Here is a 101,414-nt window from a genome sequence, read left to right as displayed (position 1 = left end):
ATCTACCAGATAATTATACCTGAAGTATCTCTGTAGAACTTTGAGCTCTGCTGCCTTTTGCCTGAAAAGTGAAAAGGGGAAAAAAGAAAAATAGAGCTTAATGAAAATAATTCTTAAGACACAAGGGCTAAAAGAAACAATTCCTTCAGCAGGTTTGTTTGACAACATACAGCAAAACTACATAGCAACTGAGGAGAGATGCTTGTCCCAGGTCTAACATTTGGGCAAGCAGCAGTAGCAGGAGGATCTGAAATAACACCATCTGGTGAATGCCTGCTTCTCTCTTCAGCAATCAAGAACTATGTGTAACTATAAACAAGGAATAAAATAGAAATAATGCAAAACTACTTTTCAGTTAAATGTTACACAGAATGAACAAACAGCTGCTCTGGGAATGCAGAAAAGAATGATGTTAAATATAGTAGGAAATTCGAGCACGCTGCTCCTATAAATACATGAAGCAACTCTGCAAACAGAATGTGATTCTGCAGAGCTGTGGACAGGGAGGCTTAGACTCAGAGTGGAGAGCAATTCTGGCAATAAATGTGATTTAACCATCACACAGGAAGAGCTCATCCCTTGATAGTGAAATCAAGCTGCAGGACATCTGTGCCTGTCTTTATGTACCATTTTTTGCCAGTCAGAATTCCCATGTTTCTCCTGTTTGTCTGATGTGCTTTGCTGAATTCTGGGCTACTTGACCTTCAGAAGATTCAAAATACAAGGGTTTGCACAAGAGGTTGCACTTGGGTGTTTGACACTGCTGGTGGCAGAAGCAAATAGACATTTAGGTGTTTTAACATTAGTCCTATGGTTTTTATATCAATGTTTAGCATCCTATCTATAAAAATTTGTGAAAAAATAATTCAGAACTCAGTTTTTACCAAGTCTGTTATTTTACATTGATAAAAGATTTGCAAAATCCTTGGAAAGTCAAAGCAGCAGTGGAGGTTGAAAAAGCAAAGCCACAAAATCTTAAATCCAACCTTACCTGGTAAGTGCCACTGATTAACAACCACAGGAATGTGACAAGGAGGAGATTTACTGTCACTTAACTCAGTCCTCAGTCACATCAAAGTCCACAGAAGGAATTTTGAAGATGCTTCTGGGGTCACTAACAAGCAAGGCAGAGAAAGATGGTTACAGTCTTGGAAGCTGTGTCATAGGATAGGAGGAGAGGCTGAGAGAGCTGATGTTGTTCAGCCTGGAGAAGACTCAGATTCCTTAATATTGCCCCACAGGACAAGAGGCAATGGGCACAAACTGGAATACAAGAAATGTGTTTAAACCTGATTTAAAAGGTTTTATTGTGAAGTCAATTGAACACTGAAAACAAGTTGCCCAGAGAAATTGTGGATTCCCCATCCAAGAAGACATTCAGAACTCCGCAGGTGAAGGTCTTGCCCACCCTGCTGTAGGTGACCCTGCTTTGAGCTGGAGTTGGAGTAGGTGATCTCCAGACATTCCCCTGACTTCAGCTACTCGGTGTTCTCTTTAATGGATTCAGCTTGTGTAACTTCATGATCACTTCTTGCCTTGTATTGTCCCTCTACACACATGAGAAATTTATTGCCCTTTCCAGACTACCAGATACATACTGAAAAACAGGTCAGATACATGGGCATTTGTGCTTTTATTAATGTTACAAATTAGGAAATGCCCTACAAGAGGAGTTTTCTGTAGTTTTATGTTTACCACATTTTTAGTAGCAGGTAAGCTGAAGCATTTATGCTGCTATTTCTAAACAGTCAAAAAGAAATATGCACAATACTAACTTTATAAATATTAAAGTAGAACTAAAATTGTTTTTAACAATGAAAATAATAAATAAGCAAAGGGAAGCAGGTAAGTCTAATTATCAAAGGAGATAAAACTAAATTGCACCTTCAAAGGAGCCCACATGTGCTAGAATTCCAGAAGCTGAAAGAAATTTTTGTGTTTGCTGACAGCGTAGCATTCCTCACTAACAATTACAGCTTCTCAGACTTCTATCCATGGAGTTTTATTCTTTCCAAAGATTCTGAAAGAAGTTTTTACAAAACAGAGCAAGTGCATTGTTTGGAAGACACCCTGAACAAAGGTAACCCTCAGAGCTGCGGCTTCCTTGGCAGAGTGGGGAATCACAGCTCAACAGCTGAAGGTAGGAACCATCCCAAAGCAGAACCACAGGAATGTTTGGAAAACAGTGGAGACTGAGGCCAGCCATGAACCCAGCCCTGCCAATCCCAGCACTGAACCAAGCCCCTCAGTGACACATCTCCAGGAATTTGAAATTCCTCCATGAATGTGACTCCAGCACTGCCATGGGTGGCCAGTTCCATCAGTACTACCTTTGAAATCAACTAGCAGTTTAATATTAGATTTAGAAACTATTCAGAACCATCAGTTTTTAACAAGAGAATGCCCAATTTACTGCAAAAAAAATGAAAGAGTGTTTCTGCAGAGTTTCAAGAAAACTCAAATTATTTTATTCACAAAAGCAGAAGTCAATAAAAATATAGATATCCTGATCAGTTTTACAGACCATGTTAATTTCTTCTCTCCTTCACTGACAGGCAAAAGCATCATGAAAAAAAAGTAACAAGCATTTACATCACAAACCATTATTAACACAGATTCATGTATATGAGCAAATATTACAGGTCCAACAAATATTTCTCTTTTTCCTTTTTTTCTGTGCTGTAGTGCTTTTCAGTGGTGGCAAGAGTTTGTGCTGTCTCACTGGTATTTAATTAACAGTTTTTAGTAGAAACTGAAATGTATGAACTCACTGCACTCAGTTTTTGCTCTAAATTTCAAACCCCTTTATAGGATTGAGAATTTTTGTGCTATATTATTCAAGTGATGCCAAAAAAAAAAAAAAAATAGTCAACACTGCTACTAATAGCATCAGGAAGCTCATTTTTTTATTATTTTTATGGAGCACCTCCCCAAAAATTACCTGAAGATATCCTCCTCATTCAAATTAAACATCTGTCATCTCAGTGTTTATGCAGGGAACTGGAGGAAAATCTTCCCTCTTCTAAAGATATAGAAATGTTCCCTAGAAATCAGCTTTGTAACATTTATACAAGTCTGGCTTTCAGGACCATGAAGGAAGACAACAGAGATTAAGCACAAGGCCAATTACTCCTGGTTTGGTTTGCTGTGCTTTGTTTTATTTTAATCCACCTAACAGGACTGAAACCCCATCTGGAAAAACTCTCACTGGAAGAAAGAGACCAAGTGTTAATTTTATTTCTTTATTCCACTTTTAACACCTTTGAAATCTGTAGAGGTGAAAAATTTGTGAACTCTTCTATCATGCAGACCTTGACAAAAATGTTTGTAGAACAGGTTGTAAAATTACAAACCCAAACCTAGTTGAAAACAAAAACCAATCAGAAAGTGCTTGCTTTTTCAAAAGCAAGCACTGAACTAGGAGGAAGAAACACTTTAGTACAGAAACTTACTTTAAGGAAGGTTGTCTTGTACAGAAACCAACCCCAAACTCATAATTATTAATGCTGTAATTCTGATGATCAAATCTACAATAAAATTCCAGGCTGCTTGCATGCAGAGTGCTCCTGCCTCTGCCTACCTCAACCCTGGGAGCATCACCACTGGGGGACAGTTTGCTCTTTTTTTTAAAATCCAGAAAACTCAGTTTCACATACAAACAATTCTTGCTGCAAGAGATCATTTCTACCCCCCTGCTCCCCAGGACGTGTCTGTTACCCTCTCACACCTTTACCTCCTTAAACATCCAGCAATAGATGATAGAAAAGCAGAACTTGTGCCTCCCCCTGCCTGCCTGAGAGCAGCTGGCAGAGCTGCAAGCACTGGCTGCCAGGGAAAGCCCCACTGTGCTCTCAGTGCAGCCTGGATCTGAAGGGGTGAAGCTGCACAGAGACACACAGTGACACAGTGCCTGGGCACAGTGACACAAACTGCTCTGATGGCTGCCTGTGCCAGTGTCACATCCACAGGGCACAAACGTCACTGAGTGCTGCAGGACAGAGAAATGAAACACCAGAGTAGTGCCAGCAAACTCAAGTTCTCTCCTGGAGGTTTCTGCAGCTCTGTGCTTGCTGCCATTACAGCCCTGTGCAGTCACAGTCCCCCAGCCTACCCTCCCTGTGGCACCCCTGCTCTCCTGGCCACACACAGCAATAGTGGGCACTGGCTCCTTTTCAAAAGCACAAAGTGCACAATACCAGTCACCAGTACTTGGCATGACTCCAACACAATCTTCAAAATACAAATATTTAATAGAAAAATTTAATTTAATTTTACAAAATACAGATACAACACTACTCGATGTAGCAAAATAATGGAATTGAAAAATAATTTCAAAATATTTAAAGCATTAGGTTCTAAAATAAATAATGCTATCTAAAAGAAGTGTTCAGGTTTTGCAATTAGGAGGAGGCAGTTTCACTATTACTGATCTCTTCAACTTCTTTACAAGTTTCATAATTTATGTAGAAAAATATACAAGAAAAGAATTTGGGATAAAGAATAAGTTGAGCATGTAACATTTAACATAAATAAAAAGCCTAAAGCAAAACCAAAAAGAAAACCAATCATTTTATTTCTGTACATCAAGACTACAAATAGTATTTTAACACTTCATTTATTACCCAAATTAAGAAATTATACATTTTTATATGGTTACTAGTAAACATCTTAAAACCACTCAGTTCCCCCACATTTAAAAGGATATTGCTGGTCACTGCTTATTAAATTGGAAATCCAGCAGAGTTTCCAGTAACAGCAAAATATTTTTTTTTGCATAAGAGATGAATACAAATTTGATTGTAATTTTTGATGATTTAAAATATAAAAGTAAAGTTCAGAGGGATGGACTGATGAATCTTACAGTCTGAACTATGACTCCTTTTCTAAACTCCCTGGAGTTTGCATACGAAACCCTACACTGTGCCTACTGTTAGAGGATCAGCTCCTTCCATGTGAGAGCAATTTTTCTGCCCAGATATCAAATTACATTAAGCAGCATATTCCCACTTACTTTTCTCAGCAGAAATACTGCAGGGAAATGGATATAAAAGCTGTTTAATCACAAAAAAAGTTAATTTGTTTAGTGTCTACGGCACAGATACGGCATTTAAGATGGAAAGAAATGATAGGGAAAAGGAATGTGAACACCACAGGCTTCAAATATAAAAGATAAAGCCTGATAACTTTGGTTCAAATAACTTTAATTATTATTACATGTATATTTTTCCAAAGTGGTGATTTCTATATGTACTGTATGCAATAGGAGACTGATTCATTTAAAACCAACCAACCATCAACAAACCTGTACAGGCACAAAAGACAGAACAGGACAGAGAACACCTGGAAAGTCACATCCATTCAGAACAGTGTCCAAGTGATAATGATGCAGCAAAGGTTGAACTTAAAATAATGCAAATCTGTTTTCTTCAAAGTGCTTCAGAAAGCACAACTGGAATATTACACCCATTTTATCTCAGTGTCTACCATCTTGAGGGAAGGTGGTATGAAACAAAATCAGTTCTGCAACAACTGTCAGAGCATCATGGACTATGCTGAGTTGGAAGGGGTCAATCGGGATCATCCAGTCCAACTCCTGGTCCTGCACAGGACACCCCAAGAGTCACAAGTGTCTGAGAGCATTGTTCAAATGCTTCTTGAACTCTGGCAGACCTGGGGCTGTGACCACTGTCCTGGGGGAGCCTGTTCCAGAGCCCAACCGCCCTCTGGGTGAGAAACCATTTCATGACACCCAACCTGAACCTTCCCCAGTCCAGCTCCATGCTGTTTCCTCAGGTCTCATCACTGTCACACAGAGCAGAGATCAGTGCCTGCCTCTCCTCTTCCCCTCACAAGGTGGTGTTACTGCAGTGAGGTCTCCTCTCAATCTCCTCCAGGCTGAACAGGCCAAGTGCCCTCAGCCACTCCTCACACAGCTTCCCCTCCAGGCCCTTCACCACCCTCATGGCCTCCTCTGGATGCTCTCTAATGGCTCAATGTCTTCTTTATATTGTGGCACCAACACCTGCCCCCAGCACTCGAGGTGAGGCTGCCCAGTGCACAGCAGAGGGGACAATCCCTCCCCTGCCCAGCTGGCAGTGCTGTGCCTGATGCCACCAGGACAGGGCTGGCCCTCCTGGCTGCCAGGGCACTGCTGGCTCATGTTCAAATTGCCATCAAGCAGGACCCCAAGGTCCCTTTCCACAGCTGCTCTCCAGCCTCTCACTGCCCAGCCTGTCCACACAGCCAGGGCTGCCCTGTCCCAGGTGCAGAACCCAGCACTTGTCCTGGTTGAATTTCATATGGCTGCTGATTGCCCATCTCTCCATGATTTGTAAACCACTCTACAATATAAGTTACAATGTCAGGTTGTCAGAAATGAGCATTTTCATCCTCTCAGTTCTGGGATATCTGCAAACATCTGCTTGCCTTCCTTCTACAAGATTAATTACAGGATGTTAGCCCTGTCTCATCCCAATGCACCGCACAGTACACAACTTTATTGCCAGTTTGCAAAATTATTTATGTTTGAACAGCACATAGCCAAAGCTTCATCTTTGGTTAATTTCACTGAGATGTCACTGTTCTTTAAATGTGCTCTTTCTCCACACCAACACAGAAATCAGCCACACTGCACACAGCATTCATTGTTTTCAGTCATAAAGCAGTGTCAACGCAATATTCAGTAATGGAAGCTAACTAAGAAATCGTGTTTAGAAATGAAACCTATTTGAGGGCATTTGGTAAGACACAAGAGCTGCAGAAATGTAGACAGAATTCCCTTAAAACTGCTCGGGTATGGGGGCTGCTTATAGAGTAGGCACTGGTTCATTCTTCTGCAGGTCATCCACACAAGCATGGGTTGGACTCAGCTGAGTTCAAATCCAGCAGCACATTCAATGGCATAGAGGAGCTTGCTTCGCATCAGGTTCTCATCATAAAACTCAGGAAGCTTCAGCAAGTTCATGCAGGTACTGGCAGTAGGCAGCCTGTCTAAATCTGATCCTCCATTGTGAATGCAAAATGCAGGATATAACTCCTGGAAGATGCAACCAAAACAAAAAACAACCACATATCAAAAAATGTATACAAGCCACAACTATACTGTAGCAGCTGGCACACATTTCTACAAAGTAAATGACTGGATGAAAACCTGTCACAATGACACTCAAGTGGCATTTCTTTCACTCCTCATACCACCAAAACCACTCTTGAATTGTGCAGTGTCTCCCTCTGCCTTGTCCCAACAAGATCCACTCATTTGGAACACACAGAGCAATTTATGTGATTCTAAGGAAAATACAATGATTTGTTGTTGTTCGTACAGTCTATGGTAAAAATTTGCAGTGCTACACAAACATAAGATCAATGTGCATAGTGAGTCTGTAATGATAAAAATTTGTCAAACCCTGATTGTTCTTTGATGCATTAACTACTGATCTGAAGAACATGCTTTAAAGACATTTTGTATGTAGTATTTAATTGGTTTAATAATATCCCATTTATCATCTTCCAAAAAGTAGTATAGTGAAAAATATATTTATTTGTTACCTCCAAATCACCGCTTTTGCTGGCAACACAGTATTCATTTTATCAAAAGCTTGCCTGAGGTAAAAAAGTTCTGATTTCAGAAACTGGAAAAAAATTCCAGCTTCAAAGGCAAAAGGTCAATGAGATTCTAAGCTAAATTATTGTTCAAATGGAGGCCTTAAAAGTATTTCATGGCTAAAATGTTGCATTTTTAGTGTTCCTTTCAAAATGCTAATTGAATTCCCCTATTCTAGCTTTAAAAATGGAAAAATGGAGTTCTAAATTGAAATGTCATGCCAAGGGCACCATTTGTTGCATAATTAAATACTGTACAGCGGGAAACTGCAATAGTTTGGAAGGGAAAAGTATCATCAATTTATTATGTGACCTGATTGGAACTTAACAATTTTCAACCACAATTTAATGATTTTTTTTTTAATCTGTAACAATCACATTTATTAAACTTATTAAATTTTAATTAGCTTTAGTAAATGTTATTCTGAACCCGACTCTGGCAATGAAAGTTAAACATTTTTAAATGATGCAAAGCTAAACTATGTTATCGATAAGCTATGACTGTCAAGATATTTCCTAATCTTAAATTAACATGCACTGACTTAAAGAAAACATTCTGGTCCCACAATATAATGCATACATAGAAAACTTCACAGTGAGAACCAGAAATACACAGAAAACTTCAGAGTGAAAACCAGAAATTGTGTTTCTCTCAGAAAAATACAGCACACACACTTTGAAGATTTTGAAGATGGTTTGTCTTCATGTTTCCCATCAACATAAACACGTTCTCATGCTTACTTGGCTGGCAATACTCAGCACTCCTGTGGCTTCACACTCTGCACCTTCCAAGCTGCAAACAATGCCCTGTCAGGGGCTAGCAACACATTTCTGCTGATAACAAACACAGTCACCCACTGCCTTTCCAGGCAAGCCCCTGCTCTGGAGGCAAATCCTTGCTCCCAGGTCCTGCTGCAGCCACCACAGCTGCAGAGCCAGCAGAGCAGGTCTAATGCCCTTTCAGCTGCTTCCCTCTGCCAACACTGCTGCATGTGGCTGAGCATGCAAGCCCCTTGTGCACTGAATCCATCTTTTAACTTACTGCTTTCATGCTGAAAGTCTGGTGACTAATTTTCATTTTTTCCTAGCCATGTCTGCTACAGGCAGTTTGGGGCCCATCTCCCAAGTGAACACGCACACTGCAGCTTTCCACATTTAGCTTTTGAGTGTGCCACTGTCAGCCTGAATATTTTTAGACTTTTGATTCACTTCCTCCATCTCTTCAAATGTCACACCGGATACCTCAAAGCTGGGTACCTACATCTGCATTTCCTCCTCTCCCCTTGTAATTAAAGAGGATGACAACCAATGGGAACTTCTGCTTACTTGGTTTCCCCAATTGTTTCCCAGTTCACCCTTCTGATGTGCACTGTTCTATCCTGGTCTCATCCCAAAGTTTTCCAATTGCTCTTCCTGCTGTCCTGTAAAATCCTATTCATTGCTAGAGTACTGCACAGTGATATCTGCATGGACTTGGGGGGTTTAAGAGAAAAGCCTGCAGATTTTTAAGTAAGGAATCACATAAATCAATAGATAAATACCAGAGACAGGATTCATGTGATTCAACAGCCATGTTCATTGTCTCCATATCCCTATCTATGGACACTCTTTACTGTTAAAGGGGATCTGGTTAGCATGTTTTGGGGAGTCTGAGACATGACTCACTTCATCCTGAAGCTGACACATGAACAGTAAGACCAATCACCAACTGAAAGTGCCAGCTCCAATCCTAGATGTCTATAAAAGGAGTGTAGCTGAGCTATAGATTACAGATACTGAAGATGGAGGATGTTGCCCATCCATCCACATGGTAACACCACCACACAGCACTGAATGTTCCCACATTTTAGAGGAAATTATGTGATGGCTGCTTCTTAGCCAAAATTCTGAAGTCCACTGAAATTCATAGGTAGAACGACCCCAGAATTTAGTTTCAAAATGTCTTCACCTTGCCTTGGCCTCTCTTTAGTTTTATCAGCAATACAGCAGATTTTGATACTCAAGCTTCCCTGTAAATCTGGAGACTGCAGCTGAATATTTTGCTGCTAAGAGTAATCAGATGTGGGCTATAAGCAGATAAATGGCAATTACAAGAAAATACATGTCCTGCTTCAAATGGTTGATTTAAGAGGATCAAATTTCATAACTGCTTTCATATTTTAACTTCTCTTTTGCCTGACTTAGAAGACACTAGGCTTAACCCAACCTGTTGTGTGAAACTGGTAGCAACTCTCCTTCTGCACAACATGAAATGGCAGCAAGGACTTTCCATCACACACAGCAAGTGCTCTAATCAGTGAACTGCAGGCTTATCAAATTTCACAGTTAAAACAGAAAGCAAAAGAATACTTCATTACATATTTTAAAACTGTACTTATTATACATGCAAATGCAAACATTGAAGCTGTTTCTGTAGTCATGGATAAGAATTCTCAAATTGTAGATTCCTAAACAAGAAAAACTGGAACCAACATCTGCAGCATTTCTAAAAGCTTGCCAGGAAGTCAGAGGACATACCTTGAACCCCAGAAGGGGTGGTCGAGAACAGCTCGTTACAAATTTGAGTAGTTTGCGTTTCTCTTCGTCAGTGAAGCTTTCTACAACCCTCCAAAATATTTTAATTACAGGATGGTCTGCTGTGTAGCCACCTACAATGAGATTTAAATGATTTACAGCTAGAACAGTTTTATGTAAGAAATAAATTCTTCAGAAAACCTAGCATCAATCTTGAAGGTTTGGAGAATATACTATAGCCAGCAGGCTTTTATTGCTAACTTCCAGTACCTACAGATCTGTCATCACTGCAATTTCAGTTTCATTGCTTAGCTGTGGCTACTTTATCCTTCATCTTCTTAAATGCAGTTTTCTTCACTGAGGCCTATTTTAATTTAGTTTTATTTAGTTTAGTATTTAGCTAGTAACTTCAGATTGTTGCCTTTCACTCCAAGAGTGTGCAAAATCTGCAAGACCCAGGATGTTACTGATTAATCTGCTTACCCTGAGGTGAGCCCAGATGTGAACTGATGATTTGGTAGCTACTTTTTGATTACATTAATGGTAAGTGCAGGGGACAAATGAAGTAAGATACCTTGCATTTTTCACAAGGAAAATATATGATGTCTATTCAGACTCTCTGAGAAATGGTAAGTATCTAAATGAGGCAGTAGAAACTACTATCGCAAAGTAATTTGCAGACTTATTTTCAGATTGATCAGACATAGTCTAATTTTAATTTAGAAAATAAATGCCCTCAAATTATCTGGCTATAAACTTGAATTTAAGCATGTGAAAAAAATAAATTGTGTCTCTCAATTTCCTACCATTTATAGAACTGGGTTGTAATTTTAGCCAGTTTTCTGAATTTGGCCAAAGGTAACAAGAATGACCCTGCAACTTTTTCTTAAAAGGCAGAATGAAAAGCAAGTTCAGTTATTCCCAAGTCAGTCATAACAGATTTTTTTATTTAAGTAAAATTTGCTTACCTGAATAGTTTGTGAAAGACTTAAGGTCATCCAAACTAATCGGAACTTGTGCACCAGAAGTCAGAACCTGAGGGCAAAGGAAATGAGAGCGTTCCATTAGAGGCAGAAGTGAGCAATGATTTCTGTTAGGGGCAGTTGCTCTGTGCAGCTTCAAGCACAGTACCTGTATCTCCTGCTGGTCAAACATGCGCAGCCACTCGAGGTTGACGACGTTGGCCAGCCCCTGGCGGAAGGCCAGGCAGTGCTGCCGGATCTGCTTGTTCAGCCGGTAGTCGGCCACCAGGTGGATGTACGCGATCCGGTTGGCGCTGGTGACGGGGATGTCCTTCCCACCTGGCTTCAGCTCAACCACCTAAAACACAGCCATTCTCATCACCTGGCAAACTGCACTTCTGTGCCCTAGCTGGGAAATGGGGCTGCAAAACATTCTAGTCAGTGATGTATCCCTTGGAAGTTAAAACATTCTAGTCAGTGATGTATCCCTTGGAAGTTAAAACGTTCTAGTCAGTGATGTATCACAGAATCACAGAATTTCAAGACTGGAAGGGACCTATAAGATCATCTAGTCCAGCCGATGTTCTAACTGTTCAACTAGATCATGGCAGCAAGTGCCACATCCAGTCTTTTTTTGAATTCTTCAAGGGATGATGCCTCTACCACCTCACTGGGTAAATGTTTCCAGTATCTGACCACTCTTTCTGTGAAGTATTTCCTTCTTACTTCTAACTTACATCTGGCTTGACGCAACTTGAGACTGTGTCCTCTTGTTCTATCCGCTGTCGCCCGGAGAAAGAGGCCGACCCCCAGCTCACTACAGCCACCCTTCAGGAAGTTGTAGAGAGCAATGAGGTCGCCCTTGAGTCTCCTTTTCTCCAGGCTAAACAACCCCAGCTCCCTCAGTCGCTCTTCGTATGGCTTGTGCTCCAAGCCCCTTACTAGTCTCGTTGCCCTCCTCTGGACACGCTCAAGTAACTCGATGTCCCTCCTAAAGAGAGGGGCCCAGAACTGGATACAATACTCCAGGTGAGGCCTCACCAGTGCCGAGTACAGGGGAAGAATGACCTCTCTGCTCCTGCTGGCCACTCCATTTCTGATACTGGCCAGGATGGCATTGGCCCTCTTGGCTACCTGGGCACACTGCTGGCTCATATTCAATCCCTTGGAAGTTAAAACATTCTAGTCAGTGATGTATCCCTTGGAAGTTAAAACATTCTAGTCAGTGATGTATCCCTTGGAAGTTAAAACATTCCAGTCAGTGATGTATCCCTTGGAAGTTAAAACATTCCAGTCAGTGATGTATCTGTTTGAAGATGGCTATGATGACACATTCAGGAATATTCACCTCAAAGAAGACAGAAGATTAGGAGGAGCTACAAAGGTGTTTTCTCTGGTTATGTGTAAGAGCACATTCTGTGCACTCAGACCTCCACTGCCAATACAGCTCATCACACAGCCCTATGGTTTATCATCAGAAAGCTGGATTAGGCAAGCTGTGCTTGACTGGCTGGGCTCTTCCCTAGCTGCTGCTGGTGAATTCTGCAGGGTCACATTATGGTAAAGCAATGGCCACTGGGCGGCCCCAGAGCCTGCAAGGGCTCCCTAGCATTCAGCAGCCTAAGATAGGAAATGCCTAGTCATGATGACTGGACCTTAGAAGCCCCTCTCTTCCCCCTTTGGAGCCTTGCTTATCTCTCTGTAAGACTATAGGCCACTTTCCTTTGACCCTTACTACTGGACAATTTCTAAAACCCCTGTATCCTATAAAAACCTCTACTTCTGCCCAGCTCAGGAGAAGAGCTGTCACTGAGAACCTTCACAGAAGATTCAATAAAGACATCGCTGTGGAACCTCACACAGCCTTCTCTCTCTCCCTGCATCTGCCTACTGGCACCTAGCAAGCAAAGAGCTGAAATCACAATGTGCTGATAATCTCTAAAAGAGCTGACACCACTTAAGCTTGCTAAGGTTGCCTGAGGCTAAGAACTGCTTGGGAACTGGGACAGGTGGGCAGCCTGAGCAGGGCTGAGCTATCCGGATCCACTGCAGCCCGCTGGGGACACCCTGAAACCCGGCCGGAGGCTGCGTTACTGCTGAGTCAAAATTGCAAGCTCAGCATTCACAATTCATCCTGTGGAAAATGCTCTGTTGTACACACTCAGTATATTCAATCAAAGTAAAAAACACAACCAAACAAATCAAGTCTTACTGGGAAGCTCAACTTTTGTCCTTCAAGTACACCAAGGTACCTCAGTATGGGAGAATTTTTAAAGAAAAATCCCAAAACTAAAGATGCTGTACTTGCATTAAGATATAAACCAGGTTCAAAGATAGCTGTAATTAGAACACTATAGGCCTTCACATATCCTACTCTTTACTACATGGGGTTAATTCAGTCAAGCAGCAGCCCAATTGGAAGGTATTATTAGAGTACTTAAGAGAAGAATTAAAAAAAACCCTAAAAACACCGTAATACCATCACCTTCTGAACTCTTCCAAAAATGTTGGGTTTTTCCAACACTCTGGAGTCAGCAATTTCTTCATTTAAACCAACAGTGCACTTCAGTATGTGGTAATAATGGCATTTTTAGAGCACAGAGAATTAAACACATGAATAGCTTCTTTTCTAACATGTTACCTAGTAATGCAGCTGCTCATGTACTAAGTAAAATGTGCAAAATGGTATGATTAAAAATTCACAGTACTTTTGAGCATTCAGACTTTTTCTTGATTCATAGCTCTTTAAGACAAAAGAAACCATTAAGATCTGTGAATTCTGACCTCCCAGATGACACAGGCCAGAGGATTCTGTCTAGAGATTCCTGTATTCAACTCCATAAATCCACAGATGAGTTAGAGCACATTTTTCAAGACGTGCAATCCTGTGATTCTGCATCTAACACTTTCTTTGATAAGCTACCATAACCTGAATTACAACAGGTGTTAAAAATATGTCTTACTTCCCCACTTTAATCCTTCAGCTGCAAGCTTCTGGCTTTTGTTAGTTCCTACAGTAAAAAAACTCATCACTACTCCACCATGTCTGTGTGCAGGTACTTAAACCCTACTCCTGCAAGAATTAAGTAAAATTAAGGTGTCAGTGTAGGTGGCACCATTTCACATCCTATACAGATTACTTTGTTCCTTCCACAAGAGCCAGGAGGGCTCTCTCTGGGATCCACCCATCACAGCACCAGGCCTGGGATACAGTCAGGGATCATTTTCAGAGGGTACAGGCCAGTGCCTGGGACCACTGGCTGGCCTGAGGGTATTTTTACTGGTAAAGTCCACATGGAGTGTGAATAGAAGTGTGGGACATGCTCCATACCACAATGGAAACAGCTGATGGGAAGGGGCTCCTGCACTGCTGAGCTCTGTGTTTCATCCACTGTACTAATTTTACTACTGTTGCTGAACAGTTAATCATCAGATTAATCCAATTATTGACAAGAAGCATTCTAATTTTCACTTCAAATCCAATGGGTAAAGTTTGTTCATACCTACTGCCCTTATTTCAGTGTTGAAGAGCTTAATCAACTCTTTTCTTCCTCCTCAAATATATCCATGATGTATTACTAAGGGGTAGTAACTTCATTCATCTTCCCAGAGACTTTTACATGGAACTAAAGACAGTTCTTTTAATTTCCTCTTATAAAATACCTTTTACAAAGCCTAACAAGACCAGAAAGTTTTCTCTTACTTCTTAAATTCTCATCCTCTTTAGCTTTACAAGATCAGAGCAACCAGAGATGTTCCACATGAACAGATCAGTGTTGTGACCTCAGTATTACTAACACTTCACTATCTGCCCACTTACAAACCTTCTCTACTTGTTTTGCAGAACTGCAGAATCCCTTGGGTTTCTGACACCAATTAATACCATATTAAAATGCATTAAAGCATATTTGTATCCTCTAACTCATCAAGCATCTCTTAAGAATATGCACACCAACAATAAACTAATAGATATCACTCCATGTGCATACAACAATTTCTGTGAGCTCAGTATTTACACTAAAAATGCTTGAACTGACCTCCTTCCTAAAATAGCCCAAGGGAACTACTGGCAGGGTGTTCTAGAAAACTTCTGTATTTTAAGTTCATCCCAGCACTAGGTGAAGTAAAATGTCTGACCTTCCCTGCAGGCCAGCAAACAGAAATCAGGACACAGATTAATTTACATTTGCATTGTAAGAGCACTGGCTCCACAGTGCTCTAGGCATGTCAGGAAAGCTGCATTCATTCTGTAATAAAAAGCTGTTCTGTTCCTATAAAGTTCTTCCTTCAAAGCAGAGAAAAAAAAAAAGGTGAACTCTTTCTGACCACTATTTTTAGAAAACAGGACAAAGTTGTTTTGTTTTGTTTTTTAAATCCTATTATTCCTTTCATTTTTATATTTTAAAGTAGCAAATCTTACTTTCTGATCCAGCAACATTTCTGTAGCTGCCCTTCCTCCCCAGAGCCCTGCACTGCCACAAGAACAGGCACAGCACTCAGTTAAGGGCATTTCCTGGGGTTTTCCAGAGACCCAACTATCCATTTTCAGAGTCTGTCAGTGTGAGGTTAATTTTACCACTGTTGTGTCAAAGTATCATCCAAGACCAAAGCAAAAGGGATAACAGACCACAAATAATAAATATATTATGCCAAAAAGGCCAAGAAGGATGTAAACCAGAAAACAGTAACACCTGGTAAGCATAAAACTGAAGTAAAGGTAGATGCACTCAGTGTGTTAATGGCATTAAAGGAACTATTGTAGAATTCTCACTTAATTCTAAAGTCAGGAATGATTGTTGAAGAGTTCCTTTTCAAAAAGGCCATAGCACAACAGGTCAAAAACACTTTATCAGCTTCATTTTTATTTTATCCATCCAGTCTTGGCCACTAGATGGGGCAAGCCAATAACCCAGGTTACCCGGGACGGCCACGCGAGGAAACCACAGCCCTGTGTCCTGTTTCTATTCTGCAGATCTAAGTTTAAACAAACAAACAAAAAGCCTTTTACCTTGGTTTGTAATCAAAATCGCATGTACTAAAGGCAATCAAACCATAAATATCCTTTAGGTGAGTATTCAGATTGTTCAGACAAATTTGATTCCCAACTCACAAAGTGCATCTTCAAAATGAAGGGGAAATACCAAAAGGGGACAGAAAAGTCCCATATGATGAAGACATAAGACACTTTATCTCTTCACAGAATCACAGAACCTCCAGTGCAATTTCATACAGCTCTTAGAGATAATCAAGAATTCCTACAAGATGAGAATCTTTTATCTTGGGCTCTCATCACTTTTGTTTACATCACCCCTACAGTTCTTCCCCCTTTTGAAAAGAAGACGATGAAGTTTCTTTTCCCTTTCCCTGTCATCTGCCTACCAGATGTTCATGCAGGAGTTCCAGGTAGGAGATTGCATATGAATGCCTAAGAATGTATTTTCTGTAAGTGTTATGAGTCTGCCTGAGAAGGCTCAGCCTCAGCTTAATTACTTTGCTGCTGAAAAACCTCTAAAATCATCCTTCTAAGCCACCACATCCTAGTAAAGAGGTTGTCAAGGCAAACTTTCAAAACTCTTTTTAGGGCTTCAAAATTTTTCCCCAAAGAAATTTAAAAGCAAAGAACTCCCCTTCGGTGAGTCAGCATATTTTCAGTGACAACAAGGGCATTCACACCTGCTTAAAAAGCCCAAGGTGTCCTAAAACCAAGTTCTGTATGATATGGATTTCACAGAAACTGAATATTTATTATAGTGCTTCTCTGTGGATTTGTGCCTTTACACTTTATTTATGGAATCTTCTGATCACACTCAGCTTGTGATCCACGTACTCTCAAGTACCAGTGTGAGACTGATATTCTCAAGCAGATTTTTTAAGTACAGCATCCAACATTTCTGAAGGAAGAGGAATGAGTGCTTGCATCTCCCTCTTGCCCTGGGCAGCCACAAAACTTGCTTTCCTCACTGAAAGAAGGGGAGGGAGAAAGGTCTAAAAAGAGAAGGTATTTTCTTGAATTTGCTAACCTTATTCTTACAGACCTTTCATAACCATCTCATCTACAAGATAAAAGGAAAAACAAGATCAATATACAGACCTGTAACCACAGGCTGACCTCCTCTGAGACTTTGCTACTGGCCACCATTTTCTGCAGGAGACCCAACAGCTGAAATGTGGGCTGGTATCACTGCATTAGATAGATCTTTATCAAAAGCTATTTGGGCTTGGAAGATAAGGTTGATGGCATAGCTCCCCTAATTAGCAGGTCTAATGTGCAAATTATTAAGTACCTTTTTCAACTTCTGGTGAATGCACTTTGACAATAGTTTAATGGGGTCTAAAAGCACATTACAGGATTGGAATCAATACACTGATAATAGAATCTGTACCTTCTACTGGTGACAGAGGCAATAGAGCCCCTTTTGAATGTGTCTTTCATTGCAGATAATGCTTTTGTGTCACAATTGGTGGATGGACACTGCCATGAGCAGAGCTATTTACAATGATAGATTTATGATGCATTTATTGGGCACTAATTTATTAAACACTAAAGTGGTTGTTTAGCTGAAAACTACATATAATGTACATTCAACCTAAGGAGTGCAAATTAAGCTCTTTTCCCAAAGTGAATTAGCCTTACCTTGGCACAAGCAATTAGTATGCAATGGTTACAAGTCAAACAGCAGATAAAATGTATTTATCCATATGAGGTTTATTAAGGTAATGAAATGAAGTATAAAAAGAGACTTGTTGCATTGAAAGGCAGAAGACAGTGACAAGAATCAATGGGTTCTGTTGAACTACACTAACAGGCAGTGAGCTTCATAAAAAGATGGCTGATACTTTGTGGGTAAAATGTTCAAGTATAAAACCAGCAAACCATCATCAAAATATTTATTTTAACTGACATTTCATCTTGTTATTCAGTAACTCACAAATTCATTAAATCTTCCTTTTAAAGTTAGGCCAAACAACTACAAATCATAAGTCTTGAAAATAGCAGCCACAGCCCTCATTTTAGTTAGATACTAAACTGGATTTGTGTTAGCTGTGACCAACAAAGCTATTACTTTAAGCAGAATTAAATAAATAGTTTTAGAACTCAGACTTTCCCCCCAGTATTAAAAATCTCAGATAATACTGGAAACAGCCATTTGGTGTGCTTTGCTCCCTAGAACCCAACCTCTGGGTGCTCACTTCAGTACCAGCCACACAGAGCACTCAGAATGTGCTTTTGGGTACATCTGTATCACATCTTTATCTCAAGTTTTTAAGTTTTTTCTAAAGACAGTGCAGGTCAGATGTTTTCCTATAGGGAGTGTAATCCAGGAAGGAAAATGACACATGATACTTGTTTAATATTAAATGTTATTTACATCAGTCAACAGTTGCCTCTCCCCTTTAGTGTGCTTTAGGAATCCCAAATCTGAGGGTACTATTTTAAAATTTAATCCAATCCAGATTTTAGGATCTTCTACAATGACAGGAAATGGATGACAGTAGAGTAAGATAAAATCCAAGCCTGACACTGTTCAAGCAGAAGTCTTGGCCAGCAAACCTGCCCTAACTAAAGGAACCTCAGAGAATTCCACTCCCAGTTTCCAGGACAGGTCAGTGCACCTCACTGGTGCTGCTGCCCTGGAGATGTGCTCACTCCTGGCCCCCTGAGCAGCAAAGCCAGAGCACTGCTCATCCCCTCCTGGAGTCTGCTCCTGCCTCACAACAGGAGCTGAATTCAGATGCTGCTGCTCATCACAGTGTGGTCAAGTCTACTTTTTTCATCCAATTATTTGCCATAATCGAGTGTAAGTTTGGAATCCTCAATTTTAAATCCTCTGAATTGAAAGAGGAAGCATGACAGAAGACTTTACCTAGGAGGTTACCTGCATTAGCACACTAAGGCAGGCTTTTAGAGCTCTAGTGATATTTATTTTCTACTATGAGTGATCTTCAGTAGACACAACAGAGCAAATATAAGCTGTAATCAAATTATATGGTGCAACTGCTTAAAAATTCAGACTTAAGGACCTAAATAACTGCTTTTCAGAAGCACTGAACACCATTCATCCCCTCTGACTAATCTGGTATCTCAAGCCTTAAAAAAAAGGGTGGGGGCTAATAAAAAAATTGAGGTTGATCAAACTTCAGGGTCTCTTACTTTGTAAGTTACAGATAAATGAGGCAAGGCTTATCTCACAATAATGGGTCTTTACTATCAGTATCATTTAAAACCTCTCTAACTATTGCTGACTGCAACTCTAAAACTAGGCAGTACTTCTGTAGTTTACACATAATCTAAATTTTGCTACTATTACAAGTGCAATTGAAGAAACAACAGATTTTTTCAGGAAACATTCTCAAGCAATAGAACTTTATATGTATGACTGTTAGAAAATCACTGCAGTTCACTCCTTAAAAGACCAGACCTTTAAGTAATCAAAAGTTATTTAAGTACACAGTTAGTTACTCTCTACTCCAAATATTGAACCACAATTCCAACTGATGACTTACAGCACCTTTAACAGTTGTTTCCCATCATATTTAAATTAAAAAATTAATTAGCAGGGATAGTAAAGATTCATCAGTCATAGATGAAAAGAAAATACAATAAAAAAGAAACTAAAGAAAATAAAGAAAATAAAAATTCAAAGCATTCTTACCTGTGCTTCCCCAAGGTCATTATTTACCACGGTGAAGTTGAGTCCAAGTTCTTCCACATCCCCTTCATAGCTCTTTAGAAAAAGCAAATTTTTGTACATCTCTGGGTCTAGTGAAGCTAAATGATGGATGTCAACATCAGCACTTGTCCCTAATAATTTTGAGAGGAAAAAACTAGCAAATGGCAGCTCCACCAGCATATTTTCATAAAGAGCCTGAAAAATAAAGCAATTAAAAGCACATTAGATATAACTGTTTGTACATGCAAGAATTCAGAAGGTTTCTCAATTTTTGAGTAATTCTGTCTTAATTTGGTGCCTGAGAATGTTCTTCTAGCATGGAAATAGCTCAAATATTGCATAAATTTAAGAATATTCATCCAAAATTTGAAATGTGAACATTCTTGTGAAATATCAAGGTCCCAAATCTCACAAATTAATTATGTTGCGATTTAAAATGCAAGGTCATTGCTTATCTGCCATCACTCTTTATCCAAACTGCATTTATTTTCAGGAAAAGCAAGGTTTGCTAAAGGACAATGCAACTGCACAAGAATGTCTTAGAAAAGAAGTTTACACCTCTACTTCCATTAGCACCATCACAAGCAGCATTATTCCATTCATATCAATCACTGCATGTAGAACTGTCATCCCCCTCACCCCCTTAGAGGAACTCTGCAAACCCAGCACATTTTAAATTAATAAAAACTATCTGGTGCATGTTACACAGATTCACCTTTGGTGAATCTCACTGCTCTAATGACACAGTCAAAATATCCTTCTTTCCAAGCCAAGAGCTGACCAGTTCTGTGTCACAGGTCCAATCCTGTCTGTGCCTGACTCTGCTACAGATGTCAAAAAATTCATGATCCAAACCTGACCCAAATCTTTTGACTGCAACCTCAAATTATCCCCAAGAATTTTCACATACCATTCTAGGTTCATCCACTGTATGAGCACATTTCCATGCAATGCAAAGTATCTTTGCATTGTTTTTTATAAGTCAGTAACAACTGCTTGCTTGGAAGAAAAATTTACTTATGGTAGCTCTCAGAAGAAGGAGAGGTGCACCCTTCAGGGCTATTCTGAATAAAGAACCACTGCTTTAAAAAGCCCATTCCTGGTACATGCTGCCCTTCTCACTGTCCACTCTGTTTGCCACATCAGCATCTCTACCAGTGACAACCAAATCTTTAAAGAAATTTAATAGCAATGCCAGGCTGATCAGACAAGGCATCACCAACATAACATCACTGTAAAATCATTGTTTGCTCCCTTTTAAGTCTCCAAGAGCAGAGTTTTGGTGTTACTGAATTCCTCCATAATCTGCTGCAAACTTAGAAAAGGAATCCCACTAAGGGAAAAAAAAAAAACAAAACTAAAAAAAGATTAATAGATGTAGCTCTAATCACTCAATGATATTGCAACAAAGACTTCAGGAATAATATGCACAATTCCTTAAACTTCTGAAAGAACATTTTTCTATGAGGTGAGTTAGACCTTGCAAAAAAAACCTGAGAATAACGAGTTCAAAGCCAAAGGGTGCATTATATTTAGAGCCATATGATTTATTCAAGGTGTAGAAGTCAAAATCCTCATTTGTATAGCTGACTTTAAAAGCAAACTAGAGGGATAAATCATTAATTTGCAATGTGTAAGGTCAGTGTTTGCTGTTCCTGCATTAGTAACAATAAAGCTATTGTAATTCCTTAAATATATCAAAGCTACCCGAATTTAAAATGGAATTCCATCTGTGACTCATAAAATGTAAATGCAGAGGTGTAATTTTTTACACAAGGCAGGTTTAAGCCTTTAGAGCATTCAATATACAAGGACTAATAAATGATAGCACTAAAAACTATGATCACATCAGCTAAATGGATTATAAATTAAATTTCCATAATGTATGCAACTGAAATACAAATGTAGACATAAATCAAGGTATTTTCTAAACACAGGTTAATTACACAAATTCAAAACCTGTCTATTTTTTATGCAAAATAATCCACTTAGCATTTTTCAAACTGGTCTTAAGTCTTCACCACTTGCAACACTTGATCCTAGAAGCCTATCAATAATTCCTTGTCAGGAAGAAAACAGCAATAGGTATATTGAAGAAACTTGTACGTTATTTTTCAAGCGTCTGTCTTTTATGAGTGTTTATTGCAAGAAATTGTGCCAAAATGATTTGAAATAAAAAGGATTAATTATGGTAGAAGCTTTTTAATATAAGTGAGTGCAGCTGCAATGCAATTAATGCAAATTGTGATGCTATCAGGAAAATAAATGTGAACAACATCACTGGCTATTTCTGTTTGCTGCCAAATAACTTCAGTAATTTACTACATTAAGAATCAATAAAAAAATAATGCATTTCAAATGCATCACTATTAATCTTCAGGTAGTTCCAAAGTGAACATTTATAACTTCATCTAAAAACTATATAAAGCATTTTTAAATAAACTAAATTGTGCAACTTGAGAATATCTTTAATTACTCCCTCTCTTAGCTAAGTGATTGCAATATTCAAAATAAAGTATTTTTGGAAAGAAGACAAACAGTAGTGTTTTAATTAGTTTGAAAGTCAAGCTATCCTAATAAAGTTTAATAAAAAATGCACTAAAACTCTGGTGAATAAAGTCACGATGAACTTTGGTTTTGTTTCAAAGAGGTGAAGGCCACCATTACAGCCCCAGCACTGCAGAGATGCTGAGAAGTACTGTGAACAACGTGAGTAAATAACTGAAACTTTATTTTCTGGATTCCATCTAATTGTTTCTCAGTCAGCACAACTGATCAGACTCCCTATTCTTGCTAAAAATGTGATTCCACACATTCCTGCCAGGGCAACAAAACCCTCAGCTGCTGATTCCCCTGGGTTTGTTTGCAAGCAGAGCAGTTGTACAGTGGAGGCTACAGGGTCACTACAACCAGAATAAGGTTCACAACTTGCAGATTATTTGTGCTGCGCTTTGTTTGGGCTGTTGGATTTGGGGTTTGCAGGGTGGGTGTGTGCTGGTGGTCACAGCAGGGACACTGAAGTTTCTTCTAAATCAGAGTAATATCCAGCTCACAGCTATGGCTGAAACAGGGTGGGAACTGCAGAACAATTTGTTTCCACCAGGAGCAAAACCTGCCAGCTGCCCATGGAAGCCCACCCTGATGGGGATTTTTCTAAAGCTAAATCTAAAGGCCAAGAGGGAGACTCCCCTCCTTCCTTGTTTTTCCATACTGGACTCCCTTGGGAAGCTGTAAGTTACCCTGTTTTAAGCTTAGTTTTTTGCCTGTCTGAACTCTCTGAACTGGCTTTCTACAACATCAACATCAAGGAGGCAGGAGCCCAGATCAGCAACAGGCAAGGGAATGGTGACCACCTCTCTCAGAGGAAAGCAGCTCTGCCAGATTAATCAGCAGTGTGAAGCTGCATCATTAGTGTACTAAAACAGTCCTTTCATACAATATATGGCCATGCTGTCCACACAGATCTTGTTCTCTTTCTTCCTCTCACAGCCAATGAGCAACAACACTGATGGCAGAAACTGGCTTGCTCTTGGACAGAGGTGTCTTCTTCTGTTTGGCTAAATCAGAGCTTCCTGTTCATACACTGCTTCAGGAGCTCAAAGCCAGCGAGTTCACCCAGTTTAACCAATGTCTATTTTAAAACGAATGTTTAAAACTTCGAATACTCTCACCCTTTCAGGAGTTTCCTTTCATTATGCAGCAATCACCAATGGGACTGATGCCTTTCTATGCTGAGCTCTGACAGTTCCCATCCCCAGCTTTCCCACCTGAGCCCCTGACCCCACTGGCTCTGCCCTGCAGCCCATGAACTGCACAGGCCCATGGAAGGCAGAGAGTGCAGGTGGGAAGTCATGAAAGGAGCAAGTGGTGCCCATGGATGGCATCAGATTTCCACCTTGTAATGTTCACACATGGGGGTCAACACCAACAACCTCAACCCATCCTGCAGAGCTCTGTCTCCCTGCAAGGCTGGGATATTAACACTCCAGCTGGACAGAAGGGCAATTTGAGGTACAAACTTGGGGTAAGAGGCTGGTCTGAAGCAGAGGCAGCGATGTTCACATCAAGGGCAACCCCAAAAGCACAGTGATGCTCACAGGGTGACACATTCCCAAGTAGCCAAAAGGTAATGTCTGTGAAAAGGCCAACTTGTATTTCCCAGCACTCTTTCAAACTCATGTAGATTAGGAATTTAGGTCCTTAGTTAAAAGTTGACATCTCTAGAGATCAAAAAAAAAAGTAATTTAAAAGCTTCTGAAATGACTAAAACAAAAAAAAATTTCTATTTCGGTAACAAATAATTTTCAGTACTCTCCAACCCAGTGTTCTAATTATGTCAAGTCTTTTCTATTTTCTGAAGAGATGGTTAAAATAACCATCTTGTTAAAAGGTCAAGAGCAATTATTTCACTGTGGAAAAGGTAGTATTCAGTGAAAGGAACTTCACCTACCTATCTCCCCCATTGTGAGAATGACTGCAGAACACACCAGAATATTAAAAACAACTAAAGTAAGAGAAAGCCTCCTGTGGTTAGGAAGTTTTCACTTCACATGCAGTCTGAAGTTGTTCCTCTTTTAAATAACCTCAGCCACCTGTGATTACAGTGCAGTTCCACAGTAACTGATTGCTACAGGGACTGGCCTTTACTCAGTTTGGTGACACAGATCACAATGTGGGCATTTGAAGTGATGAAAAATATGATCTTCAGACACAAATATACTGAATATACACTCACTACACATCTGTGATGTGGAGGAACAAGAATCAATTCGTCAAGCAAGCACCTTTCAGAGCAGAGGCATGCAATTAATATCTGTAATACATTATGGAAGAAGGATCTGGGCTGAAGGACAGCTGCACATAGTGACAAAAAGAGAAGGATGACAGCTCTCTGGACAAGGAGGACTTCTGTTATTCCAACAAAATAACAATTGTGCCTGATAGAGACTACAGATGTAACTATCACAACACCATTTAAGTACTCCATAGGGTATTGTACTCCAATACAAGGTATTGTTCAAGTATGACCCCAAGATTGGGGAATTGCTCTTCAGAAAGAGAAGATTCCATACCATGTTTTAAATTTGGACAAAATGTAAGCTATTGGAGTAATTTCAGCCAGATTAGCCATACACAGCAGAAGTTACACAAGCACTACAACATGCTGAATAAGGTTCAACAAATTGCATAAACAAATTTACAGATGAATTAATTAAACCTCCCTCCCTATAAGGCAGTTTTAGTGCCTTCACTTACACTTTCAGATCTACAACTAATTCTCATTTATTATTTCAAGTAAAATCTTTCTTAAGAAAAATAATCAGTCACTGCTGCTACTTTCCATTAATCCCTCACAACTTAGAACTGTATTTTAAAGCATAAACAATGCTAAAGTCATATCCATAGAAAGATGGGATAAAGCAGTAAATGACTGGACTTAAATTCAGTTATTTCCATAATCAGTCTCCAAGACCATAACCCTTTCTATTTCAGTAATTTTAAACAGTTACTATTAAATAATACTTAGCACTTACAGAGTGCAATAGATCTTCAAAGCTGTACAGAACCATTAATAAAAATGATCGAAAAATAGCAAAACCATTAGAACTTCCTTCTACCTTATTATTTATACCCTAGAAATATTTCATCACACTCACAAAGCTATTGGGGGCAGCAGAGACTTTTCAACCCTAATAAAAAAGATTAAAAATTTATGTTAAATTAAAATCAACATGTACTCATATTTTGAAGCATTTTTAGAGCTAACATTTAGTAATCTCTAGATAAAATAAATTCTTAAAGATGTGCTTAACAATGTGTTTAAAATTGAGGAAACCCCAAAATATATTCTTTCTAATGCCAATACAGTAAAATAAAATTATTCCTCCCAGGTGTGTCCCAATGCAATGTGTCCTGTTACCCTGGAGCTCTAAGCCACTGTTTCCAAGCCTCTGAGCAGTAGCAGATGTTTAGATGCGTTTGTATCACCATAGTAATGGAAAATCTGGTGCATTATCTTCCCTGTATTACTGTGAAAATTCATTGCTTGCCTTTGTTCTGTCTTTTAAAAGAACAGGAGTCCAAAATTCCACAGCTTGATGCCTGTAATGAGGCTTCAGCAAGCTTTAACAGCCCTTGCAGCAGTGTGAATATCATTACATTTTAAAATTTTTGGTTTTTTGTTGGTTTTTTTTTTAGAAAAAGCCTTTTAAAAATTGGTTTTACTTCAGATTTCCCACTCATTGTGAATTTGAAGGTCAGTAAGGACAAGTTTATAGAAGTCTCAGAGATTTGAGGTGGCAAGACTCAGGGATAAAGGATGGTACAAATCCCTGAAATGGATGGCAGGGGTGTGGCAGCACAGACCAAACTGCTGAACACAGGAACCTGGCAAATGTAAGGATCCACTCCCAAAGACGTCACTGGATCATATCAACTATAATGACCTTGAGTTAATTTTTAATTTAAAAATAGAAAGTCATGCTAGTGTTTTTATTCTAGGAATTTAGGATGCCCTTAATAACATTAATGTTTGTTATTAAAACAGAGTGCTTCAGAAATGCCAGCACGTGCAGAAAATTACAATTTCATCAGCTTGATACTTTCTTTCTCATTTAATAGGAACAGTTATCTCTGTAACTTATGCCATAAATATGATATAAATTGCTATCAATGTCATTTGGGGGTTTTGAATGATGAGAGAGAAAAGCACTGTGGATACCTGTAGATGCACTGGATAAGTGATAGTTATCATTCATTACTGAAGTTCAGTAAAAGCTTAATAGATTTTTTCTTGTCTCAAATTTAAACATAATTTAGGAAGAACTTGAAGATAAAAGGAAAACTTCTTATTTAAACTTAATCTTCTGACATACTGAAACACTTAATACTATCTAACTAACCTCTGGATATGCTTCTAAGATAAATCTGTATTTTAAAAGCAGTGAAACAAGTAATTTCTAAAGTTCAAACCAATTTAAGAATTTCAGTAAATATTCCAAACCTAATTGATTGAAATGGATGTAGGTGTTCCCAACTGTGAAAAAAGATCAGGATACCATTACCACACACTCTTAACTGTTTATTTATTCCCTGTCCAGGAACCTGATTTAGAGGCAATAAAATGCAATCAGTACACAAACCAGAAGCAGGAATCATCTGCTAATGGAACTTTTAATTGAGGAGTGACCACTGACATGAGGTAATTCTTTCCATGCAGAACTCCTTGCAGAGACCTCTATGCACTTTATCACGGTAAACAATCACTAACATATGCATTAAAGAAAATTTAAATACATTATGACCCAATAAATATCACAATCCATCAATAAACACTTTTCCTCCCTAAAGATTTAGAGTTAAAATACCACATTTCAGTAGTCTTTTAGCACTAGACATATATTTACAGGGTTACTACTAACATAGCTATTTGTAATCAAAAGATAATTGGTTTTGTTAAATGCACCAGTACACAAAGGAATTGTCAAGCTGAAGAACTGTGTCAGAAAGTAGATTCAAATTAGTTTACATCTGCATTCATAAATCATGAAATAGCTTCCATAAGGTACCAATTCTGCTCTCTTAGGATTGTGTTTCTGCACTGTAGGTACATCATTAAAGGACCATGCTACTTTCCATGGTAAATTCCTGTTTTGATTCCATATCAGATGATTCAGGATTTTCTGAAACAAATGATCATCAGCTAACTTGCTCTTAAGTAAATTGCTGAAGCTACAAAGTCATGTGAGAGCTAATTGAAATTAATAAAACCAAGAGTTTAATCAATTACCTCCTCTTTGCATCAGTATCACCAATCCCATACCTACCATTCCAGGTACCAGTAATACCAATTGTGGCTGCAGAACAAACTAATTAAGGGTGTACTGACTTAAATCAAGCCAAAGAGGGCCTAATTAAGAGAACAATAAGAAAATTGAAATAGGAGGCTAAAAATCAGAAGGAAAAAACCACCACCCTCCAAGTCAGAGTGGCAGTGCAATGCTTGACACCAAACAATCCAGTATATGAAAGCCAGTTCTCATTGTAATTTTCTTGCTTTGTTTTCTTTCCACAAGCTTTTGGTGCATGAATGGCACTCAAATATGTTATTAGAAGCATCACCTTGAATGTTTTAATTCCATACATGCAGCTTATTTATAATTAAAGAGTTTAGGATCTGATGCAGATCTTGCTGTGGGAAGACTCCCGTGAATCAATACTTCTTAGATAAGGCCCGAGAATGATTAAGAATTACTTTAGTTTTTCTGCAGAATGGATTCTACAGACACTGCTCATCTCAGAATTGTACCTTCCACAGAGGCACAATATTCAAAGTTACAAACAGAAACCATAAGGCATACTCTCTAATAGACAGAAGAATAATCTAATGTAGTGTAATAAATTCTGTATTTGATCTACTATTACTCTTCTAAAGCTTCATTTTACTCAAGGACTTAGCATGTATCTATTTTTTTCAATTATATATATTTAATAACATTTAGATGTGTGCTAAGAACAGTCTGTTAGATCTTAAATCAGTAAACTACAAAAACTCATAGGAAAATAAGCAACTTTGGCTTTCATCAATATAATATCCACAAGTCCATGCAAATTACTGACCTCCCATATGCCATTAAATATTAAAGATCAAATAACAAAACCAAGATTGTATCCACCATCAAAATAATGCTGAAATTTAAAATTAACACATTAGTTTTTCCTCAATCCTTGCTGCTTCCTCTATGAAACTTCTTTACTGGGTTCCACAAAAGAAGGACTCAGTTCAAAAACAACTCAAAAGACATTTTGTTCTCCATATTGCTTTCCCAATCACTTAAGGCAGAAGTTGGGTCTTGGCAAAACAAATCTAAATCTTTTCAGAAAACCTTCGTGTCTTCCAAGGACTGCAGGTTCTATTGTTTAGAAAAGGGGACTTCACATTTTATTTCAAAAATAGATGTTCCTCAGCAACATGAATGTGTGACTCACAAGTGCTATTTAATATTCTGGAATAAGAGAGGAGGTAGAATTCAGTAAATTCAAAGGCACTGAGTGTATAATACAAAAATCTCTACTGTCAGAGTCACTCTGCTTAACATGCAAAGACAGTCACTGTAAAACAAAATAAATGCAAGAACTAGCAGGTTTATATAAAAAAGGAAGAAGAGGAAACCATAAAAATTATCATACTAATCTATCTATGGATTTCCTGTCATATTCTTAAACTAATGCAGATACTTCATGAAATTTAAGTAAATTATCCTAACAATTAGCAGCCTGATGTCAAAGAATTCCAAATGCAAATAATGTCCTTTTCCACAACATCTGTCACAGTAACATGACTGAATAAATGCAAGTGTGAACTGGAAATGGAGAAGTAGGTTGTGTACTAGACTGAGTTTAAGTCAGAACATGGTGAAGTTCAGATTTTAATTCTGTCACTGTTCTTCTACCTGGACACAGTTTCTGCCTGAATGGTTAACCAGTGTTTGCCTCTTCTCAGTCCCAGCTCTGCTTCCAGTGAACAACACTGAGAGGTTCAAGCCTCCAACCCCTCTGGCTGTAGGAGACTCACTGTGCACAACAAACTGAGCTTTAACTCATAAGGAAGAGAAAGGAAAATGCTTAAAAGGCACCAGTGTCAAGGTAATATTTACATTTCAGAGTAAAGTCACTGACAGTTGAGAAATGTAAACTTTGGAAGTGTTTGAGTAGCTGCTGTTTAAGCAAACTCATTTCAGGTTTTTTTAAAGGATGATTTCAGACAACATATGCAATTACATGATCACAAAGTATTATTTCCACAAGACCTTTTGCTCATCCAGTGACTACAAAAGCTGCATGAACAAGCTATTCATTTTGTACACAGATTTTCATTTCTTCATTAACTAGAAAGATATCCCAAAGTCGGTAATTTAATCAGAATTAAAATTATTTCTATTTTCAGATATACCATTTCTCAAGATATGTTTTATATTTTAAGATGTTTCTGCTTCTGAACTGACCAATTAACAAAGAAGATGCCAAGCTGTTAGAAACTCCTGATGAGAAAAACTGAATTAGGTATAACTTCATGGAGCTGAAAGTTAAATGCATTTGGATATTAGTATGAAGTGGTTACCAAGAGACAGAGAATTTCTATAAATTATTATATTTTAATGTATTTGTTTTCTGATAACATTGAAGCCTCCTACGTGAGAGTTTTTGATGGCAGTACTCTTTGCACACTGATTTCCACAAATAAGAAATTGCTGTGGATGCCTCATTGCTTCCGTTGCATTTTATCTACTTTGTTTGCAAAGGGGCTTTTAATAATTCCCTATTGCTCACAAATAGCCCTGTGCAAAGCATAAAATGGGCACATTTTTGAAAATGGATGAGTGGGTATTCAATCACCTAACCAAGATCACAATACCAGCAGGTTTGGAATAGTATGGTCGTGCCTTATCTTTCTGTTTAATTCATCAAGTCTCTAAATACACCACTAAAAAGGTGTCTGTGCACCTGGGCAAGGGTAATTATTAAGTAGCACTGTCAGTTCTTACCTTATCTACACATACTGCAAATACAAAAACAATTTATGCTTTCAAAGTGTTAAATAATAGATTTTCTGATTTAAAAAAAAACCAAAAAACTCTACTCGTAGCACTCTGTGAGATAAAACACATTTTTCAACTTCTCTCTCTATGCTAATATCTGAAATTCAGTTACAGAAGGCAATGTGTTGTTTTGACAGAGGAAACAGAAGACTCAAAATTATTATTTTTTTTTTAAATAATGCTTCAAACTTTCCCTGACAGATGAGCCCTTCCTAGATATACACAGAACACTTTTGGGGTGAAGTAACCCCCTTAACAATACCACAAGTATTTGCTTTCCCACTCCAAAAATCAACACATGCAGAAAGAAAATGAAGCTTGGGTATGTAATATCAGACATAATTACCAACTGTTGTCTTAGTACTGAATCCATCTCGCAACAGGAGTGGGAACAACAGTCAAAGATTATTTATTGAAATGGCCAATCTGCAATTTCATTCTTTAGGAGATTTGGATATGGCAGTAGCTGGGATGCATTAGCAGGGTATTTGCTTACAAAGAAGCAGTTTGATCTAAATCACTTGACTGGCAACTCCCAAGCACAGCACTGGTTCAAAAATTCACTGTTTGCCAACAACATCCCTTGAAACCACTTCCAGCTATACTACAAAGACATCAAACCTCATTGAAAGGCAGTAGCAAGATTTTAGCCTCCAAAATACTGCAGGCAATTAAATGGGACGTCTACATCTTAAATACCTTCAGTACTAGACAGCTAAGTAGCAGTTAATACTTTTTTTTTCTGAAATGGAATTTGTATTCCAAATTTTGTTTTGCAGTTATTAGCTTTATAAAAATTATTTCGAGTGCTTAGAATGAAATAGCCTCAGTATTAAACCTGACCATAAAAGAAAATTGAATGTAATTAATGTTGGTAATGGTTTCTGTCTTTGTTCTTCTCCCTCCATTTTTCATCTAGCTCAACAACCATGTATTAGCCTTTGAACATTCATATCACCGAATTATCAAGGACTAAAATTCAAGAAATATGCAAAATGTACAAAATCCCAAAGAGAATATGTGAAAAGTCATTGCATGTGCCTCTTAAGTATTTTAAATGCTGATGGCAAATTTTAAATGCTATCAAAAATGGTATACCTCATACAAGTAGTAACTTTAAGACATTCATTTCATGTATTTCAAATGATGGAAATGTAAACTGCAGTCATAGTCCTAAAATCTCCAGGTTGAAAATCATTATATGCAGAGTAGAGCTGGTGAATTCAATCAACTTTACCTTAAGCATGAGGATATACACAGAAGCATACATATGTAAACTTCACCATCCTGAAGCAGGCCTAGATACAATTTATTAACTATTGTTACCTAACTCAACTGGCAGCCAGGATAACACAAATTTCCTGTACTTCCCAAATATATAATTTATTAAAATCAATCAGAAATGTAGTAGTAATATTCATACCCAATATCTGAAAGTTACTCTCTCTCAAGTCTGGGGAAAATCTGTTTTTCCCCATCCACTCCTAATTAGAAAAAACCATTACTGAATCATTTCAGTACTGCTATAGCTTTGTATTCCAGACCACAGGTTTTACCTTTCCAAGCATTCTCCCAAGGAAGTAGTAATGTCGGGCATACGAGTCTCCAACCAGCATCTGTGCAGCAGGGTTAGGGTAAAGCAGCCCCTCATTGGTGGTCTTAAAAAAACCCTGGTTAGGGTTAAATCCTGATTTGAGGAGTTCATTCAGAAATTCTCTGAAAATTCCACCACCATCAATGCCAGCTTCATCAAGACCGTGTGCATTAAGCAAGTGAACACGAATGCGCTTTTTTAGGTCAGGTTCTGGAGGGAAAGGAGAGAGGCAAACTCAAATGCAATTGTCTGCTTCAGTTTTGTATGGATAAAACCACATGTAAATCACACACACAAACTATATATGCTAGAATAAAATCTGACCTAGTAGCAAAATAGTAGCTAAATGCTTATTACTGGCTTGAATTTTGGAATATTCAGTTTGTGAAACGCTCACTTTGTAGAAAAGGTATTGTTTTAAGAGTCATCAAAAGAAGAAGTGGGTAATACCATAGGTAGGGGAAGAAAAAAAATGCTACAAAATATTAAGAGAGACCAAGGAATAATTCGAAAATTTTATTTATATAAAATATTGTGAGCACAAGATCACATAGATTCACACAAATGTGATTATTTCGATGTAGTGAAATTTATAGTACAACATGCCATCAATAAAAAGAGCCCTGCATTATTATCAGACACGTTGTACCAAGCAAATCCTGTTCAGTCCATATGTATTTCTTGGCCAAGACTACCAAAGCAGATAATATCTAATGAATTATATAGAAAAATATACAAATTACAATTATTTGGACAAGCAAATGGGAAGAAAAGCACCATAAGAAGAGGTTGTAAAGAGATCATTTAGACTGCAATAATTAGAAAGAATATGGGTGAGAATTACTTCTGTAAAAATAAGGAAATGTAACTTTTAAGAACTTTCACATCTCAGAGCTGATACACCTACAGCATAGCAGTCAAATAAGCAAATATGAAACTACATAATAAGAACAATAAAGTGTTGTAACAAGCTGATAACTGCAAACCTACCATTCTCAGGAGAAAGTTTATCATAAGCATCCTCATAAATATAATTTCTTCTGATAGTGACATTAATTCCATCCAAAAATGGCCCATCTCCTTGAACTTCTTGTTTATCAGCATAGATCAGTCTTTGAAAAATCTGTTTAAATGAGTGAAAAGAGCAATCATGTCATTGTGCAGATCTAAATATTCAATGAGAGATGGTTATTCACTACTGTTACTGTCCTTTGAGCTGCCTCTGGCACTCACTTTCAAGTTATTTGTCTTCTCTCTCACTGAGCTGCAGAAACTTAATACACGACCCATGGAAGAGGAGGAGGGGGACAGAAATGCAAAGAACTTTTCTGTGCTAAAATAACATCCTCAGGTTTTTTTTCATAAAGAAGCACATCTACAGACACTGCACCAGTGCTTCCAGTTTCCTCTCCCTAACTTTTAGAGTTCTGAAATGCAAAGTACTCAAAAACAAATTTAAAAAGTCCCACGAGTATTTCACACAGACAAAGGTTATTCACAATGCTGGTAAATAATTTTTTGCTGCTGTTTACAATAGTCAGGAACACTCTCAGTAATAAGAAAACAGGTACCAGTTCCCCTTGTATAAGCAGTGAACAAATAATTCAGATTAAAATAATGGATATTACCACCATATTTTTAAAAAAAGAACCAGAGCATCATAAAAAATTCAAAACAATTATGCCAGGTGAAGCACAAATTGAATTTCACACAGTCCATTTTCAAGTCTTCACAAGAGGAAACTGTTCCCCTGAAGAGTAACTGCAGCTCACCGTGTTTCTATACCAGGATGTAGCATGGGAGGGGGTTGCCTAATGTAAAATAATATTCCCTCTATCCATGGAGTGCAGGCTTACTATATTCTCTCTTGCCATCATTCCCATATTGAATAAATAGTCTAGCACATTATCCAAGGGATATAATCTCCCAGTAATATGTCAGACCATTTTTTAATTAAGAACATTAAGTAAGAGTCTGCAGGGATTTTTAAAAACAAAAAAATTACCATGAAAGAGAAAATTTGACCACAGCAAACAAAGGTAGAATAAGGTCTCAAATCTACTGTTTTTATGTGCAACTGTTGCTAGTGGAGAAGATGCTTTCCAACCAGGAAGATTACAGTACAGACAAAGCAGGAATCTTTCCTAAGGTACACAGCAGGAAAACAAAAGAAAATAGTCCTAAGCTGCAGAAAGAGAAACAAGGGATGGGCATAAAGAAAAAAGTTCATAATGGGAGTGACTGGGTATTGAAAAAGGTTAGAGAGTGAGAGTTTGTGAAATCTCCATTTCTGGAGATAGTCAAAACTCATCTGGACAAGTCCTTGTGCATGCTGACCCAAGTCTGAAGTTATTCTTGTGTGAGGAAGGATGTGGACTAGAGTACCTCCAGAGGTTCCTTCTGGCCTTTTCTGGCCTACTTTTTCTACAGTTTTATAACATCCAGACATGGAGTCACAGGCTCCTTTTTTATGTACAGAGCATGAGAATATGCTCACCACCACTCTCCTTCCAGAAGCAGCCCTAGATACAGTTTATTAATTATTGTTACCCAATTCTAGATGGAAAAAATCACCTGATATTACATCTCATAGAAAAACTCATTTTGGTACTGACTCCCTACAGAACCCAATGTTCATGGATATGTTAGTCCTGAAAATGAGAACCCTAATGCACAACTGCAGAATTTGCAATGACTTCAGACAGAGAAAAACAAGCAAGGCTGACTGAAGCACACACCATGGAAGCAGCATCACCATAGGCAAGCTGACCAAAGCATGGCCTAAGGAGGTGAGAACCAAGGCACTGCTACAAATTGGATTCATTTCCTCCCACAGACTGGAAGGTGCACCCCAATGTGCCTTAAGGTTGAATGGGAAAACTTTCCCTGGGGCCAGAAAGCTCCAGAGCCCACCATGGAACTGAACTCTGCAATTGCTTGTTAGACTATCTGTTATCTGGTGAGTCATGGTAAAAGTGGCATGAGGAAGTCAGAAAATGAAAGGGCACATGGAACAGCCCCCACAGAGAAGCAGCACTGAGCTTACATAATAAATTACAGAGCAATAGACAGCAACTGACCAAAAGGAAAAAAAAAAACTTATTATGATCATGGTATTTTCTTCCCTTATTGTTACTTGCTCTGTAGAGGCAGTGGGAGACTCCAAGGAATGCTGACTCCCACTCTTATACAAAAAGGACTGTACACACTTGTTCCAAAACACAGTGTAACAGGATCTCCTCTCCTTGAACTATGGAAGATCAGCTGTAGCTTTACCCTCATCTCCAAGCTCTCGTGCCATTGTTACTTCAGTTTTTGTGATAAAAGCACACAAGGTTCTATGAATTCCAATTCCAAAAAAACGTTATGAATTCCAAAAGCATAACATGTGTGCATCTCAACACAGCTTTAAGAAGTCCAGAGGCTGGAAGGCAGTGACTAAGTCATGACATAGAGATCCCTGCTTGAGATCAGTTCCTATCATTTCCCTGTAATCCTGGTGTGCCATTGCCATACAGTAATAAGATGTTTTGTTGGAACAACTGTTTCATAGAAGCCTGAGAAAAAAAACACACATTTTCTACCAAAGCTACCTCTGTATTTTGACAAATAAAGACTGACTTTCCCTAATGATTTACTCTTAATTCCTTTGATAGTGTCTTTAAAAGGAACATTTCCAAGACAATTTGGGGAGCAGTTTTGAAATAACTGATATTGTTGAAAAGGAAACCAGTTTTTAAAAAATGTGCTTAGCAGAAAAAAAAAAAAGCTTTAATAATATTAATGATGCAAACTGAAATAGGTAATGGAACTAACAATTACATCTATAAAATCTCAAAACCATTCATAAGCAAACCCAATCAATCAAGTACAAGAATCTTGCAAGTTTAAAGTATACACTCTAATAAAGTTCAGCTACTCAGCTATGAATGCAGGAACTCAATCTGTAGGTGTTAATTTCCCAGAATGCAGATCCATGATCTCATTTGGAGCACATGAGTGCTCCTGAGTCCCCAGCTGTGACCCTGCACTCTCGCACAGCACACAAGAGCCAGTGCTGTGCCACCACAAGAGGGTGCAATCAGGTAGAGCCATCTCTGAGCCAGGACTGCAAACTGCTCTCAGCTGGCTCAGAATAAATGTTCCTAACTTTAATGCAAATATTATTAAGGGCAACATAAGCAGGAAAGTAAAAGAGAAGTCAGTAACTTCAAATGTTCAGCTGCTGCATGAGTACTGCAGAAAAACAGAGCAGAATGCCATATCCTTCTGTAGGGAATTCATCCAGCTTCTACTTCACTAAGTGCTCTTTTTACACTTACTCAAAACCAAAACCACCAATTGCATATTAAATTAGAAATTAGGTACCTTTACTCTTTCTTCAAAAGGAACTACAAAAGGTAGCTCTGTCAGAATTGCAAGTTGTCGTTCTTCAGATACAGAAAGAGGTGCTGGCTCCAAACCCACTTAAAACAGAAATAATAATTTTTAAAATTTTGGAAAGAACATTTTTTTAAAACAATTTCTTTTGTATCAAGTGACTCAATCTACTTTGTATAAAAACACATACATTAAAATAGTTTATTTACTGCATACTCACTCAAAGCCTTACCTTTCCTTAAACATTAGTTGCTACAGGCAAACCGAAATATAAGTATTGAAAACATACAAAACCAAAATGCATATAAAAATATGTACTTCTGTACCTCTATTTTTATTCAGAATAAAAATCTCCTTAGGAAAAGCTTAGGAAAAAATACATGACAGAAGACAATTTGTAAGTGATGATTTAGAATTTTCATTGCAGGAATAGACAATATTCCTATTCTCATGTTCAGAATATTTTACAGTTACTGTGCTTTCAACTACATATTCTAATTCCAATCAAGTCATTTTTGGTAAAAACTTTAAGAATTAAAGCAAATCTAAGGAAACCACCAGAAAGATAACATTTATTTCAGTGAGTTTTCTCCCCTAACAGTAAAGTCACAGAGACCACATTAAATCCCAGTGACTGCAGAAACAGTGAAAGCACCATCATGAACCTGTATAATGTATTTAACACAAAAATCTTGGAGAAGAATCCAAGAAGTCACAGCAGAGAGACTAATTCATGCAGTTCCCAAACCACTGTGCAGCTCCTTTGAACTCACAGGGTATTTTTAGGAAGCAACTGAACTTTTGGTGATGCACAGTAGAAATGACAATCCTGCTCTAACTTTATGGGAGGAAACTCAGCTGGTGAGCACACACCTGACTGTAAATTAATTAAGTGCAGTCAGTATTGCTCACTGATGAGCCACTGTGGCCAAAGGTGCACCTGACTCCAGTCTACAGAGGTAACAACACCCACAGTTCCTTGCTTGTTTCATTCTCATGTTTAATAATCACCTCTGAAAAAAGACTCCAGAGTCTGAACACATAGAATGTATTACAAAATAAGTAAATGCTTCATGTCACTACCCTGTCTATAAGTTTTTAATTACAGTTTCTAAGTTTTATCTTTGACTTCTACACATGGTGACAAGCATCTTCTGCAATCTTCTGGACTGAACACTTCAATGTTCTTTTTTATTTCTTTTTTATATCCTCAAAGAACGTGAAGTAGGGATATTTTAAGGACCAATTTAATAGGATATGACCCTAAACATCACTAATCTTGATATATATTCATTGGGAGCAGGTTTCAACATTGCAAGCCTTTGGAATTTCTGACAAAATGCTGATTTGTGATTATCTTTAGTTTACTTAGTAAACATTTTTAATTAAAGTCAATGTATGAAGCCTATTAAGCTAACAGTTAAAATCATTTTAAATGAAAAGTGCATGTACAGCAAAGGTAAACTACTACATGACTTCGACAGTTCAATTATTTCAGTCAATTAGTCAATTTTATCTGCATTTCTCCATCACAGCTTCTTTCTTTAGAGAGAAATATGGGATGGAGTCATCAATACAGAGGGCATTTAGAACTCACAAGTCTGCCATTTAAGTAAATGAAAAAGCACAAATAAACATGGCCATATGTGATTCAGCAGTACTTTCATGCTAATTGGCTTTAACCCATATGGAGTCAAGAGGGATTTAACAAGTCATGTGCACGAGGTTACCTGCTTGTTTTCACACATTCATGTTGACTGCACTCTCTTTTTAGCCTGACTTTGTATGAAAACAAGGTTTACATGAACACACTGTGCCATCTTTCCTCCAACACACCTCTTGAGTTCATCAGCTGAACTTTAACTTTGGCAGAGAATAGGAAATTCAAAAATAACAAATACTGTGAAAATTTTCACAGGCCAGAGAGGAGAAATTCCTTTAGCAACAGCCAGGAGAGCAGTGCTCAGTGTGCCAGCTCACCTGGAGCCAGCCAGGAACAGGAGGGCACACAGCTGCTCACACCTGCACAGCACAGGCATTCCTCATTCCCCAGCTGCCTACAGCAGGAGAGGCATGAAATGGAGAGAAGTGGAGGCAGCTGGAGAAGGAAAACCTCAATGCAGTGTAGGTGTGAGGGCAAGGAGAGCAGGAGAATGTGGAAGTGATAAATGTGGAATAGGTTTGGCAGTGGAGAATATCCAGACAGTATAAACAGCTGTGGAGAGTCATGTAGGTCAGTGAAAGAAACAAGGATTGCTGATGTTGAGAAGCAGTGACTTCCAAAGAAAGAAACCAACTGGAAAAATATATAATCAATAATTCTCAGCAGTACTTCAAGTGAGCCAACTAGTTATTATCTGGCAACTACACTAATAAGGTAATCAAAATTAACTTTTACCATTGTAGCTACTCAAATAAAAATTATCACTAGAAGTCTTTAGGCTTCCCCTCTGGCCAAAGCTTTTAATTCTGTACAACCCTACAGCAGCATTCAAAGGCTACAGTCCTTCCATGATCTACTGGATCTGGCTAAACCAACTCAAGCAGATTGCATCATCCTGAAAGAGAGCAAGGACTTCTTGTAGATGAATCATTTTGCTGCTTAAAGGCCCCATTTTAAATTCATTATTAATTCTGTACAAGTTCCAGTGATCTCATGATTATTTTACCTGATCACAGAGAGGTAAAATTCTAGAACAGTGAAGCTGAAAAGGTTTGAAAAGCTGGAAGAAACCAACGGTCTACATGAGAAAGCATATTGGAACAATCTGGTGTAAATTTACCCTGATTGCTAAATTTGTCGCATTCTCTAATTTTTCTCTGCAAGTTCCATAAAATCCTGGTATTTTGAGTACTTCAGAGGTTTACATTTCTGCCTTATCTAATTAGATAAAATATTTATAAACAGTAATTAATATTTACCATACAAAGCCTGTTTGTAACAGTTTAATACATAACAAAAATGTTTCTTTAGAGTATACAATAAAAGCAAAATCTCAATGCTTTACATCTTCTGTTCTATGCAACTGCCTATTATACAAATTAATACATTATTTTAAGAACACATCATTTCTCCACCTCATCAATGCCAGTGGAAGCTTGGGCAAAGAAATTATTAAATCAAATAACATGACATATTCTAAAGATTTACACACATGCATACAAGTACACAATTTTTAAAAATATCTTAACCAAAACTATGAAAGATTGTCTTGCTTTTGGTTAGCAAGATTTTACTACAAAATGCTCAACTGCATTCTAGAGAAGACAGATTTCTTTGCATAAAGCAATCTCTTCTTTTGACTTAGCAAAGCTGAAATTGCAAGGACAGTGTCTCACCATCCAGAGTGGACTGCAGGGGTCCTATCCTCCCCATCCTCCTGACTCTCCAGACGTGTCTGGCCGATGGCACGTACAGCTGTGTGACCTCACAGATGAACAGGATTTCACAGTTAAACAGGACTAATTACACATTATCATTTACTGCTGCACACTAAATACACAGAGCTGTCACATGCTGGAGTGTGTCTGAATGTCTTAATTCATGGAATTCACAGAATCACTGGGTTGGAAGAGACCTTAAAGATAACTGAGTCCAACCCAGCCCCAACACCTCAAACCCTGGCACCCAGTGCCACATCCAGGCTTTGTTAAACACACCCAGGGATGGGGACTCCACCACCACCCCAGGCAGCCATTCCAGAACTTTATCACCCTTTCTGTGAAAAACTTTTTCCTACTATCCAACCTATATTTCCCTTGACACATCTTGAGACATCTTCATTTCTGCCGATCCCTCCTTACACTTGTGCCTTACAGGAGTGCTGCACAATTAACAACAGTACAATATAAATGCCCTGTATTTAAAAATACCACACAATGTTACATTCAGTTCTGGTATTTAGGACACTAGAGAAGCCAAATTTGAAGTTTGAGATATCAAATATTCTGTTTATTTTTTACTGAGCATGTGTCATGATTCACAGGAATCTAGTACACAGCAGGTATTAGCTTTTTCTTTTGCACACACATACACACTTTTTGACATCAATGTCATTTTTTTCAAAAGCTCTTAGAAAAATAAAGTCATTTCTAGGTGAAGTAAGTACAGAAAATGCTGCTGAATTTTCTTTTATTTTAAAAGAGAATTTTCCCCACTATAGAGCAATTATTTAATTTAGCATTTTTACTATGAGAAGATGCAACTATGTGCTACCAGATTCCCCCTTCTCCTCTGCTATAAATGCCAATGATTTACACTCTTGCACTGTAGGGCAAGTTCCCCTTTACTGATTAGAAATGTGCTTTAACATACAAGTTTCTTAACAGAGGCAAGACTCCTACATTAGAGAAAAGCAACATTATTCCAGGTGTTAAATCATATAATCTGTGCAGCATCAACATCACCAATACTGTCAGGAATCAAAGACTTTACCATTGAAAATTTGGCACCTGTAAGGCTTGGTGGAAAAGGACATGACTCTTACCTTATCTGCTTTAATGTTTTCTTGTTCTGACAGCCAGTGATTTGGTGGACAGAAATTTCTCCTTGTATCTCTAGATTTCAACATTTTCACTAAGTTTGTGATGACCTAGGTGTCAGAAACACATACATTCAGAATACACTAAGCATTGTGAATGAAATTACATAATTCACAAAGCAAAAGTTTTTTTTTAAAAAATCAGTAACATATAAAATTGCCATTTATTTTTTTTAACTCACAACAACTTGCTGTTAGAGTTAAATAGAATGAAATTAAGTAATCATGGTTCACCTGCAAGACATCAAAAAACTTGGCTTATTAACATGTCATTCCAAAATCTAGGAACCAGCAGTACATAGGATTTAGCAGTACTGCACACCTGAAGTGCTGCATGCCAGTTCAAGGAAGCCCAAACAAATCATTATCAACATTAAACTCCTTATTTAAAGAAATAACACCAAATCAAGTATACACACAATGTACATTAGGTATGTACATCATGTTCTTTTATCTTTCTAGCAAAATTGAGAAGCAAAATTGTTATAGTGATCACTAAGGTAATCTTTTCAATGTTAGTGTTTTTCCTGGAAGTTTCCTCCAATCCAGAAAAAAATGAAAGTAAGTAGAGAAACCAAGCTAACAAATTCTCCACCTCAAGCAGAGCTGCCATACTCAGCTGCATGCCTTCTGTCCAAAGCTGAATCAAGTTCACCCACCACTACATAAAACATAATTAAGTGGAATCAATACAATAGTAAATTACTAGGCTAAAAAGACATTATCACTGCTACAATGATCAGCCATCTGTTTGGCAAACTCAAAGTACAGCACTTGAAAAATGAGTAAGAAAAAAGTGTACACAGGGTTTTTCATAGAAATAATCTTGCTAAAAGACAGTCTTAATAGACAGGTGCCAACAGTAACAAAGTTCAATGGGCCTTCTAAAAGATTCTGGGTCTAGATGCTACACAAAAGAGCTTTTAACATCCAGTCTTTAAGGTAATGTCTTTATTCAAGACAGAACAAAGAATGCTATTAAGTGAACTGTCTGATTACATGGGAATTTTCATCACCTTTCCCTTATAAAATTCAGTGCAGGTTACATGAATCACTGAAGCTCTATGGTCCCATTACCACTGTGAGGCAAATGTTTTTTAAAATGAAAATAAAATCAGAAAAGACTATCTACATGGAGGCAATGAAAATACAATATTTTACAAGCAGCTAAAGAAACCTTAAAGGAAGCTGAATCAGATTAGGTGAAATTGGAGTTTCTCCTGCAGAATGCATTGGTACTGAGAACACCAACCCAGCTGGCACCACAACTCAGCACTCCTTTGTAAAAACTTTCCTAAGTATGTATTCCATGGAAAGGAAAGATGTACTACAATAAAAATATTAAAATGGGGATTTCTTTCCAATAAAGTATCCAGTGCAAGCAGCATTTAAAATTAAACTTCAGCAAAATTAGAAACTTGATTTCACAGGATTAACTCAAGATGGTGAAATAATTCTTCTGTTTAACAAAGTTATGAGTATATGAAAATGGATTTAAGATTTTCTATGGAATCTGTATAGTTGACTATACTATCATTCTACCAAGCCAAAAATGGAGGAGTCTGTTGAAGACATTTTCACATGTAAATCTTACCAAAGACCTCCAATCTGTTAGCAAATATGCACATCATTATCAGCAGCCTCACTGTTTCCAGATTTACCATTATATAATACATTAAATAATAATATATAACATATATATATATTTATATATAATTTAATTCACTTCATGTATACACATATGTATTTTATTAGACACCAGAGGTATTGAAAATACACAAAAGAAGTGAGGAGTTAAAAGAAAAAAGAGAAATTAAAAGCACAGATTATAAGGAAAAAATGTGCTTTTTTTCCACCAGCAGCTTGCAAAAGCTTTAGCAAAGATAAATCCCATATATTTGATAGATATATTTGACATAGTGCAAAAGAAAGAAAAAGCAGTTTCTACTTGAATTTATAATTAACTACTTTAGCTTTGTTTTAATGATTTAGAAGAAGGTACTGCTGCCTGCTTACTGGCAGGAAGCAATTTTTTGAAGCTGCTGTCAGGAAAGACTCAGAGCCATACACAGGAGTGTTCTTGAGGACATTAACTTTAGCCATGTTCAATTTTTATCTGTAACAACAAACATGCTTCTGAAGAAGCAAAGAAGGGAAGCTTTGCTATTATATTCTTTTCTGGGGTAGAACTGGAGCCTTCCAGATACCCTCAAGATTTATATTTCCAGTTCAGCTGATGGAAGACAACTCTGGCTCCTGAACATAGTAAGAGTACACTCAGTTTTGACAGTTCTACTACAAGTTTAATTTCAGACTGCCAGAGTGGGACAAAGTAACTCAGAAATTTACAGCTCTCTGAATGACAGCAAAATATGATCAAATTCACCTGAAATCCACCAACTTACACAAAGATTGATTAAGCATAACAAACTAAAGCAAACAAAAAGAAGGAGGCATGATACAAACTGCATGCATAAAAATACCCCTGGTCTGACATCTTTCTCAGAAAAAAACACATATTGGGGGTTTCATTAGTGACCTTTAAATCAAAAGTTTATTTGGCAATTTAAAGACAAGTAATTAAATTACATTGTGCAAACACATATTAGATCAATCTGTGCAAATTACAGATTCAGTGGTGCATTAGGACTGTATTCAAAGCAATCAAAACATTATCAGTTACTCTCACTGCTATTAATGCTTATGCTCATAAGTGAAATGTGTTGTAAAATCAGGCAGAATAGGCTGGATAGAGGCTACCTTAGACTTGTAGAATGAATAAGCATTCCTTAATTAGCCCATCAGGTTAAGTGCAAGCCTTAATGGGCCTTTCCTAAAGTCTAGCATGACATCTTTCTCCAAACATGGCCAAGAAGAAAGTTCCATTAGCAATATTAATACAAGCTTAGTTGATCATTTTCATTCAATTAACTTCTTTCAATTAAATAGATAGCTTGACAAAAGCAGTGATAAAAGACCTGAAGGGACAGCTGATGACTCGAACTGAACATTAGTGTGCGAGAGGTCGCCAGTATTAAACAGACTGTAAATCTGGCATTCAATTTGGAAAATGCATTTCTTCTGCTCCCACTTCTTTAATGAGCAATTTTAGCTGACTAGATGTGTTTGCTGCAGAATTTTCATGACAAGTCAAGCACTCCTTTTTCTCAGCAACAGTTATATTGGGGTTTTTTTTCTGCTAACGTTTTCAGCTTCTCTTAACTCATGTCTTTGCTAGGATGCCACGGATAAAGCCAGCAGAAAAACACTGGTAGATCCCCAGAAAGAACATACATTAAATTCACATTTGCTAAGCCAGATTCACCTTCCCTTTAGATTCCAGCAAACCCAAAATGAGGAATACCAACAGGTTTTAGAAGATTACAAAAAAAACAATAGAGCATGGTACCAGTATAGTGAAGTCTCTAATACAGAAGTATCTGATAATCATTAGATTTTGTTAGAATTTCACACCTATACAAAGTCATGATAACATGCTTAAGCACCTTGGTTAATGAAAGTCCAAGTTAAACCCCATATTTTACACAGTAACTGTTTTATAAACAAGACAAGCAAGAAGAAAATTAAGAATTGTCAGAAGAAAAAAAAATTTTTACAGTTATCAGAATTTAGTTACTTGAAGTTTAGCCTATATGCCAAACAGCAATCTTCCCAAATCCATATTCCTTGTTGCAACAGCAATAAAATTACAGGGACAAAAACCTAATTTCATATCTTCAGCAGAATCATTACAATTTTACTCAGCTATGTTCTGAAAATTGCCAGAATTTACCTTGAATAACTGAATCCACCTTTTCTGTTCTGTCTGTATGCACTGCTGCATTTCTGTGTTTTTTGTCACTCCAACACTTCGAAATGCTGCAATATATTCCTCCCGAACCTCGGGCTTGGTTTCTGGGTAAGCCAGCTTGATGATTCCCAGACAGGCATCTCGAAGGCAGCGGGACAGTATTACAAGCTCTTCTAGTGTAAAAGGCATCATTGATGATTGTCTTTGACCTACAACTACATTGAACACAAGCTTAAGTTTCCTTAAATTACTTTTTAAAACCCTAATTATTTAATTCAACTTTAATATTCACACAAGTAATCTAGAGAAAAGAAACATCATCCAAAAAAAGAATGAGTAAAAATTTAGAAAGGAGATTAAATATTATTGTGTGCAGTTACAATTATTTTAATTACAATATCCCCTTGATCTCTTTTGTGATTCCTGCTATGTTAAATTTATACATTAAACTACAGGTTCAGTCCAGAAGAAGTTCACTCTCTTCACTAACTCATTAAAAATTATCATGATTAAGAACTTCCATATCAGACCCTGTGTAAAGCTAGGGTTCCCAAGGTGCAGCCCATTAATTTTTCTCTCTTTTTTTCTAAGTGCAATCACCATAAAAGAGCCAGCTGACAGCTGAGTGCTCAGGGGACCATCAGCAAGCCAGGCCAGAAGATCCTTCCTCCCAGATGTCAGCAAATCATTGCCCAGGGAGCCCTCCAGCCTCAGACAAAAACATTTTACAAAGCACTGCTATTTAGCATGTTTGAAACTCACCTTCTATTGGGTCACCAAAGAATTCATTATCATGAATAGAAATAAGTGAGTGACTAAACAAAGAACTGAAAAGGTAGAAGAGAGGGATAATTCGGCTGGAGTCCTCTAAGGACATCGGAGAGCCTCTTGAAATCACTTGAAGAAGTGGCACCATAGACCTTAAAATACAAAATGCAGTGTAAAAGAGAGGGTTAGTAAAACACTCTATGACAGTACTACCTTCAGCATTCTGGTAAAATAATGTGGTAGTAGCTCCAACAGCAGTGTAACAACGGTATTTTCTGTTGTTAAATAATTATTGTTTTCAATTTCTGAAAAATAAGGTTACTCCTCAGAAGTTCTTGTTATTGGTACCTCAGTGTCTGCATGGCAAATTAACTAATACAGACTGCAGATACTTTGGAGACACAAAGCAAAGAGAATAATCCTCTGCATGTCAGCACTGAACACACCTGTACTGCCTCAGCTCCCAGGAAAGTGCTTCTGCCACCATCTATTTCTGGACTAGTCAGAGCATGTGAGATAAAACTCACACACTTGGCATGAACCACCTGGAGCTTTGGTGTTTGCTCCAGTGATGCTTGTAAGCACTGCAAGAACTACCAAATATTACACTCATTTTAAATAAGTCTCTTTATTCTGTCTGATTTCCAAGATTTTGCTCAGTTTTATGAAATCACAGGAGGTAAGTAACCATACCTCTAACTGTCCCATTTCCTCTTCACCAGATATTCTACTTTAACAAAGAATCAGCTCCAGAGATGGTACAATACATACCCTGTAATCATCCGTGTCGTCATTGAAGATATCAAATACCAAAGATGCCTCAGGAATCTGGCATTAAAGGCTAAACTATAAAGCAGCCTGCAAAAAGTTAAATTAATTGGGTCATCCAAAATACTCAAAATTCACCAGACACAAATGTTTCTATAAGAACTTTCCAGTCAAGCATTTCTCAGAAATAATTTAAATTTACTTTTTCCACATGAAAGGTCTTATTCTGATCAAGTATGGAAAAAACCCAAAAAATGACAACTGAGTATATAAAACCTTATACTAAAAATAACAACTTTCATTATCTCAGCAACAAACCATGCAATATAAATAACAGCTTTCATTATTCCAGCAACAAACCCTACAATATAAACCCACATTTCTAGTCTTTTGCTGAATTCAACATATATTAATAATAATAATGTAACAATGAATTAATAATCTGGGACCTTTTAAATTCTAATACAGGAAGTTAAACCAAACTAGTTAATAGGCCAATTCTGTGGTTCTTCTGACAATAATAAATACAGCAATTTTTTGCAGAAGGTAGATTAAAATACCTTCATTTATGTCAGAACTATAGCAATTTTACTGATATACTCAGCTTGGCAGAGAGAAATAGAACATCAATGGAACAATGTCAGGACTGCTACATGTGCACTAATCCACCTGTAAACTGAAAATTGCTTATTGTTTGAAAATTTCTTACTAGTTTGTAAATGTGTAATTTCACAAGCCAGTTATACACAGGACTGACTTTAACCATATTACTTCAGACATGATTACACTATCAAAAACTTCTTAGAGAAAAGAGAAATAAAAGCTTCCTGAAACTAAAAAGTCATCCCTAGCATTTTCTTCCCCTTGTAGGAAACAATATATGAGACACAATCATTTAAAACTTCTAGGAACCAAAATGGATTTCGCTGACCAAACAGTCATTTTTTCAGGTATCAAAGAACAACACTCAGTTATTTTTTCTAGATGCTACTTTCCTAGGTCTCCTAATGTCTGTTAGGAAATAAGTAAAACAAATACTGAGGTCAACATCTCTCAGTGGCCAACAGTTTTGTAACATCAAAATTCTCTGTGACCAGGCATAAAAGAGATGGGAGGCTGGGAAATAGGAGCAGGCAGGGGAGGCTATCTGCTGCCAGAAAACAAAATATTATTGTGGACCACATGGAAATAAACATTTGCCAGATGGCAAAAGGAAAAGAAGCACACATTTCATTAGAGAAAAAAAAAAGTAAAATATCATTAAAGGTTTTAAAACATTGGAGAATGGTTTAACTCCCACACAAGAACACCTACACACCCTCTCACAAACACCCCTGGCTCCTTCTGCCTTCCCACAAGCACAGCCTCAGTCCTGAGCTGGCCCCTTCCTCGGGCTCCCAGCTCACCTGCAGCCCCCAAGACAGATCTGGGATGCAGCAGCAGGAGGCAGAACTCACTGAGCACAAAGGATCCTTTCACAGCTACAGGGAGCTCTGGAAACAACTAGGGCCATGCAGGAAAATGGGAAATGAAACAAGCAGCCTTGAGTTTGTAGTGTGCCTCTTTGAATTTTAAATGCATAGATCATTACATTTAAAAAGAGTTGGGAGCTTCACTTATTTCAGAGAAATTGCACATTGGGAACATTACCAAGTCCAAGTCAATTCGAAGCAACTGCAACTTATGCCAGTTTAAGATGTGCTTCGCTGTTACATTAAATTCTACTGTGTTTTTTTCAAAAAAATTCAAGCTGAATTTGATACATGAGAATTCCATTCCCTTCTAAAGTCACATTATTTTGACATTTGGTGAAAATTATGCATTAACATGTAAGGACAGCCTTATCATACCTAGCTAATTTAGAATAAGGATTTGTATTTTACCGTTTAAATATCTGTATGATAGCTCAGATGTCTTGGTTTTTGAAATGAGAAATTTCCACAGTGACCTTCAGTTTTCAGCCTCACATTTAAAATGAAAAGTAATTTGGCACCTTGCCTTCAGGTCTCACGCAGCTTCCAAGTAAAAACTTGTTAATTTCTCAATCATCCCTGGAAATTATGTACCAGTTTGAGCAGAAATGAACAAACATTATGGACAATGAACCTATCATAATGTAATTCATTTTTTCATTCCAGCAATATTCAGCAGTAATGAAGGGGAAAAAAGGACAAACCTTAAGAGCTTATAATAATAACCTTTGCCTAAGTTGAAGCCATTTTTATTCCATATCCATGATTCAGGCAGTCAATTGTAGCAACTGCTCTGTTTCATGGCTCAGATTCAGAAATGCTGAATTAATTCAACTTTCACATTTCCCTTTCCTGAAAATCTGCTTAAGTACAAAAATGCACATTAGGTAGAAGATGGCACCAACAGCCTGTTTCATTAATATGAAATAACTGTAACTATGAAGCAAATGAATTCATCTGCTCTAAAGCTTCCACTCTAAAGTTTCTGTGCTGTGACCAGAAAACAAATACAGAACTGGAAATTGAACACAGAATGGTGAATTGGGCAGTGTGTTAAAAGGGAATTGCATTGCTAGATTCACCTGAAATTTAATCCATTGCAAAAGTAAAGATGGCAGAAAAAACCAACTACCTTCCCACTCCAAGTACAGAAACTGGCTTTCAAAGTTCAAAATGACAACTGTAACCAAAAAATACAAAAAAGAAAATAAACAAAATGCAAGGATGACTTTGGAAAGTTGTAGTTACACAAAATCAGCTATAATAAAGTTTCAAAATTTTTGGTTTCACACTGATAAAAAAAAAAAAACACTGTGAAAAGCAAAAAACAACTAAGTAAAAAAAAAAAAAAAAAAAAAAACAACTTGGAGAATCAAAATAGGTCAAAATCTACCTTATTTGATCTTTTTCCTTGGCAGATAAAAGATGTTCATCTGTTTAAAAACGGCCTTTCCAAGTAGAGCTACATTAAAATGACACAGTGCAAAAATTCCTGATAAACTGAAAAAGAGTACAGGGATGGCTCATACATCCTGAGGAAAAAGCCTTAGGAATACACAAAGTTTCAAGATCAGCTAATACATATATATATATCTGGTTTTGAGTGTCAAAATAGTCTTGACCACTTTTTCTTTTTAAGAAAAAGAAAAAAAAACAGAAAAAGAACTAGAAATAAAAAATATTACAGGCATTTTGATTTTTATGTTAACTTATAAAATCTAACTCAGGGGTTTCATTTTCAATATTTGCACTATTCTAAAAAAACTGAAGCAGCTAAAGTTTAAATTCCTTATATCTAGAGGTTTGAATTTTCTTGAAAATCTCACTGAATGCCACCAACTTCTTCACTATGAGATCATTATACATGTTTTATGCAATGGATTCATTAATAGATTTTCTGTAAAGTCCAATATTAAGATTTAGCACAACTGTTTGGAAGAAAGCAACATTTCTCTGCTACCAGAAAGGATAAACTTTTTTCAAGTGCAAAAACACTGCCTCAACCTCAGGCTGTGATAGAGTTAAATTCACTTTAGTGATTCCTGTTAAGTATCAATTTTAATCATACCAAATTAAATTATCTGTTCCCAAAAGTAAGTACATAACGATCATTTATTTAGACCCTTGTTTCTCTCCCTAGGTATCTAATTGTCCACAAAGGCCACATGATTTATGTCTACTTGCCACATTAGCATTTTGAGCACCTCTGGTTTAAAAAAAGTGTCAAATTCCTCCTGTGCAATGGGACAGATTAAATGACCCATTAAGCTTAATTTAGCTGAGGCACCACTACAAGTTAATTAGTTAAAGGCAAGATTTTCAGTCTAGGTCATAAATTGGGCTCAGTTTCCCACTGAGACCATTTAAGTTAATGAAGAGAATCCAGCAGAATGAGAGGAGCTCATACAGCCTGTGACAGGTCACTGCTGCTGGGGCAGAGATTCTGTCACTGCTCAACTGAGAGGTGTCACAGGCATGAGACAGCAGCACAGCCACTGCTAAATGCACTCTCCTGATCTTTAGGCTGCTTTATGCTTCTACCTCTATTTGTATTGGACCATGAACATAAAAGCAAAGCTTAAAAAAAGAAGATTAAAACTGCATATGCAATGATGTTGGCTTTAAGAAAAACACCGCAGTGTCAGAATGCTGCCCAAAGAATGACCATAAACCTGGGTATCTCAGCACACATGTGAACACAGGCTGCTCACACCACAGCAGAGAAGGGCTGAGCCACAGGCTGAGATGAGCAGCTGCAGTGAGGAACAGGGACTGTGCAGCTGTTAACCCAAGGCAGTGAACGCAGGGCACTGCTCAGGCACTGACAGCCACTGACATCCCAGCACCAGCACAGCTTCCACCACCATGTAACACCAGCTGGAACAAAGATGAAGTCTAAGGTATTAAATTACACCCCAAAATATCTTACAGAAACACAGCTTACTTATTTAAAGCATTGGTTTGATAAAAAAGTCCTGCAAGTCTCTCCAGAAGAACTACAGTCCAAGAAAAAAATTCTCTCCTTTTTTTTTAGAAACAGTATTCAATAATATGTAGCAACTTCATCCTGGAAAGATTACAGCCCATCCTTTTTGAAAACAAGCAGAACTCTTAATGGCTCCTTTACAATCAGGATTTTATTTTACATCTCTAATGTTACTGAACACAGGGTACAGGGTTTTTTTTGTATTTGTAGTTTTTACAGGTTTTTCTTGTATTGTGACCCTCTTCTTTAAGTTGGCTTGATTGCATATTTCCAGAATTATTTCAGAATTCATCAAAATTCCTAATAACTAACCCAAAGCAATGAGTTTTTCCAGTTATCCACCTCTGGATCCCACCACCCTGTCTACAGCATCAGAAAATAACTTTACAGGCTTGCTCCTTTCAAAACTACATTATTATACTTGTGGGCATCTTGTTTTGGACGTGGTCTCTGTTACAAAATCAAGGAAAACACTGAGCTGATTCAGCAAAACCAATGTTCCTAACATCACACAATATCATCATCATCAGTCAAATTATAAAAGCAATTATAATCATCAGTCAAATTATAAAAGTATTGAGAAGCCTCAAGAAAAAAAAAGCATTCAGCAATAACAGTGACACAAGTCTATATTGTGAAATTCTCATCTTTATCCAAGAGGGAAAAAACCTCAGAACTATTAAAACAATACTGAGATATTTGTCATTTGTTCCCTTCAAAATCCTGTGTCGATCTTAGCTCAATTTTCTTGTTACTGAAAAATTATTTTCAATTATTACTGTATTTATCATCCCATTTTTCAGATTTGAAGCTTCTGTTTTTATAATTACTTTATATCACAGATATGCCATTAAATAAACTACAACTCCTATTTTAAACCCAGTATGATTTCAAACACGAAATAAAAGAGTACTATTGGTTCTTAGTATATTAAAAATAATTTTAGATAAATTATTTTTGCTTAACTATTTCTACATGGTTTTATTAAGCAGATGTACTTCACTCTGGATATTAAGTAAAAGTTTCAAAGCAAGGGTAGCATCTTTCAAAAGACTAGAATTAAATTTGATAAAATTTGGGAATTAAAAAAAGTCACCAGACAAAAAAAGTGAAACTTAATGACAAAATGTCTTTTAATTATCTTTCTAAATTCCACAAATAAGTATCAACTGTCCTTCAAAAAACACTCAAAAATTATGTTTAGAATAGCTACTTGGTAACCTAGGCCACATCTAAAATGCACTGAGAACAGGACAAAAGACTGACAGCTGCTGAAATTATGATCCCAGGCAAACTCAGCACTTACAGCTGACTTCTAAGTCAGAACCAGTAATTAAATGTCTACTTTAATTTACCAAATATCTGTGTAAATTAAGTTCATTTTGACCCCAAAAGTAATTGCACTGGTATCATTGAGAGAAATCTTCGTATCTACTACTCATTTCTAAAATCCAGCTACTCAAAAGTCACAATTTGTAAATTATTTTCTACTAGAAGATGCTGAGTAGAATTTTCATAACTCCTGAATGTATCCAATGTGTGAACAGCTTGTTATCACAAATAATTGCCAAGACCCAACAGAGCTTTTCAGAGGAAATAGATGCCATACTCCTACAATTAAAGTTGGGTGACTTCTTTATTCATTAAACACCCTTTTCCACACAGTTCACCAGCAAGCCCCCAGTCAAAGCAGTGATGCATTTAAGCTCAGTAATTACTATCCAAGGCAATGTACTACTTGCAACAATAAAGCTGGCACACTAATTCAACTGCTGCTATGATCTTCAGGTCTCACATCCTGCTCTAATGCAATTAGTCTACAAAGAACTAATTACCCTAATCGAGCAATCACAGTTTCACTGACATCTCACTTCCTCTAGCAGCTATAAACACCATTGGGCTAAGATAGCACCTAATTAGTTTTCTGTATCACTGTTTACAATGCAGTTTGAATATGTTTACAACATTCCCTGAATACTTACTTTACTACCAGCAACTACACAGGTACTCCAAACTACTTGCACAAGAACAGTGTTAATACTTATGGGTCTCAGTCTGACAATAAAAAGGTCAAAAATTTTCTCCCACTGTTCTGACATTTGTGGTTTGCAATCTTTGTAAAAGAATACTGCACAAATGAACATGTCCTTTATTTTTATCTCAGGTGCCAAACCCTCCCCAAAAACCAGCAATTTTCAATAGTTAGGAATTAATTAACTGCACAAAAGAACATGTCCTTTATTTTCATCTCAGGTGCCAAACCTTCCCCAAAAAACAACAATCTTCAATAGTTAGCTATTATTTTAATAGGCAGCAAGAGACTTTGGTATACACTAAAAAAGGGTGTGAATGAGTTGGTTTCAGTGCTCAGCTAGCCAGAGAGACTGGGGAATTCAGAGCACTGAATGTTTTAGAAACAAGGTAGTCCAATTTCTACTAGAATGACACTCAACACTGCCTCTGAGCAAGGGAAGAGATAAAATGCTTACAGGAATCCTGAGAGGGCATAGTGACCAGCAAGAAAAGCAAGAAACAAAAAATCCACTCTTTGGTTTGCCTGGAATTACTGTTTAAATTCTGAAATTCTAATTTATTTTGGTTAGTTATAAAAGAAAATACAGAAAAAACTCCACAAGGAACTTAAAACAAGTCTATCTAAGAAAATTTTAGATGTACTGCAGCTGAAGATGACTATTATTTCTACTTGCCTGACTTTTGGCACCATCATTCGGTGTTGTACCATGAGTGTGTGGCAAATTGATGCCATCAGGGTAAAGACCTCTTCACTGGCTGAATCTCTCCACACCATGTTCAGCAGAGTGTTTGTCTGCTGCTTTGTGTCCAATTTCTTGAGGCACTCCTCAGTTATGTACTGGACTGATATTCTCCCATCACCCTACAAACACACCAAAGGAAAGTTTACTTTTAATTTTTTTAATGATATCCCCATTTCTATTAAAAAATACTTCCAAATTTAACTCGAATGAAGTTTTCTTGTACAATAAATAAAACAGAGGCACAGATGTATATCCAAGTTTTAAAATTATCAGATCCAAGAACCAATTTAAAGTCCCAGGCAGGTAAGTGTTGAGCTTTGGTATCCACTCTTCACTGAGGCCAGTGGAAATACTGCCTTTACTATAAGTATGTTCTGTAATACTTACATACAATTAGGCAAAATCTCTAACTGGCATTAAACATGTGAATAATCACCTCTTCTCCACTGACATCAGTCAGCATTGGACATGAAACCCAGAAATGGATGTCGACTCTAAATCCCTTTATAAGGAGTATTTTCACATTCACAATTCTTGGGTTAACAAATGACAACAAAGTTCAGGGTGGTCAGTGCATGTCTGGGCAGTACCAGCAGTGTGTGAAGAGGAATCCTTTCTCTTGGCATGCAACTGAGTCCACCTTAACCTTTTCCTAACTTCCTCTGAGCAAAGCTCTCAGGCTCATTGAAGGACACAAGTGAACCAGTTACAAATTTTTAAGAAAGAGGGGTTGCCCACCAACTCATCTTTTTTTTTTGTATGATAGGCATGCATGAGAATACTGAATACATACACAAAAATCACAGGAGAAACACACAAAAAAACATACTGCAATAAAGAGTATTATTTATATAAAGCCTTCTCAGAGCAGATATTTTTCTAATTTAAAGTTATCTGTGAACAGAAATTACTGCTTTGTTTTTACCTAATCACCTCTTAAGCATCACCCATCTCTGAGGCACAAGTAGAATCTGCCAATATTTACACTGGCAAAGAAAGTATTGTGTGCCTGGCAAAGAAAGTATTTTATTCACACTACACTGGTAAAGATTTTGGTGTGACAGTAGCATGCAGCGTCTAAAAACACTCAAGTAAAATGCTGCAAGTACTCCCTGGCAGCATGGCTCTTCCTAAGTTTTGTTGTTTGTTTTTTTTTAATGGACTTTAAATATGGTGAAATTGATCAAATTCTAGAAAGAAAGCATGCACACTAAGTCCTTTGAATGACTGTGTCTTCTGAAAGATTACATAAAAACCAGTAAGAAAATGCTGAATTTACATCTGTCCAACTTTGGTTAGTCAAAGTCTCGATATGAGTAACAGGAGGCTAAAGTCAGCACAGACTTATTTATAAGTTTAAACTATAGTGAAGAAGTCCTATGTATAACAGTGTCTCTATGTATTATTATAGGAAGCAGGTGTTGGTTTCCCTTTGAGGACTTTTGAGTTAGTGGGTATGTACTGACCTATTCTACAGCATAAAAATTGTAGTTATTTCCATGAGGAAAAGAAAAACCCACTAAGTTGGAGTATCACTGTATTTCGTGATATCTCAACTACATTGTGGACCTACAGAATACAGAGAGTAAGAAAATCTCTGTAAAATACAAACATAAAAAGGCAATTTTAAGCCTCTTTTTAAATAAAAGCTTTGTACTTTCACAGACATGCTATCTGTAGTTTTGGATCTATTGTTATAGTAAGGAGTTTGCTTTAATGTAAACAATCAGTTCCATTTGCTTGCAGGGAACAGACATCAATTTTTAAGAAGCAAACAGGCTCCCTTCTACACCTACAGAAAAATAGTGGACTTAGAGTGATCATGTTTTTGCCTATCTCTGCTGCTGTTGCTGTAGCACAAATGCATTGACAGGAATTCTGCACTGCTTACTGGTGTAGTTGTCATTTTACTGATCTCTTCATCCTCATCTTCAGAATCACTGTTTGCATCTTGACAATCTGTACCAGCAGCAGACACAGGCAGCTGAGAGAGAAAAGTCTGGAGTACCCTCAAATACACAAGAAGTCCTTCCTCTGAAAGGGATCCTAGTACATACAGAGAAATAAATCATCATCAGTGAGAGCACAACGTGCTATAAAAAATATTTTACCAGAAATGCCTGACCAAAACAAGTTATGACAAATCTTATCAAATTAGTGCATTTTTATAATGAAAAGGCTAAGAACAGGTAACAGAACAGATCTCTCCAACATTTTCATCCACAAACTGTCCTTTTTACTTGGCAATGAACCATGCTGAGGAAATACATAACATATTAACTCCAACATGAAAAAATCCATGAATTGTCCACTCAGCTTGCTCACCCAAATGTGTTTCTCCAACTGTTAACACAAAGTAGAAAAGCCATGGGGCTTGATCACTTCCTCTTGAACATCCACTTTCTGCTAATAATAGTGCATTCAGAAAGAGTTCATAAGGGAAAATGGTCTGCACATCAGCAAGCGCTGGAATGATGAAATGGAATATCTGATCTGTAAAAGGTGCTGCCAGAAACTCCTCTGTGAAGGCTGCAAAAATCTGCTGCCTGAAAGGAAGAAAAATTGTTGCTATAGAAAATACAGGCAAAATTTCTCACAATTTTACCAACAGAACAATAGATCATTTTACAAGTATGAACACATCCATCAAGAGGACTGCAAAGATGTGCTCCATTAATTCCATCCTAGTACATCAGATTTCTCAAAAATTAACTTCTTAGACTAAATCCTCTTCCTAATGATCTTACATGCAATTTTATCCTTTAAACTTTTCATGAACTGGAAGAAAACTATTCTGAAATAAAATATATTTTTATAATATTGAAGAAAAAAAATACATCTAAAAAAACCCTTTTACACAATATCCTATTGTAACGAAAAACCCTACTGCATGTGATACAACCTGAATTCATGTTCTCTCTGTCTACACACCTGACTCTTTCTGCTTGCAAGCTGCCTTAGTAATTTCTCTCCATAAACCTCAGCTCATCTGTCACAAAGTTCTTTTGAACTCTGAAATTCTTTTCATCTACCCTTAGCTGCATCTCTGCTCTCATCTAAATTTTCCACACCCTCATTCCTGTGTGCTGATACCTGCTATTCTCTGTGCTCTGTTTATTGCAGCATTCAGCATTTTATTGCCTTTTTCTTAAAAACACCTGAAACTACATTGCTTCAGTGATGTACAGTGCTACCAAAAAATCATTACTGTACAAATAAATCAACAAGCTGCACTGAACAAATGGCTGGACACTAGACAACAACAAACTGCACATGTGATTATAGCAAATGAGTACACAGATGTTTCATATTATCTTTATTTACCTTGCACCTTCTGGACAGGAGCTATATGTAAAGTGCAATGGCTTCAGAACATTCTCCAGAAGTATTTTTGCAATAGGGACACGAGAAACATCAGAATACTCAATACTCGAGGGAAGCTTATTGTTAATTAACAAATAAAGCGACTTGTAGTAGCCTGCAAGCAAAAAACATCACTTTTAAACACAGCATTATTTTTCTTCTTTTCCATATAAAACAATAAATGAAGTTGAAAAATACTTTCTAATTCATTACATGAAGCTTGACTTAGGAAGACATTTTACAATAGTCCAAGTCACATTCACATAAATAACAGGCTCTATCAGCAATCTCTCTGGAAACATCACATTATAAAATCATTCATAGATAACCATATTCAGAGACAGTCTGATTATGAAAGATCAATCAGCTCTTACTGATGAAGTGAATGAAGTGAATACTTTGATTTTTAAAATAATGATTTATGCAAGGATGTTCTCCTCTTCTTTAAGTGACTCTAGTCGTGTTGTCCTTTCACTGTTCCAGAAATGAAGAATTTTCTACTCTATTCCAAAACATGACTGCACCATAAGGTAAGAGGCCTGCTGGCAGAATGTCCCAATTCTGTGACCACCTTGCCTTAGCAGACTGAAGAATACAATCACTATTTCCAGAGCAGGGCTCTCTCAGACAGTAATAAAATGCATTATCACCCATGCCATAAAGACATGTATAGAGAGGAATTTATTTTTGTCTCACTGAAGTACAAATGGAACCACATGATTTCATTCTTCTTAAAGCAACTTCCTTCATGCTCAATGAACTCCCAAACTAAGACACAAGTCCCACAATAACAGGAACACTGTAAATGCATAAACAGTGTCACACCACTGAGAGTCCAGTCTGAGAACCCTTCTCAGGGACCACCTAACTTGTTACAGTGGAAGTCCCATAAAGGAATGACTTAGCAATGAGCAGAGACACATGGAAGGCCAATTCTATCCAAAAACATACACTAATGAAAACTGTAACAGATTCTTTACAAGTTCAGCATCAAAACTTATTAGAAGACAGAACACTTGCAGTTGCACAAAACCACTTCTTTTTGTTTTCATTGTAAGTAATCAGAAAGCTAAATTTTAGTAAAAATGTATGACTCTATAATCTCAAACTTTCATGTATCAGTTGTGAAGACAGAATATTATACTAAAAGAATAAATACATGCATATTTATTATACAAAAACCAACGTGACAGAGTTTCTGTTAAGCCAAGGCAAGTAAAATAAATGTGCTACATTAAGAATGATTTTTTTTCCTCTTAGTGATTTCAATATACAGTCCTTAGTAACAGGATTAGGTAATCAAGTCCACCGAACGTACTGTAAATATTATATAGAAATATTCCAATAACCAATGATTGGAAGATGGACTTTCTGCATTTTACACCAAAGAGGCTGGATCCAAGAGATTTATTTCAAAATGCTTTTGTCTTTCCTCACAATTCACAAGTTTTGCAAACTCAAGCCACCATATCAAAAAGGCAAAATAATTTATTTTGGACATTCCCAGAGCAATAAAGTTTCTTTGCAACTAAACGTCATTTTGGTGCTAACTATCCAATTCATTAACTTTTGGTATGTTTGCACAGGTGTCACTGACTGCAGTTTAGCAAACAGTTTTGCTGATGATGGCAGGAGAGAAATAAAAGCCAGGCCACCATCCCTGCTAAGGTGTCTGAGTGCTGGCAGGATGAAAAGCTAATGCCAATCTAGAATAATAATGAATATTAACATTTACAGAGAACAGTACTGCATTACAATTATCAACTTTTACACAACTGAGGCCTAGATCTGCAACAGTATGTGTGTCCATGAGAGTGTGTTAAACATCTTCTGGAATAAAATTTTGTTAGGCAATATCCACCCACTATCAAAAGTTGTGCTACAAGTCTCTGTAAATAACTCAGTAGAATATTCAATTTATAAAGAGAATTTCCAAAGAAATCAAGCAGCAATTTCTCAAGCCATGACCTCATTACAAGGACAATATCCATCTAAAGCATAGGTTAGCGTATCCAGCACTTTATTCATCCTGACTGTGGTAAAGACAAAAATTTTATTAAACAATATGAGCTTCAGGTGTCCAATTTTTGATTATTTCCCAGAATTTCTGGTTCCTAGCCACTCACCTTTTTGAACCATGTAGTGCAAAATTTGTTCAATTAATGATGTCACAAAGCTGACATCTTGTAAAACAGGCAAATACGTATTCTCAGATGAAAATACCTCAAGCATTCTCATAGGAAGTGCAACATTCAGACTGTCATCATTGCAATTTTGCAGTAGCCTAGAAATGAAATTAAAATTATTTAACAAGATATTTCTCATATTTCACCACACATTCACCTTAAAGTAACTTATTTCTATCTACTTGGTTTCCAGGTGCTCTCAGTGGTTTAGCTACATCTTTTTGCTGGCATCTTTATAATAATAAGTCCTGATTTTCAGGTAGCTATGGATATTGCATTTTACCTTTAAATCCTATTAAATTCTTGCTCTGAGTGATTTGAAAATTTGGAGGTCTACTGCATAAACTAGGAGAGAAGCAAAGAATAACACATGTTTTACCAACATGTACCACTAACCACATTACAAATGAAGCCATGAAAGCCCCAGAGCAGCACAAGCTGGGAACGGGTGTTAGGGAACATCATGTGCACAACTAACACAGCATGACTTTGATTACAGACTGAAATATTAAAACTACAACCATTCCCTCCCTTTTAACAAGATGCTTATGTAACAGCTATCAGTAACCACAGAAATTATGATGACTAAGAGCCTATTTAGAATTCAAAGTATTTTTTAGTGCAAGACACCTGACTTGTCCTAACAATGTGCTTTCTTCCCTGTCCATATTAAGAGCTGCATTTACAAAAACACAATTTCCACTGTAGTGAAATGTACAATTCCATGCAGTGGCACCACATCTGTGTCCCACTGCACAAGGACTACAAGGACTTTAAAGCCCACCACCCAAGTCTTCTTTAGAATCTGGTGTCACCTTTTATCACACATACAGTTACACACTACACTTATAAGAACACGAGTTTTAGTGACTTAAATTAAACAACTTTCATAAAAACAAGTATTTTAAAGCTCTGCAGAGTGTAACTAGTCCCTATTATTGATAAGAACAAATATATTGTTTTCTAATAAAAGAATAACAATAGCTGCCAGATGTTCAAGTCACCTTAAAAGATTTACCCTTCTGTGATTCTCCCACTACAAATAATAAATTTAATGCTGAAGCCAAAATGTGACTGCTCAATATGTCTTCAGTTCAAAATAAAGAGTGAGGAAAGCCATATTCAATTATATTAGCTTTGAAACAACATCTATCCAAAGCATATCCTTGGAACATTAATCTACTTCAGGTAATAACATCTAAACACTATCAGTTCCCAAGAAAACCTGGTTTCCATAAATATTGTCAATGATATCACAATACAAAAACAGTTAAGAACAGACTCAGGCCTATCCTAGGAGAGCATCCTTAAGTACATGTTGAATTTGAAAGTCAACAGAGCTTCAGAACATTTGACTGTTCTACACAGGAACAGGTGTCCTATACCAGGGATGACACATATATAATATAAACAGTCCTCTACATAAAATAATGTACATTTAATACTTGACTTGCTACAAAAAAACAAACAAGTGCTCATCATAATTTCTGAACACTTTTTAAATAGTAGCACACAGAAAAAGAATAAATTACCTGCAACACAGCCCCAACAGTCTTTTTATTTGGAATAAGCAAGTAAGTCTGTCTGGACCATCCAATTGCTTAACAAACTGAGAACTCTGTTTAATTAAATTCTGACACATCCATACCTACAACAAGATATGCACAAGTTTACAGTTTATAATGACAAGTTCTATCATCTATGACAACTCAGTGATATTTCAATGCTGTTATGGATACCTTTGGAGGACTTACAAACTCAGACTGAATCATGTTCGGTTGAGGAAAAAAAAATTGTTACTCATTATAAACTCCACAACCACTAGTACTAAACTTTCAGAGTTAAGACTGAGTTACACCATCTGGTAATTTTTTTCTTTTTAAACAGCTATAATTCTTTAATGTCCATTATTAACAGCCACTACAAATCACACTTACTCATACATTTGTGAAGCTGGCAGTGACTTTGCAATTGATATGCCAGCAATACTGACAGTGAGAAAAAAAATCACCACCCAAACACCTTGGGAATGACCACGGGGCTAAGTAGAAATACTGTCTAAAAATTAAAATCCTAATAGAAGTACAGTGTTTTTTAAAACTTACTATGAATAGTACACATAGGATTTTTCAAGGCTTCACTTGACATACTATAAATGTGTGTGGGCACACACGCTTGTAAAATACAATTTTAAGTTGTGACTAAATGAAAAAGAGCAGAGTGCAGTGAAAAGTGCACTCTGAAGTGAAACACTGTTGTGGTGTGCTGTAATGTCCCATTTTGGCCTTCCAGGTCATTCCCCCAAGTGTGCCTATACCTCTCTCCCTTCCCCCTTGCCCCCATGCTGAGTGAGTCCTGTCAATCAGGCTCAACATTCCAGCAAGGCCTCGTGTGGTTGGTCAAGTTCAAAGGATGCCACTCAGGCCTGGGGGTCATTGGCCTGTCTGGTGTCATCCCCCCCCTGAGACCCTGCCCCTCTCACCTGGTTGGGTGGCTCACCTGTACCTCCCCTCCCCCTGTCCCTGAGCTTAAAAAGGTGATCAGAGCATGCGGTCTCCATTCTGTTGGAGCAGTTGCTCACGTTCAGACCTCTGTAACCATGGAATAAACCTCTGGACATTAAACTCTCCAGCAGAATCCTCTCCTTTTTCTCTTCACCATCGCCTGAAGCTATCCTCCTGAGGTAAATGGGGTTCCTAACAAGCCTGGACTTGTTCAGTGCCCAGCTGCAATCTCCAGCAAGCCAAGGTATCTCTGGGCTGATACACCGCAGTTGCTGCCTTTGGCCCGGCAGCGAGGGTCAGACTGGCCCAGGCACAATCTAACTGGTAATATTGGGAGCTTTATTCCAATAAAACACTACTCTAAAAGTGCATGAAGTGCAAGTACCACAGATAAAGGTATGTAACAGTACTCACCAAACGCTTGGAGTCCTCATTCTGTCTGTAGAAAAAGAGCAACTGGCGAACCAAGAGAGTCAAATTCGCTCCATTAGCAGTGGAAAAGGCTCCTCCAGACTGAGCCAAACTAGCACAGCGATCAAATTCACTTCTTTGGATAGAGTACTTAAAAACAAAACATGCATCAATATATCAGTAATGGCTGTGATTTACAACAGAGCAAAACCTCAACTTCCCATCCAGTGAGGCTGCAAAGCAGTAAAACAGATACAGCACATATTTGTACAGAGATCAAAACATACACATGATATCACAGCTGAAGCCATAACTCCATTCTGGAACTCAGCACAGTTGCAACAAATCTGCTGCTTATCAAGCATTATCACATCAAATATTTTAGTCCAGTTTATTCCAATTAATGAATTTAAACAAAACTCTTTCTTAGGAGAATCTATCCAACAGCAACCTAAATCAACTTTTTGACTCAAACTACTACCTTAACCACACTGAAAAAAAAATTAAAAGCTCCACCGGTGTGTGAAAGTTCTTACTACTTAATGCTTTTTATCCAATTTATCAGCTAAAAAAACATTGCAGGATCCCAGCCAGGTCCAGTCACACCCATGCTTTGCAGAATACACATCTGTTTACTAAAATATTGAGTTTGAAATGAAAATGCCGAGAGGGAAAAAAGAACTTCCAATTTCTCAAATACTCAAAACAATTTTTCAATAAATTATTTATTACAAGAAAATCTCATTTTCAGCAAAACCATTCAGCATCTTTCTAATTAAATAATCAGGTACTGACTTGATGTTTTCTGTCTCTGTACCCTCTCACAAATGACTGGATTATTATTGCATTTTTCAGCCTCCGTCTTTCTTCCTGTAAAACAAAGCAAGAAAACTGAAATCAGTATCACAGGACTGACTCTAATTTCTACCACTTTATCCAATATATTTGTATTCAATATGGCTTTTTAATGAAAATTAAGCAGCAATCATTAGTCAAATAAATTTTAATGCTCATACCCAATACACATAAATCAGTGAGAATGCTTTTCATTTTTAAATGCAAATTTACCATTAAATATTGCAAAAGAGTATTTAATACACAGTAAGTATGTAATACTACAGAGATCAACATAAATATTTTTTTATTTTGCATCACTTTATTGTTAATGCATTTTATTAGACAAAGTCTTAACACTGTTGAAAAATTCTGAAGGATTCACCAAATTCAATTACATCATTCTTCTTTCTGCATAGAGCAGCAAACACTGACAATCCACTTATTTGTTTTCACTCAAATAATATCAAAGCATTATGATGCTGGCACAATTTAGATGTGAGGAAAACAATAAAAAATCAGTTATTTGGAGACAGTACTGCCATCAAAAGGAAAATGAGGCTTAAAGCTCACTGTGGCACAGAAGCAAAATAAAAAAATTAATAAAAATTCTTAGTCTCTTCTCCAAAACCAGACATAAGTAGTGAATCCTTTTATAACATCATCCTCAGAAAGTGGAAAGAGTAGCAAAAATCACCTTTTTACAAAGGCTCTGAGGAACTGAAAGCCAGCTTGCTTGAGATGCTGTGCAAAAAGCTCTTGGAGGGTTCCCTGACAACATCCTGGGCATATCCCATTACAATAAATATCTATGGGAAGTGGCTACTGTAATTATATTTCTAACAATGTCCATGTGGTTTCTTAGGGAATAAAAGAGGGGAAATAAAGAGTTGCTCATGAACATAGAGCTACAAAGCAGTGGCTGAAGGAAAAGTACAAAGATCAAGAAGCCTGCTTAAAAAGAGGAATTTTAAACTAATCAATCCTTAAACTACACTGAACCTATAATTCTGAGGGTCACCAGACAAAACAAAACACCAAAATGTTTTCATAAATTTCATCAAAATACTTTTGGAAAGTTCACATAAACTTTCAAGTCCCAAATCCTTGATTTCCAATTTATTGTCCTATAAAGACACATCCAAGTGAAAAGCAGGACCTGAACTGACCAGAGAGAACATCAGACAAAATCACTATTCAAGGCCTATTTTATTTTTCTTGGAAAACCTTGGTTCTTAAAGTAACTTATCTGAATAAGCAAATTCTTGAAGACTAACTGCTTCTATATCATGGACCAAAATCAAAAGTTTGATAGGCCTAAGGGTATTTCTCTCTCCAAAACACTGACAGTGAAAGTGCAATCAGGAGAGAGTTTCAGAGAGGTGGTGTCTCTTCACAACCACAATGTAAGGCTCAACTAAAACACAGATAACTTCTCCTCCTCTCTAGGTACTGGTTTTATCTCAGAACACACGATTGTCAATTAGAGACTCCCAACTGCACAGGTTTTAAGTCTGAGGTCACTGCTAAGATTCTGCTACAGGCAGTTTTGAAAAGCCATAGCTGATTTTATTCTCAGAGGAGCCATTCCTTTAGTGAAAATGTGCTCCATGCCACAGCAAATCACTGTGTGCACATGTGTACCTGCACTGGGATGAGTGGTGGCTCTGCATCAGCTTTGCACAGGACAGAGACAAGCAACTGAATGGGTTTATGGACCACAAAGAATTTTTACATGTGTTGCTAAAGACTCATTGATCATAAAGCTGATCCATAATATGGAATTCTGAACTAATGGATGAAATCCTGGTACTTTCATACTTGAACTTGGTCCATAACTACAGATCCATGTTGCAGAGGAAAAAAAAAAGCAGTAACTGTCCACAGAAACTGCAGAACTTGAGATTAATCTAGCATGGGTCAAACACACCTTTAAGGGCCAAAGAGTTGTTTTCTTTATGAGCATGAAACCTGCATAGTTACATTTTTTAATGTACTTAATGTATTTTATTGGTATTTAACACTTTTTTTTTTCAACTTACATAGGAGGGGTGGGGGGGAAAATGACAAAATTAACATATTGAGTCTAATTCCATTCTGCTAAATTTTGGGTTCTTCATTTCAGTGCCTATTCCTCCTTTGCACTATTCCAGCCTGAATTTTCCAGAGCAGTAAGTTCCCATCATAAACCAGTATTAAGGTTGCTTAACGCCTCTCACATCATCTTCTCACTGGTCCTTCATTATCAGGTGATTTCAAAGCACTTGAGGTTTCTTGAATTCTTTTCAAAGAATTCAAGAACCACTGTTCTGATTTTACCTTCACAGAAGTGAGGTACACACTGGGCAAGTGAAGTACTAAAGGTCAGCCAAGAAACCACAGCAGAACCAGGAGCCAAAGAAAGTTTGCTGAGACCAACCCATAGTAATAGATTATGAATAAGGTAAAGTTTCCAATTTACTAGCCAAATGCTTATCTTTTCTCAAAAAAGACTAGATCCAATAAACACCAAAATAAAAGGGAAATTTCCCTTTAAACCCAGTGCATGCTTATCTTTTGAGATGAAAAGCACTTCTAAGGAACAGTTAAAAGCACTTAAATTCTTTTGCCAATTAAAGCATACTTTAAGACTATACAGAACTTGCAAATTGGAAGAAAACATTCCTGAACTAAGTATGACAGCAGCAGAAGTATTTAGCACTGTAAATGTACCACCAAAGGAAATTCCAGCAGGCAGCAAACGCTTACAGGCTACTTTACCTCTCGTTTTCTCCTTTCTTCCTGAGTTCGATGAAGGAGAGAAGCCTTTTCTTCCTGGAAGACACCAAGAAAGATAACCCTGCATCTTCATTCAAACACACTTCAGCTGTGTTCAGGATATTTAATGCAGACTTCAGGGATTGCTCAAAATGCATAGCACATAAAACACAGAGCAAAGTGGGTGTTAATCATTTTCTGAACTCACAAATACATGGCAGGCAGCCCTCCCAGAAGAACAGTGATGGAGGGAAGTTATGTCCCTGTGAAAAGGGAGCAGCAAACTGTACTGATCCCTGTCCATGTTTGTGCTCTCAGCATCCCAACCACCCTGGCAAACATCAGCCATTTAAAAATGGCAGAGCTGCAGCACAAAAAGGTCCCAGTCCCACCAGACCATACCAAAGTGTGAGTGTTTTCCTTGCCTGGAGGGTACATAAATCCCTGGCCCAGGTGCACACAGCAAGCTGTGGCACGTTCAGAGCAATCCCATCCTGCTCCAAAGCCCCTTGCTTTTGTCTAACTTACAAAAATGCCAAAGCTCTTGTATTTACTTATTCCTTTTCTCAAAGCTTGTCCAGAAAAGATGTCAAGAGATACACAGCATAAATGGCAGGAATTTTTCCTTTAAAAATTTTGAACTCCTCACCCAAGTTAAGGCTATGCATTAAAACTTTCAGGACAGTGATCTCACTAACAGAAAAAAAGACAAGAATACTAAAGTGCTCATGAGGCCTCAAAACCCAGTATTATTACAACAGAAAAACCATGCATTAGCTTTTAAACCACAATTTTATACAAGTACTCACAGATTATAATATATAAACAAAACTTTATTTGCAAGAGTCTCTTACTGGATGATTCTGGGTAATTTCCAAGGAAATATACAAAATAATTCAATTTTGATGCACAGTATTCAATTCCCACTGCAGGCAACAGGAGATGAAAGCACCCAAGCACCTTCCCAAATCCAGTCCAAAACACACAGCAGATTTAAGAAAACTATTTTCATTTTTTGACACTATGATACAAATGACAACTTTGTTCTCCTATGTATGCCCATATTAGCCTAGAGAAGTTAAGAAATTAAAAAACACTCAAACTGAAAATGTACTGTATTTTAATACAGAAAAAATCAATTTGAAGTTGGCAAACAAATGTTTATAAAATATTTAAGTGCAGCTAAAACAACTGTGCTGGAATTGTTTCAGTGTCTATCAGCAGAAACAAAAAATGAGAGCAAAACTCTTCAGCACCGCTTTTTTGAAGATACAGAGGAAGCAAAGTCATGATTCTCTGGGTTTCTTTCATGATTCTCTGCATTTCTTTAGGATAGAAAATACTCTTACAGACCACCAAGAGTGAAAAACAAAAAAAGCCCACAAGGAGGTTAACCATCTTTCCTCTAAAGACAGTATTTATGGCCAAAGACACCACTAACTACAGCTACTGCCCTCTAAAGACAGGGTTTGCTCCATGTGTTAAACACAGGACAAACAAACTCAAGGAAATCCATACATAGCGATGATGTATCCACACTCAAGCAGTACAGAAAGGCACACACAGACAAAACAAGGTACTAAATTAATAACCAACAAATGGCTTAAAGTTTCAGGACTTTTTCAACAGCTGATACCTGGTGCATTAAAGAAGGTGGTGAAATATCCCAGTTTAGAAATGACTGTGCTGCAGACAGCACCATGTAAAGTGCATTTCTGCTTAGAAAAAATGTTTTGTAATTTTTCCTTACACTTCAGAGAGAAAGCAGGAAGAAAAAGCAGAACAAAATACAGGAAAGGGAAAACAAATTGCTACGTGTGAATAGAGAAGAGAATGGTATGAAAAAACACAAGCAAACACAGTACAAATTATTAGTAAATACAGGAAAATAAGTGGTCAGAGAACAAACAATCAGAAACAATCAATTTTAAATCATTTGACGAGGGAGGGAGATGTAAAAGGGCAGTGTATCCTTAGTGTATCACCAGCTTTTCATTGATGAAGAACTGGGTTTCTTTGTAGCCATCAGTCTCTAATTCAGTCCACTCTGAAACTAACAGAAGTTTTTAGTCAGCCACATACTTGCTTTGAGTACTTGTAAAGAAAAATGCCAATTTGTTAGAGTATAAATTAAACAAAATAGAAGATATAAATATAAAATACTCAATATTCAAGATATAAATATAAAATACACAATAAAATACTTGGGTATAAGTACATCCCACCTTTACAAATTATTATGGGTAAAATAATACTGTTACTCATGTTCACAAGATATACACAGATCATAACTATGACTAGAGAACACATTTAAATTAAACTCAATAAAAATATATCCCCTTAAAGAGTTATTAAATCAAGCTGGAATACATTGCCTCTTTAGAAATTAAAAAGTAACCATGTATGTGCAAAAGAAAACAAACCTGCAGTAGAAAATAGATGAAAAGAAACACGAAATAATCTTCTGCCAATACAAAGGGCATAACAGCAAAATCATTTCTTAAAGAGAGTTCACTGCAGTCACCTCTGAAATCCTCCCTGAACTGGCCCTTGACAGCCAGCACTGTGAAAGGAGCTGAACTCAGCAGTGGCTGCTCTGTGGCTGGCTCCGAACTGCAGCGACACCCGCTCGACACCTCCACCCAGAGCCTCCAGGGACAGCCTCAGCCCGGGCACCTGGCTGCTGCCAGAGCTCCTCAGTGCAGGAGAGAGCCCAGAACCCCCAAAGATCACACCTGGCTGCTGCCAGAGCTCTCAGTGCAGGAGAGAGCCCAGAACCCCCAGAGATCACACCTGGCTCTGCCAGAGCTCCTCACTGCAGGAGAACCCCCAGAGATCACACCTGGCTCTGCCAGAGCTCTCACTGCAGGAGAGAGCCCAGAACCCCCAGAGATCACACCTGGCTCTGCCAGAGCTCCTCAGTGCAGGAGAGAGCCCAGAACCCCCAAAGATCACACCTGGCTCTGCCAGAGCTCCTCACTGCAGGACAGGGCCCAGAACCCCCAGAGATCACACCTGGCTGCTGACAGAGCTCCTCACTGCAGGGAGAGCACAGGAACCCCCAGAGATCACACCTGGCTCTGCCAGAGCTCCTCAGTGCAGGAGAGAGCCCAGAACCCCCAGAGATCACACCTGGCTCTGCCAGAGCTCCTCAGTGCAGGAGAGAGCCCAGAACCCCCAGAGATCACACCTGGCTCTGCCAGAGCTCCTCACTGTAGGGAGAGCACAGGAACCCCCAAAGATCACACCTGGCTCTGCCAGAGCTCCTCAGTGCAGGAGAGAGCCCAGAACCCCCAGAGATCACACCTGGCTCTGCCAGAGCTCCGCACTGTAGGACAGGGCCCAGAACCCCCAGAGATCACACCTGGCTGCTGCCAGAGCTCTCAGTGCAGGAGAGAGCCCAGAACCCCCAGAGATCACACCTGGCTGCTGCCAGAGCTCCTCACTGCAGGGAGAGCACAGGAACCCCCAAAGATCACACCTGGCTCTGCCAGAGCTCCTCACTGCAGGGAGAGCCCAGAACCCCCAGAGATCACACCTGGCTGCTGCCAGAGCTCCTCAGTGCAGGGAGAGCACAGGAACCCCCAAAGATCACACCTGGCTCACTCCTGCTCCCCACCCTGCCCTGACCCTGTTCTGCTCACACCACTGTCCTTCTCCTGCCAGACAGGAACATGTCTGGTGTTGAGTCTTTCTTTCAAGGTAGGCAGGCAGACAAGGTAGGAGGAACAAAGCCTGAACTTGTCCTGACTCTGTCACACCCCTAACTCAAAAGGAGTGAAAGCCATTCCCTGAATCACAGTCCTGACTTTTTATCAGCCCTTCTTCCTTCAGGGCTTGCCCTCCCAAGTGCAGAACATGGAATGCACCATCCATGAGTGTTTACACAGTGTAGGACACATCTGGCTGTCCCTTTCCTGCCTGATGCTTTCTCCAACAGAGAAAAGACAACCAACCTCCTGCTCAGCCCCGTGAAAAACCCCATTTGAGAAGTTTCCTGTGGGGCACAGCACAAAGAAACAAGAAAGCAGAGAAGTACGTGACAGCAAAACACAGAGCAACACTACAGAAATGACTCTGAGGGTAAGACAGAAAGAGGAAAGAGGTGAAAACAGAGAAGCAGAGGGAGGACAGTACACAGACAGGAAAATGTGTGACTGCCACCACAGAAATGCTGAGTAACACCTGAAATGTTCATTTGTCCATGGGATAACATCCATGTACGGTGCTGTTCATCACAGCCAAGCTCCTGGTGGCAGAACTGCTCTAAGGCAGCAGTTGGGAACAGCCACATCTGACAGTGGGACAATGGCAATGTCACTGCTTCAAAACCAGCAGCTCAACCCATCATACAAAAAGAAAGTTGAATTAAAGTTGTTTTCTTATCCCTGTTTTGCTGAAATACACTTTCTAGTTGCAGAAGTTCATTTGCAGAACTCCTAGGTGTCACACATCCTAGCCAAAGGCTGAACAAGGTACACTAATATAGAAACTATCACTCTCTTCCTTCTGCGTTTGAACACTTTGTCTTGAGAGAAATAAACTTTCAGCACACTTGGCTCAAAATCCAGATTTATAAAAAACAAAATGTATACATAATTAAATCCTCTTCAACACTTCTAATATTTGTTGACTCCTAAAATCTGAAATTGAACACTCTTGGACAGCTATTTACTGGCTATCTCATAGCAAATAAATTTAAAACCTAAATATGCCCAGATGCAAAGATGAAGCTGAATAATTATTTTCAGGTACTAGCTAAACACATATTTTTTTAATTAATAACAACACAATGAAGCAAAAATTTAATATTAATAAATATTTGATGCTTCTTTATAAATTAAGAGGGTTTATTTTGGTTAATAGCTGAGAATGCTTCGTATTTCACATTACAAGAGGTCACACAAAGTACAAGGCATGATTTTTTATGAAATTTTCTTTAAAAAACAAAAAAACACTTGACCTTTTTTAATTTTTTGTGGACAATTATAAACGGACAATATAATTATATGTGTGGTTTTCATCTGCAAAATCCAGGAACTTGAATCTTTTTTTCTTTCCTTAAAATGAGGAACACAACTTTACAGCCGAATTGAACTTGAACCACATAAAAATCAGTAACAACTCCCAAAATAAATGAAGTGACCTAAGCAATTTATAGAATAAAATTCCTTTCAACTCAAGTATTCAGTAACTCCAGCCAATAAATGGAAAAATTTTTAACATTTATTTTTACAGAATAAATGTGGCCACTGGGAAATATCCCCCACCTTCTCAACAATGTTTCAATCTCCTGACATTATTTTAGACAAGATGAACTCCAAGTGGGTTTTTTAGTCTGAACAGTAAAAGAAATTTGCATTTTAAAAGGCTTACAATGCCTTGAACTGAACCTCAACAATTTAAATTCCATTGAACATGTCTGAGTATGTTCAGCAGCCTGAAATCTGCTTTTAACCAGTCTGTGATTGTTGTTAACAATGATGTAAATAATCAGGTAAGTTTATATGTAGAGCAGACAATCCTGCAGAAGAAGGGAGTGTGAGCTATGCCCAGGAGAGGCACCTGGCCCTGCAAAGCCTGGCCTCACTGAGTCACTGCCACAGAAAACACCTCAGCTGAATTCCAGCTGACATTTACTGCGGGATGTAGGGGGGTCTGGAACCTCTTCCATCATGGTACCCACAGAACCACACAAGGGGGAGCCAGGATTTGATTGGAGGCTCCAGAGGCAACTGAAATGCAAGAAGCTGCTTTTGCATTTATGCTGTTTGTCCCTGTTATGATTTTTAAGATTTACATTATACACAGAGCTCTAGGTGAGCTATTTCTAGTGGAAGGTGGCCCTGCCCAAGGCAAGGGGGTTGGAAAAGGATAATCTTCAAGGTCCCTTCCAACCCAAACCATTCTGGGACTCATCATTTCTCAGGAACAAGGGGAGAAAATGTATTTAGAAAAGCAGAAATTCTTGATTTGAATCTGAAAAAATAGCACATAACTGAAAAGAACAGTGCAATCACTGCTGTCAGCTAACTACAACTCCATCTTTTATAGCTTGCTTTCAAATGAGGAGAATTTCAAATGTTACAAGAAAAAAAAGCCTAAGAATCAAGGATGCATTTAACTGTGTAGTTTCCTACTAACAGGCAGCCATTATTTTACAACATGGCAGTCTCCTCATATTTTCACACCACAGATCTGAAAATCCAAGAGTATTTCAAGACTTGGGCTGTGACACTGCAAGATCCCAGCTGACCCAGGGTGAGGTGTGCACCTGCTACACCATGTGCCTGACAGGACAAAGGTCTGCAGGGAGCCAAGCACTGCAATTCTTTCCATTCAAAAATAAACACTCAATTTGTAATTCTAATCTACAATTCCCCTGCTATAAATCCTTACCATCATTTCACTTCCATTGTGGCATGGTGTAGGGTCAATAAGTTATAATGAAATAGAAATTATTCCTTCCTGAAAGTATTAACTATTCTCCTCAATCCATCAGTAAGAGAGAAACTAAACTGGTTTTTAAGTGTCCCATCAATGCTTATCTCCTACAGACATCTCCCAATCCCAACATGGGCAGATCTCTCCATGCACTGGCAATTTTACAGCCTACTGTTTCTAAAATTTTAATTTTAATTCCACAAGAAGTTATTTCATGTGTAGAATATGGACAACAAAGAGCAAACAAGGTGCTTCTGGAGTTCTACCTCTGCACTTCAGCTGAAAGCAGAGGGAATAGAAACAATAATCTAATGTTTAATGTCATGCTACTAATTTAAGAAAGCAAATCAGAAACTACTAAATTAAAATCTAAACTTTGCAAATTGAATATCTCTGATTAGTAAAAGGTTCATATTAAAAGAAATCACTAAGACTTGTTAAAATACAGATGGACTCATCAGTATGTGTTCATTAGTAAGCTTCTATGTCTTCCACAAAAAAAGCCAAAGGTCAAAAAGAAACCCAAACTCAATGAAGTTGTTTTCACTTTCACTTTTGTGACCCTGCTAACTCATCTGTATTACAAATTCTAAAAAAGGAGGGTTTTCTTAAATCATCTCATAATGCATTATAATTTAAAATATTTTATTATAAACAGTCTTGGGATTTGTAAAAGCATGGTTTAGATAGCTCCAGTGATACTGAACATTTGACTTAATATTCTTTTACCCAGTTTTCCTGTTAGACTCCCAAGGTGTCACTCATACATTTCACAACTTAATCAAACAATGTGGGACTACAGAGCCCCTTGGACTTCCCAGCACTGGCCTGGGGATGCCCTGCATGGATGCACTAAAGCATTGCTACCTCAAATTTTCCTTAATATTACTGAAATCATTGAAGTAACACTAGGCCTGAGCGTCCCAAGCCAGGCTGACGTGGTTAAACCAATTCTGTGCCGTGTTCAACTCATGCTAAACTCAGTGCCAGCTGTCCCCAGAAGGGCAGGTGACACTGCACCTGGCAGAAATATGTTCCCTGCAGACACAGGGATGGAGCAGCCAGGTGAAGGCACCATCTGCTCCAGTCCCCTCCAGTGGGGTTGGGTGAGGCCAGGCTGAGCTGCAGCCCTCAATGCACAGCTCTGCATTTCCTGCCTGACACCCACAGGCTCTGCAGCCTCCCAGGCACAATTACTGCCCTGCACAAAACGTCCCTGAGCGATCCAAGACACAACTCCAATATCAGCACTCAGTTTTGGAGGCTACTTTACCTACGAAGCACAAAAATATGGTTTGCCAGTACAATTAAAATAAATTTGAAAATTTCTTCTGAAGAGCCTCATAAAGCAAAGAGCCATGTTTTAAAGGTTCTTTGCTCTATGAGGCTCTTAGTGCTGCAACCCTCAGACCAGTTAGTCTGAGCAGACATCTTAAGAGACCATCAAATCCCCTAAATCAAGCATCAGATTGTTAATGTTTTTCTAGGAAAAGTCTGGGTTGTGTTGTCGTAATACAATTGTCCAGAAATTGTATTACAGATGAACCATTTGAAAAGACAGCTTTATCAGGACTTGTTGGCATCTTCCACACACACAAAGGTGTGTGTGGTTTTAAAGGTGATGATAAAACTACCCCAAAAACAAAAATAAATATATAAAGCCCTCTAAAATTAGAATATCACATTGTAAATAAAACCTGTATCTACACACTCAAACACATACAACAGGGTCAACAGTCCAGATGAATCAGCAGATTCTTGAAAGTAGGTACAAAAGGAAAAGTTCAAGCACTGGCAATACCACCTACATTTTTACACTTTTGTACAATGCATTATTATAAAGCTACAATGACATTCTGAAAGGATTAGCCACTGAGGTAGTAATTTTGAGAACATTAATTTGCAGCCTGTGACTAGAACAAAATCAAGTGATGCTTGATATGGGTGGACTGAAGTGCCTCCCAAGAGCATGCACAATTCAGACCATAACACACATGGATATAAGATATAAACAGCTCAAAAGCAGACCCAAAGCTCTCTGGTTTTGTAATTCAGAAATTCCATACAAGCTAGTGATGAGAAGGCACACTAGATTCAATACCTAACTGCCACAATTATGCAAGCCCCCAATTTTACTTCTATCACTGTGCTCCTAATGATAGAACTTACTGAAGTCTGGCCCTGTGGGGCCTAAGGGAACACTACAGACACAGGGCAGTGCCAGACAGGGGTCAGCACATGGGAGCTGTGACCAACACAGTCACTGTTTGAGCTGCAGTTCATCAGCAAAACCACACTTCTAACAGTGTTGCTGATCACTATTTAGGTGTAGCTGTATTCACAGCAGGCCCCACTGGCACCTTTAGCACTGACTGGCTCCTCAAACAGGAGGATTCTGTCATTGTTCTGCAGTGGGGCAACCACTCTGGGAAACTTCCCCAAACTGGGTACAGAGTTATTCTTAGCACTAAGCAGCCTGCATGGCCCCAGTGTTTCTGAATGATGCCTCCTTCCACCAAAGGAATCACAACAGGCAGCACTAAGCATGCAGCCAGCTGCCAAAAGCATGGCAGAGGTACAGCATTGACCCTTCTAAAGTTATACACCATTTGGGAGGGCAAGGGCATTTGTCAAAAAAATGAGTTTTTTTAGTATGTGCACCAAAAGCTGGAAGGAAATCATTCACAATTCATCTTTCTGTAAAAATGAAGCCAATACATATGAGAACCATGATCCCAAGGAGCTTATGATATGAAATAATGAGAAACTCACATGATGACTAATGCAGGCTTATCTAGAAACAGAGACCAGACAAAGTTAAAAGATAAAAGCAGATACATTTAATGAAGGGCCTTCAGGTACATTAAGAGCAGATAAAGCCTCCCCAAGGGGCTACACCCAAAATGGACAATGGTCATGAGTTTTTCAGACAGATATCATTTTAGTCTGTTTATATATCAGGGGTTAATCCTCCAATTACAGCTTCAGGTAATGAAGTTCTATTCCCCCAGTTTGCTCCCCCCCCCAATCACTTTTGTTTATACTTTTCAGGGCCTGAGGCTGTAGGATGTCTTTGGATAACAGACCCAGACAGACAGTTTTGTCTACCCAAAATGTGAAGACAGTTAACTACAGTTTTTATGGAGTTTAGAGCTAATGCACTAATGCAGTATAGAATCTGAAAAATTCAAAAGCTAAAATCTTAAGGCATCACATGGTACCCACAGACACTTCCCACAGCAATCTCTGTTGCAGTACATTTTCACAGAAGTTCAGCTAAACTGCATTTAGAAGCAATTTTTATTACTGTTTAAATAAATTCTTTCTTTAGTTCTGTACCCAGCTTCTGCAAACCAGCAGCTCTCTCAAGGACACTCTAGGATGTGTGTGTAACCACGCTGCCCAGAGCTGCATGTAACTGATTTGCACTGATGCAGCACAAGCACTTCAGTGAACCCATGTAGAATCATGAAATCTGTGCACCAGTCAGTATCAATCTCATCATGAACCACAACCTCTGCTGCACACAGTGAAGGTAATGCATCAATTTCAGTTTCCAGTCCTTTACATGCTAATATTTGCCCTTGGAAAATTATGCCTGCATAACATTAATAAATTTGTCCCATATAATTAAAATAGACATAATTCTGATACATTTTCATGAATTGCTAAGTGTAAAAGAAGATGTTATGGCAGTTCCTTACTTCTGTAGGAGGCAACACGTTCAGTAAGAAACACCATGAGCAAGTCAGGGTCAAAAGTTGCAAAGTACCTGAAGTGTACAGCTGAGGACCAGGGCATGCTCTGCCAACTCCTACTTAAGCTGGGGAGTATTTATGGCATTTTGACTCATGTAATGCCAGTTTACGTGACCTAATGAACAGACATGCCTTAAGATAAACAGAAGATGAATCAGAGGAAATCTGCATAATCTAAGTACAGTTCTCTATACAATCTCTTAATATTAAAGTCAATACACCAAAATGCAAACTTCACTGTGATTTTAGTATCACAGATTGCAGTATTTTTGTTCATTTCCTCACTGTACTGCCAAACCATAAAGGTTTCCAAGGATCAAACTTGCTTTTAGCGCACAGTGATAAAAACTTTTTTTTTTAACTCGATTAAAATTCAAAAATACTAATGGAAACACTCATTGGCTTCCCACACAGCCATCTCCAATGACAACAGGGAGACTCGGTATTTTCAGAGTGAATTAAAGTGACCCCTACAGATCAGGCCACTTCTAAAAACACTTTGTCCTTTCCGTCGCTCTTCCGAAGTCCTGTGCCCTTCAGTGCTCGACTAAACATTTGCTGACCCTGTGCAATGAGCAAGATCTGAATAAATCATTCTGCTTCTTTCCCCATCAATAAACACGAGGAAATCAAACAGCCTGGTGGAGCTGACAATTAATTGCGACTAACCCTGCGCACGACAAATTGACCGAACCTAAACTTGACAGAGACCAACGCGGCGGCCGCGGCTCACGTGGATGAACCTCCCCCGGCAATCGGGGTTGTGTGAGGCTGAGTGTGTCCCACATCCCCCGGCGAGGCAGCTCCGCGCCAGGCATTCCCTCCGCGGGGAAATGACAGGAGGGCTCCGAGTCCTTTCCCCCTGCAAGACCCGGAGAGCGACAGCCGGGGAGGTGCCACCGGCCACGGCAGCCGGGATCGATCGCTCGCCTGCGGGGGGGACGAGCCAAGGAGACATTTCCTCGCTTCCCACAATTCTTACTACACTACAAGCCTGGGATGGTGTGGCCTGATTATACAAAAAAATAATAATAACAGTGAGGCAGGGAGATCAGAGATAAACACATCATGGGGAGGGGAGGGTTCTTCCCCTCTATTAAACCTTAGTCATCGCTGCTCCCATTTCTGAAGGCCCGACAGTAAAAGCACCGATAACAGGGCGGGGGGCGACAGAACCGACACACACACGGGCACGGCCGGGCGCCGCTCCTTACCTTCCTGCTCGCTCCTCCGAGGGACACCTTGGGCCTTGTTTTGAAATCCCCTTCAAAGCTGAACATGTTTACAGCTTATCCCATGGGGAGCGGGGCCCGGCCGGCCGGCAGGGCGAGCGGAGGGGGCGCACGAACCCCCCGGGCTGGCGCCCCGCGGCCCGCCCGCCCCCGCGGGGCTGCTCCACCGTCCCCCGCCTTTCCCGCGGCCTTCGCTATCCCGGTCGCCCCGTTCCTGACCGGCGGCGACGGAGGAGCGTAGTGGGAGGAGGGAGAAGGAGGAGGAGGGAGCGGAGGAGGGGGCAGAGGCAGCGCTCCCGCCGGCCGCGCAGAGAAGATGGCGGCCGCCCGCCGCCCGCCGGGCGCGCTCCCGACACACGGCCGCGCTCGCCGCCCCGCCCCGCGCCGGCTGTCCCGCCTGTCCCGGCGCTCCCGGCTGCGGCTGTTCCACGGAAACTTCCCTGCTCTGCGGGAAACTTCCGTGCTCCACGGGAAACTTCTCTGCCCCGGCCTCCACCGGAGCTCCCCGCGCGTGTGCAGGGCCGGCTGGGGCTGCGCTGCCGCATCCTGCCCAGACGGGCCGCGCTGAGGGTTTTGGCATAGGGCTGCCCTCCTCAGCGTTGTTTGGTACGGGAACACAATTGCTACACACACACACACATTTGTGTACGCATGATTTCTAGTTTTAGTAGCATATCACAGAATAAATAAGGTTGAAAAATACTTCTGAGATCATAGAGTCGAACTTTTTGACCAAACACCTCCATCCAATAAGTGCCACATCCAGTTCCTACACAACTCCAGTGATGGTGACTCCACTTCCCCGCGCAGCCCGTTCCGATGGTTAGTCAAACTTTTCTGTGAAAAAAATCCTCCTATGGCCTACTTGAGCATCTCCTGGTGTAAATCAAGTCCAGTTCCTCTTGTCCTGTGCTGGGAAAAGAAACCGACCCCTACTTGGCTATACCTTCCTTTCAGGGGGTTGTAGGGAAAGATAAGAATTCAGAGAATTTACAGAATCACTGGGTTGGAAGAGACCTTCAAGATCATCAAGTCCAACCCAGCCCCAACACCTCAACCAAACCCTAGCAATGAGTGCCACATCCAGTCTGTTTTTAAAGACATCCAGGGATGGTGACTCCACCACCTCCCTGGGCAGCCATTCCAGAACTTTATCACCCTTTTTGTGAAAAACATTTTCCTAATATCCAACCTGTATTTCCCTCGACACTGCTTGAGACCATGTCCTCTGGTTCTGTCAGTGCTGCTGCAGACAGAGCCCAGCCCCAGCTGAGCACAGGCACCTTTCAGGAGCTGCAGAGAGTGATGAGGGCACCCCTGAGTCTCCTTTTCTCCAGGCTGAGCACCCCCAGCTCCCTCAGTGGTTCCTCACAGGGTTTGTGTTCCCAGCCCCTCTCCAGCCTCATTGCCTCCTCTGGATGCCCTCAAACATCTCAACATCCTTCCCAAACTGAGGGGCCAGAATTGGACACAGCGCTCAAGGTGGGACCTCATCAGTGCCAAGTACAGGGGAAGGATGAGCTCCCTGCTCCTGCTGGCCACACCATTCCTGATCCAGGTCAGGATGCCATTGGCCTTCTTGGCCACCAGGTCATTCCTGAACTGCTTTTTCTCCATGAAGAGACGGACATGATCCTATTGCAAAGACTTCTTGTTTAGGGTGAAGACTAAACACACCAATACAGGCTTCTGTGTAGCCATGACAATACACTTGGGAAAATACACATGATAGAGGTGGGCTCAGGACCTCAGCTGATGAGGAGTGGAAAAAGAAAAAAGCTGTAATGTAAAAGTAGCAGACCCAAACATGAAACTACACCTGAGGCTGCTTTACATTTCTTAGCCCATTCTCCATTTTTTTTCAGCGTGGTGACTGCATCCCTCCAGACACAGAGGTGGTGCAGACAACAACAGGAACAAAAAGCAGTTAGTCTGCAGCTCAAGGTGGTAAATAAATATAGGTGGCCAAATCCAGCTCTCATTCCCTTCAGTGGAAATTTGATTTCATGAGCTGTAGCTCGTGAATTCTCACATCGGCATATCACAACAAACAAATGGCAAGTACCCACAGCAGGAGAGGATGTATGTGCTTTGCAGCTGTTCATACCAAGAGTATAATGCTCTTTAACTGTTGTCAAGCTGACTGGCAAATGAAATATTTGTTCAGATTCCATTGGATTTGGATGATTCAGAAGAGTCAAAGTTTTAAAATTTCAGACTTTTCATAAGGGAATGAGGGCTTAGCAAGAGTAAGCATTAGCCTGGCATTTCCCCAGATAACATCGTCTCAGTATAAGCAAGCCTGGCCTCCTTAAATACTGTTTACAAATGCAGATGGGGTTTAGGATATTGTGAAATACCATGTCAAATGTTTGTCCATAGTTTCAACACATTGCATTGCTGATGAAATATCCCATCACTCTATATTGAAATGATAGTAAGTTTTTTTTCCAAACATGACACGATTCTTTTCAATTTGACTTTGGCCTTGATAAACTTTATAAGTCTCATACAAAAAAGGACTAGTCTAGGTGTCCCTAGCAGTTATTAAATTAATTTCCATTAGCGCAGAAGCAATCTGTTAGGTTATGAGTTTGTGCCATCTTTATCAGTAGCAAAGACAGTTTAGGGATGCAATCTCTCCTTATGTAAGAAGCGAAAGAAACATGAAACTGCAGAAAGCAGAGTTTCTATGAAGTAGGGTTTTCACCAATACACATTTGACATGTTCCAGCTCCAGTATCAGAAAGACACAAGATCTTCTGCTGACCCTGGCTGTTACCTTCTGCAGAAGTGGTTGGCAAATGACACAGGCCCAAGTGATGAGTGTCTGAGAAGTCTTGGTGATTTCTGGCATCCCCAGCACAGGAAGAACATCAGCTTGTTGGGTTGAGTCCAGAGGAGGCCACCAAGAAGATTAGAAAGATGAAGTACCACCCATGTGAGAAAAAAGCTGAGAGAATTGGGGTTTTTCAGCCTGGAGAAGAGAACATTGTAGAGTGACCTCATTGTGGCATTCCAGTACCTGCAATAAAGACAGAAAGAACATTTTTACCATAGAACATAGTGGCAAGATAAGGGGGAATGGCTTTAAACCAAAAAATAGTAGGTTCAGATTAGATACTAGAAAAAAAATCTTTTCATTGAGGATGGGGAGGTGCCACAGCACCTGTTGCAGTCAAGACAGCCACAATACACAGAGTGCCACTACACACTCTCACAAAGCTACAACTCATACAAAGTAACAACCTGTCACATCAGAAGGCTGCAAATGTCTGCCCTTCTTGCTCGCTAGCTCAACCTTTTATCCCCTCCTGTTCATGCATTGCACCTGTGTGCCCTCTGTTCCTTTGGTGGTTGCTCAGTGCCCCTGGGCACTCCATGGCTCGTTGCTGGCAGTGCTGCTCACCTGCTGCTCACAGCTGTGCCCATTGGGGATGAGGCTGGGCCCAGCCCCACTCCCAATCCTACAAACTGTGTACCTGCATTGAGGTACTGGAGCAGACTGCCCAGAGAAGCTGTGGATGTCTGTCCCATCCCTGAAAGTGTTCAGGGACAGCTTGGATGGGACTCTGAGCAGCTTGGCCTGTCCCTATCCATGGAAGGGAGATTGGAACTGGGTGATCTTTAAGGCCCCTTCCAACCCAAGCCATTCTGTGATTCTATGATTTGCATATGCCCCTCAAGGCCAGGACTGGTTTAATATTCTCAAGAACACGTTGTTCCATGAAGGAAGCAAAATGAATGCCCCCAGCACGGGTCCTCCCAGGTCAGAACATAATTCCACAGGATCCAAAGAGAGAGGGCAGAGCCTGGCAGTGGAGACACAAGATTCAGCCCCAGGCAGTCCTGAGAGGCCAGACAGTGCTGTGATGTTGTCCAAGGAGCATCCAGGAGGAAGGGCAGGGGACAGGTACACCTGAGCTTAGAGGGACCGATGAGCAGTGGGGTGAGTGAGTGAGTGGGGACCCCAAATGTGACTGCTCGGGGCAATCCAGGGCCCTCACAAACACACACTCAAGGACGTAGGAATGTTGCCCTTGTATATGTGCTGTGTTTACCCACCTGCCTCACCTGTTGCAATCTTTCCCATCTTTCACATGTCTTTTTTGCCCATTCCACAAGACTCTTTGTGTACTTCTAGTCACAGTTCTCTGCCGTGTGATTGTACCTTTTTGCACACATGTGTACATGTGGCTTGGTCCAGTGGTTTGTCAGATGCAGTCTATTAAAAAATGTCATTCCTCCACATTTTCTTCACTCCTGAAACCAAGTTCCCTAAGTGTGTGCAAATACCATGTTTTTGTTGTAAATGCACACCATAGAAATTAAAACAGCAACACAAAGGTAGTTGTAGAAAACATGGGTAAATTGTGTTTCAATCCACATTACAGAGAAACTTATCTATAGTGTGTCTCCAGGGCCTGCTTCTAGGTGCCAAGGGACAGGAAAAATCTGTGGTGCCCATATGGCTGTTGTAAGATCTTCCCTTTTTCACTGTGAGTGGCTCGGAGCAAAGCCATCTTCTGAAAGTCTCTTGTTGACACTTCTGAATGTCTCTTGTTGAGCAGAAAAAAAGAGGAATGAGGATTTGGTGGGGAGCAATAATAACAAGAAAAATTATTCCTTCCCAACAGTGACAAAGATCTTGAGTTGTTGTGCTGGGTGCCAAGGATAACATTATGGAGGTGGCTTACAAACTTTTAAAATTATGAGCTCCTGGTACCTTAATGTAAGTAGCAGCACGCTCTGCCTCTGCTGGGGAAATTTTTTTATGTTTGTAAATACTCTTTCTGCATATTGAAACAAATCAATGGCACTTAAATTTTAGCAGGAAAATAAATAATACTCATGTTTTACCCTTTTAATGAGCACTGTTTTATATCTACAGTCTTTTTTCTATTCTCAGACTATCCCCAAACAATTTAAGTTGTGATGCATTGTCCTTCTGGCCTCATTCTGTACACACATTCCTGATTTAGACAGGGTAAACAATCAAGATTGTTTTTGGCAATTGCTCAGTTCTGTAGGATATGATGGCCAAATTGTCACCACTTCACCATTACATTCCATTCCCTATGCAATTATAATAAAGTGTCCTAAACTTTTTTTGCTGACTTGCTGAAGTCAGATGAAAATCTAAGATGCACTGACAGGGCCTCATTATGTCCTACATTATTTCCCAAGGTACAGAAAGATTTTTTACAAGAGTGCATAAAAAATGAACAGTAAATAAGTTAGAAATGCTTTAATTTACAGGAGATGAGGCTTGAGATTAGTCCAAATGCTGTGATAGGCCAATATCTGATTTTTAGTAATGCTTTTAGTAAGGTTTGCTACCATATGGATTGACGGTGGGAGGTAATTTTTTTTTTAAATTTATTTACTCTGAGTAAAACACTGAAAATTAAATCTATTCTATCAAAGAAGATACTGGCAAGACTGTAATGTAAAAAGCACTTCACTTAAGCACTTCCTTTAGTTAAACCTGAGTGCCAATAGACACTGCCAAGGAATGAAGACATTTTATTTAAAATTACACTGGCAAGAGACCATCAAATTATCCTTAACATTTTCATTAAATTGAGATACAGATATAGTTAGGATAGTAAATCTTTTCAATACAAGGAGTTTATTCCTGAGCCAAGGCCAGATTCAGCAGTAATTGTAGGAACTATTAAGACCTAAAGGCTCATCTACATTACCAAAACAACTGTTCAAGGCTTTGGCCCAGTTTTGAAAAATGGACAGGCTCCATCCTGTACTACAGAGCTAATCACATCAGCAGACTACAGTGATGCCTTTGGATTCCAGTCTGGGGCCATCATTCCATGTTTTGTTGGCTTGGTTCAGTGAGATTTTGGGGGTTTCCATCAGAAATCAACAAATATCTATTGGTTGCCTGCTGTTCCTGCTCTTAAGGAAGTAAAAAAGTCAAACAAGTGGTTCCTTTCTCAGTATTGACACCTTACTCCTCTAAGGCATGTTGAGTTGATGAGATGAGGAACCTTATATCCACAGTTTCTAAGATGAAAAATTTCTTTGCTTATAGTCTCAGCTCCTTTATAATAGCTACATTGCAAAATTTCTCCCCCAGATGTGCCTATACTTCATTCACAGCTTCTGATGATGCACATTTATTTTCAGAATCCAGTCTTCTGGGGAGCACTGGAGGTAAGGACTTTTTATAGTTTTAGAGCCGTAGTTGTAGGACATTATAATGTTATTTGCCAAATGTTACTTAACCATGAATTCTGTTTGGTTTTCTAGGGTTTAAAAATATAAACATATTTAATCCCAATGCTATTGCTGCTAAATAGTAAAGATTAGGATCATATTTTTCAAGTCTGCCTAAAACCCAAACTATTTATTTTAATAGGAAGGGAGCATTCAGGATTCTTACATGTGATTGAAAATCCAGTTTTAAAGAATAATTACCCTCAAGTGAACACAAACATAACTTCATATTTACCTTACTATCTTTGGCTCACCTTTGATACACTTGGAAGCTTTCCCTAAACATAAGCATTAAAAAAAATTGGCATTCCTAGCAATTCCAACATGTTGATTTTATCTTGAGAGAAACATGTGTGCTATGGGTGAGCACACACCTAGCTGTTGTTAAAATGTGTTCCATTTAATTTCCTATTTAAATTGGTTGGAGTATTTTCACCCTCCCTTGGTGCCCATGTAAACAAGAACCTTGTCGAAGTCAAATCTTTCATGTGGTTTGAGAAAAAACCAGACCAGATTATTTCTTAAATTACGTCACCTGAGCTTCCCTGTGATCCAGAAAAGCACAGGCACACATGCATACTTGGGTGTGCATGTATTGATGCAAGGATTTATGGATGAGTTTTCATGCAGGAATCCACAAAAGAATTTAAAGAGGTCTTTCATAACAAATTACTCATAATTACAAATGTTAACAGAAGATCCCAGTACACTTCAACCTCTGTTCATTAAGTATGAACACTCAGATTGTTTGTTGCACAAGGCCTGGGCTCCTGTGAGTGAAAAAACAATGAAAACACCTGTTAATACCATGTCCACTCAGAAAGTGAATTTTCCCTGACCACTTTTTATGAGATGGAAGTGGCCTTCATCTGGAAGCAGCTTGAAATTAAAGGCAGGCAATAAAATCATATTCTGAACACCCGTTCATAAAGAATTTAAGGGACACAAATTATAATCTGACGGGAAAAAATTATGAGGAAGCAAAAACATAACACAGAAATCAGTTTAGATAACTAAGGGGAAACAATGGCATTCTGATATTTAAAATTACTCTGGAGAATTTACTACAGCTAGCCGTGGGATCCTGAACAATTGTTCTGATTTACATCTGTGTATCATTCAAGTTATTCAGATTCATTTTCTGCATGGGTGTTTTAGCTTAATCCTATATGAGCTGTATAGGTTCTTCTCTAAGTTTAGATTTTGTATAGCTCAGATATGTTCATTCAGGTTTGCCATTGATGAAAATGAGCATGGTGCACAGAACTCAGTAGGAACTGAGTAGAACTTTATGACAGTTTGTGCTGCCTTAGAAAAAAGTTCCCAAATTTTACTCCTACCTACTCTTACATTTCAAGTGACATCAGTGTAATCTAATTTTAGCTGTCTAAATATTAGACATCTGGTCTAACCTCTTCATCTAGACCTCTCCACACAGAGAGTTGCTTCCTTCCTCTTCTAAACTCCTCCCTTACAAGGGGTTCAGGATGTGCTGATTGACTGAAAGTTCATTATGGATTTGGGCACTTGCCATGTGCAAGGCTGAAGTTAGCTGGAGTCAGTTCACTTTCTATGTGACTGAAAACAAGCCAGTAAAAAATAATGAAGAAAGAAAGAAAATAAAACAATAAAGAAAAAAATTCCTTTATCCTTAAAGTAGGAGCAATGATGCTGAGGCACTTCTAAACAGATTTTAAGACCTAAATGACAAATGAGCAATAAAATTATTCAGGATTATTATTAATGTCACAGAAGGATGTTGTGAAAAGTATGAGACTGCTGAATAATTCCCATTTTACCAATTCTTAAGTCTGTAATTAACATCCACTCCAGAAAAAGACACAGAAATTATATTTTTCTTTTGATCTCTTCCAGTAAATTTGGATTTTCAAAGTGCCATTAGGAAGAGATGAAGGTGTCACAGGATTTGGGAGATGTAGTTTAAATGCCAAGCACTTCCACTAACTTGCTGTATAATCATACCAAGTAAGGCAGCTGGAAAACACCTGTGCACAGAGGGGGCTGGGCTCCAGCGGGGCAAGAATTGGAACAGGAGTGGCCAATGTGCCCTTGCAGCACAGAAAACCAGCTGTGTAGCAGGTTGTACTAACCAGAGCATAGCCAGCAGCTTGATGGAACCTCTCTCTGCACTCTTTGCACTCTCTTCTCTCTCAGAGTGCATCTGGAGAGCTCCATGCAATTCTGGGCTCCTCAGGGCAAGAAAGGTTTTGGAACACTGGAGGAAATCATCAGAGGACCAACAGCACGATGAGGGACTGGACTGTATGATACAAAGAGAGGCTGGAAGGATTTGGTTTGTTCAGCCTTGAGAGCAGAAGCTGAAGGAAAGATCTTCCTGCATTTGGTTACCATCTAATCAGAGTTTATAGTGGGGGTGGAACCAAACTCATCTTGAGAACACAAGTTGCAAGGGACACAAGTTCCGGCAAGGGAAATTGGATTATTTTCAGCTAGATATTAGGAAGAAATTTTTATTGCTGGTGATGGTGAAACACTCTGGGTGGGACCTAGAGAAATACGTTGTGAAACCTCCATCCTTGGGGACATTCAAACCTGCACTGCACAGTGGGCTGAGCAATCTGTTGTCCTGCTTTGTCCACAGGTCCCTTCCAGCCTCAGCCCTTCTCTGACTCTGTGACTCAGTTCACCAAACTGATGGCTGTGTGTGGCTGTTTGCATCTCCTCTGGATGCTCTGGGCTCCTTTTGGGGTCCCTGTTGTGACTCTTGCAGTGCCAGCCTCACCATGAGACTCTCCAGTCTCTGGTCAGGATTATTGCTCTGTTGCTGAGATCTTTCTGATGACAAAGGGTCATCAGAAAGATCTCAGCATCTCATCATTTCTGTCTCCTCTAAGCCACAACTTGGTCATACCAGTCCCACACTCTTCAGCTCTTTCATGCTTGCAAAACAGAGAAACTCCTACCTTAATACTATTTTGGAGGAACATTTTTGTTAATATTTGATTCTCACTCAGGAACTTTGGTGTTGGCTGCTGTGTATGAAAAAAGAAAGAAATAAGGCCTTCCAGATGATGACAGCACAGTGGCTCCCTCCTCCCCTAAGCAATGCCAACAAAAATTTAAAATTAGCCTTTTATCTTCAAATGTATTTCAGAGCCACTTCAGAGTGAGAAGAGCTTCTTAACATATGAACTTTCAGATGGCTGGGTTGAAGAAAATATGGAGCTTTCCTTTAAACAATTAGAGACCATTTTGCTAATCAATTTTTGTCAGGTGCCTAGAAACATTTTTCATTATCAGATTCCAAATTGTCTCAAACAGTACAAACTAATGAACTTTTATCAGTCCAGTTTGGGGCACTCTGATACATCCCTGCTCAAATTAAATAAATCACAAACCTTAATTAACAAAGACTGGCATGGCTGCAAAAGCAATGAATTAGTTTGTACTCTATCTGAGAGATCACAAACGTACAGTAGTTACAATTAATGGATTTAATTTTAAATGCTAGGGCTCCAGCATGAAAGTGCCTGAGAAGTCCATCCTGGCATTCTTATTACACTTTAATTATAATTGATGTACCTGGGAAAGATGTCAGCAATGTACATTTTAGCACAGGTGCTGGTTTCCCTTAAGAACTCATAGTCCTTGCTTGAAACAGTCAATGATATGCAACAAGATTTTGATGAAATCCAAATTTATTAAGGTTATTAAAATTTATTAATTATTTGGCTCTGTAGAGATGTAATCTGGTACTATTTTTTAATGGACAACTTTATATATTTAAGTTTCAGAATTGAGGTTTATTTTTAGTTTAAAACATTCTGTCTATCTTGGCCCCCTCCCGTCATTCCCATTTCTTCAGATTTGCAGATTTGGGGGTTTTTTTTCTCTTCTTAGGCTAAGCTCTTATCTTCCAAGCAGATATTTCCAGTTATTTTCCATGTTTTTTTTTCCAGCCTCAAGAGAGGTCTTCACGGCTCCACTATCACCACTCCTGTATGAAGCAGCTCCCTGGAATGAAGTCAGTCAAGTCTAAAAGATAAAGTCAGTGAACATCAGCAGAAGATAAATCCATCTTCTGTAAATTGCATCAATCTGCTGCCATTGTTTGAGGTGTCAAGCTTGAACTGAACATAAGTGGCCCCAGATTAAATATTTTCCAAGGGTAATCCTCTTCTTTTCTGTATTTTCTACATCTCAGCTGGGATCTGCACCCCACTCTCCCTCCCAGCTTGGTCCTTCCACCTCCTCAGGGTTGTCTGGACCACACTCCCAGCCCTTAATTCCAGGGCACTCCTGTGCAATTCATCAAATCTCCCTGTGAGACACTTCCTTTTTCCTGCAGGATGAGTTTAAAAGAAAAATTTGCTCTCCAATTGACTGGAGACATATAATTGGAGCACAAACCTGATGATAACTGGTCCTTCTCTTATTGCCTCAATTCCTGGACTTATTAGACTATGGGAAAACTCCATCAGTCAGTTAAGGAGGAAAATTAATTTTTTGATTACTGAGACTGGAAATGGCAAGTAGGTGAGTCCTGAAGGCTCATAAAAAACAAAAGGCAATTAAAACTAATCCCATATGGATTTCATCATTGACTTTACAAAAGGTTTGTCATTGACTTTAATGTAGTCAGAATTTTCTTGATTCCTTTTGAAATATAATTTTAAGAATGTGTCCTGATTATTGGGATCTCATTCATAATTTTTTAATATTTTGGCTTGGCAATATGGTATTTTGTAGAATTCTGTAACAGAGGTACAGCCATTTGCTGTATTATGCATCTCTGGAACACAAACCTGTGATATGAAAATTAAATATTTTGAATCAAATAATGAATATAAGATCTACACAACTGGGTTTTGTGTTAATTAAATACTCACTTTCATCAGTTCTATTTTCTATGCTTACCAATTAGTTTCTACAGCATTTGAAATCAATAACAGCAAAGTGATGGATGTTGGAGAATAAAAGTGAATTTTTTTAAACTGAGAAATTGAAAACTTGCCTACAAGCTGTGTTTGTTTTGCACTATCTAATACCCTAGTCTTAAGCAAGGAAATATTTTGGCCAGATGAGAATGCTCATTTGGTCTCTTGTGAAATGCAGCGCATGGAATTTGTTTCATTTGCCTCTGCAGTGATCCATACATTTGGATCTAGCACTTGGAAAGGCATCCTGCACCACGCACTCTGGTCCCCTGCTACCTCACATTCCTCACATACAATCCTTTGCACAAGTTTATGGAGCTTCATCCTGGGAACACTTAGACTGTTTGAGGCAGAGACTGATGTGTTTCCCCTTCAGGAGTTTGGCCATTCCCTGTCTGAGCCCATTTATCCTTGTGGCCTCTGTGACATCCTCCAACAGCAGAATCCTGTTGCTGCATGGTTATAAATGTGGGTGAAAAAGTGATGCCCTCTGTTCTTTTTACTTGAGTGTTTATTGGGTGTCCCTCAGTGTTTATGTCTTTCTCATTTTCTTGGCTAATCCCATTGGAAACTGCAGAATCTGGCTGGTATGGAGCCTAAAACCACTCTTCTAACTTGCAGCCCAGCTCTGTTCATGGCCTGTTTATGTTCATTTATTCTTGCAACAGCACTGGCTTCTGTCTTATCTGGTTCAATGTTGGCAGACCAAATCTCCCTTCTGCCCTGTCGAGTTTTTCTAGGCTGAGCAAGCTTTGCTCTGCTGAGTTAGGTGAGGTTGCCAGGAACAGGCTGAGTCAATCCATCAGCTTCTTGCCATTGAAAGGGATGATCCCTGGTGTTCTTCTCCTCCTCCTCCTCCTCTTCCTCCTCTTCTCTCTCCTATCCATGTGTATATTTCCTGTGCAACTGCTTCTGGCTCTTGTCTGACTATTCAATGTAGGTGATTAAATCAATAAATAACCTAGCAGAAAATATGAAGAGTTTTCTGCTGGTTTAGGGAGCAGGGTCAGTTTGACAGTGGTCAAAACTGGGCTTCTTCAGGCCACTGTTAGGAACCAATGTGTCTTCTTGTAAGATCAGTTCCCCACTCCCAGCATCATCTCATTAACCCTTCACATTTTTTGTCAGGATATCTGACCAGAACTGGGTGACAAGTTGCAGAGCAGGTTTGCCTCCTCAAATTAAAAATTTCCTTGTGCTCTTTGAAGTATTTCTGTGAAAGCATTTCCATTCACTTTTCTCATTTCTGCATAACATTGTTGTCTCCTAATGGTCATGGTATTCAGTGATACATCCTGATCTTCCTTTTCCTCAGATATTCTCAGCTGGTGAGTTCAATTTACAGCAGAAGTTCCTCTGATGGCTCCCCTAAAGCAGGACACTTTTGCACAATGGAATTTGGAGCCGGTTTTTGATTCCAGCACTTTTGGTTATTCAGTACTTTCTTTGTCCTGGATATTCAGATCCCTTTCAGCATCAACAGTGCCTCTCAACTTTTTACTTTTGGCAAATTCCTGATGTGTGTGTCACGGCCATTGAAAGAAAAATTGTACAAGACAAGCCCCAGGCTGGACAGGTGCTAGAGAACATCTCTGGTGACCCCTCAGCTTAGACAATTTCTGCTTGACTGAAGTTTTTCTTCACTAAACTCTGATTACAGTAATCTTAAGGAAAATGCAATGTTGCAAAGCAGACAGATTATGTCAGACAATTTTATCTTGATTTTTTTTCCTCACCATCCAAAATACTGTAAAGCCTAAACATGAGGGAAAGTTTAAAAAAACAAATAGAGTAAAAATATACAGGTTAAGTGCAGTCAATTACTGTACTGCTTTTGCTATTTTCATTTGTTTGTGTGAAGCTTTTTTAAATCAGGTTTGTTTCCAGGGTAGATTGCCTTTGGAAGGCTTCCTGCAAAAAGTATATTTAAAAGTTAACTTTCAGTGAATAGAAGGTCATGAATTTGTTTCACAAGGAGACTGGCCCATGGAGCTGATCTCCTTATTGCTTAGAATTGGTGTTAATAATTTTCAGGTGAGTATGCTATTTATTGTTATTTATTTGGCAGCCAGCTAAATCCCCTGCCTCCACTTTATTCTTAAGTCACAATGACATGGCTTGTTTAACATGGTTGGGAGTCACCAGGTACTACACCGCAGATAATTTTCAGATATTTACTTGCCTGATTACAGAGATAGAATAATGAGGTCTTGAATATTAGCTAGTTGCTAGCTGTAATTACGTTATTTTTAGAAACTGCCATGATGATTTTTCTTCCTGACTCTGCACCAAACTGACACAATTCCTAGGTGAATCTCCTGCCCTCAGGAGCCACAGAAGCAAACAAAACACCCTGGGATGCAAAAAATTATACAGCCTTTGAGATGCATTTGTTGGCCCTGCAATGTACACTATCTATTTAGTATGTAAAACTGACAAGGGAATCACATTTTTAGGGATATGTTTAACTTTTGAACTCAAGGAAAACTCTTTATTCAGTTTCAGACTGTTCCTGCTCAAATGACAGTTCTCCAGAGAAGTCTTATGCTGTACTTGATATGCTACAGCAAAGTGTCACTGCTGATTACTAATTTACTAAATAAAGTATCTCTGGCAACAATTTTCCAAGACATGACATCTTCTATAGATTGTGTTTTGATTTTGAGAACATTAATCTCAAGAAGTCCAATACCAAGGCCTGATGGAGAATAACATAGCATAACCTTGGTCTCTAGGAAAAGAAAATAGCTGAGTGAATACAAGGAACATATAATTATATTCAAAGAGCAGTTATTGCTGTACTTGCATTAACCTTGCAAGTCTCCTGCCTACAATGCCTATATAATGTATTTTACCTGGCATTTGATAATGAAATATGATGAGCAGATCTCTGTAGCAAAGGGTGATCAGGAAATGCTCAGGGATGACCAGCACTGCTGCAATATGGAAACAAAAAGTAAAAACATACAAAGTGACAGGTAAGGAAAAACAAGGCAAGAGGGAGAAATGTCAAGAATTCAAGTTATTTTGATTGTGGTAGATCATCTAGAGGCTTCCTGAAATTGGTGTTTTGTTTTTCAATGAAAAAAAAGCTTCAAAAAAGCTCTGATTATTGGTGTTCAGGCAGCCAAGTGGCAAACACTTAGGAATTAAAAGAAAATAGGCAGGTGGCTGGTATTTACAGCAAAGCTAGGTGATGGCATCATTGAAATTTAGTTTCTAGTCATAGTCAAATCCACGCACAGAAACTTTTAATTTAGAGGGGAAATGTCTTGAACTCAAGTTGATTAGGCCACTGGGGTAAAGAGGCCAAAGTAGCTCAGTCCATTGAGTGTGGACTGGGCTACTTTGGCCTCTTTGGGCCTTCACTCACCAGGCAAAGTGAGCCCAGAGCAGCTCTGTTCAGCCAGGGCCTCCTTACAAATCCTCCAGGAGGCCAAACTGCTTCCAAGCTCACTAGGAATGAAGTTGCTCAACAGATCAACTTTTACAAATGCCATGAAACACAAAACTTGTCTCTGTTGGAGAAATTAATAAATGCAGAACAATATGGACACAATTTGAAGGTTAGTTCACAGAATAACTCAAGTGAAGCTAACTAACAAAACCCAAACCTATTGTTTATAATAAAATCTGTTGCCTCTGTAGTGATGACAGTACTAAGATAAAATTAATTCAAAGCTGTTATGAACATTGGCCCCTCCTATTATCAGACCATAGCTGGCAAATGATGCAATTTTTCATCATCCAAAAGAAGTACAATGTTCATCTTCAATATTTAACATTAAAACTGGATTAATTCATTTAGCTATTCAAATTTCATTCCTTTACAGTTGACATTCTTCTTGTGCTGAAAAAAATCAAAGACTTTTCATATTATTTGTCTTGTAAAATTGATTTCTATGACAAGATTACAAATGGAGTTTTGGAGGCAGCATTTAATTGTGAAACCACCAAGATGTTTCTCCACTGACAGTTGAATTGAGATATGCCCTTAAAACAGGAACTTAGGTTTTTTTTATGCTGCAGAAAGTTGTAGCTAACTACAGTAAGTTTGCTGAAATTTTACAAATGCGTTTGTCTAGCAGCTTGTGTAATATAAGAAAATCAAAATTTTCTTCTGGGGGTTTCATTATTTTTCTTTTTAGTTTTAGATGATTTGTATATAAAAATAGTTTTTTTAAGAAGAGGGTTTGGACATGTTTAACCTGTACTGAAGCATCCATATGAAAAGGGCTGTTAAAGGTACAAAAATATATTTCAGAGATTTACTGCTGTGAAATCTGGCTACTGCTCTGTAGCAAAACAAAGACTGAAGGTACATACTGGTTGTGTGAATCTGCTAATGTATCATCTCCAATTCCATGGATTTATTGTTCCTTTTTAATTATGTTCATGGCAATGGCAGTATGCTATTTTTAAATGTTGGCAGTTTAAAAATCTTATAAATTTGGAGAAAGATTGAAAATTCATTCACTAATATCCTTTTGGGCCTTGCCTCTGCAATCTGCAGATCATCATGTGGGTGTTGTCACTTAATGTTCCACTGATTACTATTTTAGAAAAGATGCTGTCTAATGTGACAGATTAATCACAAATGGACTCAGGGTCTGGAGGATTAATGGATTTGATGACAAATATTTAAAAAGCAGCCCAGCAGTTGGGTTTATATGGACATTTGTTTTTAAAATAGGAATGAAATTGTTTTCTAATACATGAATAATAAGATGTCACTGTCCCAAACTCTTAGTCATAGGAAACTAAAAGCATTAGATGAAAATGTTAGATAAAGCCATTACATTATGTTCTAGCCATTTTTGAAACAGCTCCTTTGGAAAATTTTATTGGCAAATAAAATTCTTCTTTGGATCTGTCTAAAGGATAGTTTCTGAAGTCTGTAGGTTGAAAAATGATCCATTTGTAAATTATTCTAAAGTTTAGGACAGAGACTATTTTAAGGTTTACTAATGTGTGCATTTTGGCTTTCACAGAGTCACCACAGTTTCACATTCCAGACCTTGCCATATAACAGCCTTCCCAAAATGTATCTGCTAAAAATTACTTCCAAAATTAGTTTGTAATAAAGTTTTTCACGGCAAATACTGCATCACAAAATTGGTTTTGTATTCATTACTTGTGAAGGATAAGCTATGAACTGTATTCTTCCAGGACAAGCCACACAGAGAACAGCAGAGCTAACAGATTTTATCAACTTGAGCTTTGCCAGTTGAGTGATTCAGCATTTCACTGAGTTTTAAACTCTTGGCCAAAGCAGCCCCTCTGCTACAGCCCCGTCATGAGTCTGAGCCCCAGACTTGCCCTTTTTCTGTCTCCCTGCCCTGTCCTAGAGTGAATGGCTCTGTGTGATTCCCATCTTTCAAAATCACAGCTCCCGCAGCACTGGAGAAAACTTGAAATTCAAATCAACCAAGGATGATCATTTGCTAGCAATAAGAAGTTCTCAACAGTTCATGGATTTTGTTAGAATTTTTAAGCCATGCAAGGTCTTTCAAGAGATCTTTCTGAGTCACTCAGAGGAACATCTTCCTCTGTTTCCATGGGGGGATCCTCCCACTGGGATTTGAGCCCATCATTGCTACAGCAACCTCATATAGCAGCTCCAGGGCCATGGTGAAGATGCTCAGCCACAGGTCTGAAGAAATGGTTTTGACACCATGAGAAATGGATTTGACACCATGGAAATAAACTTAAGGAAATCCACCAGGAATCCCACTCCTTTCCATGAACAATCACTCCATGGTACAGAGGGGCTGGTGCCAAAAATTCACATGGTCCCATCATGGCTTCTTCCAGTTAAGCTATTTTAGCTGTATTTGATATCTGACTATTGTACAAATCACTCTGTGGATGTGATTACCTGGAACACATGGAGGAAAAAAAGGAGGAAATGGGATAAAACATTATCTCAGTAAAGGCCAAGAATTATCCCTTTACACAAAGATTTCCTGAAATTTTCTCTTTTAAAACTGAACTTGCAACCTTTTTCATGAAAAGGAAGGAAATCTCAGGCATTTATGCAGTCTGAAATTTTTTTTTTAGGGTATGCTATTATTTCTTTTTTTCAGACTACTTCAGCCAGCTCCAGGCTGGGTCAGCAATCTGTGGTGCCTCGCAGGTGGTGAGTCAGGACATCCCCAGCTGTGAAAATGATCTATCAGATGGCTCCAGGGACCCTTGGTGGGTTTGGTTTTCACAGTTGCTTCATTGCAGTTTTAGGTGTTCGGTACTTGAAACGTCAACTGTCCCTCTTGGAGACGGATTACTCCCACCCTGGCACCTGTGATTAGAGAAATCACAGCACCCACCTTCCAAATTACCCAGCCCCATCTAGGAAAACCAGAAATGACCAATGATCTCTGCTGATTTTGAGGCAATAATGAAGTGGAAGGAACCTTTTATTAAAGAAACAAGACAAATTCTCTCCGTGCTCTTTAGCTGTTCTTAAGAGTAATTTTCATGTTGCTTCTAAAGCACAAGATGGAGTAATTGGGTGTTCTGGAAGCAGAGAAAACCCTGAAGAAATTATAGAGGTCATTTTAACAATCAAATTAGTTGTGATTAATACTCCATACTTTTATGATTTCTAATCCTCATAGAGGAAACTTCAAGTGACAGAAATATCTGATGAAAGATGGCCATCAGCTGGAGTTTCCTTCTCATCTACAAGATTTTACATGGAGGAGATTAAATTGGCTGGCTTCACAGCCCTATTTCCTCTCGAGCTCATTGCCCCATTCACTCACTCACTGCCCACCATTTGCTGCTGCCACAGCTGCGAAATTCCCTGCAAATTAACCAAAGATGGCATAGGAGAAACCCCCCAAGAGCCTTTCCTAAGAAAAACCCCAACACCTAAGGTGTCACCCTGACTTTTCTAGGATTTTCAAAGCCTTCTGATGTTGACATTCTTGTAGCGAACTTTCTCACACACTTTCTGTAAATAACTCATAGATTTGCATTCCTTTATAGAGGAGGAGAAAATTGATGGACTGTTGGTCTGTCCAGTGTCATTGGAGAGGTGGCACTGTCACCCTCCAATCCACTGTCACTCTTGGAAAACCATAAATGTTAGAAAATAAACTTCCCTTTTTTCTTCACCTTGAGAACAGCGGTGTGCGCTTGTGTTCTTTCGTGTCCTATAGCGACACTAAAATACTTTTAAAAAGCTTTAACTGTGTTCCTCACTGATTCAAAGACATCAAAAACCAGCAGTGAATGTCAGCATTCGCCCAGAGCCCTCTGGCACTCTGGTGCTGAGCCCAGGAGCAGAATTACACTGTAGTCTTGAATTACACAAGTACTCTTGTGTTCCACTCAGTATCCACACCATGAAGCAGCAAAATGTGGGGCTTGGCCAGCACGGGGAGGAGATGTTCTGTCCTTCCAGACCTCAGATGTCCATGAGATGAGATCCCCCTGTCCTTCAGGTCCCCATCCCCTGTATTCTCACTCTCCTGTGTTTAAAAACACCTATGGCTAATCTGCACCCATGGGCATTTGCCCTGCATTTGCTGAGAAAAACTCATGCTAAGAGCTGTGGCCTTCCTCCCCCTATTTTATTTTGCCTTTCCAGGACCTGTCTCCAAAATCCTACAGAACTCAGCTGCTCCCTGTGTTGTCCTTGGGATCATGGGAAGCTGTAATAAGGAGCCAAAAGGAATATTTCTGTTGCTTATGCTGGGTCTTGATAAGTTTGGTGGTTTTCCAGTTGTTTTGGATTCCTTTTAATCAATTTTGTGATAAAACAAGGCTTCTCAAGTTTGGAGACTCTGAGGCAATAGAGTCCCTTACAATGTAACACTGTCAAATGCAATAAGCAGGCTAAAGTTTACAAAATCTAAATTCATGGTTACAGAATTATGGTGGTCTGAGCTTCTTTTTTTCTGTTTCTTTCAGATCACATCTGGTACAGTTTCAAAATTTTTTTCACCTGCAAACTATATGTGGAATTAGAATGATAATAAAGCTGCAGCTACAGAACTTGGGCTGATAATGAATAAACCAGAACAAGAATCCAAGAACCTGGGATGGAAAGCATTGTAACTTTGTTAGATGGGTTTTCTTCCGACTTAGTTCCCAAAAGTTTAGAAGTTGGGCCTCAGCTTAATCCAGCAGGATTTGGGTCCTTTATTATTTTTATTTCTTTTTAGAGTTGTTGGGGTTTTTTTTTTAAGGTTTTCACAGCTTGAAGCTGCCACTCAAGTCTCTGAGCAGTTTGCACAACTCACACAGGAAGGGTGGAGGTATTTTGTCTGTCAGAAACCATCCCCAGCTCCCCCAGCTTCAAAGAAGGCCTGTCTGGATCCTGATGGTCTGCTCTGCTTCTTTGTCAGAAAACCCTGTTTTTCTCAAGGTTAAAGCACCACTTCACAAATCCTGTTGGTACATGATGATAGTACAAGAGGGCTGGATTAGCCAGCCAGGCTGGACTGTGCTCAGAGTGCAGAAGGCAGGAGAACAAAGGAGACCTGGACACGCTCATCCTAATCCTGGGGCACTCCGCTGCTCATGAATCCCAGCTGCCTGTGGCCCCCAGGATTTATGATTCACCATAACCCTGGGATTTTGGGCTCTATCCCTTTTCCTAGGAATGTATACAAAGGTCAGGCTAAAGCTGACTTCCAGGGTCTTTGTGATGTTGAATTGCTAGAAAATAATTGCAAAAATTGCAAAATAAAATTAAATGTCTCCTCACAACTCCCATTTGCTTTGATGCCTAGCGAAAACTTTGTGAAAGTTCTCATATTCTGGAACTGGTATTTTTTGTGGTTCTTCATCATTATTTTGTGCTTACCTACTTCTCCATATTCTCCTTCAAGTTTTGGGCTTAAAACTGTCTTTTCTTGGGTTTGTGAAACACCCAGCACCTTGGGACTCAATAGACAATAAATAGCATTGCAACAATAATTAAAATCAGAGGCCAGTATCCAGTACAGATAGGGGGAAACATCAGGTGTTCCCATCCAAAGAATTCCTGAGAGAAAGCATAAGCAAGGTCTTCTTCTTTCTTGGCACTGAGTCACTGATGTGGCTTCAATTAGACTTTTCAGAAGCAAAAAAGATCATGATATGAATGCAGTTTAATCAGTCATTTTACAGCAGCAACAGTGGCAATTAGAAGTGGTTTAGTACTTTTAGGTCAAGATTTAAAAGGATAGAATTTATTGCTGCTGATTTAGATATAAGTGTGCCAATTAATCAATTACTCAACATGAAGAATTTACCATTCATTGACATTCTTTTTTCCAAAATGACAAACTACTGTTTGATAGTTGAGAATTTTAAAATATATGGATCTGGTACAACAAGTCTTTTGGAAGAAGTGCAGGTGGGTAAAAATAGGCTAAATAAAAATAAAATTGAGAACCTTGGCAGTTTTAATCAACCTCTGTGGCCACAGGGTTATTGCAGAATGAAAAATGAGATGCAGCGTTTGATTTTTGTGTAGGACACAAACATACTCTGCAGCAAACAGAGCTGTGGTTCATAGGCAGCACAGGAGTCACCTCCTCCATGACCTGGTTCTGCTGTTGCCTTTCTTAAACAGCTGTCAGAAGGCATTTGGGGAAAGTGGGATGAATGAATAAGATGCTAGGCAATCCCTCTTCAGTTTTCTCCTTGGTTTGCCCATAGTTACCGTTCTTGTTTCTGAATAATCCAGCATGCCTGCTAAAGCTGGGCTCCAAAACCAGCAGATGCCCTGTTGTGATGCCAGCAGTCAGAATTGCCTGGAGAGATATTTCTGTTCTGCACAAAAGCAGAGTCAAGCTTTGAATAGAGCCTCCAAATTGGTGTTTGTGTTGGTGTTAGAGGAAATAGCACCAAGGAGTTAGTGAGCCTTGGAATTTGTGTGAGAGGAATCTGCCCCTAAGTGCCAGTGTGATTCCCACCTCGCCCAGGAGGGATTGAGGTTGCAGTTTCCAAGGTGCTCAGAAATCACTGCCCTGTGGGCTGATGGGCTCACTCTGCTTTCTCTTGCCAGAAAATCCTGTCTCAGTAATCAGAACAATGGGGCTGCACAGTACTGTGCTACTCAGCCAGAAGAGTTGTCTTGGTTTGGAAAGACAGGAGTCTGCTAAGGAAGGCAGGAGCCTCCCCCGAAATGGAGAATGTAAACCCTCCCCAGCCCTCAGAATTGCTATAAATTTTAAATTTAGCGGCTCTCAGGCAAAAAAATATGGGAGCAGGAAATAACAGTTCTTTAATAGGGAAAAGGAAGAAAAAAAAAAGGTAAAATAAACAGTGCAATACACTAGAACAACACTGACAGAGTCAGAACCCAACCTGACACCCTGTGGGTCAGGGTGTTGGTGGCAGTCCCATTGAAATTGTGGCTGCAGCCCTCCTGCAGTGTCAGGTGTGGTTCTGTTGGAGCAGAGATCCTGTAGAAGGATGTATTCTTCCTCTGAAGATCCAGTGGAAGAAGAGACAGCTGCTGTTCCTCTGGGAAATCCAGTGGAGAAGCTGTGCTGGTGTTCCAGAATCTCCAGATTATATCTGGGTAGGAATGCTTGGCTCCTCCCTCTGGGCTCACATCTCCCAATGGGATGCTGTAGTTCTTATCAGCCATGCAGTGACATTCAATAGTCTGTTATCAGCAATGTCCCCTCCCGAGAGAGGTGTGAATGTGGTCACTCAAAGAGAGAGATAAAGCAAACTGCCCACTTGACAAAGGTAATCTGCCATACAGATGGTAATGGAAAGCAACTTGCATTGCAATCTTCAATAAGAGTATACACCTGCATGTTAGGTGTAAATATTTGCATCTCTTTGTGTTGCAGGAAGGAGAGAAAAAGTCAAAGATCCTAAATATCCAAATTCTTTTTGATATGAGTGTTCCTACACACAGAGAAATTGTATAAATGCAACATGTTGGAGGGGTTTTTTTGTTATTTGAATCAAATCTACCTGTAGGAAATGGATGAGCAAGAGAGAACTTTTGCATTTAAATAACCTGTTAATGTCTAGAAACCAAAACAGTCACAGAACAGCAATAAAGAACCTCTTCAATTGTTGCTGGAGGATGTCCATAAAGAGGATATAATGAAAAAGACTGCCCAAATGTGCAAGGATAATATAGTTAATGTATTACTTCTTTTATTATTTTATCATCTTTCATTAATTGCTGGCATCTTTCCTGCAGAAGCTGGTTCCATGAAAAGGGCTTTTAGTCAAATGTCCTAAATGAAACAACCACTTAGAACCCAAGAACAAGGTTGAAATAAGGTTCACCTGACTTCTCTAAATCACACTGGAAGGGTGAGGGCAAGCCTCATCCCCATGGGTTTCATTTTTGGCATCCAAATGTCAAGACTGAACAAACCCCGCAGAAAGGTGTCCCCAGGAGTTCAGGTGTATCTGGATCCTGAAGTAAAGACCAGGTCTGAGAGCATTAAGAGATGTTTCTACCCACCTGTGCTTGGGCTTAGGGACTGTCTTTACTGAATTCTCACAGAACCAAGCCTGGGGTAGATGCTGGCCAGGTGGGCTGTAACATTTTTTACTCTTCCTAGCTCAATGGCCAGGCCAGCACTGGGGCACTGAAGAAGCTTGCTCTCTCCCCTGCAGCTCAGTTTTGAACAAACAAGAACAAGCTTTGCTCAATGCAAACACTTCCTCTCAGTCAAAAGCTACCAAAAGTCAACAGCTTTTCCAGAAACCCTCTGAGAACTTCACCAGGACAGGGGAAGCAGCCAGGAGGAGTGTCCCTGTTCATGCACAACTATAGCAGCAGGTAAATGGATCTCCAGGTGAAACACGGGGAGCAGAGGCAGCTGCTCACACTGGGAACCTTCACTGAGGTCACTCCTCCACCTCTCCCACTTTTCCCCAAAGCCAGCAGAGGCTGCTGTGCAAGGGTGCCCATGATGAGCACAGGGCCTGCAATAAACCAGAGGCTCAGGTAACATTTGGAAAGGCCCATTCCAGTTCTGTGCTAAGTTTCCATGTGTGAGCACTTCGGAAATAGAGCCCAAGGAAGGGCATGTCCTGCCCGCTTTGAGCTCTAGGCCAAGTCCAGGGAGGTCTACAGAAACATTCCCAGGCCAGCTCAATGGGCTTTGAGTCAATACTTTGTGCAGGAGGGTTTGGATAATTCTCTTCAGAAGCTGCAGTCACCACTCCTCTCCATAGTTTTTGAGATCCACAAATACACTTCCAAGTCCAATGGTTACCTCCATTTCCTCACTAGAGAAAGGTCATGGACTTGAGTACATCAGGGATACAGGAGTCACTGATCACATACAGATGTCACCATTTCTGACTGACTGATTTTTATTAAAGCTCACTGAGAGTCAGAGATTTCCCAGTGTTGAACAAGGGTGCTTCCTCAATCACAAGCTGGCCATTTTTTGTTCCCATTGCAATTGTTCACTGTTCTTCTGCAGCAGAGACTTTTTTTCCAGCTACCAAACGTCCAGCTCACATTAAAAACATAAACCAGTAAGAATATTCTGAAATTTATGGAGAAAATATCTAGAAAGAAACCCATTCACTGATACTGGAGTAGGCACCACAGAGACAACCCAGCAAATCAGAAGCAGCCAGGGACAAAAGAAATACTTTCTTTGTCAGACCAAATTTTATAAAAATCCTGAGCTTTTGACCTTTAGACCATAACAACTGATTTTAGTGGAATTGCTCCCAGGTTGCTTGACAATAGTTGGGAGGAGAATGAATCCATATGTCTTCACTTTATATTAATTTCTAACACTTTTAGGAGGACTAAGGGGCTGCTTTACCCCAGGCACTGTGAGCAGAACAAAAGAACAGCCCCTGACTCTTGCACAGGTTATGTTGCTGCTTTTGCTCAATGACTCTGATTAAGCTATACTCAGTTAACTGAATTTAACTACACAGCTAAACTGATATAATTCATAAGGGAATTGATTATAATAATTGGGACTGCACCAATTTGTAACCTTCTGGTTTGGGTCTGTGCATGCCCTAATTCTTGCTGAGTTTGGGGTCAGGATGCACCAGAACCAAACAGGAACTTTTCAATTAAATCCTTTCCAGTTAGTGAAGTATTTGGCAGAAACACATCAGTTTAAAAGAAAATGTTTCCTCGCTGCTGGTTGTAATTTTTGGCCAGAAAGAGGAACAAAAAAGATTAATTTCAGGACTCACCTGCCCCAAGAGAAAGGGGTCCTGGTCTCTCACCCAAGCAAGTGCTGGCAGCTGCCAGGTTTGTTTAACAAGGGCTGTGGAGAAGACCTGGGGCTTGTATCTGAGGCAACTGCTGTGCATAAATCACTGGTAAAGCAATTGCAATGTCACCTGAGATAGCATGAGGAACATCAGG

At 38.9% G+C, this 101,414-nt stretch overlaps 1 protein-coding gene across 1 annotated transcript; it reads right to left on the bottom strand.

Moving 5' to 3' along the window:
- Window positions 1–2,445: 2,445 nt before the first annotated feature.
- On the bottom strand, window positions 2,446–77,041 carry UBE3C (ubiquitin protein ligase E3C). Its single transcript, XM_058021149.1, has 23 exons — window positions 76,917–77,041; window positions 65,504–65,557; window positions 62,705–62,779; window positions 61,913–62,059; window positions 60,527–60,642; window positions 58,935–59,092; window positions 56,770–56,923; window positions 55,771–55,991; window positions 55,337–55,491; window positions 53,377–53,564; window positions 46,214–46,300; window positions 45,437–45,594; window positions 44,657–44,889; window positions 40,810–40,914; window positions 39,662–39,749; window positions 36,311–36,408; window positions 32,933–33,065; window positions 31,905–32,152; window positions 19,733–19,945; window positions 11,248–11,436; window positions 11,085–11,151; window positions 10,120–10,250; window positions 2,446–7,036 (listed from the first exon to the last, which is right to left on the bottom strand). Exons 1-23 carry the CDS (start codon window positions 76,980–76,982, stop codon window positions 6,866–6,868), a joined length of 3,255 nt encoding a protein of 1,084 aa, XP_057877132.1. The 5' UTR covers window positions 76,983–77,041; the 3' UTR covers window positions 2,446–6,865.
- Window positions 77,042–101,414: the final 24,373 nt, after the last annotated feature.

The sequence above is a fragment of the Melospiza georgiana genome, chromosome 1 (genome assembly GCF_028018845.1).
Source record: "Melospiza georgiana isolate bMelGeo1 chromosome 1, bMelGeo1.pri, whole genome shotgun sequence".
Taxonomy (NCBI): domain Eukaryota; kingdom Metazoa; phylum Chordata; class Aves; order Passeriformes; family Passerellidae; genus Melospiza; species Melospiza georgiana.
Note: the sequence above shows the minus strand (reverse complement) of the source record. Positions and strands in the feature narration are given on the sequence as shown.

Bases quoted from the DNA above. Each gene is read 5' to 3' on its own strand.
- UBE3C (XM_058021149.1), bottom strand. From the start codon at position 76,982: ATGTTCAGCTTTGAAGGGGATTTCAAAACAAGGCCCAAGGTGTCCCTC. The intron at 62,060-62,704 runs GTCAGTACCTGA...TTTGTTTTTAAG, and splicing joins ACAGAGACAGAAAACATCAA to TACTCTATCCAAAGAAGTGA. The intron at 40,915-44,656 runs GTAAATTCTGGC...TCTGACACCTAG, and splicing joins GGTGGATTCAGTTATTCAAG to GTCATCACAAACTTAGTGAA.